General features: G+C 45.6%; 3 protein-coding genes, 2 non-coding genes and 1 pseudogene across 10 annotated transcripts in view; 3 read left to right on the forward strand and 3 right to left on the reverse strand.

Moving 5' to 3' along the window:
* The first annotated feature begins 34,357 nt into the window (after positions 1-34,357).
* On the forward strand, positions 34,358-34,874 carry LOC101018453 (annotated as a pseudogene). The gene has a single exon (XR_641507.2). The product of XR_641507.2 is annotated as a 60S ribosomal protein L23a pseudogene (transcript).
* Positions 34,875-41,538: 6,664 nt separating this feature from the next.
* On the forward strand, positions 41,539-41,621 carry TRNAL-CAG. Its single transcript has one exon. It is a non-coding gene; the product is annotated as a tRNA-Leu (tRNA).
* A 354-nt stretch (positions 41,622-41,975) lies between these two features.
* TRNAL-CAG lies at positions 41,976-42,058 on the reverse strand. The gene has a single exon. It is a non-coding gene; the product is annotated as a tRNA-Leu (tRNA).
* A 15,270-nt stretch (positions 42,059-57,328) lies between these two features.
* On the forward strand, positions 57,329-84,946 carry PLLP (plasmolipin). The gene is made up of 4 exons (XM_003916930.3): positions 57,329-57,911; positions 78,400-78,573; positions 82,454-82,576; positions 83,999-84,946. Exons 1-4 carry the CDS (start codon positions 57,777-57,779, stop codon positions 84,113-84,115), a joined length of 549 nt encoding a protein of 182 aa, XP_003916979.1. The 5' UTR covers positions 57,329-57,776; the 3' UTR covers positions 84,116-84,946.
* Positions 84,947-88,020: 3,074 nt separating this feature from the next.
* On the reverse strand, positions 88,021-97,419 carry ARL2BP (ADP ribosylation factor like GTPase 2 binding protein). Of its 2 annotated transcripts, none has more exons than XM_003916931.2 (6): positions 97,141-97,419; positions 96,402-96,463; positions 93,608-93,714; positions 91,790-91,875; positions 91,144-91,240; positions 88,021-89,473 (listed from the first exon to the last, which is right to left on the reverse strand). In XM_003916931.2, the coding sequence occupies exons 1-6, from the start codon at positions 97,176-97,178 to the stop codon at positions 89,372-89,374; spliced, it is 492 nt and encodes a 163-aa protein (XP_003916980.1). In that variant the 5' UTR covers positions 97,179-97,419; the 3' UTR covers positions 88,021-89,371. The 2 variants fall into 2 exon arrangements, with proteins under 2 accessions (XP_003916980.1, XP_009194773.1); XM_009196509.4 differs by lacking the exon at positions 97,141-97,419 and adding an exon at positions 96,734-96,877.
* A 4,880-nt stretch (positions 97,420-102,299) lies between these two features.
* The window catches only part of RSPRY1 (ring finger and SPRY domain containing 1), a 49,476-nt gene continuing 8,660 nt past the window's right edge, over positions 102,300-143,115 (reverse strand). For all 4 annotated transcript variants that reach the window (XM_021932003.2, XM_021932002.2, XM_021932000.2 and 1 more), the window contains exons 2-15: positions 136,010-136,514; positions 132,920-132,972; positions 131,808-131,920; positions 127,622-127,748; positions 126,780-126,838; positions 124,535-124,601; positions 123,675-123,806; positions 120,173-120,288; positions 119,607-119,750; positions 113,592-113,703; positions 110,259-110,361; positions 109,754-109,906; positions 105,408-105,512; positions 102,300-103,600 (exon numbers count right to left, since the gene is read on the reverse strand). In XM_021932003.2, the coding sequence (XP_021787695.1) occupies positions 103,504-103,600; positions 105,408-105,512; positions 109,754-109,906; positions 110,259-110,361; positions 113,592-113,703; positions 119,607-119,750; positions 120,173-120,288; positions 123,675-123,806; positions 124,535-124,601; positions 126,780-126,838; positions 127,622-127,748; positions 131,808-131,920; positions 132,920-132,972; positions 136,010-136,359 (1,731 nt within the window). In that variant the 5' untranslated portion in view covers positions 136,360-136,514 and the 3' untranslated portion in view covers positions 102,300-103,503. The remainder of the gene's footprint in view (positions 103,601-105,407; positions 105,513-109,753; positions 109,907-110,258; positions 110,362-113,591; positions 113,704-119,606; positions 119,751-120,172; positions 120,289-123,674; positions 123,807-124,534; positions 124,602-126,779; positions 126,839-127,621; positions 127,749-131,807; positions 131,921-132,919; positions 132,973-136,009; positions 136,515-143,115) is intronic.

Here is a 143,115-nt window from a genome sequence, read left to right on the forward strand (position 1 = left end):
GGCTTTTGATTGATAGGTGTGTTGCTCAGTTATTTGGGGCCCTTGTGTACTTCTGTGTCTCCTCTCTCCCATAATTTTTTTTTTTTTTTTTTTTTTTGAGACGGAGTCTTGCTCTGTCGCCCAGGCTGGAGTGCAGTGGCCGGATCTCAGCTCACTGCAAGCTCCGCCTCCCGTTTTTACGCCATTCTCCTGCCTCAGCCTCTCGAGTAGCTGGCACTACAGGCGCCCGCCACCTCTCCCAGCTAGTTTTTTGTATTTTTTAGTAGAGACAGGGTTTCACCGTGTTAGCCAGGATGGTCTTGATCTCCTGACCTCATGATCCGCCCGTCTCGGCCTCCCAAAGTGCTGGGATTACAGGCCTGAGCCACCGCGCCCGGCCTATCCCATAATTTTAAGTACGTGCATGATATACAGCCCATATGCATGATCCTTAAGTAGCTGATAATCATGCAGGATTATGTGAAAGATACTTTTTCTCTAATGTGTATGCCCATCTCTGAAGCGCTTCCCCTTACTGGTTTGGTCTGGATCTTGCCTGCCATGGGGTCCTCGCTCACTCTTTTTTTTTTTTTTTTTTTTGGTGGGCGGTGGGGGGCGAGTCTCCTTCTGTTGCCCAGGCTGGAGTGCAGTGGCGCAATCTCGGCTCACTGCAACCTCGCCTCCTAGATTCAAGTCATTCTCCTGCCTCAGCTTCCCGAGTAGCTGGGATCATAGGTGGGCACCACCACGCCTGGCTAATTTTTTTGTATCTTTAGGAGAGACAGGGTTTCACCATGTTGGCCAGCCTGGTCTCAAACTCCTGGCCTCAAGCGATCCACCCGCCTCAGCCTCCCAAAATGCTGGAATTACAGGTGTGAGCCACCATGCCCTGCCTCCTTGCTCACTGTTTCATCTCGCTTTTGTTTTGGCTGCTGAACCTCTGCTTTTCGTCTCATTTCTTGTTCACCCACCCCTTCACCTTGTTTCTGTTCTCTGCTTTTACTTATTCTGTCCTTTATCCAACTTTCAATTCCCTTTGCTATTCTCCTGCCTCATTTTCCCTATTCTCCTGCCTCATTTTCAAGGAGGCTCTACCATTTTACATGAGTGTTCTCTCCATTTCCCCACCAACCTTTGCTATAGCCTGTCCTTTTGATTACAGCTATCCGAGTGGGGGTGACATGCTATTCTTTGGCTTTGATTAGCATTTCCCTAATGACTAATGATGCTGAATATGTTATCATGTGTGTATTGGACATTCGTCATTTCCTTTGGAAGAATGTCTATTAAAGTCTTTTGCCCATTTTCCATTTTTTAGTTGTGTTGTTTGTCTTTTTTGTTGTTGACTTGTAACGGTTCTTCATGTATTTTGATACTAGATCTCTATCAGATATGATTTACACATAATTTATTCTTTGGGTTGACTTTTCACTTTATTGATAACGCCTTTGGAGCACAAAACCTTTTCACTTTGATAATATCCAATTATCTATTGTTTCTTTGGTTACTTATGCTTTAGACATTATATCTAAGAAACAGTGCCTAACCCATGGCCATGAAGATTTGCTCCTATGTTTTCTTCTAAGAGTTTTATATTTTGATTCATTTTGAGTTACATTTGGTAAATGATGTGAGTTAGGGATCCAACTTTAGTCTTTTGCATGTGGATATCCAGTTGTGTCAGGTTATTCATTGAAAAGACTATACTCTTTCCCCCACTGAATTATCTTGGCACTCTTATCAAAAATCAACTGCCCATAAATGTATTCATTTATTTCTAGACTCTACACAATCTTTTTTTTTTTTTTTTTTTTTTTTTTTTAAGAGACAAGGAGCTTGCTCTGTTGCCCAGGCTTGCAGTGGTGCAATCAGAGCCTCAAACTTCTGGGCTCAAGTTATCCTCCCTTCTCAGCCTCCTTAGTAGCTGAAACTATAGACAAGCAGCATTGTACCAGATTAATTTTGTTGTTTGTGTGTTTGTTTTTGGAGAGACGGGGGGGGTCCCTTTGTTGCCCAGGCTGGTCTCAAACTCCTGGACTCGAGCGATCCTCCCACCTCAGTCTCCCAAAGTGTTGGGATTACAGGTATGAGCCACCACATCCAGTCCACAATCTTGATTACAGTGCTTCATAGTAATTCCCTCCTCCTAGATCTTCTTATTTTTTTTAATTTTCAGACAAAATCTTTCAAATATGCAGAAAAGTAAAACAAACCTTGGGATCCACAACCTAGATTTAACAGCAGTTAACATTTTACTGTCTTTTGGTTCACTAAGAAATAAAATATTTTAGATAGAGCCAGGCATGGTAGCTCGTGCCTGTAATCCCAGCACTTTGAGACGCCAAGCGGGGCAGATCGCTTCACCTCAGGAATTCAAGACCAGCTTGGGCAACATAGCGAGACCTCGTCTCTACAAAAAAAAAAAAAAAAAAAAAGAAGAAGAAGAAGAAGAAGAAATAAAGTATTTTAGATACAACCAAAGCTATCTACCCTACCCCTACCCCCACCCATTTCCCCTCCCTCTCTCTTTCTGGGTAACCACAAAACCACCTAGGAAGTTACAGGGTCCTTCCCAAGGATGTCATTGTACTTTTATAGCCTTATAAATAAGATACAGCATTGTTCTGTGGGCCTTAGTATTTTACGTAAGTAGCATCATACAGGATGTAACCTTTTACAACCTGCTTGTTTTGTTCACGTTTATCTTCGTAAGCTTTTTCTCCATGTTGATCCACATGGACCTAGTCCATTCATTTTTGCTTTGCAGCAAGTTCTATTTTGGTTTCATCCATTGTTTATTCCTGGATTCCCCTGGCAGTGAATATTTGGTTGTTTCCAGATTTTCACTATTACTGGTAGTTCTGTAATGAATGGACATTCCAATGTGTACCTTTTTGTTCCCTTCATCTTTTTGTTTATTTTTTGGCTCTAAACTTGGTTCTCCACTGAGGGATTGCTTCCTCTGCAGGTTTCTAAGAGGTGGCTATTATCTCCTCAATAGCCATTCTACTGTGGGGCTGGGGATAGGGGAGGCATTGCCCCTTGCTCTTTATAGCTACTTCCAAACTACACATTTTTCCTCCCTAAAATCCCCAGCTTCTTTCCTTAGTTCAATTTTTTTAAAACATAGAGACAGGGTCTCACTATCTTTCTCAGGCTGGTCTTGAACTCCTGGTCTCAAGTGATCCTCCTGCCTCAGCCTCCCAAAGTGCTGGGATTACAGGTGTGAGTCACCTCACCCAGCCCCACAGCTCATTGCTCCCTCCGGTTGGTTGCAACCACCTACACACCCCGTCACTCCCCCTCTCTCCATGTCTGTTACAGCTTCCAGCGTATAGTCATTCTGTCTAACATGATTCTGACACAATCATGATTTCCTTTTGGGGATGTGTGTGAAAATGTTTTAATTGCAGGATTCTTAGATATAGTGGTTAATCTATTGCTCACAATTCCTTACTAAATAAGAGTGTTTCATGCTGGAAACACAGCCCTCCCCTTACATTAAACTCAGATGATCACATCTCTTTAACACAGAGTTGTGTTAAAAGGTTCTCATCTTTGTTAAGCCAAGGACTGTGGTGCAAAAGGAATATTTCATTAACTGAAGTCACTACTATTTGCTAGAAACATCCATTACTTTAGAATACTTCAACTATAAAATATATTGAATTTTCATATGTCTTAACCATATACATGTGTAACTAACACTAAATGCAGTTCAGTCATTAAAAAGTAAGATTCTGGGTTGGGTGCACTGGCTCACGCCTGTAATCCCAGCGCTTTGAAAGGCCGAAGCAGGAGGATCGCTTTAGGCCAGGAGTTTGAGACCTTAGCCTGGGCAATATAACGAGATGCTATCTCTACAAAAGACTTTAAAAATTAGCTAGGCGGCCGGGCGCGGTGGCTCAAGCCTGTAATCCCAGCACTTTGGGAGGCCGAGACGGGCGGATCACGAGGTCAGGAGATCGAGACCATCCTGGCTAACACGGTGAAACCCCGTCTCTATTAAGAAATACAAAAAACTAGCCGGGCGAGGTGGCGGGCGCCTGTAGTCCCAGCTACTCGGGAGGCTGAGGCAGGAGAATGGTGTGAACCTGGGAGGCGGAGCTTGCAGTGAGCTGAGATCCGGCCACTGCACTCCAGCCTGGGCGACAGAGCGAGACTCCGTCTCAAAAAAAAAAAAAAAAAAAAAAATTAGCTAGGCATGGTGGTACATGCCTGTAGTCCCAGCTATTTGGGAGGCTGAGGTGGGAGGATTGCTTGAGCCCAGGAGGTCAAGGCTGCAGTGAGCTGTGATCGCATCGCTGCACTTCAGCCCAGGCAACAGAGCAAAACCCTGTCTCAAAAAAGAAAAAGAAAAAGAAAAAAGACATTCTGGGAGCAGACTACAAATATACAACCTGGCTAAATTCCCCAGGTAAGGCCCTCCGCGTTACAAATAAATTGCTAATACCAAACTGAGAGCTTGGTGACCCACACAGTGTACAGCTAGGAAAGCAAACAAGGCACTCACATCTCGGAGCCACATGGTTGATTTCAGTAACCAGCTTTTCTGTGCTACAGTCTCCTTTCCTCCAGTGAGCTTGTCCTCCACCTGCCTCAGCCCCTCACTCCCAAGGTCATATCCTGGACCGTGTCATTACCAGTAACTGCGCTTGTATAATCTCAACATAAAACACCCCACTCTCCAACCACCACCGTCTGTCTGTCCAGCTCATTGCCTTGAGCATCCAACTCCAATAGTCCTTTAGACTCACCCAGGCTGATCCTGCCCTTTTCTCTTGCCTCTCTTTCACGTCCTTAATTTTCACCTTACTCAGCTCCCAACTTCCATGGTCTTTCATTACAGGCATCATTTACCTGCACCCTTGACTCCCTTCTCAAATAACTTCAACTCTCATTCCTGCTAACTCCTGGTAAAACCAGAACCCGGAAAACCCAACTCTCCACCAACTCTGCACCTGCCCAGTGCAGCTGACATGGCTGGAGAAAGCCACTCAGTCACGCTAACAGTAAATCCAAGATCACTCACCTCAGTGCCACCCAAAAGTCCCACTGCATTTCCCTGACTCATTTGCTCTCCCACTCTCTTTGACTATTTCATATTTTCCTCTCTCCACTCAAACCTTCAAACTCCTCTTCACTTATCCGCACTTGAAACCTATGACCCTGAGTTCCATGTCCCCAAGAAAGGAGAAGTTACCAGAAGACCACGCCCACCTGCAACCGTCACATCTGCCCACTGCATTTTCCTTGTTCCTCACTTAAGGATAAGCTTGTCCAACCCAGGGCCTGTGGGTCGCATGAGGCCCAGGACAGCTTTGAATGCGGCCCAACACAAATGCGTAAACTTTCTTAAAACATTAGGAGACTTTTGGGGCGATTTTTTTTTTTTAGCTCATCAGCTATCGTTAGTGTTAGTGTATTTTATGTGTGGCCCAAGATAATGCTTCCTCTTGCAATGTGGCCCAGGGAAGCCAAAAGTTTGAACACCCTTGAAGGACATCACTCCTCTATTCTCCTGTTTCTTTCCTGCATCATCAATTTCCTCCTTTCTACTGTATCATTCTCTCTCTCTCTCTCTCTTTTTCTTTGAGACAGAGTCTCACTCTGTTGCCCAGGCTGGAATGCACTGGTGCAATCTCATCTTACTGCAACCTCTGCCTCCCGGGATCAAGCGATTCTCCTGCCTCAGCCTCCCGAGTAGTTGGGATTACAGGTGCACACCCACCACTTCTGGCTAATTTTTGTACTTTTTTTTTTAGAGACGGATTTCACCTTGTTAACCAGGCTGGCCTTGAGCTCCTGACCTCAAGCAATCCATCTGCCTCGGTGTCCCAAAGTGCTGGAATTACAGGTGTGAGCCACCGCCCCCAGTCCTATTATATCATTCTCATTGGCATGGAACAAACCAGTAATTCTCCCATCTTAAGAAAATAGTGCGTTAGGAAAACAGATCCCACATCCCCTTCCAGGTGCTGGATCTTTACAGCAAAACTCAAAAGAACAGTTAATACTTGCTATCATCAATTCTCCTTTTCCTTGTCTCTTCATTCCAATTCTGTTTGCAAATATTTCTTAGGAATTCCTTGGGATGGCAGAGTCACAAGAAGAAGATCCACTTCAGAGAGGGGAGAGATGAAACTGGAGCACACTTTATTCCTAAGGTTCTAATAGGGGATTAAGAAAATACTTATGGTTTATGTGGGATGGAGAAATTGTTGAACACGTGAAGGATATAAATGTCTTCCATAGTTAAAAAAGGAACCATTGGAATCAGGTAAACCAGCATGTATTAGATAATGTAACGTCAGATGTCATAACAAACAAACCTCAAATTGTATAATGGCTCAGACACAGTAAGTTTATGTCTCACCACATAAAGTCCAAAACAGACGTTCCTGATTAATGGGCAGCTCTTCTCCAAGTGGCGGTTCAGGCACCCGGACTCCTCCCATTTGTGGTTCTGCTGTTGTTAACAGATCACTGTGTTCATCTGCATCAAGTTAAAGGGAAAATAGAAGCAGGCCTGGAGCATGGGAAACTTTTGGTCCAAGTCTGGAAGTTGGGTGCATCAGCTCTGATCACATTCTATTGGCCAGAATTCAGACACCTGGCCTCACCTCTTTGCAAGGAAGGCTGGGAAACAGAAGAGCTGAGTGCCCAAGAAGAGGAAATAGGTTTGGCAAAGAGTCAACCAGGCTCTGCAAATAATGGACGTTCTCCAAGGAGCAATGATTGGGCAAAGAGAAGATGATTTACCCTCCAGAACTTTGTTCTGAACAAGCAGCTTGTCCTGGCCTGTGTTTCCAGAGCAAGTCCCATCGTAAAATCACAATTGCTCTTTCTTCAAGAAGAAAACCCTTAGAAAAGCAAACAATTCTACACACTCCATCTACCTTTTCTGCCATTTGATATGTTTTGTGGGCTTCCAATTGGCTTTTTGGTATTCTATAAAAATGAGAGTCATCTTGTAGCCTGTCTAAGAGGCTTGTAGCCTAAGTCTCAGAGATACGAGCTCTGTCACCAACTGGCAGTGAAGCTTGACTACCAGGCCCCATGCCCTTGGGACTCAGGCTGTGACTCTGTGAAAAGGGAGTGGTCATGCCTGCCACTGCCAGGCTATTTGAGGACCAAGAACTTGCCCATTTGCTCCAAATGATCTTTACAACAGTCTTTGGTGGTTGGAAGCGTATAAATGTCCCTTGCATATTTCACAGATGGAACACCTGAGTTGGAAGGTGACATGCTTGACCCAGGGAAACTCCAACTCCCAGTCCCCAGACAAGAGGTAGTGGCTGAAACTGAGAGGAGGTGACATCTTATAGGGAAGGAAGCAGAAAGGGGAAGCAGAAAAGCATGAGGAATGGTGTGAGGGGAAGAAAGAAGAAAATGTATGGACATTTATCCCAGAGCCCAGGGTTCTTTCCATAGTGCCCCCGCCAACCCTCAGTTCCCTGCTATTTACTCACCCTGAAACCTGGTAATCTAGACGCAGATGGAGAATTACAGAGAAGGAAAGAGGGGAACCAAGAGCATTTGGAATCTCAGGAGCCTTCAAACTGGACAATGAACAGTGTCATCTCTCTCTGTGGTCAGTGGCCACCTACCTAAGGAGTGGGTCCCCCAGAACCAACCATGTGGCACAAGGCCCCTCCTCTTGCCCTTCTTCTAGTGTGGGATCCTGGAAGTCACTGTCACAGGAATGCTGTATCTGCATGGGCTTGGACTCCTCGTATGCAAAGAATTATTATTTTTTAAGTGGTAAAATGTTAACAGTTGGTGGATCAGGGTGATGGAAATACAGGATTTCTTTATTCTATTTTTGCAAATTTGCTGTAAGTTTGAAATTGCTTGAAAATAAAAAGTTTAAAAAAAAAAGAAGAAGAAGAAGAAGTGCTGGGCATGGTGGCTCACACCTGTAATCCCAACACTTTGGGAGGCCAAGGCAGGCAGATCACAAAGGCAGGAGTTTGACACCAGCCTGGCCAATATGGTGAAACCCCATCTCTGCTAAAAATACAAAAATTAGCCGGACGTGGTGGCAGGCGCTTGCAGTCCCAGCTACTCAGGAGGCTGAAGCAGGAGAATTGCTTGAATTCGGGAGGTGGAGGCTGCAGTGAGCCGAGATCGCACAACTGCACTCCAGCCTGGACAACAGAGCGAGACTCTGTCTCAAAAAAAAAAAAAAAAAGAAGAAGAAGAAGAACCCAGAAATCCCCTCATGACCTCTTCCATCACAATGTCTCCTAATACTTAGACTAGTTATTTCTATTTGAATCATAGAAAAAGTGACTGCATGCACTGGGTGCTCCTGCCTCTAATCCCAGCACTTTGGGAAGCTGAGGTAGGAGGATTACCCGAGCCCAAGAGTTCGAGAACAGCCTAGGCAATGTAGTGAGGCCCCATCTCTACAAAAAAACAAAAAAACAAAACAAAAAAAAAAAAACAAAAATTAGCCAGGCATGGTGGTACAAGCCTGTGACCCTAGCTATTAGAGAGGCTGAGGTGTGAGGATCACTTGAGCCTGGGAGGCCAAGGCTGCAGTGAGCCAGAGGGTGACAGAGTGAAATGCTGTCTCAAAAAAAAGAAAAAAAAAAAGAAAAAAACTGAATCATACAGAAAGCATTCCTTTATGCCTGACTTCTTTTCTTTTTTTGAGACAGTGTCTCGCTCTGTCGCCCAGACTGGAGTGCAGTGGCATGATCACGGCTCACTCCAGCCTCAACCTCAGCTATCCTCCCACCTCAGCTCCCCTAGCAGCTAGGACTACAGGCATGAGCCACTGCATCTGGCCTGTGCTTGACTGCTTTCATTCAACATTATGTTTAGGAGATTCAGCCATGTCTTTGCTTGTCCTTTTACTTCATCCTCATTCCTCCACAGTATTCCATTGTAAGAATGTATCATATATGGGTGGGACTTCCAGAATGACTGAGTGGGGAAGCTCTGAAATACCCACCCACACACACAAGGCCCTCATTCTTTTCTCATTAAGGTTCAAGACTTTTCAAAGTAAACACTTCTCAATTTCTTACATACTGTGTTAGTTTTTTCTTTTTTCTTTTTTTGAGACAGAATCTCGCTCTGTCACCCATTATTCTACCTACTACTTATAATTTTGATCAATCTCCAGTTTTCAAATGGTTATTTTTCCTCACAGTTTTGTTATAAGTTTTGTATTTTGTTGTAAATTTTGATAAGTTTTGTATTTTTAGTAGAAATGGGGTTTTGCCATGTTGGCCAGGCTGGTCTCGAACACCTGACCTCAGGTAATCCACCTGCCTCAGCCTCCCACAGTGCTGGGATTAGAGAGGCATGAGCCACCGTGCCCTGCCAAGAGAAATTATTTTTAAGAGAACCAATAGAAATTCTGGATTTGAAAAGTATAGTAACTAAAATGAAAATTTCCCTGGAGGGACTTAAAAGCAAATTCGAGCTGACAAACTAAAGAATCGGCGATCTTGAGGATAGATCAGCAGAGGTTATACAAGCTGAATAATGGAGAGAAAAAAGACTGAAGAAAATGAACAGAGACTCAGAAGCCTGTGGCCCATCATCAAATGCACCAACATCCTGGTAACAGGACTCTGAGAAAGAGGGAAAAAATAGAGAGATTGGCAGAAAAAAATATTCAGAGAAAAAAATGGCTGAAAAATTCCAAAATTTGATGAAAACATTAATCTACACATCCTAGAATCTGAATGAGCCAGAAGTAGGATAGACTCAAAGAGATCCACACATGAGCACATTATAATTAAACTGTTGAAAGGAAAAAAATAAAAATTTGAAAGCAGAAAAGAAAATCCATCATATAGATAGAAATGACAATAAGATTAAGACATGACTTTTGTCAAAAACAATGGAAGAATACACAACAAACTAGGAATAGAAGGAAACTACCTGAACATAGTTATGTACAGATTTTTAAAAACCTGACAGTGAAAGACTGAAAGCTTGTTCTCTAAGACTAGGAACAAGTAAGGATGCCTGCTTTCACCACTTCTAATAACATAGTACTGGAATCCTAGCCAGAGCATTTAGGCAAGAAAGAGAAATAAAAGGCATCCATACTGACAATGAAGAAGTACAATTATCTCTATTTGCAGATGACATGATCCTATATGTAGCAAACCCTAAAAATTACATCCCTTAAAAAACTATTAGAACTAACAAACCATTCAGTAAAGTTGCAGGACACAAAATGCACACATAAAAGTCAATTGCAGCTGGGCACGGTGGCTTGCGCCTGTAATCCCAGCGCTTCGGGAGTCCAAGGCAGATGTGTCGCTTGAGCTCACAAGTTCAAGACCAGCCTGGGCAATATGGCAAAACCCTGTCCCTACAAAAAATACAAAAATTCACTGAGTGTGGTGGTGCACACTTGTGGTCCTAGCTACTTGGGATGGTGAGGCAGGAGGATGGTTTGAGCCTGGGAGGCAGAGGTTGCAGGGAGCTGAGATGACACCACTGTGCTCCAGCCTGGGTGACAGAGCCAGATCTTGTCAAAAAAAAAAAAAAAAAAAAAAAAAACAAATCAATTGCATCTCCACACACTAACAATTAACAATCTGAAAATAAAATTAAGAAAATAATTCCATTTACAATAGCATCAAAAAGAATAAAATATGTAGGAATAAACCTAACCTAACCAACAAGATAAAAGGCTTATATGTTGAAAACTACAAATGTTTCTGAAAGAAATAAAGACACAAATAAACGGAAAGACATCCTATGTTCATGGATCAAAAGACTTAATATTGTTAAGATGTCAATAGTAACCAAAGCAATCTACAAATTTAAACCAATCCCTATCAAAATCCCAACATCATTTTTTTTAAAATTCTAAAATTTATATGGAAACTCAAGAGAACCCAAATTGCCAAAATAATATTGAAAGAGAAAAACACAGTTGGAAACCTCACACTTTCTGACTTAAAAACATACTACAGGCTAGGTAGGGTGTCTCATGTTTATAACCCCAGCACTTTGAGAGGTCAAAGTAGGAGAAATGCTTGAGGCCAGGAATTTGAGGCCAGCCTGGGCAACAAAGTGAGACATCATCTCTACAAATAATAATAATAATAATAAAATAAAAATAAATAATAAAAAACATACTGCAAAGCAACAGTAATCAAAGCAGTGTGGTACCAGTATAAAGACAGACATATAAATGACTGGAACAAAATACAGAGCCCAGAAATAAACTCTTGTTCATATGGTCAAATGAGCTTTGACAGGAGTACGAAGACTACACAATGAAGAAAGGACAGTCTCTTCAACAAATGGTATGGGAGAACTGAATATCCACATACAGAAGAATAAAGTTAGATCCTTACTTTATACACCATATACAAAAATTAACTCAAAATGGATCCAAAAGCCTAAATGTAAAAAATAAACTATAAAACTTTTAGGAGAAAACATAGAAGAAAGTTTCATGACATCAGACTTGGCAAGGATTTTCTGGATATCATACCAAAAGCACAGATAACAAAAGTAAAAATGGATAAATTAAACTACATCAAAATCTAAAACTTCTGTGCATCAAATGGCACAGTCAACAGAGTGAAAAGACAACCTACAGAATGAGAGACTATACTTGCAATTACATATCCAGGGTTAATATCCAAAATATATGAGGAACTTGGCCCGGTGCAGTGACTCACGCCTGTAATCCCAGCACTTTGGGAAGCCAAGGCAGGTGGTTCACTTGAAATCAGGAGTTCGAGACCAGCCTAACCAGCATGGTGAAACCCCATCTCTACTAAAAATACAAAAAATTAGCCAGGTGTGGTTGTGTGCACTGTAATACCAGCTACTTGGTAGGCTGAGGCAGGAGAATCGCTTAAATCCAGGAGGCAGAGGCAGCAGTGAGCTGAGATCACACCACTGCACTCCAGCCTGGGTGACAAAGTGAGACTCTGTCTCAAAATAAATAAATAAATAAATAAATCTCATATATATATATATATATATATATGGAATTCCTGCAACAAAATAAGAAAAAGACACCCAATTTTTAAATGAGCAAAGGACTTGAATAGGTATTTCTCCTAAAAAGATATACAAATGGCCAAGATGAAAAAAAGTTTAACATCATTAATCATTAGGAAACTGCAAATCAAGACTAATATCAACCCATACCCATTAGGATGACTGAAAAAAAAAAAAAAGACAGAAAATAACAAGTGATGGCAAGGATGTGGAGGAATTGGAACTCTTGTTCACTGTTGGTGGGAATATAAAATGGTATAGCCACTATGGAAAACAGTATGGTGGTTCCTGAAAAAATTAAAAGTAGAATTACTGGCCGGGTGCAGTGGCTCATGTCTGTAATCCCAGCACTTTGGGAAGCCGAGGCGGGTGGATCACAAGGTCAGGAGATCGAGACCATCCTGGCTAACACGGTGAAACCCTGTCTCTACTAAAAATACAAAAAACTAGCCGGGCGTGGTGGCGGGCGCCTGTAGTCCCAGCTACTGGGGAGGCTGAGGCAGGAGAATGGCGTGAACCCAGTGGGCGGAGCTTGCAGTGAGCCGAGATTGCGCCACTATACTCCAACCTGGGAGATAGCGAGACTCTATCTCAAAAAAAAAAAAAAAAAAAGTAGAATTACTATGTGATCCAGACGTTCCTTTTTTGGGTGTGTATCTAAAAGAACTGAAAGCAGGATCGTGAACAGATATCTGCACATTCATGTTCACTGTGGCATTTTTCATAACAGTCAAGAGGTGTAAGCAGCCCAAGTGTCCATCAAGAGATGAAAGCACAAACCAGATGTGGCATATACACAAATTGAATATTATTCATTAAAAAGGAAGGAAATTCTGACACATACTACAACATGGATGACTTTGAGAACATTATGCCAAGTAAAATAAGCCAGTCTCAAAAGGCAAATACTGCGTAATTTCCCTCATGTGAGATAACTAGAGTAGTCAAATTCACAGAGACGGAAAGTACAATGGTGGTTGCCAAAGGCTGTGGGGGATGAGGGAATGGGGAGCTGTTTAATGGGCATAGAGCTCCATTTTGCAAAATGAAGATGTTCTAGATACTGCTCACACATCAATGCAAGTGTAGCTAACACTAAGAGATCGAGCTGACTGGTATCTCTTCCGATGAAGATACTAATCCTATCAGATCAAGGCCCCATCCTTAAGACTTATTTAACCTTAAATACAGCCATACTGGGGCTTCAACATATGGATTTTTGGAGACACAAACATTCAGTTTTTAACAAGCATCTGGGAAGGTGGCATGTGATTGCCAGAGTTTCCATGTTACATCATTTTATTTTTTTCTTTTATTTCCGTGGGACCCTGCTTGATAACATGTTATATCATTTTAAATTCCCAGTTTTTAATTTAAAAATTTTGGAGACATGTCAAAAAATGGGAAAGTATGACCCATACATTAGGTGAGGGACAGTAGTCAATAGAAGCTGTCTCCTGAGGAAGCCCAAACATTGAACTGTGAGATAACAACTTTAAGTCAACTGTTATAAATATGTTCAATGAACAAAAATAAACCATGTTTAAAGAATTAAAGTAAACAAACAGTGTCTCACCCATAGAGAATACCAATAAAGAGATAGAAATTGTAAAATAAGGAACAAACAGAAATTCTGGAGTTGAAAAATATAATAACTGAAATGAAAAAATTCACTGGAAGGGCTCCAAAGCAGCTTTGAGCTGGCAGAAGGAATAATTTGTGAACTTGAAGATAGGTTAATTAAGATTATCCAGTCTTGGCCAGGCGCAGTGGCTCACGCCTATAATCCTAGCACTTTGGGAGGCTGAGGTGGGCAGATCACCTGAGGTCAGGAGTTCGAGACCAGTCTGGCCAACGTGGTGAAACCCTGTTTCTACTAAAAACACACAAAAAAGCCGGGCGTGTGGTGGTGTATGCCTGTAATCCCAGCTACTCGGAGGCTGAAGTGGGAGAATCACTTGAACACCAGAGGCAGAAGTTGCAGTGAGCCGAGATTGTGACACAGCCTTCCAGGCTGGGCAACACAGTGAGAGTCCGTCAAAAAAGAAAGAAAAGAAAGCAAGCAAGCAAGAGAGAGAGAGAGAGAGGAAGGAAGGAAGGAAGAAAGGAAGGAAGGAAGGAACGAACGAACGAAAGAGAAAGAGAGAAAGATAAAGAGAGAAAGAAAGATTATCCAGTCTATAAAATGGTTGAGGGCAGGGAATGAAAAACGTGAACAGAGCCTCAGAGACCTGTGTTATGCTATCAAACACACCAATATATGTGTAGTGAGAGTCCCAGAAGGAGAAAAGAGAAAACAGTAAAAAAAAATTTGAAAAAACAATGGCTGAAAGCTTTCCTAACTTAATGAGCAACATTAATCCTCACTTTTAAGAATCTATCAGTGTGGGCCGGGCGCGGTGGCTCAAGCCTGTAATCCCAGCACTTTGGGAGGCCGAGACGGGCGGATCATGAGGTCAGGAGATCGAGACCATCCTGGCTAACCCGGTGAAACTCCGTCTCTACTAAAAAAAATACAAAAAACTAGCCGGGCGAGGTGGCCAGCATCTGTAGTCCCAGTTACTCGGGAGGCTGAGGCAGGAGAATGGCGTGAACCCGGGAGGCGGAGCTTGCAGTGAGCTGAGATCCGGCCACTGCACTCCAGCCTGGGCGACAGAGTGAGACTCCGTCTCAAAAAAAAAAAAAAAAAAAAAGAATCTATCAGTGTGAAGTTGGGTTAGGGAAAAAAAAGAATCTCAATGAACTTAAAGTAAGATAAACTCAAAGAGATCATCACCTAGACACATTATTGTAAAACATTAGAAAGACAGCTAAAGAGAGAATCTTGAGAGCAGCAAGAGAAAACCCATTCATCACAGACAAAGGATCCTCAATAAGATTAATAGCTGTTGGCTGGGCATGGTGGCTCACACTTACAATCTCAGCACTTTGGGAGGCCAAGGCAGGCAGATCACCTTAAGTCAGGAGCTCTGGACCAACCTGGCAACATGGCGAAGTCTCATTTCTACTACAAATACAAAAATTAGCTGGATGTGGTGGTGCACGTCTGTACTCCCAGCTACTCAGGAGGCTGAGGGGGGGGAATTGCTTGAACCCTAGAGATGGAGGTTGTAGAGAGCCAAGATCGTGCCACTGCACTCCAGCCTGGGCAACAGAGCTAGACTTCATCTCAAAAATAAAAGATTAACAGGCGTTTTCGGCTGGGCGCGGTGGCTCAAGCCTGTAATCCCAGCACTTTGGGAGGCCGAGGCGGGTGGATCACGAGGTTAGGAGATCGAGACCATCCTGGCTAACATGGTGAAACCCCGTCTCTACTAAAAATACAAAAAACTAGCCGGGCGTGGTGGCGGGTGCCTGTAGTCCCAGCTACTCGGAGGCTGAGGCGGGAGAATGGCGTGAACCCGGGAGGTGGAGCTTGCAGTGAGCCGAGATCGCGCCACTGCACTCCAGCCTGGGCGACAGAGCGAGACTCCGTCTCAAAAAAAAAAAAAAAAAAAAAAAAAAACAGGCGTTTTCTCACCAGAAATTATGGATTCCAGAAGGTAGTAGAATTGCCTATTCAAAGTGCTGAGAAAAAAAAAAAAAAGACTATCAACCAAGAATTTAATATTCAGCAAAATTGTCCTTCAAAAGCAAATTAGAAATAAAATATATCCTATATAAACACAAACAGCAAAATTGTCACTGGTAGACCTGTGTCTAAAAGAAATACTAAAGAGAATTCTTCAAACTAAAATGAAAGGACATTAGACAGTAAGTCAAATTCACACAAAGAAATAAAGAGCATTAACAAAGGTAACTATATAGGTAAATATAAATGATAGTATAAATTACTTTTGTTTGTAAATCTTTTCTTCTATCTGATTTAAAAAATAGCTGCATGAAGCAATCATTAAAACTATGTTGATATGTTTAAAATGTACAAAGATGTAAGTTATATGAAAATAGTAACACAAGGAGAAGAAAGGCATTGGAGTTACATTGGGGCAAAGGTTTTTTATACTGTTGAAATTAAGTTGGCATTAATCCTAATTTGATTCTTTTAAATTAAGTTCTTAATTGTACTCCCCAGGGGAAATGCTAAGAAGATAACTAAAAATATGGTTTAAAACTATTTTTAAAACCATACACACACAGAGGAAATAAAATACTATATTCAACATAAAAGAAGGTAATAATGGAGGCATAGAGGAACAAAAAAAGACTCAGAAGAAAAAGATTACACATGAATGTACTCAAAAGAAAAAAAGACTATAAATATAATATATACATATAAAACAAATAGAAAAATGGCAGACGTAAGTATTATCTTTTCAGTAATTACATTGAATATAAATGTATTAAATTCCCCAATTAAAAACAGAGTTTGGTAGGATGGATTTCTTAAGAAACATGATTCAACTATATTCTGTCTACATGAGACACACTTTCTTGTCAAAAACACATATAGATTGAAAGTTACATGATAAAAAAGAGCTTCTTCTCCAAGAAAAGATCAAATACCAGGTGACTCCGGCACAGTGGAAGGACCCGGAGGCTTCCACAGTGGCATCCAGGGCTGCTACACTTCAGCCAGAGGCTGCACTGTCACCCTAGGCAACTTTGCCAAGCCCACATTTGATGCCAAGACCTATAGCTATCTGACCCTCAACATCTGGAAAGAGATAGTATCACCAACTCTTCCTATTAGGAATTCACTGACCATCTTGTCAAGACTCAAACCAGAGTCTCTGTATAGAGGACCCAGGCTCCAACTGTGGCTACAATATAAGGTTTTTAAACAAACAAACAAAAATAAAATGAATTAAGCCTGGTTTAAAAAAAAGAAAAAGAAAAAGATATGCCATGAAAATATATCAACAGAGAGCTAGAGTACCTATACTAATATCAGACAAAATAGATTTTAAGGCAAAATCGTTTACTTGAGTTAAAAGAAGATGTAACAATTATAAACATATATGCATCTAGCAGGAGTACCCCCAAAATATATGAATCAGAAATTGACAGCATTGAATGGACAAATAGAAATGAAACAATAGGCCCGGCACGGTGGCTCATGCCTGTAATCCCAGCACTTTGGGACGCTGAGGCAGGTGGGTCACCTGAGGTCAGGGTTTGAGACCAGCCTAGCTAACACGGGTGCCTATAATTCCATCTAGTCAAGAGGCTGAGGCAGGAGAATTGCTTGAACCTGGGAGGCAGATGTTACAGTGAACCGAGATCATGCCACTGCACTCCAGCCTGGGTGACAGAGCAAGAATTCATCTCAAAAAAAAAAAAAGAAACAATAATTGTTGGAGAACTCAATACCCAATAATGAACAGAACTAGCTAGAAGATTAATAGTAGAAGATTTGAACAATGTTAACAACTAGATCTGCTGGGCTCAGTGGTTCACACCTATAAGCCCAATACTTTGGGAGGTCAAGGCCAGAGGATCGCTTGAGCCCAGGAGTTTGAGACCAACCTGGACAATACAGTGAGACCCTATCTCTGCAAAAAGTTTAAAAATTAGCCAGACGTGGTGGTGTGTGCCTCTAGTCACAGCTACTCAGGGTGCTGAGGTGGGAGGATTGCTTGAGCCCAAGAGGTTGAAGCTGCAGTGAGCTATGATCTCGCCACTGCACTCCACACTCGAGCCTGGGCAACAGAGCAAGATCCTATCTCCAAAAAAATGTATATCTTACAGACATCTATAAAACACTCCACCCAACAATAAGCAGAATCCACATTCTACTGAAAGGTGCATGAAAAATTATTTAGGATATACCATATGTTAAACCATAAAACAAGCCTCAGTAAATCTTAAAGGATTGAAATCATCCAAAGCATGTTTTCCAACCACAGTTGAAAAACATAACAGAAGGAAATTTCAGAAATCCAGAAATATGTGAAAAATAAACTATAACATCCTAAATAGCCAGTGGGTAAAAAGAAATCATAAGGAAAATTAGAGACTTGAGACAAATGAAACAAAACACAACACACCACAACTTATAGGATACAGCTACAGCTTCCTCATAAATGTCTATATTAAGAGAAAGACTTCAAATCAGTAACCCAACATTCTACCTTAAGAAATTAATTTTTTAAAAGAGCAAAATAAACCTAAAGCAAGCTGAAGGAATGAAATCATTTAGATTAAAATCGAAATAAATGAAATAGAGAGTGGAAAAACAATAGGGAAAATTGATGAAACCAAATGTTGGTTCTCTGAAAATATCAACAAAACTGACACCCTTTAGCTAGACTTACTACAAATAAAAGAGAGAAGACACAAATTAACAAAATCAGGGCCAGGTGTGGTGGCTCACACCTGTAATCCCAGCACTTTGGGAGGCCGAGGCGGGTGGATCACATGAGGTCGGACGTTCAAGACCAGCCTGACCAACATGGAGAAACGCTGTCTCTACTAAAAATACAAAATTAACTGGGCGTGGTGGCGCATGCCTGTAATCCCAGCTACTCGGGAGGCTGAGGCAGGAGAATCGCTTGAACCCGGGAGGTGGAGGTTGTGGTGAGCCGAGATCCCGCCATTGCACTACAGCCTGGGCAACAAGAGTGAAACTTCGTCTCAAAAAAAAAAAAAAAAAAAATCAGGAATGAGAGAGGAGGCATTAATACCCACATTACAGAAAGAAAAAAAGACTATAATGGAATACTATGAACAATTCTATGACAACAAATTAGATAATGCAGATAAAATGTATACACTCACAGAAAGACACAAACTCACTAAAGAAGACTTAGAAAATCTGAATAGATCTATTTACAAGTAAAGAGATTGGATTAATAATCAAAAAGTTTCCAGCCAGATGTGGTGGCTCATGCCTGTAATCCCAGCACTTTGGGGAGCTGAGGCAAGTGGATCTCTTGAGCCCAGGGTTTCAAGACCAGCCTGGGCAACATGGCAAAAGTTCATCTCTACAAATAATATGAAAATTAGCCTGACGTGGTGGCATGTGCCTGCAGTCCTAGCTACTAGGGAGGCTTAGGCGGGTGATCACCTGAGCCCAGGAGGTCAAGGCTATGGTGAGCCATGACCACACCACTGCACAGACAGAGTGAGACCCTGTCTCAAACAAAGCAAAACAGAACAAAAAGTTTCCCACAAAGAGGAGCCCAGGCCCTGATTTAACACCAGTCTTTCTCAAAACCTTCCAAAAATAGAAGAGGAAGGAATACTTCCTAACTCATTCTGTGAGGTCAATGTTACGCTGATACCAAAACTAGAAAAAGACATCACACATACACACAAAAAGAAACCTAAAACCAGTGTCTCTTATAAATGCAAAATTTCTCCAAAAACAAATATCCTCCAAGACCAAGTGGAATTTGTCTCAAGAATATACAGTTGGTTTAACATACAAAAATCAATCAATGCAATACACCATATCTGTAAAATAAAGGACAAAAACGACATGATCCTCAATAAACACAGAAAAAAAATTGACAGGTTGGGTATGGTGGTTCATGCCTGTAATCCCAGCACTTTGGGAGGCCGAGTTGGGTGGGGATCGCTTGAGGTCAGCAGTTCAAGACCAGTCTGGCCAACATGGAGAAACCCCATCTGCATTAAAACTACAAAAATTAGCCGGGCATGGTGGCATGCACCTGTAGTCCCAGCTACTCGGGAGGCTGAGGCAGGAGAATCACTTGAACCTGGGAGGCAGAAGTTTCAGTGAGCCAAGATCGTACCACTGCACTCCAGCCTGAGAGACAGAGCAAGATTCTGTCTCAAAAAGAAAAAAAAAAAAAAAAAGAGGAAAATTAAAAAGAAAAAAAAAATGACAAAGTCCAACACCTTTCATGATTAAAAAAAAACAAACTCAAAAACTAGGAATAGAAGGGATCTCAAGCTGATAAAAGGCATCTGTGAAAAACTACTAACATCAGTCTTAATGGTAAAAGACTGAGTGATTTCCCCCTAAGATCAGGAGTAAAACAAGAATGTCTGCTTTGGCCATTTCTATTCAACATGTTATTGGAGGTTCTAACCAGGCAATTAGGCAACAAAAAAGGCATGCAGGTCAGAAAGGAAGAGCTATTCCCATTTACAGATGATATCATCTTATACAAAGAAAATCCTAAAAGAACTACAATCAAAGCCTACTAAACAATGAAGGCAGGCCAGGCGCGGTGGCTCATGCCTGTAATCCCAGCACGTTGGGAGGCCAAGGCAGGCAAATCACTTGAGGTCAGGAGTTCGAGACCAGCCCAGCCAACATGGTGAAGCCCCGTCTCTACTAAAAATACAAAAATTAACCGGGCATGGTGACGGCACCTGTAATCCCAGTTACTCGGGAGGCTGAGGAAAGAGAATCACTTTAACTAACCCCAGAGGCAGAGGTTGCAGTGAGCCGAGATTGCGCCACTGCACTCCAGCCTGGGTGACAAGGGTCTCAAAAAAAAAAAAGAAAAAAGGAAACAAACAAAAAAACAACGAAGGCGTAGAACAAGGTTGCAGGATAGAACAACAATATTAAAAGATCAATGCGGCTGGGCGCGGTGGCTCACGCCTGTAATCCCAGCACTTTGGGAGGCTGAGGTCGGTGGATCACAAGGTCAGGAGTTCAAGAGCATCCTGGCCAATATGGTGAAACCTCATCTCTACTAAAAATACAAAAATTAGCCAGGCATGGTGGTGGGCGCCTGTAATCCCAGCTACTTGGGAGGCTGAGGCAGGAGAATTACTTGAACTCAAGAGGTAGAGTTTTCAGTGAGCTGAGATTGTGCCATCACACTCCAGCCTGGGCGACAGAGCAAGACTCTGTCTCAAAAAAAAAAAAAATCAATTGTATTTATATATACTACTCATGAACAATCAAAAATACAATTAGGAAAATAATTCTATTCACAATAATATCGATAAGTATAAAATACTTTGGGGCCGGGGGCAGTGGCTCATGGCGGCAATCCCAGCACTTTGGGAGGCCAAGGCAGGAGGATCACCTGAGGTCAGGAGTTCAAGACCAGCCTGGCCAACATGGTGAAACCCCACCTCTACTAAAAATACAAAAATTATCCACATGTGGTGGCACGTACCTGTAATCCCAGCTACTCAGGAGACAGAGGTATAAGCATTGCTTGAACCCATGAGGCAGAGGTTGAAGTGAGCTGAGATCGTGCCATTGCACTCCAGCCTGGGTGACAGAGCAAGACTCTGTCTCAAAAAAAAAACTTCGGAATAAATTTAACAGACATGCAATATTATTACACTGAAAATTACAAATCTTTGCTGGGAGAAATTAAAGAAGGTCTAAATAAATAGACATTCTCTGTCTATGAATCAGAATACTCATTATTACATTATTAATAAGGAATTTCTCCTCAATTTCATCTATAGATCCAATTCAATTCTTCTCAAAATCCAAGCAGGCTTTTTTTTTTTTTTTTTCAAAAAATGACTAGCTATTTCTAAAATTTATTTTAAAAGGCAAAGAGCCTAGAATAGCAAAAACAATTTTGAAAAAGAGTAACAAAGCTAGAAGATAAAATTTCCCAATTTCAATACTTACTATAAATCTACAGTAGTCAAGAGAGTGTGGCAATGAATAATGGAATACTATTCAGCCATTAAAAAGAATGAAGGGCTGGTACATGCTAAAACATGGATGAACATCAAAAACACTATACTTAGTGAAAGTAGCCACACATAAAAGGCCACATATTGGATAATTCAATTTATTTGAAATGTCCAGAAAAGGCAAATCTACAGAGATAGCAATTAGATTAACAACAGTTGACTGGGGCTGGTTAGAAAAGGGAGTGACTGTTAATAGTTATGAGGGATCTTTCTTGAGTAATGAAACGTTTTAAAATTGAATTACGGTGATGATTGCACAACTCTGTAAATTTACTAAAAATCATTGAATTGTACACTTGAAAATAAATGAAATAAAATAAAAAGACCTGACTAAAACAAAAATAGTTTAAAAAGATAAACTGGTTGGGCACGGTGGCTTACACCTGTAATCCCAACACTTTGGGAGGCTGAGGTGGGCGGATCACAAGGTCAGGAGATTGAGACCATCCTGACCTCAAACATGGTGAAACCCCATCTCTACTAAAAATACAAAAACTTAGCCGGGCGTAGTGGCACGCACCTGTAGTCCCAGCTACTCGGGAGGCAGAGGCAGGAGAATGGCTTGAACCCTGGGGAGGCGGAGGTTACAGTGAGCTGAGATCGTGCCACTGCACTCCAGCCAGGGCAACAAAGTGAGACTCCATCTCCAAAAACAAAAACAAAAACAAAACAAAACCATAAACCACAAATATGTAAATAAACCAGTTTGTTTATTCATTCTACTGTTGATAGATATTTGAGTAGTTTCCATTGTGGAACTATTATAAATACTGTTACTGTGGACATTCTTGTTTATGTCATGCAGTAAACATCTGTAAACTTTTCCATTGTCTTTTAGAGATGGGGTCTTGCTCTCTCACCCAGGCTGGAATGCAGTGGTGCAATCATAGCTCATTGTAATTACAAAGTCCTGAGTTGCCAGGACTACAGGCACATGCCACCAGGCTAACTTAAAAAAAAAAAAAAAAATTTTGCAGAGATGAGGTCTTGCTGTGTTGCCCAAGCTGATCTCTAACTCCTAGCTTCAAAGGATGCTTTCGCCTCAGCCTCCCAAAGCGGTGAGATTACAGGCATGAGCCACCATGCCTAGCCCATATGAACACATTTATGTTGAGTGTATATCTAGGAGTAGAACATCTGAGTCATGAGTATGCATATATTCTGCTTTAGCAGATACTGCCAAAGACTTTTCCAGGTTCGCTACCAATTTACATGTCCTTTGGCAGTATATGAAATTTCTACTTATTTATGCTATGGTTTGAATGTGTCCCCCAAAGTTCATGTCTTGGAAAATTAATCCCCAAAGCAACAGTGTTGAGAGGTGGGTCATTTAAGAGGTGATTAGAGATCATGAGGGCTCTGTCTTCATGAATAGATTAATGTCATTATGGTAGGAGTGATTTAGTTATCACTGGAGCTGGCTCATGATAAAAGGGTGCGTTCTGCCTGCTTCCCCTTTCTCTCACATGAGCACTCTTGCCCTTTCGCTTTCCGCCATGGGATGATGCAGCAAGAAGGCCCTGGTCAGATGCAATTTCCTTGACCTTGGACTTCCCTGTCTCCAGAACTGTGTGAAATAAATCTCTGATCTTTGTAAATTGCCAAGTCTTGGGTATTTTGTTATGGCAGCATGAAATGGACTAAGGTACTCTACTTCCTTGCTGACATTTGGCAACTGTTCGGCCATTCTGCTGTGTGTGTAGTGGTTCCTTATTATGGTTGTGAAAGTAAACACTATTTTAAGTTTTTCTCTTTTGGTTTTTGGCTGTTTGGGAATCCTCTTTGTGAAATGCTGATTCAAGTATTTTTGCCCTTTTTTCCCTTTAAGTAGTCTGTTGTTTTCTTATTGATTTTTGTAGAATTTTTTTTTTCTGGATAAGAAATTATTTTTTCCAAGCCAGTCACAGTGGCTCGTGCCTGTAATCCCTTTGGGAGGCCGAGGTGAAAGAATCGTGTGAGGCCAGGAGTTCAAGACCACCCTGAGCAACATAGCAAGACCCTGTCTACAAAAAAAGAAAATGAAATGAAATGATTTTTTCCACTCTTTGGTTTGACTTTTCCCTTTTCTTTCTTTTTTTTTTTTTTTTTTTTTGAGATGGAGTCTTCAACACTGGGTGAGGTTATGAGAAGGGTTTCTTGGAGCCCCAAAATAGCAAGATGGAACTGAGCACAGAGGTAAGGGCACGGAAGGAGAATCCAGATCTAGTTCCAGACCACGCGGAACTCGAATACAGTGTTCGAAATAGCAAGTAATAACTATGTGCCTATCTCTTTTTAGACCTTTTATGTGGATTAATTTATTTATCACAAAAATCTTTTGAGGTAGGTACTAGTTTTCTCTCCATTTTACAGAGAAGGAAACTGAGGCTGGGTGCAGTGACTCATGCCTGTAATCCCAGCACTTTGGGAGACCAAGGCTGGTGGATTGCTTGAGGTCAGGAGTTCGAGACCAGCCTGGTCAATATGGTGAAACCCTGTCTCTACAAAACATACAAAAAATTTAACAGGGCATGGTGGTGCATGCCTGTAGCCTCAGCTACTCGAGAGGCTGAGGCACGAGAATTGCTTGAGCCTGGGAGGTGGAGCTTGTAGTGAGCCAAGACTGCGCCACTGCACTCCAACCTGGGTGACTGAGTGAGACTCCATCTGAAAAACAAACAAAAGCAGGGAAGGAAACTGAGGCACCAAGAGGTTAGAATGCTTACCAAGGTGCACAGGTGTAGGTGATGGAACCAGGATTCAAACTTAAGTAGTGTGATTCCAACATCCATGTTCTCAACTCATACATTCCACTGCTCCTCACAGTCCCTGAGCAAAGCGCCCACCTCTGCTCATGCTGTTCCCTCCTACAGGAATGCCCTTCCTCCCTTCTCCACCTGGCAAAATGCATTTTTCCAGACCCCAATCTGAGAGCCCTGATACGTCCCCAGCACGTGCACACACACCAGACAGAATTTCATGGTGTCCTCCTCTGGGCCACTGGGCAGCCACTTCCCTCCAGCACAGAGTGGACATGTCATGCAGCCTTTGCCCAGCCAGGGCCTCGCCCCCTGCTGAGCCAGGAGCACTTCCCTGGGCTTGGCCCATCACAGTGTCCTCAGCTTCCAGCACACAGCAGCCTTGGTCAGTGCCGTTCCGCATTCCAGATAGGACTGGCCTCCACCTCTGACTTTCTGTGGGACTTTCGGTAAACCCCTGCCTCTCTGTGGCCTCAGTTTCCCCATATCTAGGGATCCCAGGATTGAGATTTTTAAAAATTTTTTTCTGATTGTTCCTCAGCTGCTGAAAGCGCTATGTCTTCCTGCCAGAGAAATCACCTGGGAACTTTCCTCTCAGACCACGCGGTGGAGAGAAACCAAGGAGCTGCTGGGAGGGCCAGTGGGACTTTCTGGGATCCTAGGCTGGACTTGGACTTTCCTAAAGGAACATCTGAGTCACCTTCCTGTCTGAGGAAGGAGTTTGCCTGCTCTGTTTCGAATGATGAAAGGCCAGGAAAGGGCCTCTGTCCAAACATCTACTCTTCCCACCCAGACCTGAAGATGACCCTCCAGTGCCAATACCCCATTGATCATAATAATCGGAAGTATTATTTAAACACTACCTTCCCCCATACTCATTCACAGTGCCCTTCAGTTCTCAAGCCAAGGAGATAGAGCTGTGGGATAGCTAGGACTAGGCTGGGCCAGACCAGAGCTCTGGTGCCAGGGCTGCTGCTTCTTCGCCTCTCCACGCGTCGGTTTCCTCATCTGTAAAATGGGACAAGGGCACCTGTTTTCTTAGGTCGCTATGAAGAATACACGTGCAAACTGCATAGTGCCTGGTGCCTAGCTGTTGCTCAACACTCTGGAGGGACCAGTGGTCTAAGCCAGGTAGGTACTGGCCAACACCTGACTCCGACCATTGTACAGATGAGAAGATCCCCTGAGCAACTTGGGAGCAAACAGAAGGTGTTCTATTCATCTCCATGTCACCAGCATCCAGCACATGATAAATATCCAAAAAGCCTAAGAAATGTTCCACTTCCCACTCAGCCCCAGTAGCTGTGTGTCTTTGGGCAATCTGCCTTCCTTCTCTGGGCCCAGCCTTTTGGGGATGCCTAAGCTCACACTCTAATATCTAGGTGCAAGGGAGCAATGGGTTACATTAGGAACTCTGCAGTTGGCAGAGCTGGCCTGGTATGATTTCTGCCTTCAACACTAACTGTGTGGTATAAGGGAAGAAGGGAAGCTCTTTTACCTCTTTAAGCCTCAGGATTTTGTGTGTGTGTGTGTGTGGTTTTTTTGTTTTGTTTTGTTTTGTTTTGTTTTGTTTTGTTTTTAGAGACAAGATCTCACCATGTTGCCCAGGCCGGTCTCAAATTCTTGACTTCAAGTGATCTGTCCACCTCAGCCTCCCAAAGTGCTGGAATTACAGGCATGAGCCAGCCTCAGTTTCCTTATTCATTTAAAAAAAAAAAAAAAAAATTCCCCCTACCTCTCAGTATTGTTTTGAGACTTCAACACATGAAAAGTGCTGGACACAGCCCCGGAACATCATAAATGCTCAGTTAAGTAAAGATAATTTAAGGATGAGAAGAGGAAGCTGGGGAGTCGGTAGAAATGGTTATAAATCATGTTGTGGGAACCCAGAAGAGAGAGCAACAAATTCCAGCTGGGGAGATATAGAGAGGGGAGGTAACCCACCCGAGGCCACACAGTTATTGTGGCAGAGCTGGAGGGAGCTCCACAGACCAGACCCCTGTTTGGGCTGGAAGGCAGCCATCTCTGAGGGAGCTGGTTTCCTGTCTTCCTTCTGAGAATCCAAGGCACCTAAGACAAACAAACAAATCTTGGCCTGAGTTCCATTTCACTCAATGAAGGAGCCTTGTAAAACAATGTGTCTGAGCAGGAAAAGTTTATCCCTACCGATTTCACCTTCGACTTGAAGAAGGAGCCCTGAATCGTGATTCAAGACTGGGTTCTAGACCTCTCTGGGCCTCAGTTTCCCCTTCTGTAAAATGACAGATTTTATGGGCATTCCTGTGCTCTTGCAAACAGCCATCAAGATACACTGTTAAGTGGAGGAGGAAAAAGAACAAGGCCAGTATGCACAGAAGATGATAGTTTAAGGAGAAGGGTGTGGGGAGGTGGGAATGCCTGTATACATCAGCTTGTATATGCAGAAAATTTCCTGGAGGGCTACATGAGGAACCAGCACCACAGGGCTTGCCTCTGGGGAAGGAAGCAGGAGTCAGGGGTGGAAGGAAAGTTTTTATCTGTTTATTCTTACTTTGCACCTTTTGAAAGTCAAATTATGCAAATGTAATCCCTGTGGGGGGGATATATATACACACACATATATACATATATATTTATATATACATGGACTGTAAAAAATAGAAAAGTATTGAAATCCAGCACTTTGGTATTTTTAAAAAATTATATAACATTGACTGCAGTTTTGGTTTCCTTTTAATACACTGAGATTCCAAGAAGAAAACCCCCAAAAGGCAGGATCTCTGGTCGGAGACCTAATGCCTGCAGGAGGAGGAAGTGGGGGCAGAAACAGGGAAAAGAGATACACAAGGTTGGAAAATTCAAACCTTATTAAGAAAGGTACAAAAAAGGAAAGTGAAAGCCTTTGCCTCCCTCCTGGGAGGCAAGGTAATCAGAGGAAATCTCTGATGCCAGCGTTTTGTGATTCATCGGGGACATGGGAGAATTAAAAGTCAATAAATAAAAAGAAAAAGAAACTGACATTGCCAGGTTTCCATTGGATTGAATCTCATGTCTGGTAGGAGCTGTTTCTGCAGGTGATTTTGTCCTGTTTGTCCAGGCACTGGGTGGGATTCCATTCTCCTTGGTCAGGTATAGAAGCCGAGAGGCCTCCTGGAAGCAGCATCTCTATCTTCTCAAAGTTAGGCAGTGACATTCAGAGCCTGCTCCTAGGGAGGGGGAGGCCATCCAGAACCTACCTAGCCTCACACCCTATCCCCTGGCAAACAACCTCAAGCCCTGACTGTGGCCCTCTCTCTTCAGAACCACAGGCATCTCCCCAGCTGGGCTGAGAAATGTGTCCAGGGGTTCCGGGACACCGACACCTTTTTCCAGCTTCTTTTTTATTATAAAAATAACATGTGCTCACGGTAAGAAATTCCAAGAGCACGGAAGAGCAGGAGCCCCCTTCTCATTCCCTTTCTCCAGGGTGAACTGAGCTACCAGGGTTTTTGACGTCCCGGTCAGCCCCAGGAGATCGTAAGGGTAATGATGCCCATTTTATAGATGAGGAAACTGAGGCATGGAGAGGGGGAGAAACCATTGAGGCCATGTGCTAAAAAGTGGCAAAGGTGGGATTTGAATATGGCTCTTCTGCCCCCAAGTCTAGAACTTTCCACAAGTCTACCAGGGATACAGCTCTGATCAGCTCAGTCCCAACCACATCAGCTCCTCATCCCGACCACACACACATACATGCATACGCATATACACGCATACGCACACATACACACATACGCACACATACGCACACATACATGCACACACATATACACGCATACACACACGCACGCATACACATATACACGCATACACACACATACACATATGCACACATACACACATGCATATACATGTACATGCAGACACACACATACACATATGCACACATACACGCACACACATGCACACATACACGCACACACATATACATGCCTGCATACACACATATACACGCACATACACAGACATACAACATACACACATATATACACACATACACACATTACACACACACATATACATATATACATACATATATACCCATATGCACCCACATACACACACACATACACACAAAACCCCAGTGACTAACCCAGCTGCATGAAAATACCCACACACACATACACACACCCAGCCCAGTGCCCTCATCCCCATAGATAATTTCTGAACCAAAATATACATTTGCACACACTTAATTTTACACATGTGCAATGTACAAAAACACACTTCAGACACTCACACGTGTTCTCACTTTCAGAGACACAAACACACACTTCTACACACCCATAGACGCTGGCACACACCCATCCCCACCAGCCTCCCCTCATACCCTCTGTCAGAGCGCACCCCTCAGAGACCCCACATCCATCTCATGGCCAAGCCATCACCGCCAAAGTCCTGTCCTCTTCTACCCAATCAAGCCCTAGTTGTGGTCTCCTAGGCACACTATTGTGCCAACCAGATGCCACCTGTCCACCAGCCAAAGCTGGGCCCCTCTCTCAATGCCCTTGCCCTTTTGCCCAAGATTCCAAGGCAGCAGAATTTTTTATTTTATGTATTTATTTTTGAGAAAGAGTTTTACTCTGTCGCCCAGGCTGGAGTGCAGCGGCATGATTTCGGCTCACTGCAACCTCCACCTCCAGGGCTCAAGCGATCCTCCTGCTTCAGCCTCCCGAGTAACTGGGACTACAGACATGTGCCACCATGCCCAGCTAATCTTTGTATTTTTTCATGGAGACGAGGTTTCACCATGTTGGCCAAGCTGGTCTTGAACTCCTAACCTCAGGTGATCTGCCTGTAAGCTAGCAGAATTTTTTTTTTTTTTTTTTGAGATGGAGTTTCACTCTTGTTGCCCAGGCTGGAGTGCAATGGCGCGATTTCGGCTCACTGCAACCTCCGCTTCCTGGGTTCAAGCCATTCTCCTGCCTAAGCCTCCTGAGTAGGTGGGATTACAGGTGCGTGCCACCATGCCCAGCTAATTTTTTGTATCTTTGGTAGAGACAGGGTTTCCCCATGTTGGTTAAGCTAATCTTGAACTCCTGACCTCGGCTGATCTGCCCGCCTTGGCCTCCCAAAGTGCTGGGATTACAGGCAGGAGCCACCACGCCCAGCCAAGCTAGCAGAATTCCAGGGCTTCCTGTCCTCGCCTCTCCCACCCACATGGCACCAGTGCCTTGAAGAGATCTGATGAAGAACCTCAGAGTTCACCACTCCTGCCTCCTGAGGTGTGCACACATAGCTTGAAAGGGACCATCTGTTCCTGAGAATCTGCACTCACCCTCGCTCCAGACCCTCTTCATTTTCTCTGAACGTTTCCAAATCCCTTACCTCAGTTTTCTCCCAACAGTTCTCAGAGGATGCGGACCTTAACATTCAGTCGTGGCTCCATTTGTCTCACCTGTAAATGTGGTTCCTGAACACTCCAGAGACAACTAGGAACTTCATGAAAACACACAGTCCTGCCCCCAGACCCACGTGGGGTCTCTGGGGCTGGCACAGGGTGGCCACTCAATCTGATGGCCAAGAGGTCAATTGAAGAGCTGGGTAGGTGGAGAGAGGAACACCTTTCTCTTCCATAGTCAGACATTAACCAGGAGAGAACTGGATCCCCAAAAGGTAATCTTGAGGACTTGAGCACAAGTACTGAGGGCCTTAGTTGGGGTGCTATGAATATATGGGGGAAATATCCTGAATTGGGGATTTATTGGGATATTTATTCAATTATTCTTTCAATTAATAAATACTTCCTACAAGGAGGCTGGCCTCAGTGACTGTAATCCCAGCAGTTTTGGAGGCCAAGGCAGGAGGATCACTTGAGCCCAGAAATTCGAGACCAGCCTGGGCAACATAGTGAGACTCTGTCTCTACAAAAAATACAAAAGTTATCCAGGCGTGGTGGTGTATGCCTGAAGTCCCAGCTACTCGGGAGGCTGAGGTGGGAGGATCATTTGAGCCTAGAAGGTCGAGGCTGCATTGAGCCATTATACAGCCACTGCACTCCAGCCTGGGTGACAGAGCAAGACCCTGTCTCAAAAACAAAAAAAGCTCCTACAAGGTAGCAGGCACTGAAATCTGTGGAGATTGAAGAGTCCCAGCCCACACGAGTGTGGGTTCTGGTGGGGACACATATAGCCTAAGACTCTCCTCTCTCTCTCTCTCTCTCTCTCTCTCTGTTTGTCTCTCTTTCGCTCACACACACACACACACACACCATGCCGAGGGTTCTGGTGCAGACAGGGGAGCTGACCCAGGCTGGAGGTCAGGAAAGGCTCCCCGGGGAAGGGACCAGAGGAGAGCCCAGGGCAGGTGAAGGCGCTGGGCTCCTTCAGCAACTCAGAACCTTTTTCAGACCACCTGACCTAGAAAAATATTGCATCAGACTTCGTCATTTTTATGAGGAACTTGTTAAACGAAGAAACTTGCTCTATATATCTGCTGAAACCTTTGGAGAACAAAGGAGACATCAGTAATGTTCTTTTTTTAGAATGAAAAGTAATTTTCATGGCTCTTTTTCCTTTCACATTGCAAAAGCAGTGCATTTTGGGGAACATGACTCCCCCAGCTCCCCCACCCAACACACAACGTGTCTCTGGCTGGGGAACAGGGCACCTGACTTGTACCACCCTGTGATGACCTCCTGGGACTCTGAGAGTCCACCTGTTGCCTGTCCAGGCACCTCCCCTGGGCAGACCCACCTGTGCCCCTGCTGGCACACCCTCTGTTAAGGTCCCCAGGACAAAGGACATAGGTTAGTCTTCTAGGATCTGAGTCCCAGCAACCATAGAGAAAGACTGCAACAAGCAGTCCTAGAGAAAACAGCGTTAGGCATATCAAAATCCAGAGGGAAACGGGGAGCTCTTTGAAGATAAAAGAATTTCCAGAGGAAATGTCGAAACTCTGAGTGGCTCCACACAGGTGGAAAAGGGCTGCAGCTACCGGTTCCTGCCCCTCCCCAGGGTTGTGGTTCCCATTTCCCTCCTTGGAAGCCCCACTTGGATGGGTTTGCGTCCTGGATATGGCCTGCAACACTGGGTCCAAGCAGTTTAGGGGCTGGCTCTGACTCTGGAAGGCTGGAGACATGACTGTACCGGCTCTGGGCTCTCACAATGCACACAGGGCCAGGAGCAGTGGCTCATGCTTGTAATCTCAACACTTTGGGAAGCCAAGGCAGGAGCATTGCTTGAGGCCAGGAGTTTAAGACCAGCCTGGGCAACGTAGACCTTGTCTCTACAAGAAAAAAAAAAAAAGTTGTTGATGTTGTTGTTTTAATTAGCGGGACATGGTGGCCAAACACCTGTAGCCCCAGCTACTCACGAAGGTGAGGCAGCAGAATCTCTTGAGCCCAGGAGTTTGAGGCTGCAGCGAGCCAAGATTGCACCACTGCAATCTTGATCTTGTGGTATGACCTTGGCTCGCTGCAGTCTCCACCTCCCGGGTTCAAGAGATTCTCCTGTCTCTGCTTCCCGAGTAGCTGGGATTACAAGCGCGCACTACCACGCTCGGCTAATTTTTTTGTATTTTTGGTAGAGATGGGGTTTCACCGTGTTGGCCAGGCTGGTCTTGAACTCCTGACCTCAAGTGATCCACCTGCGTCAGCCTCCCAGAGTGCTAGGGTTACAGGCATGAGCCACCACATCCGGCCAGAAATTAAATTTTTCTAGTAGCAGCGTTGAAAAAGTAAATAGAAACAGTGAGGCCGGGCGCGGTGGCTCAAGCCTGTAATCCCAGCACTTTGGGAGGCCGAGACGGGCGGATCACGAGGTCAGGAGATCGAGACCATCCTGGCTAACACGGTGAAACTCCGTCTCTACTAAAAAATACAAAAAACTAGCCGGGCGAGGTGGCGGGCGCCTGTAGTCCCAGCTACTCGGGAGGCTGAGGCAGGAGAATGGCGGGAACCCGGGAGGCGGAGCTTGCAGTGAGCTGAGATCCGGCCACAGCACTCCAGCCTGGGCGACAGAGTGAGACTCAGTCTCAAAAAAAAAAAAAAAAAAAAAAAAAAAGAAACAGTGGACATTAATTTTAATAATATATTTTTATTCAACCCAACATGGCCAAAGTATAATCACGTTGAAAATTAATAATAAAATAGCTTACATTTTTGTTTTCATACTGTCTTTGAAGTCTACTTTGTGTTTTACACTTATGATCCCTCTCAATTCAGACTGGCCACATTTCTTTTTTTATTTTATTTTATTTTATTTTATTTACTTTTTTTTGAGACAGAGTCTTGCTGTATCGCCCAGGCTGGAGTCCAGGGGTGTGATCTAAGCTCACTGCAAACTCTTCCTTCCGGGTTCAAGCGATTCTCCTGCCTCACCCTCCTGAGTAGCTGGGATTACAGGTGCACACCACCGTGCCCAGCTGATTTTTGTATTTTTAGTGGAGATGGGGTTTTGTCATGTTGGCCAAGCTGGTCTCGAACTCCTGACCTCAAGTGATCTGCCTGCCTTGGCCTCCCAAAGTGGTAGGATTACAGGTGTGAGCCACTACACCTGGTCTGGACTGGCCACATTTCAAAAGCTCAAGAGCCAGTGAGTGACTACTGTGTGGGCGGGTGCAGGTCCAGGCTGTATTTGTCTTTGGGTTACATGTGACAGAGGTTCACATTAAACTGGCATAAGTGAAAAAGGGCAGTGACTCATGAAACTGACAAGACCAAAAGAGATAAATTGAGGGATAGCTAGACGCAGGTGTTCCAATGATGTCAATGTCATCAGAGAGCTCACATTGTATATTTTCCAGCTTTCCTTCTCAAGTAGGTTCTGGATGGCATAGCAAAGACAGCCACCACCAGCTCAGCCACCTGACCCCGCATCCAGCTTCTCTATTACAAGCGTTCCCCCAAGCCGGACTCCCACTGGACCAACTGGAATTCTGCACTCATTTCTGAACCAATCAGCGTTGTGGCAAGATGGGCGGAATGGCTGACTAGTCAGACGTGAGTCGTCTGACCGTTCCCAGCATGACAGGAGAGGAGAGTCAGCCTCACCTTACCTGCTGGGACGAGAGTGGCCATGGAGGGGTTTCCCAAAGGAGAATCAGGAGGCTTGGCACCCGAAGACTAAGGGGGCCACACAGGGTGGGGAGGGAGAGGGATGTGAGGTGCATTCAGAATGCGGGTTGGATTGAATAAAAAGAGGCTCCCAAGAGGACTGGAGTATGAGATTGAACAGGAAAGACATGATCTTAGTCTGGCAGAAATGTTCAAAAGATGGCTGGCGGAAGTGTTCAAAAGATGGTTGGTAGGGCACATGCCAATGAGAGTAGATAATACCCTTAGTGCTGGGTGCCCAGGAGTTTTTGGGGTTGTGGGGAATCCCGGAGAGGGGACGGGCCGGGATGGTCATGGGGACTATGGGAGGCTCATTGCAGCCCCGCTTACCAAGGAGAACAGCAGCATTTCCACCTGTCGCCACTGATATGGCCATAGGAAGCACATCAGGAGACCATCAAGAGGCCTCGACCTCAGACACTGCATCCCACACCCCACACTGAGGATGCAGCCCACCCTGAGAAAGCTCTGCTCTGGTGCAGCTCTAAGGAAAACACAGAAACCTTTTAGCCTCAAAAGACAGAGCAGACGGACCTTCCAGAGGGTCTAGAGGTCCCCGAGCCCAGGCAGGCAAAAGGGCTGTTATCCCAATGGGGAGGGCTGGGCACAGGACTCAGAGATGAAGACTCCTGGGGAAGGCAAGGGTCATGAATGGCCTTCCCAGCGGGGGGAGCCCCAGGCTTCTTAAGCTCCACCTGGAGAGGCACAAAAAGTTGACTTGAAGAGCCCAGAGAATTGTCTCAGTCGTCTGTCCGTTCGTCCGTCCGTCCATCCATCCATCCATCCATCCATCCATCCATCCATCCATCCATCCATGCATTCCTTTGTCCGTTCACCCACTCATGTACTATTTATTTACCAAGCTCCTATTATGTGACAGGAATGCCCTACCTGCCAGGAATACCCTGGTGAACTAGATGGCCAAGGTCCCTGCCTTCGCAGAGCCCAGAGCCTAGTCAGGGAGAAACAGGATCAACAGATAAGTCAGGCTTTTCACAAGATGGCGCCGAAAGCGAAGAAGGAAGCTCCTGCCTCTCCTAAAGCCGAAGCCAAAGCAAAGGCTTTAAAGGCCAAGAAGGCAGTGTTGAAAGGTGTCCACAGCCACAAAAAAAAGAAGATCCGCACGTCACCCACCTTCCGGCGGCCCAAGACACTGCGACTCCGGAGGCAGCCCAAATATCCTCGGAAGAGCGCCCCCAGGAGAAACAAGCTTGACCACTATGCTATCATCAAGTTTCCGCTGACCACTGAGTCTGCCATGAAGAAGATAGAAGACAACAACACACTTGTGTTCATTGTGGATGTTAAAGCCAACAAGCACCAGATTAAACAGGCTGTGAAGAAGCTCTGTGACATTGATGTGGCCAAGGTCAACACCCTGATTCAGAGAGAAAAAGGCGTATGTTCGACTGGCTCCTGATTACGACGCTTTGGTTGTTGCCAACAAAATTGGGATCATCTAAACTAAGTCCAGCTGCCTAATTCTAAATATATATATATATATATATATATCTTTTCAACATTAAAAAAAAAAAAAAAACAAACAGATAAGCCAGCCAATGAGCACAGTGACTTTGGATCTCATATAGGGGGCCAGATAGCAAGTGAGCGGGAGGAGAGGTGGGGGCTGCTTTAGTCATGTGCTGAGGAAGAGTCATTTGAAAAAGATGGCTCTAGACAGAGGAAACGGCCAGTGCAAAGGCCCTGCGGAGGGAGTACGTTTTGTATGGGAAAACCAGAAAAAATGGAGGTGGGAGATGAAGGTGGGGGAAGAGATTGGAGAGCTGGTCACGGCTGACTCAGGTGAGGCAGTCAGGCTGCACTGTGGTTGTGGAGAGGGCAGGCTAGAGATTCTCTCCACAAAGTCAGATTGGCAGGTGAAACTGGCCCCATAGTATTCACCAGGCACAAGAACTATCTCACTGGGCTGGGCTCAGTGGCTCATGTCTATAATCCCAGCACTTTGGGAGGCTGAGGTGGGAGGTATGCTTAAGAACAGGAGTTCAAGTCCAGCCTAGGCAATATATTGAGACCCCATCTCTACAGAAATTTTTTTTTTTTGCAAAAATTAGCTAGGAGTGGTGGCATGTGGCTGTAGTGCTACCTACTTGTTAGGCTGAGGTGGAAGGATCATTTGAGCCCAGGAAGTCGAGGCTGGAGTTAGTTGTATTTGCACCACTGCACTCCAGCCTGGGTGACAGAGTAAGAGCTTGTCTCAAAAAAAAAAAAAAAAAAGTCACTTTTTTTTTTTTTAATTTTGTGGCACTAACACATAAAGCTTTTACTCTGTTCCAGGCATTCTAAGTGCTCAGCGTGTATTAACTTATTTGATCTTCTCAACAATCCTCTAAGATAGATACCAGTACTAAGCCCATTTTACAGACGGGGGAACTGGGGAACTGAGAGGCTAAGTAACTACCCTGAGGTCACAGAGCTAGCAAATGGCAGAAGCAGGATTTGAACTCAGGTGGTCCCAGAGTCCACACACTCGGCCATGAGGGCTCAAATTAAAATTGGCCGATGGAGCGTGGTGGCTCACACCTGTAAACCCAGCATTTTGGGAGGCTGAGGCAGGTGGATCGCCTGAGGTCAGGAGTTCAAGACCAGCCTGGCCAACATGGTGAAACCCTGTCTCTACTAAAAATACCAAAAAAACACAAAAATTATCTGGGCGTAGTGGTGGGCACCTGTAATCCCAGCTACTCGGGAGGCTGAGGCAGGATAATCACCTGAACCTGGAAGGTGGAGGTTGCAGTGAGCCAAGATCATACCGTTGCACTGCAGCCTGGGCAACAAGAGTGAAACTCCATCTCAAAAATTTTTTTTTTAAAAATAGCCCTTTACTCCCTGCCTATCAGGGTGGTAAGCTGTCGTCTCATCCATTCCTGGGGTTCTCCTTCTAGGATGGCCAAAGACCTAGGGGGCATGGGGAGAAGCAGTCCAGAGAACTTGGAAGTGAGCTCCTGGCCCTTGGTCTATTCTGATTGTCACTGAAATGCTCACTGTCCACGTGATCTACTCATAACCAAGAAATTGAGCCATCTGTCTCTCTCCATGCCAAGGGTGGACCTTGGGGTCTCTGGCTCCGGCTCCCGAGGGACCAAACTTTCCCCACCCCATCCTGTTACCTGCCTGATCCACTTCACCTTCAGATTCCCCCATTTTCCTGGGGCTGGCCTGGCTTTTCCCCTCACTGGTCAAGATATCCAAACCAGGACCTTGACAGGCATTCGCTCCTGGCATCCAGTGGCTTCTGCCCTCCACCCTCAGCCAAGGAAACCAGAGCCTGAACAACAAAAGCTTGGCCATGCTACTTGGACTGCCTTAGTGGGAAAATCCTACCCTTTCTTTTAAATCTCCTCGATAATGAAAACAGGACTAAAAACAGCATCTCAAAGTCCATCCTGCCATGGGAATTGGCAAGCTCTCGTGGCTTTTCTTTCTTTTTTTTTTCTTTTTTTTTTTTTGAGATGAAGTCTCGCTCTGTCAAGCCCAGGCTGCAGTGCAGTGGCACAATCTCAGCTCACTGCAACCTCTGCCTCCTGGGTTCAAGCAATTTTCCTGCCTCAGCCTTCTGAGTAGCCGGGATTACAGGCATCTGCCACCATGCCCAGCTAATTTTTTGTATTTTTAGTAGAGACAGGGGTTTCACCATGTTGGTCAGGTTGGTCTCGAACTCCTGACCTCAGGTGATCCGCCCACCTAGGCCTCCCAAAGTCACACCTGGGATTACAGGTGTGAGCCATTGTGCCTGGCCCTCATGGCCTTTTTTTTTTTTTTAAGGAGACAATGTAGAGAAAGTGCTCGGCACAATGCTAGGCACACAGTTTTCAAGAAGGGGTTTTGTTTTGTTTTGTTTTGTTTCGTTTTGTTTTTGAGACAGCATCTCACTCTGTTGCCCAGGCTGGAGTGAGGTGGCATGATCACAGCTCACTGCAGCCTCGACCTCCTGGGCTCAAACGATCCTCCCACCCCAGCCTCCCAAAGTGTTAGGATTACAGGTGTCAGCCACCATACCTGGCCTCAAGGAGTTTTGAGCCAGACAAATCAAGTTCCATTTATCAGCTGTGTGACTCTGGGCAATTCATGTGGTCTCTCTGAGTCTCACTTTCCTGTAAAATGGGGGTAATGAAATGATGACCTGTGTTTGTGGTGCTGTGATGAACATTAAGTGAGATAATGGATGGAAAGGAAATATTCTCTAATACTCAGCTTCCTGCCACACGTGTCCCTGGCAGGGCTGGTGATGTGTGCCGAAGTCCCAGGAATGCTAGGAATTACCCCTTTCAGGCACCTTGGGTGGACAAACACTAGGTTCTCATTTGGCCATCTGACTTCATCTGTGCAAAATAGGGCAAAGCACAGGAAGAGCCACTTCGGGGCTTCCCCAGCTGCTTGTGGGCTTTTCAGGCTCCACTCAGGGGACTTTTTTCTCCCAAGCTGGACAAATGCCCAGAGCAGGGAATGGGTGAGGCCTGTCCCACAGGGCTCTTCTTTGGTGTCTGGGCTGCTGATAAGGTGGAAACGACGTAAACAGAAATAGTGGCCTCCCTTCCCAATTTTGGTCTCAGGGACCTAGGGGTGCAAGGCTTCCTCCAGGCCAGGAGGCTGTCACATGAAAGGTGTCAAGGGAGGACCACTGATCATCCACGCAAACCCAGGAGACAGGGCTATGTAGTACCTGGTGCTGAGCCCCATCAAGGGAGCACTTTCTCCCAGGCAGGCCAGGAGGGCAGCAGGCAGGGCGGGGCTGGTGTGGGCTCCAGCTCTGGCCTTACCTCTGTTTCCTCCTCTCTAAAATGATGTGCACTCAGAGAGGTTGGTGATGGAAGAAATGATGCGAGGGTTCCAGTGGTGGAGAGTGCAGGACTTCTGCCCCAAAGAGGACCTTGGGCAAGTCACTCAGCCCACCTGAGCCTTACCTCCCTGGTCTGCAAAATGCGGTGCAAGTGGGAAGCTAGCAGCCCCTACTTCAAAGCCCTTGCCTCCAAGGGAAACCAAGCATCTAGTAACCTGGCTCCTCTATGGCCTTGGTGACCTCCTGTTGCATCCCTGCATCCTCTCTCTCCACCCTGACACCCCACACACCCACTAGCCAGCTAGCAGGGCTCGTCTGTTTTACCCTGAAACACATCCTGAATCTTGAATTCTACCACCTTTTGCAATCTCCACTTCCCTGGTCCAGCCACCATCATCTCTTACCCTCCCTGCCCTGGCCTTCTCCCTGGACTTCCAATTCTTCCCTTGGCCTCCCGTCCATCCTCCACACAGCAGCCAAAGCGATAGTCTTTGAAGGGCCCTCAAGACCATGCCACTCCCCTGTTTAAAACACTCCAGGCAGGGCACAGTGGCTCACACCTATAATCTCAGCATTTTGGGAGGCCAAGGCTGAAGGATCTCTTGAGCTCGAGAGCTCGAGACCAGCCTGGGCAACATGTCAAGATCCTGTCTCTACAGAAAGTACAAAAATTAGCCAAGTGTGGTGGTGCATACCTGTAGTCCCAGCTACTTGGGAGGTTGAGGCAGGGATTGCTTGAGCCCAGGAGGTTAAGGCTGCAGTAAGCCAAGATTGTGCCACTGGACTCCAACCTGGGTGACAGGGCTGGACCCTGTCTCCAAACAACAACAACAACAACAACAACAACAAACAAAAACACACCAGTTACTCCATCACAGAAGAAAATCCAAACTCCTTTCCCTGGCACTCCAGCCCTGTGTGATATGGTCTGAACCTTCCCATAACCTTACCCCTGCCACACTGGCCTTGCTGTCCCTGCAACAGACTATATTCCTCTCTGCCTCAGAGCCTTTGCACCGGTTATGTCTTTCATCTGCAATGCTGCCACCTGCAGCTTTGATAGTGCTTGTCTTTCTCCTTTTGAACTCAGTGTCAGCTCCTCACAGAGGCCCTCCCTAACCACCCTGCCTAGGAGAGCCCCAATCACTCTTGATCACTGTTAAAAGGGTTTTTTTTTTTTTTTTTTTTTGAGACGGAGTCTCACTCTGTTACCCAGGCTGGAGTGCAATGGTGTAATCTCAGCTCACTGCAACCTCCGCCTATTGGGTTCAAGCAATTCTCCTCCCTCAGTCTCCTGAGTAGCTGGGATTACAGGCACGTGCCACGACGTCTGGCTAATTTTTGTATTTTTAGTAGAGACGGGGTTTCACCATGTTGGCCAGGCTGGTCTTGAACTTCTGACCTCGTGATCTGCCCACCTCAGCCTCCCAACATGCTGGGATTACAGGCATGAGCCACCTCGCCTGGCCAAAAGGATAATTTTTAACATAAAATCATAATTCTGATATAAATATAAAATGAACATGTCAAAGATTTTATTTTAGTCATTAATTAATGGGAGGACCTGTTCAATGTTACAGCCAATTCAAAAGAGAATTCAAAGACACACATATATTGGCAATCAGGAATGCTGAAATGAATTTATAAGTAGATTGCAAAATTGGTCAATATCCACAGGACAATGATCAATTGCATTTTACCCTAACAAAATCCACCTGCATTTCTGTGAACAAGAATTATTTGGACATAAAAGTAATGAAAGGTGCAAGCCCTTATGGAATCAGACAGCTTGATGGGTGCTCCAGACAGAACATCCAGCTCTCTTTTTTGCCTGTTTTAAAGTCTCTCATGAGTTTCTTGATGCATCCTCTACCCAGCATTTAACAACACCTGGACGTAACTGTTCGCCTGTTTCTTATCCTTCTCCTTTCGCTCCATGCCTGAATGTATCTTGAGAGTGGAAATTCTGTTTCGTTCACAGCATCTAGAAGAGTGGCACATAGCACGTGCTTAATAAATGTTTGTTGACTTTCTTTCCAGTTTCCAGGGCAATTTGTATTTTAGAAGAGGACACAAAAGAGGTTAGTGCTAAACCTAAAGGAAAGAATTCTGGCAGTCAATGAGGGGAGGACATTTGGGAGGGGGAAAGAGGAGGGTTTCATCGTCTTTCAAATAACCAGGACCTCTGCTCACCCCCAAGGGGCTGCATCCCAAGCTCCAAGGATCTAAAGGGAATCTGATCCAAGGGTGGTAAGGGCTGCTGTTCTCTGGCTGAGGCCGCTCTGTGATACCATCTCAGACAAGTCCGAGGGCACTAAGAGGTTAATGTGACCCCACAGCTCACACCGTCTGGGCCTGACCCCTGGGGACTCCAGAGTCGGCTCACAGATGTCCGAGGGTCTCGGACCCTCTCTGTTAGTGCCTGTGTACAGAGAGGGGCAGCAGCTGCCATTGTAGGAAAATGAGTCATTAATGAGGGAATTCATTAATTAATGTGTAATTGTTACACACCAGGTCAGCGACCCAGCACCCTGAAATCCTAGAAATCTCGTGGTGAAGGGCACCCTCTCGATACGGAGATCTTCTGGCCCCTGGAAACAGCCTGTGCGCGGCGTGCGTAAGCCTAGAGTGGGCGGAAGGGAAGAGAGGAAGATGCTGCAAGGGCCAGGAAAAGAGATGAGTCACGAAATGAGGGGATGCAAGAAAGAGGAAGTGAGGGAAGAATGAATCCACGGGATCTTCCCTGCGTACATACTGTGTGCCGGGCACGGTTCGGGCACTGTGGACATAGGAATAGGGCGGGTCTGGCTGTACCGCTGCAGGCCTCGTTCTACTCCGGAGCCTGAGTAAATGAGTTAAACACATACAAATGTGAAGCTGCAGCTGGGGCGAGTATTCGGAAGGAGAGCGCGGTAAGAGTGCCAGGCGGCCTTGCAATAACCAGGCTTTACCTAGATTGGGCGCCAGCCCACGGAAATGTCTACAAATCAGTGCAGATATACGGACTTGATTGCATTATGCACAAGGGAAATGCAAGGTTGCTTGCAGATTTCAGGAATCAAAGCTGACATGAATAGTACATGTATGCATGCAGAATGAATACATTCTGGAGGCACGAATGCATGTGTATTAAAGTAATAGTCTTCGGTCTCGGCCTTCTCTAGTAGACCTTGCGCACCCTCTGGCGTTGCCTAGGTGCATCGCGCTGACCCTCCTCGTCCCATCTCTCCACGCCCCTTGGAGCAAGTGAGTGTATCTCGCTCTACCCAACGCCGGGCGGAGAACGAGGCCTGGGTCTTTGCTGTCCGCTACGCATGCGCACATTGCAGCGCTTGTGAAGAAGCTTGTTGCAAAACATATAACAAGCAGTCAGGATGGCCGAGCGGTCTAAGGCGCTGCGTTCAGGTCGCAGTCTCCCCTGGAGGCGTGGGTTCGAATCCCACTTCTGACAGAGCTTTATTACTTTTCACACCAAGACCGCAGATTAATGAGGTTATGATGGCTTGCGTGTATCTTCTCATAATCTTTTTATTCTTTCACAAAACGAGTTTTTTCTTATTAACGAGCATTTTCTTTTTTAAAAAAGAATCACGCTCTGTCGCCCAGGCTGGAGTGCAGTGGCGAGATCCTCCCGCCTCAACCTCTTCAGAAGTAGGGACCTCAGAATCGCACCACCACGTCCTGTCGGACTTTTTCTTCCTGACAGACTTTCATTTGACTTTGGATTGTAAAACGTACGTCCCCTGTTGGAGTTGGGGGGGGGTCGTCTAAGAGTTCTCTTTTAAAATACCGGGAAAATAACACTTGTCAGAAGTGGGATTCGAACCCACGCCTCCAGGGGAGACTGCGACCTGAACGCAGCGCCTTAGACCGCTCGGCCATCCTGACTTCCCGGAAGAAGAGGACTCTTTGGGATCTGATGTAGTTCCTCTCATGCTTCAACGACGCTCGGGACCCAGAACCCAGAAGCGGCGTCCGGGGCAGTTCTGAGTCCGGCCTACAGCTTAGGTTATCCACAACCAAACCCACCCGGTGCAGCCGAGACTCACTGCTGCTCTCAAACTGGCGCTTTCTACTGAATACACAGATAATTTAAATGGAAAATCAGTTTCCCTTACCTTCAACAGAATTAAACACAATGAAAACGAAAAAACGTTGCTAAATTCTAGCCGCCTGGCCAGGCTCTGAGCCTCAAGTGGTGGTATTATTATGAACTATTACCAACACCTGTCGGATGTTTCGGGTTGTGAATGGGGCACTGGAGGAGTAGGGGGCGGGGTTTGGAGAATTACTGTTGGAAAGAGGATACTCTGTAAGGTTTTTGTCATCCGCTCCTCAGGACGGGAGGCCTTGGGTTGGGAGATCCCACTCTGCAAATGATTACCTAGGGCCTCATCCAGAAACAGTTGGCTTTTAGACCTTTATAACAAGCTGATCAAGGGAAACAGTTGGAGATTGTTAAGCTTGGGGAAGAGAATTATTATCTGTCTACAAAAGCCTGATACACAAGGGGTTGGGATTGTGTCCGCCTGTCCTTTTTGCTCCAAGAACTGGGGCCTGAGGTAGGCGTGCAGTGGGTGGACAGTTACAGAGGATGGGTTTGGGAGAAGAAAGAGTTTGCTGGAAAGGAAACAGGGTGACTGTATTGGTAGTGATATCCCCGTCGCTGGAGGCATTCAAGACGAGAATGGATGGTAACTTGGTGGAAATGCTGCCAAGGAGATTCAAGAATTTCTATTGCTGCCGTAACACGTAACTACAAATTTGGTAGCTTAAAACCATCTCATTTATTTATCTTACAGTTCTGGAGGTCAGAAGTCTAAAATGGACCACAGGGTTACATTCCTTCTGGAGGCCAGAAGGGAGAATCCATTTCCTTTCCTCTTCCAGCTGCTGGAAACCACCCACATTCTTTGGCTCCTCAGTCCACACCACTCCAACCTTTGCTGTGTCTTCACATCACCTTCTCTGACTCTGACTTTCCTGCCTAACCTCTTACAACAACCCTTGTGATTACACTGGGCCCGTCTGATAAACCAGGGTCATCATCCCATCTCCAAGCCCATTATTATTATCGTTGTTGTTATTTTGAGACGTAGTCTCACTCTGTCGCCCAGGATGGAGTGTAGTGGCACGAACTCGGCTCACTGCAACCTCCGACTCCTTGGGTTCAAGCAATTCTCCTGCCTCAGCCTCAGTCTCCCAAGTAGCTGGGACTATAGGCACACACCACCACGCCCGGCTAATTTTTGTATTTTTAGTAGAGACAGGGTTTCGCCATGTTGACCAGACTGGTTTTGAACTCGTGACCTCAAGTGATCTACCCGCTTCCCAAAGTGCTGGGATTACAGGCGTGAGCCATTACGCCCAGCCCAAATCCTTAATTTAACCACAGCTGCAAACTCTCTTTTAAGCATTTAAAGTAACAGAGCCACAGGTTCCAGGGATTAGGATATGGTGAAGAGACTCATTATTCTAACAGTGCCCTAAAGCACAATTCGATTTGGAAGATTCCATCCAGGGGTAATTTTCTGTAATATCTTTGGTCTGAGACCAACTTTCCCTACCACTTCGCTGTTCAGTCTCCCAAAAACTGCTCTGAGTTCACCTCTCCCTCCATCACAAACCTGGCTGGTGGATCCCAGAGGCCCCTGCTAAACCTTGAACAGGTTGAGAAGTACTGCGTTTGAATTCCTGCCGTGTGACCTTGGGTAGATCACTTCACCTCTCTGAGCCATATAGGAAGAAGGGAGGAGTAGAGGCAGGAGTCCCTAACCCCTATACTGGTCCGTGACCTGTTAGGAACCAGTGGCATAGCAGGAGGTGAGCCACAGGCAAGCTAAGGAAGCTGCATCTGTATTTACAGCCACTCCCCATCGCTTGCATTATTGCCTGAGGTCTGCCTCCTGTCAGATCAGGGGCAGCATTAGATTCTCATAGCAGCGTGAACCCTATTGTGAACTCTGCATGCAAGGGATTAGGTTGTGCACTCTTTATGAGAATCTAACGTCTGATGATCTCCCATCACCTCCAGAAAGGACCACTGAGTTGCAGGAAAACAAACTCAGGCCTTCCACTGATTCTACAATATGGTGAGTTCTATAATTATTTCATTATATTTTATAATGTTATAATAATAGAAATAAAGTGCATTATGAACGTAATGTGCTTGAATCATCCCAAAACTACCCTCCTAACCCACCCCTACCTCCCCGGGAAAAACAGTCTTCCACAGAACCAGTGCCAGTTCCTGGCACCAAAAATGCTGGGGACCGCTGAGTTAGGGGGACTGTAACACCATTCATCGATTTCTTTGGGTGTAAAAGACAGAAACCCAGCTTGCCCTCATTTTGGCAAAAAAGGGAGATTTGTTGGCTCATGAGACAGAAGGTGGGGTAGGCAGGCAGGCTGCTGGATCTCAGGGGCCCCAAGAAGTGAGGGACTAGAACTTCTCCCACCTGTGCCCCTCTCTGCTTCTCTGGAGGCAGCTCTGGCCAGGGCCTTGTCTCTCTGTTCAACACCAAGAGGGCCACCCTCACACTCCAGATCTTTCTGGAAACCTTCCCTGCTCACTCCCATAAATCGAGTTGTCTGGCACAGTGTCCCCCAGCTGCCTGGGTCTCCATCCAGGCACATTATCTGGGTAATCCTTTGTTTAATGGCTCTCCCTAACACCCCCCAAAACCAAACTCTGGTCACTCTGTGGCTTGGTGATTAGCCGGAGCCCTGGGGCTAGGGCCTGGCACATAATAGGGCTTGGTCCATATTTGCTGTGTAATGAAAGAAATAAATAACACAATCCTAATTTACCAAAAAAAAAGAAAGAAAGAAAAAAAAAAAACGGGTTCATACCATGGAGAAATCTCAAGACAAAGAGTTAAGCGAAAAAAGCTAAGTAGAAACCAGAAATGGGCTGGGCACGGTGGCTCACAACTGTAATCCTAGCACTTTGGGAGGCTGAGGCGGGTGGATCACTTGAGGTCGGGAGTTTGAGACCAGTCTGGCTAACATGGTGAAATCCCCTCTCAACTAAAAATACAAAAATTAGCCAGGCATGGTGGCGCATGCCTGTAATCCCAGCTACTCAGGAGGCTGAGGCAGGAGAATCGCTTGAACCCAGAAGGCAGAGGTTGCAGTGAACAAAGATTGTGCCACTGAACTCCAGCCCGGGCAACAGAGTGAGACTCCATCTCAAAAAGTAAAAAATAAATACATAAATACAATCTTACCAGGTGATCAAGGTCAACATCAACAGTGATAGGTTCCATTGATAGTAGGTATCCTTGAGTGGCACTTTACCTCTGTAGCCTTCCTTCCAAAAATGCATTACTCTAAGTCTAATCATGAGAAAATAATATCAGACAAATCTCAATTGAGGAACATCCTACAAAACCCCTGACCAGGACTGCATACAGTAGCTCACATTTGTAATCCCAGCACTTTGGGAGGCTGAGGCGGGTGGATCACGAGGTCAGGAGTTTGAGACCAGCCTGACCAACATGGTGAAACCCTGTCTCTACTAAAAATACAAAAATTAGCTGGGCATGGTGGCGCGTGCCTGTAATCCCAGCTACTAGGGAGGCTGAGGCAGAAGAATGACTTGAACCCGAGAGGCGGAGGTTGCAGTGAGCTGAGATCATGCACTCCAGCCTGGGTGACAGAGTGAGACTCTGTCTCAAAACAAACAAATTAAAAAAAAAAAAACCCTGACCAGTACTCCTCAAAATGATCAAGGTCATCCACAACAAGGAAAGTCTGAGAAACTGCCACAGCCAAGCAGAGTCTACAGGCACAAGCAGAGTCTACAGGCACTAAATGTACTGTGGTAACCCAGTTGGGATCCTGGAAACAGAAAAAGCACACTAGGGGAAAACTGAAGAACTCTGAATAAGTATTTAATAACAATGTAGCAATATTGGCTCATTAGTTGTGACACAAATGTAGCCTGGGCAACATAGTGACACCCGACTCTAAAAAAAAAAAAAAAAAATAGCCAGGCAAGGTGGCTCACACCTGGGGTCTCAGTTACTTGGGAAGCTGAGGTCATTTGAGCCCAGAAGTTTGAGGTTGCGGTGAGTTATGGTCATGCCACTGGACTCCAGCCTGGGTGACAGAAGGAAGCCCTATCTTTAAAATAAAAAAAAAAAAAGAATAACAATTTTGCTCTTCAAAATTAGCGTGGCTTTGTCACCCAGGTTGGAGTGCAGTGGCGCGATCTCGGCTCACTGCAACCTCCACCTCATGGGCTCAAGTGATCCTCCCACTTCGGCCTCCCAAGTAGCTAGGATTACAGGCACGCCACCATGACTGGCTAATTTTTGTATTTTTTTGGTAGAGACAGGGTTTCACCATGTTGGCCACACTGATCTCAGACTCCTGGGCTCAAGCAATCAGCCCACCTGGGCCTCCCAAAGTGCTGGGATTATAGGTGTGAGCCACCACCCAGTCAAAAGCACTGTTAAAAAATAAAAGACAAGCCACAGACTGGGAGAAAATATTTGCAAGTTTTTTAAAAATCAGATATATCTGATAAAGCACTTGCATCCAGTTATATCTCAATTATAAGGAGACAACCCAATATTAAAATGGGCAAAAACTTTAAACAGACACTTCAGCAAAGAAGATATATGAATGGCTAACAACCACATGAAAAGATGCCCAACATTGTTAGTTATTATGGAAATAAACAGTAAAGCCACAATGAGACACTACTGCACACCTATTAGAATGGCTTTTTTAAAAAACTGGCAATACTAAGTATTAGCAAGGATGAGAGGCTACTGCTAGAAGTCTCTCATATATTGCCAATGGGAATGTAAAATGGTGAGGCCACTTTGGAAAATGGTTTTTTTTTTTTGTTTTTTTTTTTTGAGACAGGGTCTCCTTCTGTTGCCCAGGCTGGAGTGCAGTGGTGCAATCCCGCCTCAGTGTACCCTCCGCCTCCCAGGTTCAAGTGACCCTCCTGCCTCAGCCTCCTGAGTAGCTGAGATTACAGGCACCCACTACCATGCCCAGCGAATTTTTGTATTTTTAGTAGAAACGGGGTTTTGCCATGTTGGCCAGGCTGGTCTCAAACTTCTGACCTCAAGTGATCCACCTACCTTGGCCTACCAAAGTGCAAGTATTATAGGTGTGAGCCACCACGCCTGGCCAAACATTGATTCTTTTTCTTTTTCTTTTTTTGAGACAGAGTCTTGCTCTGTTACCCAGGTTGGAGTGCAGTGGCACGATCTTGGCTCATTGCAAGCTCCGCCTCCTGGGTTCATGCCATTTTCCTGCCTCAGCCTCTCAAGTAGCTGGGACTACAGGTGCCCGCCACCACACCCGGCTGATTTTTGTATTTTTAGTAGAGACGTGGTTTCACTGTGTTAGCCAGGATGGTCTCGATCTCGTGGCCTCGTGATCCGCCTGCCTCAGCCTCCTAAAGTGCTGGATTACAGGCGTGAGCCACTGCGCCTGGCCACTGGAAAATGCAATATCTTTTTAAAAATATTATTTGGCTGGGCAAGGTGGCTCATGCCTGTAATCCCAGCACTTTGGGAGGTCAAGGTGGGTGGATCACCTGAGGTCAGGAGTTCGAGACCAGCCTGGCCAACACGGTGAAACCCTGTCTTTCCTAAAAATACAAAAATTAGCCAGGCGTGGTGGCACACACCTGTAGTCCCAGCTACTTGGGAAGCTGAGGCGGGAGAATCCCTTGAATCCAGGAGGCAGAGGATGCAGTGAGCTGGGACCGCGCCACTACACTCCAGCCTGGGCGATAGAGACTCCATCTCAAATATATATATATATATTTGAGAAATTATATATATATATTTGAGAAATTATATATATATATATATATAATTATTTTATTTTGCCTTTTAAAAAATAGAGACAGGGTCTCACTCTGTTGCCCAGGCTGTGTCGAACTTCTAGCCTGAAATGATGCCCTCACCATCACTGGCCTCCGCCTCCCAGAGTGTTGGGATTGGGATTATAGGCACAAACCATCACACCCAGCCTGTTTCAAGTAAAACAAGTTGACCGGGCTAAGCTCGATGGATCACACCTATAATCCCAGCACTTTAGGAGGCCGAGGCGAGCAAATCACTGAGCCCTGGAGTTCAAGACCAATCTGGGCAACATAGGGAGACCCTGTCTCTACTAAAAATACAAAAATTAGCTGGGTGTGGTGGTGCAGCCCTGTAGTCCCAACTACTCAGGAAACCAAGGCAGGAGAAACGCTTGAACCCCAGAGGGGGCGAATGTTGCAGTGAGCTGAGATCGCACCACTGCACTCCAGCCTAGGGGACAGTCTCCATCTCAGAAAAAAAAAAAAAGAAAGAAAAGAAAGAAAAGCATAAACAAGGTGGCTGAGTGACACTGCTCACACAACGACAGAGTTCAGGGGTTTCCCCAAACCATCCTTAGGTTCCATAATCAGCCAGGACTCACAGAACTCACTGAAAGCTGTATAACCACAGCTGCAGTTTATGACAGATGAAGGATACGAATTAAAACCAGCCAAGGGAAATGGTGTATAGGGAGGGGCCAGGAAAGTTCCAAACCTGGAACCTCCATTATCCTCTCCCTGTGGAATCAGGGACAGCGTTACTTTTCCAGCATCAATGTGTGACAATACGCACAGACTATTGCCACCCTAGTAAACTCACTGTCTTGGTTTCTAGAGTCTTCACTGAGGTCCCATCATGCAGGCAGGGTTGACTGCCCGGGCAGCAAATCTCAGACTCCAGCTTCTCCTAACGTCCAGCTATGTGGGTCCATATCTTGTATCCCAAAGCCTCCACCCTAAGTCACACTGTTTGGTGACCTGCTGCAGCCAGACCCCATGCTAAACCACATTGTTAGACTATCGGGTGTGGCCAGCTCCACCCTAAACAATGGCTATCAGATATGACATTCCAAGGGTTTAGAGGTCAACACCCAGATGCTGAGCACAAAAGCTAGATCTTGCTGGGTGGGTGGTTCACGCCTGTAATCCCAGCGCTTTGGAAAGCCACGGCAGGCAGATCACGAGGTCAGGAGATTGAGATGATCCTGGCTAACATGGTGAAAACCCGTCTCTATTAAAAATACAAAAAATTAGCCAGGCGTGGTGACAGGTGCCTATAGTCCCAGGCAGGAGAAAGGCTTGAACCCGGGAGGCGGAGCTTGCAGTGAGCCAAGATCGCACCACTGCACTCGAGCCTCGAGCCTCGAGCCTGGGCGACTCCGTCTCAGGAAAAAAAAAAAAAAAAAAAAAAAGCCCTCAAAACTAACTAGGAAATGGGGAGATGTAGGTCAAAGGGTACAGAGTGGCAAACATGTAGGATGAAGAAGTGGAAAGATCTAATGCACAGTATGAGGCTTATAGTTTTTTTGTTTGTTTTTTTTTTTTTCTGTTTTGAGACAGAGTCTCGCTGTGTCGCCCAGGCTGGAGTACAGTGGCGCGATCTCGGCTCACTGCAACCTCCACCTCCCAGGTTCACGCCATTCTCTTGCCTCAGCCTCCCGAGTAGCTGGGACTACAGGTGCCCGCCACCACACCCGGCTAATTTTTTGTATTTTTAGTAGAGACGGGGTTTCACCGTATTAGCCAGGATGGTCTCGATCCCCTGACCTCATGATCCGCCCACCTTGGCCTCCTAAAGTGCTGGGATTACAGGCGTGAGCCATCGCGCCCGGCTGAGGGTTATAGTTAATAACATTGTGTTGTATTCAGGATCTTTGCTAAATGAGTAGATTATAGCTGCTCTTGCCACAGGGAGGAAAATGGGTACCCATATGAGATGATGGATATGTTAGTTTGTTTCACTACAGTAACCATTTTACTGTATATGTATCGTATAACATATTGTATCTCTTATATATACACAATAAAATGCATTAAAAAAAAAAAAAGGAGCCACTCCCACAGCACCAAGCATAGGGCCAGTTGGAAAAGCACTCAATCAATATTCGTTGACTGCAGTCAGCAACTGGTTGAAGTTGGCTTCTGGAAGCTGTTAGATGAACCCTCATGGGAACCTTTCTGTGAATTTCTTAAAATTGTAAATCAGGCACGGCGTGATGGCTCATGCCTGTGCTCTCAGCTCTTTGGGAGGCCAAGGCAGGATGATTCCCTGATGCCAGGAGTTCGAGACCATCCTGGGCAATACAGCGAGACCCCGTCTCTACAAAAAATAAAAAAATTAGGGCACCAAGGCGGGCGGATCTCGAGGTCAGGAGATCAAGACCATCCTGGCTAACACGGTGAAACCCTGTGTCTACTGAAAATACAAAAAATTAGCCAGGCATGGTGGTGGGCGCCTATAGTCCCAACTACTCCAGAGGCTGAGGCAGGAGAATCGCTTGAACCTGGGAGGCGGAGGTTGTAGTGAGCTGAGATCACGCCATTGCACTCCAGCCTGGGCGACAGAGCAAGACTCCCTCTCAAAAACAAATAGTAAAAATAAATTAAAAATAAAAATAAAATAAAATAATTAACTGGGTGTGGTGGTGCATGCCTATAGTCCTAGCTACTGGGGAAGTTAAACTGGGAGGATCGCTTGAGCCCAGGAGGTCAAGACTGCAGTGAGACATGATCACACGATTGCACTCCAGCCTAGGCATCAGAGTGAGACCCTGTCTCAACAACAATTGTATTTTTTTTGTTTTTGGTTTTTGTGAGACGGAGTTTCGTTCTTGTTGCCCAGGCTGGCGTGCAATGGTACAGTCTCAGCTCACTGCAACCTCCCCCTCCCGGGTTCAAGTGATTCTCCTGCCTCAGCCTCGAAAGTAGCTGGGATTACAGGTGTGCACCACAACACCCGGCTAATTTTTTTGTATTAGTAGAGACAGGGTTTCACCATGTTGGCCAGGCTGGTCTCCAACTCCTGAGCTCAAAGCAATTCCCCACCGCCTCAGCCTCCCAAAGTGCTGGGATTACAGGTGTGAGTCACCACACCCGGCTACAATAACAACTGTAAATCTAATAGTGTAAATCCTTCAGTGGTTTAAGACCCAGGTGATCTGACCCTTGGCTGCCTCTTGAACCTCATCTCTCCCTGTCTTCCCAACTCTTAGTCTTCTGTCCTTCCTCAAAGATCTCAAAGTCTTCCCTGACTCAGGGCCTTTGCACAGAAGGTAGTTTTCCCTGCCTGCAGTGTTCTTCTCCTGTCTGATTCTTGTTCATCCTCCATGTCTCTGCTAAAATGTTTAGACCTTCCTTGTCCCAGTTATCTAAATGACAACCCCCAATCAGAATTACTCTCTCCCCTGGCATCCTGCTCTTTTTCTGTGGTGGCATCATCACTATTGGTGAGTTGCTATTTCTTGGTGGGTTTGTACATCTAGACTATCTCCCCCACTAGACTCCTTGAAGGTGGGGGCCCTCATCACAGCTCACAGCTCTGTACCCAGGGCCTGGCACTCCCAAGGCACACACTAAACATCTGCTTCGTGCCTGAACCCCTACTGCTGAGTAGCTGAGTAGCTGGGATCACAGCTAGGCAGGCCCAGTACGCAGTGGGGATTTGGTCAGAATAGGGAACTTTTGTAGAACTGAAGAAAACTGAGGCAAGACATGTACTGCAGGTATCCCGTGTGGAGATGGCTACTCAGAGCCCGGGAAGGGGAGGCCAGTCCTGGCCGTAGACAGGCTGTCTGTCCCCCAACCCCATCCTAAGAATCCAGGACCCCATGGCGCCAGCGGAGACTGTGGGTGGGCAGCTGGTTCCAGTCTGGGGACAGGTTCCTTCCCACTATTTCTAACGTGGGGTCGAGTGAAGTTTGTTTGGAAGAAAATGTCAAAGTGAAAAACAGTGGAGTGATTCAGTCTTGCTTGCTGCCATTTGAAAGGAATGAAAGTGGGATTAACAACAAAAAGAAAAACCACACACACACACACACACACAAAAAATCCAAACCAAAACCAAAACAAAAACACCCTACTGTTTTAGAATCTGCCTCAGAAACAATAATCTTTTTGTTTTCTGTGTCATAATAAAATTAAGGGCTCACCCGAGCTTTGTTCTGCACTTGGACTGGTCTGCAGAGAGGCTGGTCTCTGAGTAACAATTTTGCAGCTACCAAGAAGCACTTCTCATTTCCAGAGTACCTACTGCAAGTAGGGTGCTGGGACAGAGGCAGGGTCTCAGGTGCATTGAGGGGAGGGGGTTGAACATCCTGTTGAGTGAGTAAAGGGTTAAGTCAGCATCAACCAGTGATATTTTTAAAGTGTTCATCAGAGCTTGTCTCTCACCTGATTAAAACACTCCAGGCCTTGGCCGGGCGCGGTGGCTCACACCTGTAATCCCAGCACTTTGGGAGCCCAAAGCAGGCAGATCACGAGGTCAGGAGATCAAGACCATCCTGGCTAACATGGAAACCCCATCTCTACTAAAAATACAAAAAAATTAGCCAGGCGTGGTGGCGGGCGCCTGTGGTCCCAGCTACTCTGGAGGCTGAGGCTGAGGCTGAGGCAGGAGAATGGCGTGAACTCAGAAGGAGGAGCTTGCAGTGAGCCAAGATCGCGCCACTGCACTCCAGCAAGGGCGACAGAGCGAGACTCCATCTAAAAAAAAAAACCAAGAACAAAACACTCCAGGCCTTAAAATAAAATGTTAGCCCTTCTCCATCATTGTGGTAGGCTGTATAATGGCCACTAAAAGATATAAGTGGCTCATGCACTTTGGGAGGTCAAGGCAGGAGGATTGCCTGAGCTCAAGTTCGAGACCAGCTGGGCATCATGGTGAAACCCAGTCTTTACAAAAAATACAAAAAATAGCCAGTCATGGTGGCTCAAGAACCTGTGGTCCCAGCTACTCAGGAGGCTGAGGCAGGAGGATTGCTTGAACCCTGGAGGCAGAAGTTGTAGTGAGCCGAGATGGCACCATTATTGCACTCCAGCCTGGGCAACAGAGTGAGACCCTGTCTCGAACAAACAAATGAACAAAACAGATCCTAATTCTTGGAACCAGTCCATCTTACCTTATAAAGTAATAAGGTCTTTACATATTAAGTGACTAAATTAAGATTCCTTTTCTTTTTTTTTTTCCTTTTGAAACAGGGTCTTGCTCTGTCACCTTGCAGAGCGCAAAAACATGCAGAGGCAAAAACATGACTCACTGTAGCCTCAATCTCCTGGGGCTTAAGCAATCCTCCTACCTCAGCCTCCTGAGTAGCTGGGACCACAGGTGTGCACCACCACACCCTGTCAATTTTTTTTTTTTTTTTTAGAGACAGGGGTCTTTGCTATGTTGCCCAGGCTGGTCTCGAACTCCTGAGCCAAACCCATCCTCCTGCCTTGGCTTCCCAAAGTGCTAGGTTTACAGGCATGAGCCACCACGCCCAGTCTCAAATTAAGATTCTGTATTTGGGGAAGACTATCCTGGAGTATCTGGGTGGCCCTAACCCAATCATAAGTGTCCTTATAAGAGAGGCAGACAAAGATGTTTACATACAGAAGAGGAGGAGGCCATGTGAAGTAGGAGGCAGAGACAGGGTCGATGCAGTCATAGGTTGAGGAGTGCCAGCAGCCCCCACCAGGGTTGGAAGAACAAGGATGGGATTCTCCTCTAGACCCTGCAAAGGGAGCATGACCCTTGGGACACTTGATTTTGGCTCTTCCCAAGTTTTGGAAGATTTTGGCTCAGTGAAACTGATTTCAGACTTCTGGCCTCCAGAACTATGGGAGAGTAAATTTCTGGTCTTTCTTTCTTTCTTTCTTTCTTTCTTTCTTTCTCTCTTTCTCTCTTTCTCTCTTTCTCTTTCTCTCTTTCTCTCTTTCTCTCTTTCTCTCTTTCTCCCTTCCTTCCTTCCTTCCTTCCTTCCTTCCTTCCTTCCTTCCTTCCTTCCTTCCTTCTTTCTTTCTTCTTTTTTTTTTTTTTTTTTTTTTTTTTTTTGAACAGTTTCACTCTTGTTGCCCAATGCATTTTAATGCGCTCGATCTCGACTCACACAACCTCTGCCTCCCAGGTTCAAGTGATTCTCCTGCCTCAGCCTCCCCCCGAGTAGCTGGGATTACAGGCGTGCACCACCATGTCCCGTAGTGCCCATTTTAGTAGAAACAGGGTTTCGCCATGTTGGCCAGGCTGGTCTCTAACTCCTGACCTCAGGTGATCCGCCTGCCTCAGCCTCCCAAAGTGCTGGGATTACAGGCGTGAGCCACCATGCCTGGCCACATTTCTGTTGTTTTAAGTCACCAAGTTCATGGCAACTTATAGCAGCCACAGGGCACTAATACAACCCTCTAAATAGCCCTGTGTGATCTGGCCCTGGCCCATGTTGCCGATCTCACCCTTACTCACTTGGCTGTAGCCCCACCAAGGACCTTTTTCTGTTCTCAAAACTGGTCCAGCCTCAGGGCTCCTGCACTTATTAAATTCTTCCCCCAGATTTCCCAAGGCTAGCCCCTACTCATGATTTGGGTCTCTGCATAAATGTCACCTCTTCCCACAGGTCTTTCTTGACCACCTTAACCCAGAAATCACCTGTGGGTGACTCTGTGTCACATTCCCCCATTTTACTTTAGTCACAGCATTTGTCACTATCTGGAAGTATTATTCCTCCCTGGTTTATTACTTCTCATCCCCATCAGACAGTGGGATCCAACGACTGAAATCCTGTCATTTGTGGCAACACAGATGAACCTGGAGGACATCATGAGAGTAAAATAAGCCATGCATAGAAAGACAAACACCACATAGTCTCTCATATATGTGGAATGAAATAAAGAAGTTGATCTCGGCCAGGTGCAGTGGCTCACGCCTATAATCAATCCCAGCACTTTGGGAGGCCGAGGCGGGCGGATCACCTGATTTCAGGAGTTTGAGACCAGTCTGGTGAACATGGTGAAACCCCGTCTCTACTAAAATTACAAAAAAATTAACTGGGTGTGCTGGCGGGCGCCTGTTATCCCAGCTACTCAGAAGGCTGAGGCAAGAGAATCGCTTGAACCTGGGAGGCAGAGGTTGCAGTGAGCCGAGGTCACGCCACTGCACTCGAGCCTGGGCAACAAGAGCAAAACGCCATCTCAAATAAATAAATAAATAAATAAATAAATAAATAAATAGATCTCATAGTAGAGTAGAATAGTGGTTATAGGAGGCTGGGGTGTAGTGGAAGGATAGAGACAGATTGGTTAACAGGTACAAAATTACAGTTAGGGCTGGGCATGGTGGCTCACACCTGTAATTCCAGCACTTTGGAAGGTCAAGGCGGGTGGATCACTTGAGGCCAGGAGTGTGAAACCAGTCTGGGCAACATAGTGAGACCCCATCTCTACAAAAAATTTTTAAAAACTTAGTTGGGACTGGGCTCGGTGGCTTATGCCTGTAATCCCACCACTTTGGGAGGCCAAGATGGGCAGATCACCAGGTCAGGAGTTCAAGACCAGCCTTGCCAACATGTTGAAACCCAGTCTCTACTACAGATACAAAAAGTTAGCCGGGCGTGGTGGCTCAAGCCTGTAATTCCAGCAAGACTCCATCTCAAAAAAAAAAAAAAATTAGCTGGGCTTGGTGGCATGCACCAGTAGTCTTAGCTACTAGGGAGGCTGAGGTGAGAAGATCGCTTGAGCCTGGGGGTTGGAGGCTGCAGTAAGCTATGATCATGCCACTGCCCTCCAGCCTGGGTGACAGAGTGAGACCTCACCTCAAAATAAATAAAAGGAAAAAGTAAAAACTACCAATATTGCACATTTTTTTTTTTTTTTTTTACATGGAGTCCTGCTCTGTCACCCAGGCTCTGGAGTGCAGTGGCACGATCTCGGCTCACTGCAACCTCCCTGGGTTCAAGTGATTATCCTGCCTCAGCCTCCCGAGTAGCTGGGACTACAGGCACTCGCCATCATGCCTGGCTAAATTTTTAATATTTTTGTAGACGCAGGGTTTCACCATGTTGACCAGGATGGTCTCGAATTCATGACCTTTGGTGATCTGCCTGCTTTGGCTTCCCAAAGTGATGGGATTATAGGCGTGAGCCACCGCACCTGGCCCTAGTATTGTATATTTCAAAATACAGTAGCTAGAAGTGGGAATTTTGAATGTTCTCACCCCAAAGAAGCCATAAATGTATGAGGTGATGGATATGCTAAGTACCTTGATTTGATTTTTTACACAATGTACACAGGTACCAAAACATCACATGGTACTCCACATCTAGGTACAATAATAGGTTGCTGCAAAAGTAATTGTGGTTTTTGCTATTACTTTTAAATGCAAAAAACCAAAATAACTTTTCCACCAACCTAATATTACATGTCAATTAAAAACAATTTTTTAAGTGGCTCTCCTTGAAGTGTAGGTATTTGGGGAAAAAAAATGTGGGAGCCAAGAAGGTCTTGTCTAGTTCGTTTCCACAGGGCCTGGCATGTAGTAGGTGTTCAGCAAACATTGGTTGATGAATGCATGAATGACCTATCTGTGCAAACCTGTAGGCTCAAGGGGTGTGTGTGTGTGTGTGTGTGTGTATGTCTAAGGATTTTAGGGTGCATGTGTGGCAATGGAACTGTAACCTTGATATGACCTCCCACCTTCTGAGTGACCCCTCCTCCCTCATGCTGTCAGGAACTTTCTACGGAATATTTCATTTACTCTCTACAACGCTCTGTGAGGTTAAGTTTCCTTCAAATCTATATTACAGACGAGGAAACTGAGGCTCCGCGATCATCTAAGTTATATAAAATATGTTCAGAAGTGAAAACTGCATTAATAGGCAGAAAAGGACCTCCCCCTTCTCCTGCGCACCCACCCCTGGGAGCGGGGTCTCCTGGGACACTTTTCTATAAAATACAGAAAGGGGGCCGGGCGCGGTGGCTCACGCCTGTAATCACTAAAAATACAAAAAAAAAAAAAAATTAGCCAAGCGTGGTGGCGCGTGCCTGTAGTCCCAGCTACTCGGGAGGCTAAGGCAGGAGAATCACTTGAACCTGGGAAGTGGAGGTTGCAGTAAGCCGTGATTGCGCCACTGCACTCTAGCCTGTGCGACAGAGTGAGGCTCTGTCTCAAAAGAAAAAAAAAAAATACAGACAGGGTCTCACTGTGTTACCCAGGCTGGTCTCGAACTCTTGGCCTGAAGTTATCCTTTCACCTTAGCCTCCCAAAGTGCTCGGATCAGAGGCAGGAGGCACTGCATCCGGCCCCCCCGGGACTCTCCAAGAGTCGCTGCGCAGGGCCTAGGCCGAGGGTGCACAGCGCGCAGGAAGCGCCTGGGAGAGCGGTGCCCCCCGCGAGCCATCACCAGTTTATCCCTAGGCGCCGAAGCCACCACGGCTTGGGCGAGTGCCGGGAAATTCCCAGCAGGCGGTTTGCTCCGGGCGAGGCCGGCGAAGCGGTCTGGGTTGGTGCTGGCGGAGCAGATTCACGGACCCGGGGTTGTTTACTGGTCCCGGGAGTGGACGCGGCTGCCCACGAACCTGTCCCGCGGCGAGCAAAGGGTTAAGGGGGCGGCCCTGGTGGCGGGGGCGGGGCTGGGATCTCGGCTGCACCTGGCGCCCCAGGCTCCCAGCCCCGACGCCTCCTGCAGCTCCGGGAGCAGCACCGGGATCGGGAGCTTTGGGGAAGAGCGGCGCGGGAGCCGGCACCCACCGCTGGAGGGGCGGCGACGGCGGCCGGAGCGACCTCGGGAGGCAAGCGGAGCCGCCATGGCCGAGTTCCCGTCGAAAGTGAGCACGCGGACCAGCAGTCCTGCGCAGGGCGCCGGCGCTTCGGTGTCGGCGCTGCGCCCGGACCTGGGCTTCGTGCGCTCCAGCCTCGGGGCGCTCATGCTGCTGCAGCTGGTGAGAGCGCGCGCGGGCCCACGGGGCTGGCCGGGGGCTCCTGGCCCGGCCGGAATGGGTGAGGGACTCCGGCGCTGCGTTCATTCTTCGCGAACCTTGAGCTCCCCACCCGGGCTCACAAGCTCACCGAAGCGCTGCGCGTACCCCTAGGACGCTTCCAGCACGGACGCCCGCAAGATGGCCCTGCAACCCTCTCACCACGAGACTCCCCCGTGGCCGTCCCTGCGAGTGACACTACAGAGTAGGGCCGTCCCTACTCTGTGCACCGTGTACAGAGTGCCCACTGCCCGTGCCCCTTCGTGCCCCCTCCAAGGGGCCACAGAGAAGCCCCCACTGGAGCCACAGTCACTGCGCACAATCCCCCAACCCTTCCCACCCCTCCCTTCCCTCCTTTCTCTTTTTCACCCCTCTTTCTGCCCGGACAGTGCCCCCAGCCCTCCAGGGAACCCAGTCTGAGGCAAAGTCCACTCTCTAACCACCTTCTGCTCCCAGCGGCTCCGCGTGGCCGCACCCCAGAACATTCCTCATCTAATCTAGAGGGCACATCCGGCCCCCCAACACGCACACTCAGGCACTAAACTGTGGGCGCCCGCGCGGGAGCCGGGCTCTTCTAGCTTTCTCTGGGTGACCCGCCAGGTTTCAGCCGGTTTGGCCAGCCCCACGGGGCCTAGATATCGCACCCTGCGCCGGAGGGAGGGGTTTGTGGGTAGCCAGGGGCAAGACTCCTACTCTCTCCCAGAGCCCTGTACAGACCCCAACTGAGGCGGACCCATGGGAACATCCTCCACTCCCAGCCACAGGCCCGGATGTTAGCTGCTGCTTCTGCCACCCTTTCGTGAGGGTCTGGAAGCTGGGTGGGTACCCTCGGTGGGTGAGGGCCTGATACATTTTCAGAGGACTCGGGTGGATTTGGAGTTGGGCCGGGACCTATTTTCCTTTGCAATCCAGCGAGTGGACATTTCCCACTGTCTCCTGCTGCTGGGTGCTAGCAGGGCTGCCAGGCCCGAGCTGGAGGGCAGGGTGGTCGCTTTGGTGCCAGACCCTGGGCTGAGGTCCAGTCTCCCTCCGCTGACCTCTCCAGGTGCGGGCCCACGTCCACCTGGGTCAGTGCTATCTCATTTCAGGATTTCTCCGGTCTCTGTGGGCCCCCTCCGCAGCCTCTTAATCATCCTGGCGGGTTTGTTTAAAATTTAGATTATTGGACTCCACCCCCGGAAAAAATGTGTAATTGGAATTTGAACCTCAGGAAGTATAGCCAGAAATCTACATTTTTAACACTTCTCCCAGAGTTTTTTGTTTGTTTCTCTTTTGTTGGGTGGGGGAGAAGATTCTATCTTCTGAGGGAAGAGGTCTAGTTCCTGGAATGATTTAATTCTGCAGATGGGGAGAGCCACTGACCCCGCCACTGCTGGAGTGCTGGGCTCTGAGATGGTGGTGAGGGGCACAGCCATGAGCAGCTGCCAGGCTGCCCAGGGAAGAGCCAGGTGGGTGTGAGAAGTGGTGCAAAAGGGCAGAGGAGGAGGAGAGCAGTTCCACGACCAGGAAGGCTTCTTGGAGGAGGTGGTTTTTGAGCAGAGACTTCACTGAAATCTGAGGCAGAGGCAGGGAAAGGGTGTTCCAAGGGCAGGGAACAGTGTGAGCCAAGATGTAGTGATGAGAAAGTTGAATTAATTTGCAGGGAGTAGCCAACAGGTTGGTGGTGCAGGAGTTGAAGCACTTGTTTCTGATCTGGACAGAAGCCAAGGGCCTTGTGTAATCTCTGCAAGCCACAGGGTCTAGGGTCTGTTGGTGACCTTAAGAGGTTTTGAAACAGAAGAGGGATCTTGCTAGGTGGAGGATGATGACCAGCAAGATCCCTGTGAGGGATCCCTCAGCATGCCTGGTGAGGGGGATCCTGAGGCTGGCCCCTGACGGACAGGAGGATTGCTTGTGGCCAGAAGTTCAAGACCAGCCTGGGCAACATATTGAGACCCTGTCTTTACAAAAAAAAGGAAAAAAAAAAAAAAAAAAAGCCAGGCATGGTGGCATGTACCTGTGGTCTCAGCTACTTGGGAGGCTTGTGCCTGGGAGTTCGAGGCTACCATGACTTTGATTGCACCACTGCACTCCAGCCTAGGTGGATGAGACTTTGTCTCAAAAAAAAAGAAAAGAAAGAAAGAGACTAACAATAGGGGGAATGGAAGACATTGGAGTAAGAGGAGGATGTTGCTGTGGGCTGCAAGGGTCTTGGTAGCTTCTTCTAGAGAAGGCTTGTGTTCCTGATTGGGGGTGGGGGCGCATCCCTTGTGGGCTCAGCAATCCAGCCCTGAGCATCTGGGTCCCATTACATAAATGTAGACATTGAGGTCTAGGTAGAAGGACTCACCAGGAGTCCTGTAATAGAGCTTGGCACTTGGGTTTCTTGACTCTGAGGGACTGGGTGTGAGGGAAGTGGACTCCTTTTGCCCCCTACCTGCAGTGCCTTTGGGAGGATGAGGGTCTCCCATTAGAGTTCTGAAAATGACCTGCACATTTTAGTGCCTTAGAAATCTGCTTGTTGGGGCCAGGTGTGGTGGCTCACGCCTGTAATCCCAGCACTTTGGGAGGCCGAGGCGGGCGGATCACAATGCAGGAGATCGAAACCATCCTGGCTAACACGGTGAAACCCCATCTCTACTAAAAATACAAAAAATTAGCCAGGCGTGGTGGCGGGCACCTGTAGTCCCAGCTACTGGGGAGGCTGAGGAGAATGGCGTGAACCTGGGAGGCGGAGCTTGCAGTGAGCTGACATCACGCCACTGCACTCCAGCCTGGGCGACAGAGTGAGACTCCGTCTCAAAAAAAAAAAAAAAAAAAAAAGAGAAATCTGCTTGTTGGAGACGCTGCATCCTGAGCTGTTTCTCTGGCAACAGATAGTTCTCCTGGGTCTGAAATGGGGTATGTGGGCGTTCATCCAACAGGCACCGCCATCTGCTGGGAAGCCATCGTAGCTCCCATCTATCAGGCCAGCACTAGGCTCAGGCCGTTTGCCGAGGGCTTTAGATCCTCTTAGTCGGCCCCATTTTACAGGTGAGGAAACTGAGGCTCAGAGGGCAGTTCTTTGCCCAAGATCTCACAGCCCTCCTCACAGGAGTGATTTTTCTGACTTTTCTGGCCCATGGTCTTAATGACCACATGTGGCTTTGCTGCTACCTTCCCAGGGTTTGTCATGGAGGGAGTGGTGGGGACCCCGGGCCCAGTGCCCGCTTTCCAGGAGCTCTTGGTCAGTGAGAGAGGTGCCCAGAGGATGTGCTTCTCCCAGAGGGATCGGAGAAGGCTGCATGGAGCAGGAAATACATGAGAAGATGGAAGCTAATTCCCCATCAGACCCCTCTGTTTCCCAGGATTTGATGAATGTTCCTGGTGTGCTGGGAGGAAGGGGAGGTGGGTAGAAAAGCCTCCAGCTCCTGGAGAAGGAGATACACTTTTCATTCAGCATCAGAATGTGTCCTGAAGAACCAGCCTCAGTATTCTTCACAGATGTCTGGTGGTGGTCATTGATTTATCACTATCCTTATTCCTTGTAGATTCAGAAAGAATACCAAATGGAATATGATATTAAATCACATAAGACAGAAGAGTTAAAGCAATGTGTCTTTAAAAGCTGGTAGTGTGGAGGGGAGAATTGACTTGCAGCAAGTTTGAGGCTGTTGATTCTTTGTTGAACTTCCTAGCAGCCTAGGCAAAAAGGGAAACGAAGAATCTATGCAGATAGCCTCTAAAAAAGGAGGCAGGTCTTTGTTTTTTTTATTTTATTTTTTCTGACCAGTGGATTCATGTCACAAGGCATGCAAGTTTGATTTACAGACAACTCTTTTGGTTAAAAAAAAAAAAAAGGCCTCAGTGCTATACATTTTTGTGTGACTCAGGTTACACAATGCAGAAGGCGTGGTTATTTGCTTACGGGGAGCTCCCAAAGCCTTTTTACAATAAGTATACAGTAGTGCTATTAGGTGCCCATCTCTTATTTTTTCAAGCCTCCCCAAGCTGTGGGGAGAAGGATGATCTTATCTGGATTTATTAATAAGTAAATAGGCTCAGAGAGGGTGAGGAACTTGTCCAAGGTCACACAGGATAGAGTGACAGCTTGGCTTTGCACTTTGATCTGGAAATCCAAAACCTGACTCTAGCTATGCTTCCTCATCTTGTTTATTTTGGGGGTGTGAAGTTCTAGAGTGCTTTGGAGGGGTAAAAGGGGGACTTCAGGAAGGGAGACTCATCAGGGGCCAAGGCCATCAGAGATGGCTTCCTGCCATAGGAAGGGAGAATGAGGATCAGGACAGACCAGAGCTTGTACAGAGACCTGTCAGTCAGTAGGCGCCCTTGAGGCCTAGGACCTGGAAGCTGTTGAATGCCCTATGGCAGTAAGGCCATTTGGTTTGGTACCTTCTGTCCTTCCATTTTGCCCCACCTCCTGGGATTGGGGGTGGCCACACAATTCCCACTTAGGTGAATAACAGATCAAAACCTCACCTAGCTGGGCAGGTGGCAGGGTGGCACATGCCTGTAGTTCCAGTTACTTGGGAGGCTGAGGCAGGAAGATTGCTTGAGCCTCGGAGTTTGAGGCTGCAGTAAGACTTGATCACGTCACTGCACTCTAGCCTGGGTGACAGAGTAAGACCCCTACTTTTTTTTTTTTTCCTCAAGACAAGGTCTTGCTCTGTCACCCAGGCTGCAGTGTAGTAGTGTGATCACAGCTCACTGCAACCTCAACCTCTCAGGCTCAGGCGATCCTCCCACCTCAGGCCTCCTAAGTATCTGGGACTACAGGTACATGCCACAATGCCTGGCTAAGTTTTTATATTTTTTGTAAAGATGGGATTTCATCATGGTGCCCAGGCTGGTCTCTAACTCCTGGGCTCCAGCAGTCCATCTGCCTTGGCCTCCCAAAGTGCTCACAGGTGTGAGCCACTGCACCCAGCCCTCTACTCTTAACAACAACAACAACAAAAAAAAAACAGAAGAGAAGGCTGAGGCAGGAGAATCGCTTGAACCCGGGAGGCAGAGCCCTTGCAGTGAGCCGAGATCACATCACTGCATTCCAGGCTGGGTGACAGAGCAAGACCTTGTCTCAAACAAAAAAAATGAAGAAAAAGAAAAAGAAAATTAGGTAAATAAAGGTATGAAAAAAATGGGCACAGCTTGCTGTGCGCTCATACAGAATATCCCTAGGTGTATTGCCGTGGGGGAAAACCATGGCTTGGGCTTGAGCGCGAAACCCATCTGTGGTTAAGTGAGGATATGGGTTTTATGTAGAAATATGCATCCACTCACCCTGGAATGAGACACACGGCATGTGGTTGCCTGGGGTGAGGGCAGCTGTGGGGCGTGGTCAGTCAGGGATGAGAGAGATTGCATTTTCATGGGCCCTTTCTACCATTGGAGTGCTTTGTATTATGTCTCTGTAATTTTTTTCAAAGAGTAAAACAATTCCATCTCCCTAGGTCTCCCTGATCTTCCATCTTCCTAGATCTCCCTAGATCTCCATGATCTATGGGGTGGCATGGAGAGTGTTGATGGGAACACAGGCCTGGATGCTGAGAGCCTTGGGTTCAACGCCCGGACTCCATTCCTTTCTGGCTGCATGATCGTGGGGGAATTCCCGAATTTCCCTGAGCCTCACTTCCTTGTCTGTCAGATGGTGGTGGCAGGATCTAGATCATGCCTGCGAAGAGCTAGCCTAGCACTGTATGTGGGAATGAAGGACAGTTTGGATTCACAGGGTTATAGGATCCGCGGGTTCTTATGCAAGCATAAGAGGGCCCTTTGCTGCTGTGGCAAGGCAGAGAGCTCAGTTGTTCTTAAGGCTCCCTGCTCCATGCCGGGCACTTGGGTGAAGTTCTTCCCTTATCCAGTGCAGCTCTGTCTCCAGCCCCAGGAGGCAGACCAGCTCCCTCTCTGCACAGATGGAGGCAGGCAGGAGGACTGAAAGTCAGCAGTCTCCAGGAAGGAACTTTGCCTAAGATGAATTGTTGGAGTCCGAGAGAGGTGTGAGCAGGGCTTGGTCACACTGGGATTGCAATGTCGGAGACTCGCGGGGCCTCCCTTAGCACTGAGATTTGTGGGTGGTTCAGTCTTTTTAGTACAGCATTCCAGGCTCCGCATGCCCAGTATCTTCATCCAACCCAGCTCCGCTGCACAGAGCAATAAATGCCTTGTTATTGTTAATTCCCCCGACACTCCCCACTTATGCCACGGGGGAAGTATTGAGTGTTTGGGAATTAATTTGTAATTACATTTTGAATATATGAATACATTCTCCTCACAAAATAAAAACCTGTACAGATTACGCTAAACCTGTAGTTGGAGTTACCCACCTCTGTCCCTAAGGGGACAACTATTTGGGGTGTTTCTAGTCTTTTTTCCTGTGCATTTTTGAAAACATTGATGGTTTTATTCTGTATCCTTTGTTCAGCAAGTTGCTTTTCTCATACTCAGTGCATCTGAGAGCTCTTCATGCACTCTGTCATCCAGGCTGGAGTGCAGTGTAAATCTCCGGCTCGCAGCCTCTGCCTCCCGGGTTCAAGAGATTCTCCTGCCTCAGCCTCCCGGTAGCTGGGACTGGGTCCCTGCCACCACACCCAACTAATTTACGTATTTTTAGTAGAGGCAGAGGGTTTCATCATGTTGGCCAGGCTGGTCTTGACTCCTGACCTCAGGTGATCGCTGTCTCAGCCTCATCAAGTGCTGGGATTGCAGTGAGCCTCGCCCGCCACTCTTCGTGTTCTGAGACTTGTCTTCCTTCCTTGTAAACTGTTGTGGAGTAACCCATAGTGTCCCGGTAGCCTCTGCTCATTTAGCTGTTTCTCTACTGATGGAATTGTTTTATTCTTTGAAAAAAATTACAGAGACATAATACAAAGCACTCCAATGGTAGAAAGGGTAATCATGAAAATGCAGTCTCTCTCATCCCTGACTGACCACGCCCCACAGCTGCCCTCACCCCAGGCAACCACATGCCGTGTGTCTCATTCCAGGGTGAGTGGATGCATATTTCTACATAAAACCCATATCCTCACTTAACCACAGATGGGTGCTCTCTGTGCCTGCGCCAAGCCATGGTTTTCCCCCACGGCAATACACCTAGGGATATTCTGTATGAGCGTACGGCAAGCCGTGTCCATTTTTTTCATACCTTTATTTACCTAATTTTATTTTTCTTTTTTTTTATTTTTTTTGTTTGAGACAAGGTCTTGCTCTGCCACCCAGCCTGGAGTGCAGTGATGTGATCTCGGCTCACTGCAAGGGCTCTGCCTCCTGGGTTCAAGCGATTCTCCTGTCTCAGCCTCTTAAGGAGCTGGGATTACACATGCCACCATGGCCTGGCTAATTTTTGTATCTTTAGTGGAGATGGGGTTTCACCATGTTGGCCAGGCTGGTCTCAAACTCCTGACCTCATGTGATCCGCCCGCCTCGGCCTCCCAAAGTACTGGGATTATAGGCGTGAGCCACCACACCCAGCCCCTAATTTTTTTTAATAGGTAATGTATTTACAATGCCCAAGAATCAAATAAAGTGGGAAAGAGTACAGTGAAAAATCTCTGTTCCTTTTTGGTTAAAGTTGACTCCTTCATGCCCACTCTCAGTTTCCTATATCCCATTTTAAGACTTTCTTTAAGGAGATCTATGCAAATGTGGCTCTAGATTCCTGTCTCTCCTCAGTTTATATACTCTCCCCAAGATACATAGTCTAGCCACATCCTTCTGCACTTTTTCTTTTACACTTAAAAAATGAATCTTGGGGGTCCTTTTGTCTCAGTGTGTGGAGTGCAATTGCTTCTTCCTTTATGGCTTCTGTAGTGTTCCATCATGCAGCTGTGGTGTGACTGGGTGGTCAGTCCCTTTGTTGACCGACACTTGGGGTTTTCCATTCCTTTGCTGTTGCGCACCCTGCTGCAAGAAATGCCACCAAGTGCATCTGTATGATACGTTTCCAGAAGTGGGACTACTGGGTGGGAGGGTATGTGCATTTGGGATTGTGATGTAGATTGCCAAATGCCTTCCGGAGAGGTCACACCCTTCCTGCCTGCAATAGCCTGCCTCCTGGAAGGTTCCTGTTCCCACAGCCTCCCAACATGGTGATTTAACACACTTCTGGATGTGCCCCAATCTAATAGACCAAAATGATAGGTCAATGTAGTATCATTTTCATTTCTCTTTCTTTTTTTTTTTTTTTTTTTTTTGAGACAGAGTCTCACTCTGTCACCCAGCCTGGAGTGTAGTGGCATGATCTTGACTCACCAGAACCTCTGCCTCCTGGGTTCAAGCAATTCTCTGGCCTCAGGCTCCCGAGTAGCTGGATTACAGGTGCCCACCACCAAGCCCGGCTAATTTTTGTAATTTTAGTAGAGACGGGGTTTTGCCATGTTGGCCAAGCTGGTCTTGAACTCCTGACCTCAGGTGATCTGCTGCCTCAGCCTTCCAAAGTGCTGGGATTACAGGCATGAGCCACGATGCCCAGCTAATTTTCATATTTTTAGTAGAGACAGGGTTTCGCCATGTTGGCCAGACTGGCCTCAAACTCCTGACCTCAGGTGATCTGCCTGCCTCAGCCTTCCAAAGTGCTGGGTTGGTCCCTCCTGTTTGTCCAATGGGGAGAGGCCAGGGTGGTACCCCAGGGTCTCACAGGGAGTTGTGGGCAGGGAGACAGGTCAAAGGTGAGGCAGGGCCCAAAGCCTGAGCTGCTAGGGAACAGACCCAGGCCTGTTCTGGGATGTTCCAGCTTTTATTTGGGGCTGGGGTCAGATACCAGATGAGCTTTTTCACATCTGCCACTCTGTGTGAGGGTGGCAGGATGGGAGCACTGTACCCCTAACTTTTTTTTTTTTCTTTTTTTTTTTGAGACGGAGTCTCGCTCTGTCCCCCAGGCTGGAGTGCAGTGGTGCGATCTCAGCTCACTGCAAGCTCCGCCTCCTGAGTTCATGCCATTCTCAGCTTCCTGAGTAGCTGGGACTACAGGTGCCTGCCACCACGCCCTGCTAATTTTTTGTATTTTTTAGTAGAGATGGAGTTTCACCATGTTAGCCAGGATGGTCTCGATCTCATGATCCACCCGCCTCAGCCTCCCAAAGTGCTGGGATTATAGGCGTGAGCCACCGTGTCCAGCGCCCACCCCCCAACTTTTTTTTGAGACAGGGTCTCACTTTGTCACCCAGGCTGGAGTGCAGTAGTGTGATCATGGCTCACTGCAGCCTCGACCTCCTGGGCTCACATGATCCTCCTGCCTCAGCCTTCCAAGTAGCTGGGACCACAGGCATGCGCCACAATGCCTGGCTAATTGGCTAATTTTTGTTTTGTTTTGTTTTGTTTTGTTTTAGAGATGGGGATCTTGCTTATGTTGCTCAGGCTGGTCTCAAATTCCTGGGCTCAAGCGTTCCTCCTACCTCAGCCTCCTAAAGTGCTGGGTTTGCAGGTATGAGCTCCCCTTCTCCTGTCACCCAGGATGTGGGGACACTCCCCTGGAGACTACTTTATTTGAAGAGAGCATTACTGCTCTTGAGGCCAGAGCTGAGAGGGGGCAGTGGCAGAACTCGAACCCAGGGCAACTGGGATAACAAGAAGTTTATAGTCTCAGCACCCCAAGGCCACCTCATCCTTCCATCGGCCCCTCCAGAGAAAGAACCAGCTGCTGTTGGGAGCATATAGAGCTTCACCAGCCCCGTGTACCCTGGTCTTGGCCTGCTGGAGGAATGGGGGGTGCTAAAGTGAGGGTCTTCCTCTCTCCCTGGACTTCCTGTGACACTGGTTCTACACCCAATGCTGGCACTGATGTTCTGGGTGACATGAACATCAGGGGCCTGGCAAGGTAGTTGCGGGGGCAGGGATTGGAGGGAATGAATGCAGGGCTCCACCTGGGACTTTACAAGGAAGGTAAGGCCTTCCTGGGAACACTCTGTGTGGCTGGAGGGGCCTGGGTGCTGGGGAGGCTCGGGTAGGCTTTGTGGGGTAGGCCTAGGGGACCCTGGGAAGGAGGGAGGAAACAGAGAAGGGGACCGGCAGGCAGGGAGCTCTGAGTTTCTGAGATCCCACCTGCGAGTGCTGCCACCTGCTCTGGGAGCCAGAGAGGGCCTTGGAGTGTCACTCAAGAGGCCCCCACCTGCCTTCACACACCTGGGGGCTGCCTGTGGAGGGAGGACCTGCTTGGTCTGACCAGAGGGCAGAATGGGAATGGGGTAGGATTAAGTAGGGGCAGTTTGAGTTCAAGTTGGGAAGACTTTCTTTCTTTTCTTTCTTTCTTTCTTTTTTTTTTTTTTTTGAGACGGAGTTTTGTTCTTGTTGCCCAGGCTAGAGTGCAATGGCGCGATCTTGGCTCACTGCAACCTCTGCCTTCCAGGTTCAAGCAATTCTCCTGCCTCAGCCTCCCAAGTAGCTGGGATTACAGGTGCCCGCCACCATGCCCATCTAATTTTTTTGTATTTTTAGTAGAGATGGGGTTTCACCATGTTGGCCAGGCTGGTCTGGAACTCCTGACCTCAGGTGATCCACCTGCCTCGACCTCCCAAAGTGCTGGAATTACAGGTGTGAGCCACCATGCCCGGCTGGGAAGACTTTTCTAAAGCCCTAAGGGGAGACCTCACAGCAAGGATGCAGTGGTAGTGGCTCCTTGGCTGCAAGTACACGTGGGGGCTGCAGGACCTTGCTGGGGTTCTAGGGGTGGCTCAGCCACTGGGGTAGGTGTGCTGCAACCTCTTCTGCCTTTGGCATTGAAACGCTCTCTGCTCTGAGACCCAGGACTCAGAAGTAACAGATGATATGATGAATGCCTTGGAGGAGGACCAGGTCTGAGCCCCCACCTCCAGCATCGTCCTGCTGCCATAGCCCCAGGAAGCAGGGCCCCTGCGGGAGGTGGGGGTGGGGTGGTTGTGGCCTGGGGTGGGGACCCTGGCTGCCAGGCTCCCCACTGTGTTCCCAGGGCCTAGAACAGCGCCTGGCACAGTTTGTTTAATGACTGAATGACTCTGTTTGGTGACTTACATGCCCATTTTTCCTATGACAAAAGAGAGCTTAGGGCTGTTCGGTACTGCCCAGGTCTAGTGGATCTGGGGCTGGGTTCCGAGTCTGCTGTCGCCTTCCTGGAGAGCAGGGATGACTCCAGGATCCTCGAATGCTGGAGTGCATGGCACGGGAATTCCAAGGTGCCCTCCCTTTCGCACAGGCAGGGGGTGGTGTGTGGCTGTGTTGTGGCCAGCTCAGGCGCCCGGAGCCTCTGTCCCCTGCCCCTTTGTCTCGTGTGATACAATGGGTGGCTTTTTGTCCCCATAAAGTCCCTTTCACTGTAGAGAGAAGGGCCAGAGCGGGGGCGGGGGCCGAGCCTGGCCAGGCTGAGTTCTGAGTGTTCTTGGCTTGCCCAGATGTGTCCCCAGTGAGGGGGACCCCAGAAAGGGTTTACTTTGCCACCCTGGGTGTGCGTTTCCTGGATGGAGCAGTGGGGAGAGAGAGGCTGGAGCTGGAGAAGGACTCGGGGGTCTGGAAAGCACTCGGGGTCCATAGATGGACTTGGGGGCGGGGGAAGGACTCGGGGACTGTGGAAGGACTTGGGGGCTGTGGAAGGACTTGGGCTGGGGATGAACTCGGGGGTTGGAGATGGACTCAGGGGCTGGGGATGGACTCGGGGGCTGGGGATGGACTCCGGGGCCGGGGAAGGACTCAGGGGCCAGGCAAGGACTCAGGGGCCAGTAAAGGACTCGGGGGCTAGAAAAGGGGGTTGTGGATAGACTTAGGGACTGTGGATGGACTTGGGGGCCATGGAAGGATTCGCTGCCTTGGCCCCTTTGGCCATCACATTGTTTCTAAAACCTTTGGTTCAGTCACCCATGTTTAAAAAGCTGACTTTTGCCAGGTGCAGTGGCTCACGCCTGTAATCCCAACACTTTGGGAGGCCAAGGCAGGTGGATCACCTGAGGTCAGGAGTTTGAGACCAGCCTGGCCAATATGGTGAAACCCTGTCTCTACCAAAAATACAAAAATTAACTGGGCATGGTGGTGGCACGCACCTGTAGTCCCCGCTACTTAGGAGGTTGAGGCAGGAGAATGACTTGAACCCAGGAGGCAGAGGTTCCAGTGAGCCAAGATTGCGTCACTGCACTCCAGGCTGGGCAACAAAGTGAGACTCCATCAAATAAATAAATAAATAAATAAATAAATAAATAAATAAATAGCTGATTGGCACATAAAATCCAGACTTCTAGTGTCTCTTGAAAAATTAGAAACTTTGGTCACCCCAGGCCTGCATTCCCAGCAGCCACTCCAGGGACTCCCCAGCCCACTGTAGTCATTCCTGTGACCTGCCAGCCCTGGCAGCTGCTGAGCTTAAGCCCTGGTGTCCTCCAGGCCCTGGCTGCCTTCCTGCCTCATGGCTGCCCTCTCTGGGATGTCCCTCCCCCAGCCCCGGACTGTCTCACAGCCTTCACTACTGCTCATGACTGCTATGGCTTTTAACGTTTTCTTTCACCTAGTTTCATATGTATGACACACCTGTGAGGTGACCAGGTGTCCCCCTAGGGCCCCCATACCCTAATTCCCTTACTTGTCAGATGAGGAAACAGACCAGAAAGGTTAGGTGACTCCCCCAAGGCCACACAGTGAGCCCACAAAGGTCTGACGCTACCCCGGAAGTGAAGAGAGTGAAAAGAGTTGGGGTGACTGTCTTTGCATGACAGTTAGCTCAGTGCCCATAGGGTTGGTCGAACCCCTCCCTTTGGGGCCCCTGGAGGAGGCCCATGTTCAGGAGTGTTAACCTCAGGCCGTGGGGAATCTCAGAGATCAGTGAGCCAAACCTCCCTGCTTCCACTGTGCCAAGGGGTGAAGGCGTCTGCCCAAGGCCCCTCAGCCTCTGAGGAGCGGAGAGAGTGCAGCTCCAAGGGAGATCTGAGGGTGGGCTGGATTTCTGAGGCCTCCTGTGGGAGCACCACTGCCTTATCTGTCAGGTGGGTGGGGCTGGCACGGGCGTGGGTCCTTATCTGTGCCCGGACTGTGCCTGGTACTTGAATGTGGATACCGTCATTCTCTCAGTGAGGCCTCACACTCCTTAGGAGCCGCACACACCATGGCGAATGCAGGAAAGTAGGCCCAGGGTGCTGACTTGAAAAGCCATGTTCTTAACCCCTCAGGGTGATCATGACACCTGGCCATGTTGAATATTAAGCCTATGCTGGTTGCCGGTCTAAGTACCTTGCTCAAAACTACCCTAGGGCCCAGGCAGGAGGATTGGTTAAGCCTAGGAGTTCTAGGCTAGCCTGGGCAACACAGGGAGATCCCACCTCTACAAAAATTAAAAATAGCTAGGTGTGGTGATGCATGTCTGTAGTCCCAGCTACTCGGGAGGATGAGGTGGGAGGATCGCTTGAGCCCAGGAGGTCGAGGCTGCAGTGAGCTGCAGTAGTGCCATTGCACTCCAGCCTGGGTGACGAAGTGAGACCCTGTCTCAAAAACCAAACCAAACCAAACCACCCTAGGCGCTAGACACATTTTGAAGATGAAGGAAGATGAAGACTAAGGCACAGAGAGGCTAAGCCACTTGCCTGAGGTCACACAGCTAGTAAAGTTGGCAGGGTCAGAGTGTGAACTCAAGGAGTCGATACACCACCCCTCCCACAGAACCGATGTCAGTGTCACTCAGGTGAACAAGGTTATGACACCCATCCACAGATTCAGAGAGCAGCTGAGAAAAACCTATTCATTTTCTGGGGCTGCCATAACAAAGTTCCACAAACAGGGAGGCAGAAATGTATTGTCTCAGTTACTGAAATCAAAGTGTCGGCAGGGTTGCTTTCTTCTGGGGCTCTGAGGGAGAGTCTGTCCCATGTCCCCCTCCTGGCTTCTGGTGGTGACCGGCAAGCCTTGGTGTGCCTTGGCTTACAAATGCATCATTCTCATCTCTGCCTCTGTCTTCACATGGCGGTCTACCCCTGTGGCCTCTGTGTCCACATTTCTCTTATAAGGACACTGGTCATTGGATTAGAGATGCCCCCAATCCAGTATAACCCCCCCTAATTTGAGCACGTCTGCAAACACTGTTTTCTTTCTTTCTTTCTTTCTTTCTTTCTTTCTTTCTTTCTTTCTTTCTTTCTTTCTTTCTTTCTTTCTTTCTTTCTTTTTTTTTTGAGACGGAGTTTCGCTCTTGTCGCTTAGGCTGGAGTGCAGTGGCACGATCTCGGCTCACTGCAACCTCTGTCTCCTGGGTTCAAGCAATTCTTCTGCCTCAGCCTCTCAAGTAGCTGGGATTACAGGTGCTTGCCACCATGCCTGGCTAATTTTTTGTATTTTTGGTAGAGACGGGATTTCACCATGTTGGCCAGGCTGGTCTTGAACTCCTGACCTCAGGTGATCCGCCTGCGTCAGCCTCCCAAAGTGCTGAGACTACAGGCGTGAGCCATTGTGCCAGGCCTTGTTTTGTTTTATTTTGTTTTTGAGACAGAGTCCCTCTCCGTCCCCCAGGCTGGAGTGCAGTGGTGTGATCTCAGTTCACTGCAACCTCCGCCTCCTGGGTTCAAGTGATTCTCCTGCCTCAGCCTCCTGAGTAGCTGGGACTACAGATACCCGCCACCATGCCCAGCTAATTTTTTTTTTTTTTTTTTGAGACGGAGTCTCGCTCTGTCACCCAGGCTGGAGTGCAGTGGCCGGATCTCAGCTCACTGCAAGCTCCGCCTCCCGGGTTTACACCATTCTCCTGCCTCAGCCTCCCGAGTAGCTGGGACTGCAGGCGCCCGCCACCTCACCCGGCTAGTTTTTTGTATTTTTTAGTAGAGACGGGGTTTCACGGGGTTAGCCAGGATGGTCTCGATCTCCTGACCTCGTGATCCGCCCGTCTCGGCCTCCCAAAGTGCTGGGATTACAGGCTTGAGCCACCGCGCCCGGCCCAGCTAATTTTTGTATTTTTACTAGAGATGGCCAAGCTGGTCTCGAACTCCTGTCCTTAACTGATCCACGTGCCTCGGGCTCCCAAAGTGCAGGGATTACAGGTTTGAGCCACCGCGCCTGGCCAGACCCTGTTTTCAAATAAGGCCACATTCCCAGGTACTAGGGGTTAGAACTTGAACATATTTTGGGGAACACATTGCAAACCACAACAAGAGATGAGGAAAAACTTCCCTCAGAGTCATTGAAGGGCACACGCCCTGCAGGAACCTGGCCTGTCTGGCTGTCAGTGTTGGCAGCTTCTGGGGACGCTGTAATAACAGGGTTTCGCTGGAGCGAGGAGTGCCTCTTGGTCGGGCATTTGTGATGAATCTTCTCTCTGATCCTGCAGGTGGTTTTAACAAAAACATCTCTTCGTTACCCAGTTGTTTGGAAATTCTTTGAAGATGCAAAGGTCCTTTTTGACACTGTAGTCTTCTTATATAAAAAAAAGTTCCTAATCCAAATTCTTCAGGTTTTCAGAAAAGCAAAAAAAAAGGCCCAGTGCCCTTGAGATTTCCAGACAGTTCCCTTTGTTTATCTGCAGGACCCTGTCTGGGGAGGCATGGCAGGGACCTCAGAGAGCTAGGAAGGAGGGGAGGATGTGGTTTGCCTGTGTGTGTAGGAGAGAGACACTTAGATGTTGGTGTGGACACCTCTGGAGAAACTCAGGGACAGACGAACACGTAAGCAAGAGAGACCTACAGGGCCCAGGGGTGAAGGCATAGAGTTCTGTTCCCAGATACTCACATGGCACCCTCCCTGCCCCTCCGTCACCTCCCTGGGTTTTTGCCTATCATCACCTTGCCAGTGAGATCTTTCTTGGCCCCTTATCCAGAATTGCAACCGTGACCCCGTTGCTACCCCCATTCCCCTTCTCCATAGACATTGGTTAAATGTATGAACCCAGAGAGATGCCCACAGTGAGGCCTGTGTTGGGTGCCCTGTCCTGAGCAGGGTCTCTCTGGGGGGACTGGGCTGGGGGCTCAGGGACCAGGAGAAACCAGTCTGTCTGGTTCAAATACAGGAACGAACCTTCCTTGTTCTAGGGCAGAAACCGAGGCGGCTCCCCAGGCACAGAGCCAGGCAGCACAGCCAGAAGAACGCCAGCAATTCCCTCTGCTTATCCTCCAGCTTCATCTGGACGCTGCGTTCGCTGATCTGGAAACCAGGGGTGGGGCTGGAGCACAGGGCAGGGCAGGGCAGGGCAGGGACGGGGGGAGCCTGGGTGCCCAGCCTAGCCTGGCTCTTGGAGCCAGCTAAGTGTCCTCATTTTTTACACTTCACTAAATAACTCATAGTAGCGCAGGTTCCAAGGAAGCACAGATCTGGGTTCCCGCCCTTCCCTATCCTTTAAAAGTTTTTATTTATTTTTTGAGATAGGGTCTCTGTCACCCAGGCTGGAGTGCAGTGGTGCGATCATGGCTCACTGTAGCCTTGACTTCCTGGGCTCCATTGATCCTCCCACCTTAGCCTCCCAAGTATCTAGGACCACAGGCACATGCCACTATGCCCAGCTAAATGTTGTATTTTTGGTAGATATGGGGTTTTCCCATGTTGCCCAGGCTGGTCTCGAACTCCTGAGCTCAAGTGATCCACCCACCTCAGCCTCCCAAAGTGCTGGGATTCCAGGTGTGAGCCACTGCACCCGGCCTCCTGCCCTGTCCTTTACCCACAGTCGCCACAGGCACATCGCCTCCTGAGATTCCCTTTGGAAGATGGGGATAACAAACAGAACATTTGAGGAGGGTCTGGTGATGGAGGAATCAATGAGACGTGTCTGGCACAGAGTGGGAGGGCAGTGAGGGGCTGTTGTGGTCTAGGCTGTGAGTCATGGGACAGGTGATTGATAGGCGTATGATAGTGGAAACCCGAATTGGTCTTTTCTTGATTTTTGGTCCATTGTATTTTCTGACTTTCCTTTAGTTAGTTGGAGGCAGGCAACACAGTGGCAGCAGAGGCCCATAAAGAATTGGCTTTCGATGAAAAAATAATTGTTTATCCAGGACACGCCCAGTTCTCACCTGGAGAAGGGACAGAGGCGTGCTGCCTGAAGTGTTTGTTCTCCTTCAGAACACTGGCCTCCTCCCCAGCTCTGGGGGTTCGTGGCCTCTCCAGGTGTGGCTTTTGTGAGACATCTTGCCCTGGGTCCACACTCGTAAGGGCTCTGCCCCCAGCTTGGTGTGTGACAGCGGTGTGTGGCTCCGCCCTGGCTTCCTCACCTGCCTACCCTTACCTGGCCTGCTTGTGGCGGTGAAAGGAGGGTGCTGACGGGCAACAGAGGCTGGCAGGGTGCTGTGTGTCGGGGGGATGGGTCCCTGGAGCTTCACCCCAGGGTGGGGAGGAGCAGTTGCTGAGCCCTGGAGAGAGGGACACTTTCCCTGGGCCCCTTTGGGCTGAGCCCCTTACTTGGGTTGGAGGGCGGGGCAAGGCCGGGGCAATTCACAGATGGACACCTGCTTCTTATTATTTTGTTATTTTAATTTTAATTTTACTTAATTTTAATTTTATTTTAGTTTATTTTGAGGGTCTTGCTGTCGCTGTTGCTCAGGCTGGAGTACAGTGGCACAGTCATGGCTCACTGTAGCGTCAACCTCCCAGGTTCAAGCAGTCCTCCCCCCTCAGCCTCCCGAGTAGCCGAGACCACAGGCACACCACCACCACACCCGGCTAATTTTTAAATTATTTGGTAGAGATGGGCTCCCTGTATATTGCCCAGGATGGGGTCTTGAACACCTGGGCTCAAGCAGTCCTCCCACCTTGGCCTCCCCAAATGCTGGGATTGCAGGCATGAGCCACCACACCCAGCCCCCGCTTCCTCTTTTTTTTTTTTTTTTTTTTTTTGAGATGGAGTCTCGCTTGACGCCCAGGCTGGAGTGCTGGAGTGCAGTGGTGCGATCTCGGCTCACTGCAAGCTCCGCTTCCCAGGTTCACGCCATTCTCCTGGTTCAGCCTCCTGAGTAGCTGGGACTACAGGCGCCCACCACCACGCCCGGCTAATTTTTTGTATTTTTAGTAGAGATGGGGTTTCACTGTGTTAGCCAGGGTGGTCTCGATCTCCTGATGTCGTGATCCGCCTGTCTCGGCCTCCCAAAGTGCTGGGATTACAGGTGTGAGCCACCGCGCCCGGCCATCCTGCTTCCTCTTTTAATACACAGCACATGTGCAGGGCAGGGTTCTGATCTCTGTCACGGATGAAGAAATAGGATTGTTAGCTCCTAAGCATGCTGTGTTTTTAGCGTATATTATGTGTCGGGCACTGTTGGGCACTGAAGATATAGCAATGAACAAAACCCAGAGTCTTCCTCGGAGAGCAGGGAAGGTGCTTGGTCAGCGTCACACAGCCACACAGCTTTTGACTTCCAAGCTCCAGACCCCACCTGCCACTTGCCCAGTGGGCCACACCCTTCCCGAGCCAGACCCTTGGGGGATGGGGAGGAGGTGGAGGAAGGAGGGTTGTGAGGGCTGAGGGCTCCCTGGGCCAGCTCAGCTACAGGCCCCCCAGTCTTGTCCCTGGCTTCTGTAGGGATCCACGCAGGAGCTTCCCTTCTAGTCCTCGGCGAGGGTGCTTTTGGGTGGGGTGCCTGGCAGGCACCCCAGCTCTGGCTGTGCTCTGGGCCTGGGGCCCTCAGGTGCTCTAGGGGCTGGCGGCAGCCCCTCAGCTGCTGGAAGCAGCCAGGACTTTCTGTCTCCAAAGCCTAGCAGCCAGAGGAGGGACCTGCTCTGGAACCGCTTCTCTGATCCCACTGACTTGTCCTTGGGCTGGTGGCAAGGTCACTACGCAGCCTTGGTGCCATGTACCTGGGTGCTGACTAGGGGAAAAAGAGGACGCTTCTGTGTGTCTTGATTGGCAATGGAACCTTTCTCCAAAGCTAGACCCTTGTGTCCTCTCTGTGGCCAGGGATTCCAGAGAGTGCCCTCATGGAGAAGTGGGGGTGGGTAGGAGGGACTGGGGAGGCCCAGGATGGCCACATCCGAGGTCCCTCTGGGGGGCCTCCAGGAGCTCCCTGGGCCCTGCCTCTGCAAGCCCTTTGCTGGCCCACACCCGAGACAGTCTGCATGGTGAGTCGACAAACCTGCCTACAGAGAATTCTCTGTGGCTGTCAGGACTGGGGCCTGTGCAGTCTACCTTGGACTTGTGGAATAATAATTAAAAAAACACTTCTGTTGCAGTCATTTATGTGCATGAACTTGTGGGTCCTCATAGTAGCTCTACAAGGTAGGAATGATCATTATACTCATTTGATAAGCAAGGGTGATTATACACTTGCCCAAGGCCACACAACTGGTAAGGAGAGCCGGGATCGAAGCCAGGCAGCTGGGCTCCAGAGTCCATGCTGTTAGCCACTACCCATGCTCTGCTGGGATGGTCGGGCCCATCCTGCCACTTGGGAACGGCATGACAGGTAGGCCCCTTGGCTTCCTGGAGGCCCAGTTTCACCTGTGAGATGGCAACACCAGTATAGAAGGGCATCTGGGAGAGCCAGAGACGTGGGGTGTCAGGCAGAGGCCCTGGTGATGTTCTCTGCTGGGCCCAGCTGGGAGGGAAGACACAGGGCTGTTGGCTTCCCGCCTCTGGGACTGCGGTGACTTGAACTTTCTTTCAGCAGCTTTTACTGAGCCCCTGGCAGGGCCTAGGTCCTGTGCTGGGTGTGGGGACGCAGCTGTGAGACAGCCACGGCCGTGCCCTCGTGGAGCTCGCAGTCTGGGGCAGGGAACGATTATGACCCTGGATGGCGGGTGCCTGGGGGGCCCTGTGAGTGCTGACGAGGGCTCTGGGATGCAGTCTGGAGGTGTGGGGGTGTCCTGGAGCACCTGACATCTCAGCTGAGACCTGGAAGAGGAGTGTGAGTACAGGTCAGGGCCCCAGTACAGTGGTGTACCGCATGAGCCAAATCAGCATTCCTTTTTTAAATTTTTTCTGTTTTTTGAGATAATTTCACTCTGTCTCTGAGGTTGGCTTGTGGTGGCATGATCATGGCTCACTGCAGCTTCTAACTCCTGGGTCCATGTGATCCTCTGCTTCAGCCTCCTGAGTAGTTGGGAGCACAGGTACACACCACCATACCTGGCTAACTATTATTTATTTATTTGAGATGGATTTTCACTTTTGTCACCCAGGCTGGAGTGCAGTGGCGTGATCTCAGCTCACTGCAACCTCTGCCTCCCAGGTTCAAGCAATTCTCCTGTCTCAGCCTCCCAAGTAGCTGGGATAACAGGCACGCGCCACCACGCCCGGCTAATTTTTGTATTTTTAGTAGAGACAGGCTTTCACCATGTTGGCCAGGCTGGTCTCAAACTCCTGACCTCAGGTGATCCGCCCACCTCAGCCTCCCAAAATGCTGGGATTACAGGTATGAGCCACTGCACTTGGCCTTAATTTTTCTGTAGAGATGGGGACTTGTTCTGTTGCCCAGGCTGGTCTTGAACTCCTGGCCTCCAGCGATTATCACACCTTGGGCTCCCAAAGTGCTGACATTACAGGCATGAGCCACTGTGCCTGGCCAATATTTCTTAGCTAGATGAGAAATGAAACCGCATCTCTGGCCGACCCTGCCCTGTCTGACCCTCCTAGGTGCTGGGGCTGCTGGTGTGGGCGCTGATTGCAGACACCCCGTACCACCTGTACCCGGCCTATGGCTGGGTGATGTTCGTCGCTGTCTTCCTCTGGCTGGTGACAATCATCCTCTTCATTCTCTACCTGTTTCAGCTGCACATGAAGTTGTACATGGTGCCCTGGCCACTGGTGGTGAGTCTGGGTGGGGGTACTGGAAGTGGCTATGACAGGACCACTGTGACTTTCCCTAAAAGAAGTGGCAGGGTATGGGGGGTCTCCTGACATCCTCACTGACCTAAGCTGGTCTGCAGAGCCAGGGGTGGAGGTAAGGACTGATGGTTCAGGGGTCCAGTTGTTCTATTTTTCCTTTAAAACAGTGTCTCACTATGTACAGACTGGAGTGCAGTGGCTCGATAATGACTCACTGCAGTCTTGAAGCCCTGAGCTCAGGTGATCCGCCCATCTCAACCTCCCCAGTAGCTAGGACTACAGGCATGTGCCACCATGCCCTGCTAATTTTTTTTTTTTTTTTTGTAGAGGAGGCGGTCTCACTATATTGCCCAGACTGGTCTTGAACTCCTGGGCTCAAGCAGGTCTCTCACTTTGGCCTCCCAAAGTTCTGGGAGTACAGGAGTGAGCCACCACGCCCAGCTTAGATGTACGGTTTTTTGGGGAACTATGAGCCAGGAAGGACACAGGCTTGACTTTGTCCCAGGAGGAGAGTAGAAGTGAGGGGCTGTTGAGTGGATTTACAAGAGGCCATTTGGAATCTTAAAAATATTTTTCCCGGCTGGGTGTGGTGGCTCACACCTGTAATCCTAGTACTTTAGGAGGCTGAGGCGGGTGGATCACCTGAGGTCAGGAGTTTAAGACCAGCCTGACCAATATGGTGAAACCCCATCTCTACAAAAAATACAAAAATTAGCCAGCTGTGGTGGTGCACACCTCTAGTCCCAGCTACTCGGGAGGCTGAGACAGGAGAATTGCTTGAACCTGGGAGGCAGAGGTTGCAGTGAGCTGAGATCGTGCCTGGGTGACAGAGCAAGACTCCACCTCCAAAAAAAAAAAAAAATTTTTTTTCCTTCTCTGGGTGGTCAGAATTTGTGCCTGTGTTGTGTGGGTTTGTGAGATTCTAGCGGGCCCAGGCAGGCAGCCCTGTGGCTGGAGGCTGGTGGCAAGCTGTCAGATGTTGCCTAGGCCAGGGCCTCACGTGTGCAGGACAAGCTCGGGAGGCTCTGAGGCCTGGGAGAGGCTGGTCTCCCCAGGTTTGCCCCAGGACAGTCTTCCCAGGACACAGGGCTGAGAGCGGACATGGGAAGTACCCTGGCCAGACACACAGAAAGCTGCTGGTTTTTTTTTTTTTCCTCTGACCCGGAAAACCCCTGCAGCTGGGGTCTGAGGCTTTCAGTGAGAAGAGAGGCGAGAAAGGCACATGATTGTAAGACAAGCAAGGCTGGGACTAGGCAGCATTGTTTGGAATTCAATGACTTTTTAAACCGAGGAAACGTGAGTCATCCTCAAGACAGAATGGGTTTGTTAGATCTTGACATCCCTGGCAGAAACAGGCAGCGTTTGCAGGGGTCGCTGGGCTTGCAGGGAAGATTTTGGGGCAAGGAGGCGGCACCCTGATTTCCGGGCTCAGGGTCCACCCCTCCCTCATGTCCCAGGAGCCTCTAACAGAGAAATCTCTGGAGATAAAAGCCTGTGTGTCTCTTAGGTGCAGATCTGGGGCTCCAGCCGTGGCTGTTAATGGAAGGAGGCTCCCTTCTGCCATGATGGCAGGGCATTGCTTCTTATGCTTCTGGACCCTCAACGAATGGGGCAGAGAGGGCTTAACTGCATCTAGAGAAGGCTGGATTAGCATGGCCAATTTGCGATTTTCTGGCATGGGGGCTACAGACCCCTACAGGATCCAGGCAAGATGTGTGAGTGAATTGGGTCAGGAGGGACCCTGGAGAAGCCAGCATCCATCTGCCCATTGTAAGCTGCCTATACTCACTTCATCTGTTGCTAGTGGGAGTGCAAACCCCTTGGCGCAGAATCTTTTGATATCTTAAGATTTCTTTTTTTTTTTTAGACAGAGTCTCCCTCACTCTGTCGCTCAGGCTGGAGTACAGTGGCGTAATCTTAGCTCACTGCAACCGCTGCCTCCTGGGTTCAAGTGATTCTCCCGCCTCAGCCTCCTGTGTTGCTGGGATTACAGGCGTTCACCACCACTCTTGGCTAATTTTTGTGTTTTTATTGGAGACGAGGTTTCACCATGTTGGCCAGGCTGGTCTCTAACTCCTGACCTCAAGTGATCTGCCTGCCTTCGGCCTCCCAAAGTGCTGGGATTACGGGCATGAGGCACTGCACCTGGCCAAGATTTATTTATTTATTTATTTATTTATTTATTTATTTATTTATTTTTTATTTTTTTGAGACGGAATCTCGCTCTGTTGCCCAGGCTGGAGTGCAGTGGCCGGATCTCGGCTCACTGCAAGCTCTGCCTCCCGGGTTACGCCATTCTCCTGCCTCAGCCTCCCGAGTAGCTGGGACTACAGGAGCCCGCCATCTCGCCCGGCTAGTTTTTGTATTTTTAATAGTAGAGCCGGAGTTTCACTGTGTTAGCCAGGATGGTCTCGATCTCCTGACCTTGTGATCCGCCAGTCTCGGCCTCCCAAGTGCTGGGATTACAGGCTTGGTAAAGTTTTTTTTTTTTTTTTTCTGAGGCAGGTCTGCATCTGTCACCAGGCTGGAGTGCGGTGGCCGGATCTCAGCTCACTGCAAGCTCCGGCCTCCGGGTTCAGCCATTCTCCTGCCTCCAGCCTCGAGGTAGCTGGGACTACGGAGGCACCTGCCACCTAAGCCCGGCCTAAGTTTTTTGTATTTTTAGTAGAGGCAGGACACTGTGTTAGCCAGGATGAGTGCAGTCTCTGACCTCATGATCCGCCCGTCGGCCTCTAAAGAATGCTGGGATTACAGGCTTGAGCCACCGTGCCCGGCCCAAAGATTTTTTTTAATACGAAATTTTTACATGAAGTTTTCAGGTTTTCATGAAATCTAATTTTATAATGTTGGTAATTTTTAAAAGATATATTGGACAAACCCTGAATGAATGTTTGAGGGCCATGCATTTGAAGACTGTAAATGGGCTCCTGGGGCCAAGCGTTTGAGATGAGGCATTGGGGCCTGGTTGTCAGCAGAGGGCCCCTTCCTGCCAGTCTGGTTCTGTATCCAGCTGGGAATATCTGGTCCTCCTGGTCCTGACCCTGGCATTTGCTTAGAGCCTTGAGCTTAGGATGTGGCCAAAAGGGAGACAAAGATTCTTCCCCCCTGGAGGCAGAGAGGGATGTGAGGCCCAGCCCCAGGACTGGCCACAGAGCCAAACCTTGCAGTGGTACCAGGGATCGCCTGGGCTTGGCCCTGGGCCATACTTGGAGGAGTGGCCTGTGTTTCTTTAGCTGGTACAAAGAGATGGGTCATGGACTGGCCTCTTTCTGTGAGGAATGGGTTTGGCACTGCCCCTACCCCATCACTGAGGCCTTCCTGTCATTCCCCTTCCCCAGCCTCAGGTGTGTTCATGCTCCCTGCTCAGCAGGCCTCCTGGGGACCAGGGCTTGATAGGCTGACCCCTGAAAACCACGGCCTCTTGAGGCCCTGTTAGTGGGAAAAACCCAGGTGTTTGCATCCCCTTCCAGTGGCTACTCAAGGGGTGTGCCAGTGGGAACAAAGATGCCCCAACTGTTGGTCTCCTTGTGTGTCTTTTTTTTCAGACAGGATCTCACTCTGTCGCTCAGGCTGGAGCGCAGTGGTATGATCATGGCTCACTGCAGCCTCCAAATCCTGGCACCAGGTGACCCTCCCATCTCAGCCTTCCAAGTAGCTGAGATCACACGCATGCGCCACCATGCCTGGCTAACTTTTTAATTTTTTGTAGAGACGGGGCCTACCTATGTTCCCCAGGCTGGTCTCTAACTCCTGGGCTCAGCCCCCCAAAGTGCTGGAATGACAGGTATGATTCCACCATGCCCAGCCTCTCTTTGTGTCTTAAGCCTTTTCTCTCCCCACTCCCTACCCCCATGTCCTGCAGTTAATGATCTTTAACATCAGCGCCACCGTTCTCTACATCACTGCCTTCATCGCCTGCTCTGCAGCAGTTGACCTGACATCCCTGAGGGGCACCCGGCCGTATAACCAGCGTGCGGCTGCCTCGGTGAGTCTGCTTCCCAGGCTCCCTCGGTGGTCTGCAGGGTCTCGGCCCCAGGACTCACGCTGCTTGCTTGGTCTGAGGCCAGGCACCTGCCACCTCCTGAGGAGTTGTCACCTGAATGCTCAGTGGGTCTCAGAGGGGAGCCGGGCTGCCTCCAGGCTTCCATAATTAACAGTGGGGAGTGGTGTGTGGTGGGCAATGGAAGTTTTGGGTTAACTATTTTTTTTTTTTTTGAGATGGAGTCTCGCTCTGTTGCCCAGGCTGGAATGCAGTGACGCAATCTTGGCTCATTGCAACCTCTGCCTCTTGGGTTTAAGTGATTCTCCTGACTCAGCCTCCCAAGTAGCTGGGACTACAGGTGTGTGCTGCCACACCAGCTATTTTTTTTTTTTTTTGAGATGGAGTCTCACACCCGGCTTATTTTTGTATTTGTAGTAGAGATGGGGTTTCACCATGTTGGCCAGGCTGGTCTTTCGAACTCCTGCCCTCAAGTGATCCACTCGCCTCGGCCTCTTAAAGTGCTGGGATTACAGGTGTGAGCTACCACACCCCGCCTGGGTTAACTATGGAACCTTGTTGTAAATCAACTGTGCCACACTGACTTAGGGTCATGTGCCCCCTTGGAGAATGTGAAAAACTGGATGCTCTCCCACTGACAAGTGCACGTGCAAAAACCTTTTGGTTTAAACTATTCTGGGAGATTCATAGGCTCTCCCGTGAAACCAGACTCCAGGCCCACGTCAGGTGGCCAGTGAAGTGGCTGCAGTCCCCTCCACGCCTGTCACCCTTCACGCCACCAGGCCCTGCACACCATCTCCTCCCAGGATCCTGCGACACCCACAGTGAGGGAGAGGAAGGGACTACCAGTCCTTTTTGACAGACAGGAGGCTCCCGCTCAGAGAGGTTGGACTCCAGGCCTGGAGCCACGGCCAAGCCCAGGGGAGGGCAGGGCCTCGATGGGCACTCATTTGGTTCCTTACTCTTCCTGATGAGGGCAGTTTTGAAATCAGCAAATTCAGTGATGGGGACAGAGACGGGGAGCTTCTGAATGTGGCTGCAGGTGTCAGTATAGAGGCGTGAACTGGTTCTAGAAAAATTCCTAGGCTGGCCTTTGAATGTTGTCTTTTTAGAACTAAATCCTTGCTAGATGTCCCCTCTGTCACTCTTATCTTGTCCTTCATTGTCCTTATCACAATCTGATAGGCCCCGCCTGTGGTTCTTAGCTGTTTCCCGTGCTTAGAAGGTAATGTTGGCATCCCAGGACCCTGGTGCTCATCAGCTCCATGATAAACAGCTGTGAAATACATCTGGCTGAGTGTGAGATGGTGCAGCTGCCCAAACCCCTCCTGCCTGGCCTGAGATCTGGTTGGAGCTTGTGTCACTGTTACCCTCTTGGTCCTTACACCTTTCTCGCCTCTCTTTCAGTTCTTTGCATGTTTGGTGATGATCGCCTATGGAGTGAGTGCCTTCTTCAGCTACCAGGCCTGGCGAGGAGTAGGCAGCAATGCAGCCACCAGTCAAATGGCTGGCGGCTATGCCTAAACCACCTGTGCCACGGCCCTCTCTGCGGCTGAAGCCGCCGCTGGGTCACAGAGCAGGGTCACCCTGCAAGCCCGAAGCTAGGGAGCCCTGCGCAGAGTCAACCTGACAGCGACTGCACTTGCTCCTCTCTGCCCATCAGACACAAGCTCTCACAGCGCTAAGGAAGCAGGCCCAGGCTGGCAGGCATCTGGGCTTGCAGGAGGCCAACCGCTGAGACCTCCTCTCCATCCCCCTTATTCAGTGGAAGGTGACGGGGGATCTGAGGCTGTGTCTCTGCCTTGTCTTTAGAGGACTTCAGCGTCCAAGACTGGGGCCTACCCTTCTCACCAGCACTAAATGCACTAACAAGGACTCCTGACCTGCAGCCCCAGACTCGCCGTAGTATAAGCCTAACAAGCAACATGTAGCACCTTAGTCTTCGTTCCAGGAGAGCTGAGCAAGCTCGTGAAACCATTCTCCTTCCTTTAAACACCGTTCCAACCGACCTCTCCCTGGAGCCAACCTGTAAAAAGTGGGTTATGATTGTTGACAGCATGGTCTTCCCTCCCTGCATTTTAGACATACCAGTTACTGAAAACAAATCAGTTTTAAGTGACTTCTCAATGCTGAAAAGCCTGTCCAGGTTTCCTTCACTTTCCCAAGCCTCTCTCTGTAATACTCCCTTTGGGCGAAGCTAACCTCAGTGCTGACTGCCTCCCTGACCCTGCTGACTAGGCACATGGGACACGAAGGAGGGAGGGAAGTGAGGCCTTGCCTGGCAAGTTGTCATGTGGTTGGTGGTGACTGTTTTATTTTTTTTTAATAAAAAGATAAGAGAAGTTATTTGGACAAGATGTTGGGGAATCACTTTTGCAGGTGCTTGTAACCTCCAGGAGACCTCAGCTTGACTGTAGAAGATGCCTGCTGTAGGGCAGTTCACGTTCCGGAGTCGTTCAGCACCACCTGCCAACTCTTTGACCAGAGGAAAGCTGCTTATACTTCCTGCTTGCTGGGTCTAGAACAGTCCTGGTTTATGCTGTTTGTGCTGGCATAAGTAGAATAGCACGGCCTTTTATTCTCACAAGTGATTCAATTTGACAATAACTTAGTCACCCTTGCTTTGAGCAGGTTAGGTGAGCTTACTAAATGAAAGATTTCAATAATATCACCTACCTTGAAGGTCTGTGAAGCTTGGAGGTCATATAATCAAGGTGGCTGGCCATGCTGCCTGCTCAGAGCTGGTAGAGACAGCAGAGGAAAGCAGCCGAGTACTCCTGAGCTTATTTTTCTAAGACCACAGAGCAACGTTCTCTGAACAATAAGGTAAAAGCATTTCTAGGCACCCTCTGTACCCTTTTTATTTGTTATTTTTATTTTTATTTTTTGGAGATGGAGTCTCACTCTAGCACCCAGGCTGGAGTGCAATGGCACAGTCTTGGCTCACTGCAACCTCCCCCTCCCGGGTTCAAGAGATTCTCCCACCTCAGCCTCCCAAGTAGCTGCAATTACAGGTGTGCACCACCACGGCTGGCTAATTTTTGTATTTTTAGTAGAGACAGGGTTTCACCATGTTGGCCAGGCTGGTCTCTAACTCCTGACCTCAGGTGATCTCCCCGCCTCGGCTTGTCAAAGTGCTGGGATTACAGGCATGAGCCATGGCCCCCAGCCTCTGGTCCCTTTTTAAAAGTTGAGAATTAAAATGTAACTAAGTTCAAACAGTTGCAGATGAGCTACTCTGTTACTCAGGGATGGGGGATTAAATCCAGTACCTATGTCCCAGTCCACCTGGGACAAGCCCAGTTTGTGCTGTTGTTGTCCTGGTATAATTTTTTTGTTTTTGGAGATGGAGTCTCGCTCTGTCACCCAGACTGGAGTGCAGTGGCATGATCTCAGCTCAATGCAACCTCTACTTCCTGGGTTCAAGCGATTCTTCTGCCTCAGCATCCCGAGTAGCTGAGACTACAGGTGAGCGCCACCACACCCAGCTGATTTTTTGCATTTTTAGTAGAGATGGGGTTTCACCATGTTAGCCAGGATGGTCTCAATCTCCTGACCTCATGATCCACCCGCCTCAGCCTACCAAAGTGCTGGAATTAAAGACATGAGCCACCGCGCCCGGCCATTTTTTTTTTAAGAGACAGGGTCTTGCTCTGTTGCCCAGGTTGGAGTACAGTGCCACAACCACAGCTCACTGCCGCCTTGACTGCCCAGGCTTAAGCAATCCTCCCACCTCAGCCTCCTCAGTAGCTTGGACTACAGGTGCATGCCACCATGCCCAGCTAATTTTTTTTTTTTTTTTTTTGAGACGGAGTCTCGCTTTGACACCCAGGCTGGAGGGCAGTGGTGTGATCTTGGCTCACTGCAAGCTCTGCCTCCCGGGTTCAAGCGATTCTCCTGCCTCAGCCTCCCAAATAGCTGGGACTACAGGCGCGTGCCACCACACTTGGCTAACTTTTTGTGTTTTTAGTAGAGATGGGGTTTCACCGTGTTAGCCAGGATGGTCTCAATCTCCTGACCTCGTGATCCGCCTGCCTCGGCCTCCCGAAGTGCTGGGATTACAGGCGTGAGCCACCGCACCTGGCTGATTTTTTTTTGGTAGACACTGGGTCTCGCTATTATTGCTCAGGCTTGTCACAAAACTCCCAGCTTCAAGTGATCCTCCTGCCTCAGCCTCCCAAAGTGCTGAGATTATAGGTGTGAGCCACCACACCTGGCCCTGGTATAAATATTAATAGCATCACTTTTTACTCTCAAGTCTCTCCGAGTTTGAATAATAAATTAGTCCTTCCAGGAGTAAGTTATAAGAGTTTGGTTTTAAGGAAGGACAATGCACTTAAATGCAAAACAACATCGCAGGCAAGTTGGAGAGCTCACCCCTCTTATGTTTCCGACACGAATCAAAAAGCCTGTTTCGGGGGAACATTAAAGGCGCTCAGTCAATGCTAAGGCTCAGCAGTTCACGTGACTATTGCTCCTCATTGGGGAGGAGTCCTAAGCAAGAGGACTGGGGCTTCCTCACCCCAGGCCAGGTGGGAGCCCCATCAAAGGTGGCACCTGACATCACAGTCTAAGTGTCTGTGGATGGAGAGACAGGCTGCTAGTTTATTTTAAAATAAATCAGAATGTCTACTTATAATATTAAGTGACAACAGACTTGCCTCCTTTTTACTGAGCAGAAAGGGTGAAAAACGAGCCAGGCATGTTGGCTCACACCTGTGATCCCAGCACTTCGGGAGGCGGGTGGATTACCTGAGGTCAGGAGTTCAAGACCAGCCTGACCAACATGGTGAAACCCTGTCTCTACTAAAAATACAAAAATTAGCTGGACATGGTGGTGGACACCTATAATCCTGGCTGCTTGGGAGGCTGAGGCAGCAGAATCACTGGAACTCAGGAGGCGAGGGTTGCAGTGAGCAGAGATTGCACCATTGCACTCCAGCCTGGGCAACAAAAACAAAACTCCACCCCCCTCCCCCAAAAAAGACAAAAAAAAAAAAGACAGGGTGAAAAACCAATTTGCCTTTATTGTCGTTTTTTCATCATTTAATCTCTGGACTTGTCCACTGGCTTTTTCTCAAGCAGGCAGGCTGGTCCACAGGTCTTAGCAAGTGCCCCCAACATGCCTGGGCTGAGGTGGACAGTCCCATTTATAGACAAAGCAAGGGAAAAAGCAAGCCCAGGAGAGGTGGTATTTTGAAAAGCTGGCTCTGAGAGTGATTTTAAGGGGCCAAAGCGGGCTGGTGCGAGTGCAGTGGTGTTTATAACTAATAGATCACAACCAGTGGCAGGCAGATTTCTTTGTTCCTTCTCTACTCCCACTGCTTCACTTGACTAGCCGCCCCCCCTCCCCCTGCCAAAAAAAAAGACCAAAGCAATAATAACCTGATGGCAGTAGCTACGTTAAAGAAAAAGTATGACTCATTGAGAATGGTGGTTCTTGCAAAACACCTCAAATTTTACTCATGGTACAAAAGTATTTAATAAGTGACACATCAGTACAGAAAAACAGAGCTTATGTAAAGCTTATACTTGTCCTTTAAAACCAGAATGGCCAAGTGAAAAGTCAGTACAGATTCTTTTTACTATTAAAAAAATCAAAGGGACACACTGGGAATTGAACTACTATGCTTTTTGTTCATTCTAGAGATGACATATATGTTTTCTGGTAAGTAATCTACCACACATTGCACTAAACCAAAGCATACAAACAGCCAGTAAAGCTGTGCCCTACCTGCTACTCATGCTGGGCTGGACAGTGGAACATCATCTTAGTAAGAGAGATTTTGACAGGAAGAAACTGCAGAGTCCCTACCTAACCCAGAGAACCTTACAAACTGGTTTACACAGAAAGGATTTTCAGCAAACATGCAAACATACTAACATGCTATAAGAATGTTTTAGCCTATTTCTAGCACACAGCATACATTCATAGGTGCCCAGTAAAATAGGAACGAATGCCAATGTAGAAAGCGTTTTTGCTTTCACAGTACTAACACCTAAAAAGCACACAGCATATAATACTTTGATCTTTAAGTGGATAATCATGGAAGTTCCAAGATCACATCCACTAGGTTAGCCTGAGTATTCATCTATAAAAATATTTTTTTTTTCCAAAAATAATGCTAAAAAGAGACATCTAGAAACAGTGGGACTACATCAGGACCAGAAGACAGTGACACAAGGACTGCAAACGTTAAGACTAGGAGTAGCTTTTCACATGGAGCTTTTATGTAGAGGATATCTCTTTCTGTTGATTCCTATACCCAAGACAAGATGTGATCACAGGAGATTCCGAAATCTCAAGCTGGGCTTGAGTAACACCCTAAACATCAGGAACCCCACTGCGGCTGAAGTACTGAAACTGTGGCCCATGTGAAAAAGAGGTGCGAGTGCACAAAGATTCATGCAGAGGCTGCTGGTACAGAGGGTGGTGGCGGTGGGTGAGTCCACACTTACACACCAGCAGGTATGCTGGGGAAGGACCCCCCAGGGGGAGTGCTTGACGTGGGCTCGCTCCAGAGGCGTCTGACCCAGAAGCTCCTGAGAGAGGTGTCTACTTGAGGAGGGAGGAGTACTATGGTTAATGAATACAAGAAGGTGTTTCAGGAGCAATAGGTCCAGGAGGGTTAGGTCTTTTTGGTTTTGACCTATCAATATTTAACATAAATGAGTTACATAACAGAGTCAGTCTTTCCAAGATGTGTTCTGCCATCATGAGCTGGGCCTATGGGGCTGGTGACATCCAGAATGATCCCATTCATTGGCTGGAGGTAGGACCTAGTGCCGCAGATTGTTCTGGGAAGCTGACACAGAAGATGATTTGCACAACGAAGTCACCACTAAGCCACTGCTTAAGTCCAGTCCTCGGCCTTCTTTTTCCTATATGAGAAAACAACCAAAAGGAAGGGCCAGAAAGAGCCCTGGCTTGGAATCTTGCCTCTGACATGGCGAAGGCAGAGCTGAAGGTGGGAACATGGACCTCCAGAGTACATAGGAAGGGAACACAGGTTATTGGTTATTCTGCATTTCTGCTCAATACTGGCCTGCCCTAGTCTTAATTTTTTATTATTATTATTTTTAAAGAGGTAGGGTCTTGCTCTGTCACCCAGGCTGGAGTATAGTGGCTTGATCATAGCTAACTGCTGCCTGGAATTCCTGGGCTCAAATGGTCCTCCTGCCTCAGCCTCCTGAGTAGCTAGGACTACAGGTGTGCACCACTACAGCTGGCTAACTTTTTTATTTTTATTTTTGTAGAGATAGGGTCTTGGTATGTCACTTAGGCTGGTCTTGAAGTCCTGGGCTTGAGTGATTCTCCTGCCTTGGCCTCCCAAAGTGCTGGAACTATAAGTATGAGCCACTGTGTCCAGCCTGGCCCTGGTCATTCTTAAAGTGCACTCTTAAAATGTACCTCCCTTCACTGGAAAACATTTTTCTTTCTTTCTCTTTTTTTTTTTTTTTTAGATGGGGGTCTTGCTATGTTGCCCAGGCTGAAGTGCAGCGGCTATTCACAGGCATCACTGCTGTGCAACACAGCCCCAAACTCCTAGGCTCAAGTGATTCTCCTGCCTCAGCCTTCCAAGTAGCTGGGACTACAGGCATGCACCACCATACCCAACACCATTTCTTTTTCTTTTCTTTTTTTTTGACACAGGGTCCGACTCTGTCACCCAGGCTGGACTGCAGTGGGGCAATCACAGCTCACGGCAGTCTCAACCTTCTGGGCTCAAGCGGTCCTCCCACCCAGCCCCCCAGGTAGCTGACTGAGACTACAGGTGCACACCAGCACACCAAGCTAATTTTTGTATTTTTCATAGAGATAGGGTTTTGCCATATTGCCTTGGCTGGTCTCAAACTCCTGAGCTCAAGCCATCTGCCTGCCTCGGCTTCCCAAAGTGCTGGGATTATAGGTGTGAGTTACCATACCCAGTCTCCTATTTTTCTTATAAAGAGCTTCCATTGTAAGAAAAGCAAGGCAGGGCCAGGTGCAGTGGCTCACACCTGTAATCCCAACACTTTGGGAGGCCGAGGTGGACCATGCTTCAGGAGTTTGAGACCAGCCTGGCCAACCTGGTGAAACCCTATCTCTACTAAAAATACAAAAATTAGCTGGGCATGGTGGCAGGTGCCTGTAGTACCAGCTACTCGGGAGGCTGAGGCAGGAGAATCGCTTGAACCTGGAAGGCAGAAGTTCCAGTGAGCCAAGATCGTGCCACTGCACTCCAGCCTGGGTGACAAGAGCAAAACTCTGTCTCAAAGAAAAAAAAGAAAGGCAAGGCAGAATGAGACCTGAGACCTGCTTTTTGGGTTTTGTCCTTCTGATTAGGAACTCTAAGATGGTACCTGGGGCTTCTTTCATGAAAACATGAGAAGGTCCCAGCCACAGTAGAATAGCAGCTCACTCTTCTGATGCCTCATCAGCTGCTGGACTGATACTGGCCAGTTTGAAGGGAGAATGATGGGGGAAGCGTGCAAGGTTTGTGTTCGGTATTTCTACCTGGAACTTTCTAAGTGGCTCAAAGTGGCTAAATAAATAGGCAGTAGTAACTTACTGCTCTGTAGTCCAAAAACATTTCTTTAAAAGCCAGAAAATCTGTGAAAGTGAGCAGCATGTCGAATATGTCACCAGCCACTTCATCCTTATGGTGCCTGCAGATGGAACAGACGGCTGTTTCGTGAATGAATGATGAGACAGTCCTCAAGATTGCTTTTGTTTTTCTTTCCCTCACCCCAGCCCCACCCCCTGCATTGTTTTTTTTTTTAGAGACTGGGTCTTGCTCTGTCACCCAAGCAGGAGTACAGGGGTGCAATTATAGCTCACTGTAGCCTTGAACTCCTGGGCTCAAGGGATCCTCCAGTCTCAGCCTCCTGAGTAGCTAGGCTGACAGGTATGCAACACCACACTAACTAATTTATTTTTTGTAGAGTTGGGGCCTCACTATGTTGCCCAGGCTGGTCTTGAACTCCTGGGCTCAAGTGATCCTCCTCCCTTGGCCTCCCAAAGCACTGAGAATACAAGTGTGAGCCACTGCCTGGTCTTTTCAAGATTTCATTAAAAGGTTTGAGGGCTTCCTACACAGGACCTAATCACCAAGGGCATGCACAGGAAAACAAACAAAACAAGAGGGTCTTTTGGTCAGCCTAGGGAAGGAAGAAAGTGAGAAAACAAAACACAAAAATCAGTCAAGCTCAACTCACTGTAATGTTGTGGTGAAAGCTGCCATGTTGAACCCAGGAATCCGCTGCAGCAGCTGTTCTTCAATGTATTTTTCTACCAAAGAAATCTGCAACAGTGGAGAGGATTTTGGTGAGACCACATTTTGGGAAAACAAGACTTCTTTTCAGAAAGCCTGCCCTCCAGCCCTTCCTAAACATTTCCTGAGGTCTGTGTGCCACAATCTACACTGAGTGCCAAGGATACCAAAGAAGACCAAAACACAGCCCCTGTCCTGGAGAAGAACTCAGCCTGGTGTGGAAGAGAAGCATTACCTGATAATGATGCTGTAGCAGGGTGAATGCTCTGACACAGGTGGAGACAGTGAGTAGCACAGTGCCCACACCCACAACCCAGTGCAGGATGCAATAAATGGAGGCTTTGCCTCCTGGGTAGAGGGCATCTGTGTAAACAGAACATATGGACATGGAGGCAGTCACAGGTTCCTTCTGGGCAGGTTTGTTTATGTCATGCTTCTGTGTTAAGAAAATAAAGTCGGGCGGGCGCGGTGGCTCACGCCTGTAATCCCAGCACTTTGGGAGGCCGAGATGGGCGGATCACGAGGTCAGGAGATTGAGACCATCCTGGCTAACACAGTGAAACCCCGTCTCTACTAAAAATACAAAACTTAGCCGGGCGTGGTGGCGGGCGCCTGTAGTCCCAGCTACACGGGAGGCTGAGGCAGGAGAACGGCGTGAACCCGGGAGGCGGAGCTTGCAGTGAGCTGAGATCCGGCCACTGCACCTCAGCCTGGGCGACTAAGCGAGACTCCGTCTCAAAAAAAAAAAAAAAAAAAAAGAAAAGAAAGTCTTGGAGGCTGAAATGGATTCTTAGATGACAGAATCCCAGAGGGCTGCAAGAAGCCTCAGGGTAAAGTGTAGAGACCCAAGGGTGACGAGCTGAGGTTCCTGGGTTCCAGTCTTGGTTTTTCCACCAAATAGTTAGTGATCTTGGTCTCAGTTTTCACTTTTATTTAATAGTCTTGCATATATGACTGGATTATATAGAAGAAAGAAAGAGTATGTGAAAGCAGAAAGGTTTGTCAAAAGCATGCAAATGCAAGGTATGAAAAACTCATGTACTGTGATTGAAAGCAGGACTATGATAAGCCAAACTTCATTTATTATATTTATTATATTATTTTTTTAGATAAAGAGGTCTTACTTTGTTGCCCAGGCTGGTCTCAAACTCCTGAGCGCAAGTGATTCTTCCACCTCAGCCTCCCAAATAGCTGGCACTACAGGTGTGCTACCAAGCCCAGGTCAAACTTTTTTTTTTTTTTGAGACGGAGTGTCGCTGTGCTGCCCAGGCTGGAGTGCAATGGCCGGATCTCAGCTCACTGCAAGCTCTGCCTCCTGGGTTTACGCCATTCTCCTGCCTCAGCCTCCCGAGTAGCCGGGACTACAGGCACCTGCCACCTCGCCCGGCTAGTTTTTTGTATTTTTTAGTAGAGACGGGGTTTCACCGTGTTAGCCAGGATGGTCTCGATCTCCTGACCTCGTGATCTGCCCGTCTCGGCCTCCCAAAGTGCTGGGATTACAGGCTTGAGCCACCACGCCCGGCCTCAAACTTCTTTTAAATATGAAGCTGATGAGCTAATCAAATATTTGCCTGAAAGCCTTTTGGAAAATAGCCCCAAAGGCTGTGCAGAGGAAAATGAACTTAAACCAGATTCTAATGAGGATTCCTGGCAGTGTACTGGTGGCATATTTTAAAAAGCAGCAAATTTCAATGTCTTTTGATTCTAAATTTAAATTTTTAAAACTCTGACCTCCTGGTAGGAGACATAAAAATCTACTTACGTATTCATTAAAAATAGGTGTGTAGGTGAGTTTATTCTCTTCTGTGTCTTCAAACTCCAGGTAGTACTTGTCCATGAAATTTCTCTGTAATAACTGGAACTCGTCATCTGAACCACAATGGGGAAAATTTATTCTTTTTAATGGAGATTACCAACCATTATGATTTATAAGTAGGCAGGATCTATGTCAGCAGTACTACTTTCTCAATGGTCAGTCTCTGGAAGGAAAGCTGATGTTTTAAGAGGGTATTAAATGGGACCCTGATGTTGAAATAGACCAATCCTGTTTTCTTTTTCTTTCTTTTTTTTTCTTTGAGCTGGAGTTTCACTCTTGTTGCCCAGGCTGGAGTGCAATTGTGCAATCTTGGTTCGCTGCAACCTCTACCTCCAGGGGTCAAGAGATTCTATTGCCTTAGCCTCCTGAGTAGCTGGGATTACAGGCGTGTGCCACCTCGCTGGGCTAATTTTGTATTTTTAGTAGACACAGGGTTTCATCATGTTGGCCAGGCTGGTCTCGAACTCCTGACCTCAGGTGAGCTGCCTGCCTTGGCCTCCCAAAGTGCTGGGATTACAGGTGTGAGCCACCGCGCCCAGCCCTGTTTTCTTTTTAAATTGTTTTTTTTAAATCATTTTTTTAAAAATCATTTTAATGTTGAAGCACACAGCTCAGTGGCTTTAAGTATGTTCACATTGTTGTGCAGTGATCATCACCATCCTTCAGTCCATTTTAACCACATCCACACGGGGTGGCTTGGGAACTCCCTCACATTACTTTTCTGAAAGGGAATGGATTGGTTCTCTCTTATTTTGATATAACTTTAGGAGCAATTGTGGAAACATTGTAGTGATTAGAAGTATGGAGTCTGAAAGAGGCTAGCCTGTCTGGGTTCGAATCGCATCTCAGCTACTTACTAATTGTGTGACCTTGGGTAAGTTACTTAATTTCTCTAAACCCCATATAAACTTCTCATTTATCTGGAAAATAAGAATGGTTTATAGTAGTTATCATATAGGATTGGAAGTGGAATTTAGATGAGAATTCATATAAATAGATTAGTTCATAGTGAACACTTAATAAATGATAGGGAAGAGGGAATCTTTTTTTTTTTTTTTTTTAAATTGAGACAGGGTCTCCCTATGGTGCCTAGGCTGGTCTCGAACTCCTAGACTCAAGCAATCCACCTGCTTTGGCCTCCCAAAGTGTTGGGATTACAGGTGTGTGCCACTGTACCCAGCCCGGAATAAGGAATCTTAACAACTGAATAGATTATTTCTAAAAATAAAAGGAAAGTTTCAGAAAGGACCTAGACCTTGGGATAAATACTGTAGGCTCACAGAAGGCTCATTTTCCCATAGCATATAGGGTATAATAGGCAAGATAACTGAATGGATTCTTCAGTATTCCCCAGAAATCCCCAAATCCACATGGGAAATGAACTTAATGATGAAACATCTATATTCAGGAGTTAAGGGCATGAACCTTTATACCTGAAGGTATAAAACATTGGTCAGTAATTTTCTTTCTTTTTTTTTTTTTTTTGAGACGGAGTCTCGCTCTGTCGCCCAGGCTGGAGTGCAGTGGTGCAATCTCTGCTCACTGCAAGCTCCACCGCCCGCGTTCACGCCATTCTCCTGCCTCAGCCTCCCCAGCAGCTGGGACTACAGGCACCCGCCACCGGGCCCGGCTAATTTTTGCTATTTTTAGTAGAGACGGGGTTTCACCGTGGTCTCCATCTCCTGACCTTGTGATCCACCTGCCTTGACCTCCCCAAGTGCTGGGATTACAGGCATGAGCCACCATGCCCGGCCTGGTCAGTAATTTTCATACTAAATGGATTAAGCCATACAGTCAACACCACCAAATAACAGTGTTCTTTTCCTAATTCTCATAAAACTTAAAAGTCAACAGAATTTCTCAAATGTAAGTTTTCCCCTCCTACATACTTGTCTTAAACCTCTGGGGACTGTTACTGCTTGTCTGTTACTTAGCAGGTTTCATGGATGCCCAAATACATCCACAAGTAGGAACTCAAAACCTAGGAAAATATAGAACCAGCTGAAGCTTAACACTTTGTTTTCTTTATGGCCATGTGTGCTTGTGGTTATGGTTTTATGTATCTTTTTTTCTTTTTTTGAGACGGAGTCTCGCTCTGTCGCCCATGCTGGAATGCAGTGGCGCGATCTCGGCTTACTGCAAGCTCCACCTCCCAGGTTCACGTTCTCCTGCCTCAGCCTCCTGAGCAGCTGGGACTACAGGCGCCCGCCACCACGCCTGGCTAATTTTTTTGTATTTTTAGTAGAGACGGGGTTTCACCGTGTTAGCCAGAATGGTCTTGATCTCCTGACCTCGTGATCCGTCTGCCTCGGCCTCCCAAAGTCCTGGGATTACAGGCGTGAGCCACCACACCTGGCCTGGTTTTACGTGTTTTGTGGCATGAAAATGTTAAAACTCAAAACTATCTAAAAATGAAATTGCTCTTACCCTACATAAGAAATAGAGTAGATCATTATTTCCTATAGTTTTGTGAAGAACTCCACACTCCTGGGGCCCCATTACCTGAGTCAGTCCCTTCCAGGCCTCTGAATCTATGCTTATTAGATGTTTTCAGGAGTACTGGGCCGTTTGTTTCTAAGACAAACTGCAGTAAGCCTTTACTTAAGTATTACATTGTGCTACATTAAAAATTGCAGGCAGCTTGATGTTTTCTCTTTTTAAAATTAACTCTCCAAATTGATTTCAATGTCCTTAAAGAAGAAGCAAGCAAGTCCTTAAAAACAGTATCTTAAAAGCTTACCCATGATAATGTCCTCTAAATATCCAACCACAGCATCAAATTCTGCATCAGAGGCGGAGGAGCTGAAAAACATGCCTGGATTAGGTGCTATTTCAAATAATGCATTAAAAAAATGTTTTTAGTATGGACGTTTTCAAACATGCACAAGAGAAAAAAAGAGTAGCAAAACGAACTTCCCATCACCCATCTTCAACAATGTAAGAATGACTGTCTAATCTAGTAAGTCCAAACAGAAGAAAACACACTCGGCACGTTTGTGACATGAACGTTCAATGTCATGACTCCACTTTAATAAAAACTGGTTCTCCAGGCTTTTCGCTATCACCCCATACCTGTCTGCTTGTGAGCATGAACCCGGCACGGGTGAAACACCTGCCAGAGGGGTCATTTGGTCAGGAGTCCGGGAGGCGGGGGCCAGGGAGGCGTGGAGGGGCCTCGGGCGCGGGGCAGGGCCTCCGCAGCTCAACCCCGCCAGGCTTTGCTGACAGCTGAGGGTTGGCGGCTGGGGATTGTGATGGAGGTGCTGATCAACGGTGACACCCGCCTCGCACTCCTGTCCTCCGGGGCCTGAAACCTGCGGCCTTAGTACTCTACAAAACGAAGGCCTGGGGCTGGGACGGCGCCTTGGCGGCCCCCACCCTGCCCCGCCCCTAAGGACACCTGTTTTATAGGGTCAGGTCCGGACAAACGCCCGCTGTCCCCGTCCCCAAGTCACCTGCCCCCTGGCGGAGCTACTCACAAAGACAGCGCAAAGCTCTCTTCTTCTAAGGCGTCCATCGCCGCCGCCCCGAGTAGGCTCCTGCCGCGCCCGCGGCCCAACTCGCATGCAGGGCGCGGCGGCCAGCGAGGTTAACGCCTCTCAGCCAAGGCCGCGGCCACCTCACTGCCAGGTTGGGTCAGCGCCTGCGCGCCAGGCCCCGCCTTGGATACCCGCAGCGTCCACTCGTCCGCCCGGCCTTTACGCCCCCCGGGCCCTCTGCGCGCGCAGCCGACGCCGCAGGTCCAGGCCTAGGTGACTGCCGCCCCACCTCCTGTTACCATGGCCACTGCAACCCCTTCCGCTGCCTCACGGCGGGCCGGCAGCCAATCACAGGCGCGCGTCACCGATGCCGGGGCGGGGCAAGACAGGGAGAGGAAGTCCCGGAAAGGAATGCGGAGGGATGCTAGGCCTCGCCTAGGCCGCGTTGCTTGGCGACTCAGTCTTAAGTCGCCCCCATTTTACGGATAAAGGAAACGAAGCCACGAGCCTGAATTTCCTCGCTCGCAACTCGAGAATAAATCGCCCCTCCCAGAGTGTGGAAAATTAAGTAGTTTAAGGCGCTTTTGAAGAGCGCTAGTAAGTTGCCAAGTCGCTGGAGAGCCCGTCCTTTATCCCTGAACCAGGTGATGCTGACGTCTGATTTCAAGACAATTCCTACCCCTCGTGGAAGGAAAGCGCCATCGCAAGAAGTAGATGCCTTGTAATTTGCATTATAATCTTCGCATTATAAAGCTTACTCGGCAGTAACTGGTTTCTTGACTAATTATACAAGATGAGAGTCGAAGAACTGTTTTGAGCCACGCAATCAGGAATCATATACTTTTCAGGAAAAGGCCTCTGCAAAACTGCCAAACTTTGAAACAAAGGATTCGTTTGAGCTGATTTATCTTGATTGGACAGCTAAGCATTGTGTCTCTTTAATTGCATAATACCTTTTGGCCAAAGTGCAGTATATGACTAGAGGAACTAGAGGGATTTAAGGTATGAACTGAGGGTCAGGTGGCCAGTCAGAATGGGTTAGCAGACATTTTTTATTTTTATTTTTTTGAGACGGAGTCTTGTTCTGTCGCCCAGGGTGGAGTGCAGTGGCATGATCTCGGCTGGCTACAACCTCCGCCTCTCAGGTTCAAGCGATTCTCGTGCCTCAGCCTAAGTACCTGGGATTACAAGTATCCGCCACCGCGCCCGGCTATTTTTGTATTTTTAGCAGAGACAGGGTTTCACCATGTTGGCCAGGCTGGTCTCGAACTCCTGACCTCAGGTGATGCACCCACCTTGTCCTCCCAAAGGGCTAGGATTACAGGTGTGAGCCACCAGGCTTGGCCTAGCAGGCATCTTTGAATGGACGTAAAATAGATATCCGTGGGATCTGTAACAAAGATGGTTACAAAGACACAATTGGGTGTGACAGCTGTGACCAAGGTGACATCAATTATTACTAATTTATTTTTTGAGACGGAGTTTCACTCTTGTTGCCCAGGCTGGAGTGCAATGGCGCAATCTCGGCTCAACACAACCTCTGCCTCCCGGGTTCAAGGGATTATCCTGCCTCAGCCTCCGGTGTAACTGGGATTACAGGCATGCGCCACCATGCCAGTCTAATTTTTTTTTGTATTTTTAGTAGAGACGGGGTTTCTCCATGTTGGTCAGGCTGGTCTTGAACTCCTGACCTCAGGTCATCCGCCCGCCTCGGCCTCCCAAAGTCCTGAGATTACAGGCGTGAGCCACTGTGCTCGGCCTATTTATTTCATTTTCTGAGACGGAGTCTTGCTGTGTCGCCCAGGCTGGAATGCAGTGGCGCAGACTTGGCTCACTGCAACCTCTGCCTCAGCCTCCCGAGTAGCTGGACTTACAGGCGTGCACCACCACGCCCGGCTAATTTTTGTATTTTTAGTAGAGACGGGGCTTCACCATGTTGGCCAGTGTGGACTTGAACTCCTGACCTCAGGTGGTCTGCCCACCTCGGCCTCCCAAAGTGTTGGGATTATAGGCGTCAGCCACCACACCCGGTCAGGTGACATCAATTATGAGTTACTCTGTTTAGCACCAAGTGGAAGATAGGCATTTTAAAAGGTTTGCTGAATTACTGGACTGAGTTTAGTCAAGCCCTGGTCACACAGCTCACAGCAAACTCAGATAATTTCTTTATGACCTTTATATACCACACATTTCTGGACAAAATGAATTTGCCTACCCTTCCTAAGTCATTGATGGAGTGGAGGAGGAACACACCTTGATTTAATCTGTTCTGGTTATCTATTGCTGTTACAAACCAACCTGAAAATTTAGTGGCTTAAAATAACCATTTTGCTCACTAATCTGTAATTTGGGCAGGGCTTGGCAGGGCCACTAGTCTCTATTCCAGTTGGTGTCGGCTGGGGCAGCTGGAATGGACTAGAGGAGCTCCCTCCAAGGAGTTTACTCATGTGGCTGGCAAATTAGTGTTGGCTCTTGGCTCTCAGTTGTGGACATTGGCCAGAGAACTGGGGCCAGGGGCTGGGGGTCCAAGTTCCTCCCCATGTATAGGATTCAGGGGATTCTTGGGTTTTCTCACACCATGGTGCTGGGTCTAAGAGCAAGTGTTTCAAGAGACACAGAAATGGAAGCTGGCAGTCACTTAAAGGCCTGGTACTGGAAACTGGCACAGTATCCCTTCCACTGTGTTCCACTGATAAAGCAGACACAGAGCCACCCAAATTTAAGGACAGCGGACATAAACCTCATTTCTTGACGGGAGGGATGTCAAATAATTTGTGGCCATCTTTTAATCCATTTCACCACCCTTATTGACTCTAGGAACAAATGGGGATAAAGATAAAATGTACCCACTCAGGGATGTATCAGATAGTGTGCTAAACATTTATAAATACATTGTCTCCTTTTGAAATATCTGAAACCCCGTAAAAACAAAAAACTGGTATGAGTATCTCCATTTTACAGTCTGGGAAACCAAGCATTAGTGGGACCTGGGTCCAGTCCCACCCAAAAGGCCTATTTCAACCATCGTGCTGTATAGCCCCTAATCCCTGGGTTGTTAAACCATATTCTTGGAAATCAGAACATGTTTTCTCCTGAATACAGAATGGTCTTTTTCCACTTGTAGCAAAATTAAAAGTTGACTTGAATATACTAAATGTTTTTCCATTAATACTCATTTTTTAAATCCTTTGATTGGGGGTTGGCACTAGGAATTCTTCTGAGTGAATAGCAAAAGGTAAATGATGGGCAATCTTGGAAAGACCTGATCTTAGTTGGTTTTTCGTGGATACACATTCAAGATGGTTGAAACTTGTGTGAAAGTCATTTTCTGCTAGTGAAATTGTGTCAGTTTTGTGAATCATTGTTTCCTGGCACTCTGCAAATGGCACCATGACTTCTGCTCTATGTCATTTTTAAAAGGGGCTAATTCATTACAATTTTTTTTGGCTGAAATGCTGGATTTCCCCAATGAATCACCTGACAAAATACCATAATTTTTTTTCTCCCTGGTAACCATTTATCAGTAGTAAAAGTCTAGCTTTTCTCTTAAATGCTTACATTCAGTTCAGAATATGGATGTACGATTTTACTCTTCCACATAGCTTGCTAACCCCTAGTTTTTTCTTTGATATGGAATTCCTGTCTTTCCCTTGGAGGTGGCTCCAAGTTTACAACTTAGCTTCCATCCTGGATGATTTGATCGATTTCATATTGAAGCCCTTTTATGATCTAGAAGTTAAGAATAGGAAAAGTAAACCACCTTAGGAACAAAGTTCAAGGGTAGATTTTTAGAAAGCTGTTAGACCCCTTCATTCCTTTGCCTGGCAAATTATCTATTTATTCCATCTATTTTTCCCTCTCTCCACTAAATGTACAGACTACCTTTAGTTTCAGCTGGACCACACGTTTCTTTACTGGTCTATTTACATTTTTTGCTTATCCTTTACCCCCAGCTCACCCCACTCCTCCATTTCATTCTCCAAATAGAAGCCAGAGCCATCTGTTAGAATTATCAAGGCACTTCCATGCTTAAACACCTTTGCTTTCTACTGCACTTAGTATAAAACAGAAAACCCTTCACATAGCCTTCATGAGCAGTTCCCTGGCCTGTAGCATTACCTACTCAACACTGTAGCATCAGCTACTCTATCTACTTGCTTCCTATTTTTCTAGTCACAGGGGCCTTCCATCTGATCCCCAAACCCACTGAGACCCGTTCTTCCTCAGTTAGTGCCTTTGCCTGTAATGTTGTGTTCGCCTAGCTACCCAGTCCTAGAAGCTAGTCCTCAGTTTCTGCCAGGCTATGTCCTACTTCCTCCTTTAAGTTTCACTAATGTTACTTCCTCAGTGAGGTTTCTTCTGACACTCCCACCACCATCTAAATTAGTTCCCCCTCATTCTCTCTAGGACCCTATTCTTTTCCACTAAAAATTTGTTACAATAAACACAAATACATTGTCTTCTCCCCACCTTAGGAACAAACTTCAAGGGTAGATTTTTAGAAAGCTGTTAGGCTCCTGCTTTCCTTTGCCTGGCAAATTATCTATTAATTCCATCTATTTTTCCCTCTCTCCACTAAATGTACAGACTACCTTTAGTCTCAGCTGGACCACTTCCAAGTTATTATTAGACATAATAATAGACAATAATTAGACAAGCTTATTAGACATAAGCTCTACAAACAGGTATTTTGTATGCCACATAGGCACAGTGCCCAGCACATATTAGGTGCTCAATAACAATCTGCTGGATAAGTAAGTGATTAGCCTTATTCTTAATTCTAATACTTGATTCTCTCCTACTCCCAAAAGTAGCCCTTAAAGTCTGAGAGTATAATGTCTTGGAACCTTAGCAGTATATACCAATGAAAGTTGTGAAATCTTAGTCAAAAAAGGCAACAGATGTTTTATTCTTCAATGCAAATTACTGTATTCACCACAAGCTAAAGAAGAGAACATGTATCTACATATATATTTATATATATATATATATTTGTTTGGATTTATGGAAGACTAAAGACATGGGAAAAAATCCAGCACCCCAACATGTACAGCCAGGAAGGAAATCAGCTCTGTAATAGGACAGGTATAATGAACTATAAACAAGAAGGGGTGGAAAAAGAAGAAAAAAAAAATGTGCATTGAGTTTAAGACACTGTAAAACTCAGAAGACATATTTACTATTCAAGTATAAACTCTGTAAGGACTTGGCATAAATTGAAAGGCAGCTGCAGAGGTACACCATTATAAAAGAAGTTCTATGAATTTACAATTCTACCTTCCAATTTCCTGGGAGAAAAAACCAAACTCTTGAAGGTCTTCACCAGAGACCCTGAGAGGGATTAACACTTTTGAGAAGACATAGTCAATAATTCATGATTGAACTTACTATTCAAAAACATGTATTTATTTAGAACAATAGAAATACGTGTTCTCAGACTGTCCTCTAGAGTTTGTGAGACTATTAGTTCAAGAGTTTCAAAGTATATTACTTGTAAAAACAATACTGATTAAAAAAAATTTTTTAACAAAAAAACAGAAATCTGATTTGATGGTACCTCAAAAATACCCTAAATACCAAATTTTCTCCAACCTAACATTACAGCTAATTTAAGAATTCCTCCTGCATTGGTAAAACATTTTTTCCTCATAAAATGTGGGTACTGAAATTGGATAGGAACACTATGAATATGAAAATACCACCAATTTTCTGCAGTAAAAAAAAAAACCCAAAAAACAAAAAAACAACAAAAAACCTAGAATGTTCTTTGGAATCACTGAAATATCACAAACTTGGGTTTTTTCTTACAGTCTGTGCACCTTCTTTCAGGTTCTCTGTTTTGCTTGTAGTACTGACTGTGTGATTCTAATGTTTATAGATTCAAGTCTTGCAATGCAATATCCATGCTTAACGCACCGGTGTCTCTCCAACCAGTGAGAAGTTATGCGTAACCCAGAAATGCTGTCATTTACATCTCCATAAAGACTTCTGCCCCAAATAAAAACTTCAGAATGACACAACACGTCCTGTGTTAAACAATCAAATGAACCCAACATGGAGGATTCCAGTGTGATTTCAGTACTTGGGAGGGCACTGTCTCCTATAGTTTTTCATGGAAGTACCACAGGCCTGGCTGCTAGCATTCAGCTTTCCGTGGCCTTAAAGGGATTTTTTCAGGGCTGGCAAGTTGGATTAGATTCTAAGAGAATTTTGTCTTTGACAAACTACCATTTTTAGCATAAAATCTGGCCATGGCTATAAGTTTCAGTATGTGTACAACTGATTAGAGAGTTTTTTTTCTTTTTCTTTTCAACATTGGCTGGAATTGAGTAGAAAAAAGTCCACGATGCCTCTTCACATGTGTCATGAAATATGAGAAATCTGTCTGATTCTAGATACTATTTCTTTACGACACAATGGGCAGGTCTCCAGCTGCAAGGCACAATCCATGCACAGGTCACTGGGGAGAAACACAGAAAAGCCAGTCAATTTAATGCTTCAAAAGGTCAAACTCCAGCTGCCTGCCAACTAAATCTAAAATGTTAACAAGTTTGTTCATTGAAAGGGTTAATAATTATATATGGTTTAAAAAAATGAATATGTAAATAAAAAGTAAATTTTACATTTCTGATCCTCAATTGTCTTAGTCTGAGGAACAAGTAAAAAGTTCATATGCATTCTTTCAGACACTCTATACGTGCACAGCATATATATACAGATGTGTACATATAGGTAGGGATATAATATTTCTCCCCAGAAAGCCATTTATCCCAGAATCATTTACCAAACAGTCCATCTTTTACCACAGTTTTGACACAATGCCTTTGTCATATGGTAAATTTTCATTTTTAGTTCTATTTCTGGGCTTTTATTATATTCCATTATTCTGCCATTCCTGTCATAATAGTAATGGGACCAAACTACTAACATTTATTTTAATGTATTTTAAGATGTGGTATGGCTGTCATCTCCGTAACTTTCAGAATTTTCTTGCTTTACACTTTCAAATCAGCATGTCAAGTTCCAGAAAAAAATCATGTTGCTCTTTTTACGTTGACCAAATTAAACTTAGAGTTTAGAGAAAACTGTCACCATTACAATACTGAGAGGTCCTCCTATCCAAGAAAGGACTCATTTATTTAAGTCTTCTATTATACTCTTTGGTAATTTAAAAGTTTTCTTCATATACGCTCTACATATTTCTTGCTATATATTCTTAGCCTTTTTTTTTTAACCATTGTAAAAGGGATCTCCAATTATATGTTCTAATTGGCTGCTATTTATACATATAGCTAGAAAAACGACTGAATTTTGTGTATTTTGTAAGTCATAGTGGTGACAGTAGGCATCCTTATCTTGTTCCCAACATCTCTTGAAATGCTTCCCACGTGTCACCATTAAAAAGATGCTAGCTGGTGAAACCCCGTCTCTACTGAACACACAAACATTAGCTGGGTGTGGTGGTGGGCGCCTGTAATCCCAGCTACTTGGGAGGCTGAGGCAGGAGAAATCGCTTGAGCCTGGGAGGTGAAGGTTGCAGTGAGCAGAGACTGCGCCACTGCACTCAAGCCTGGGCGACAGAGCAAGACTCCATTTCAAAAAATAAAAATAAAAATAAATAAAAAATAAAAATAAAAAAATAAAAAGATGCTAGCATTTGGCTGAAATAGATGTGTTTTTTATATTGTTACGGAAGTATCCATCCACTCCTCTTTTATATTGTTTTCGTCCCTCCATTCATTTCTGTTTTGTAATATTTCATCCATTAGGAATGGATATCGAATTTTAACAAATGCTTTCTCAGCATTCTTGAAGAAAGTGACAACTGCCCCTCCTGCCTCTGGCCTATTTGAGTAATTATATTAAATATTTCTATATTGTAGGCCGGGTGTGGTGACTCATGCCTGTAATCCCAGCACTTTTGGGAGGCCGAGGCAGGTGGATCACTTTAGGTCAGGAGTTCGAGACCAGCCTGGCCAACATGGTGAAACCCCGGCTCTACTAAAAATACAAAAATTAACTGGGCCTGGTGGCATGCGCCTGTAATCCAAGCTACTTGGGAGGCTGAGGCAGAAGAATTGCATGAGCCCGGGAGGCAGAGGTTGCAGTGAGCTGAGATCGTGCCACTGTACTCCAGCATGGACGACAGAGCGAGACTCCATCTCAAAAAAACCTGCCCTCGCCCAGCTATGGAACTAGCAATTCAAGAACAGCATGAAACTTTGCCTAATGTACAAAAGAGGAAACAACCAAACAAATCCTCTTACCTGTGTCCACATGGCTTCAATTGTGTATCTGCTACCTCATCACAACAAAGGGAACAGCAGTTTTCTCGGATACTGACTTGCTTCAACAGAGCAAGACGTCTGTGCCTGAGTAGAAAAAGCAATTTGAAATGCATTTTGTCAACAGGGGGCCTATTAGCAGTGATGCATATGAAATGCTTTGAAAATGCTCTGCACCTGTGAGATGTATTCCTTAAACTTTGTTCAGTAACGTTTTCATACATGCTATCTCCTTTCAATCCTATAATCATTTTCTAAAGTAGGGAATGAAGGAGGTATAACCATTTCCATTTTATAGACAAAGTTCAAGGAAATGACTTATATAAAGTATGTAGTCGGGAATCAAATTCAAATTCTTTAGTTCTAAGTCCAGTGCTCTTTTTATGTTACCAGCAAATTTCAACCTTTTAAGTCACATATGTGAGAGTCAGCTGACAAGCATAGAGCCTTTCTCAAGAAAAACACACATATACAAGTTTTTATACAATTTCAAGGGGTTTATAACAGTCCATTTTAGACTCCCTGCAAGTCCAAACACCTCAAGTTAGAACCCTTCCATTATACTTTCACTCAGCGTGGAATGGAAGCAGACAGGCAAAACTGTTCTGCTAAAGGTACAGCCCTAATAGATAGGCAACAGAAGTATGAAGCATTTATTCAGTTCACTTATGGGCTTACTGTGTGCCAGGCACGGTTCCAAACCCTAGAGATTCAGCAGTGAACAGAGGACTAAAAAAGTATCCCTGCCTTTGGAGAGCTTATGCTCCAGTGGGGGAAGACAGAAATAAACAAGATAAGTAAAATACAGTGCTAAATGTTGATAAATACTATGAAGAAAGAGAAAATGGGAAGGACAAGGAGTGTACACATCAGAGGTGGGGAGTTATTAAAACAATTTTAAATACGGCAGCCAGGAAAGGTCTCACTAAGGTAATATTTAAGTGAAGAGGTAAAGAGAGTCAGGAAGTGAGTTCTGTGGTTGTTTTGAGAAACCATTTTGGGTAGCAGGTACAGCAAGTGCCCTAAAGCTATCATAGGCCTGGTGTGTTTCAGGAGCAGCAAGGAGGCCAGGGTGACTGAAGGAGCATGAGAAAATGGGAGAGGGTAGGAAAGAGGTCAGAAAAGTAACATGGGGAAGGGAGAGGACAAATTGTACAGGGCCTGGGAGGTCACCGGAAAGGTTCTGGCTCTTCCCTTCAGTGAATAGGAAGCCACCCACTGATGTCTTTTGAGCAGAGAAGTGTGCGATCTGACTTACGCTGTAACAAATCATTCTGGAGGCTGTGTTGGATAGACTGAAGGGGTTCTGGGGAGGAACAAGGTCGAAGGCAAGACAAAAATAATACAGGTAGGAAATGGTGGAGGCTTGGACCATGATAGCAGCAGTGAGGGTGATGAGTAGTTGGATTTGGGATATATTCTGAAGGCACAGCCTTCCGGATTTGCTGAGGGATTGAATGTGGGTATAGCAGAAAGTAAGGTCTTCTACAGTCTTCTCTCATCTGTTTTTTTATTTTTATTTTTGTTTTTTTTTTGAGACAGAGTCTCACTCTGTTGCCCAGGAGTGTGGTGGCACAATCTCAGGTCACTGCAACCTCCATCTCCCAGGCTACGGTTATGGCCAGGGAAACAGGGATGATAAAGTAGTTATTAACAGATGAGGGGCCGGGCACAGTGGCTCACGCCTGTAATCCCAGCACTTTAGGAGGCCGAGGCAGGCAGATGGCTTGAACCCAAGAGTTCGAGACCAGCCTGGGCAACATGGCAAAACCCAGTCTCTACAAATAATACAAAAATTAGCCAGGTGCGTTGGCATGCCTGTAGTCCCAGCTACTCAGGAGGCTGAGGTGGGAGGATCGCTTAAGCCTGGGAGATGGAGGTTGCAATGACCTGAGATCGTGCCACCACACTCCTGGGCAACAGAATGAGACCGTGTCTCAAAAAAATAAAAATAAAAATAAAAAAACAGAGATGAGAGAAGACTGTAGGAGAAGCAGCGGCTGTGAGTGGGTGACTTGTAGCTGAGAGTGGGTATGTGGTGCTTCACCGTACTATTATTTTTTTCTTACGTATTTGAAATTTTCCATAATAAAAAGGTTAAAGAAAAAAAGAATGAATGGAAGAACAATTAGAGACAGAGAGTATATACAACATAGAACAATTTATAAAATCCCAGTTGGTAGTAATAGGGCCATGATCTCCTACCCTGATGCCAGAAAGGAGTAATATTCCAATGAATATAAAGTATCACTGAATATACATTTTTGGAACACAGGATGAAAATATTAATGGTATAGAAAATGGTCTTAAGTAAGTTCATATTTAATGCCACAATTTATAAGTAAGCACAACTGGAATGTTAAGGGCAGCAAGGTGCAAGAAGGAGGTTGGCACTAAGGTGGCCACTCAATTAGGCTCTTGACAACTCTATCTTCTTGTTACTATCAGAGAAAACAGTCTAAAGACAGCACAGGATGGACCTAGCTTGAAATTCAGCTGTTCTTATTCAAGATGAACTTTGAGTACCAAATTTATATACATGGTTACCAAGAGAGTGTGTATAAGCTGTCCATAAAATGAGACTTTCTGACAGTTGATGCCCATTGCCATCTGAGTTTTGGAAGGTTTGATTCTGCAGGAGCAGTTAACTAAATGCTGAAGCATTTTAACTATGGCCAGTCCCCAGGGGAACTTAGATGGATCAACTGTCCCTTTCAGGGTATATGTGAGAAGACTTATTTGTGGGCCTCATCCAAGGAAAAGGCAGGCTAGATGAAAAAGAATGGGGTATGATAGATTAGGGAGAGATGTCCCCTCAGACTTTGGCCAATAGGAATTTAAAGTTCAGAATCTCTGTCAGGCACCAAGGATGAGGCTGAATGAAAAGTTTTAGGGCCGGGCGCGGTGGCTCAAGCCTGTAATCCCAGCACTTTGGGAGGCTGAGACGGGCGGATCACGAGGTCAGGAGATCGAGACCATCCTGGCTGACACGGTGAAACCCTGTCTCTACTTTAAAAATACAAAAAACTAGCCGGGCGAGGTGGCGGGCGCCTGTAGTCCCAGCTACTCGGGAGGCTGAGGCAGGAGAATGGCGTGAACCCGGGAGGCGGAGCTTGCAGCGAGCTGAGATCCGGCCACTGCACTCCAGCCTGGGCGGCAGAGCGAGACTCCGTCTCAAAAAAAAAAAAAAAAAAAAAGAAAAGAAAAGTTTTAGGAATTAACCTCAGAATCCTGAGCAGGAACATACACAACCCTTACGTTCTTGGGCTATTACCGAGGCTCTGCTGCTGCAGACAATGCTACCATCATCATGCCATTTTCTATTTCATCTGGAAACTATTGAAACACTGAGACAGTGAGTCCAAGGTGAAGCACAGCCCAGAGCACTGCTTGCAGATCTGCTTTTTGAGCCAAAACAAGAGCTAGGATTATGCTACAGATACCTTCGGGGCATAACAGTCCAACATTAGCTATGTCATGGCCAGTATGCTGGCCTTGCCTGTTGAGAGAGACTCTCTTACTGATATAAGACATGTGGTATTAGTAACAGGAATACCCTTTAAACAGGCAGCTGCTCTGTTTAAAATGATAAACTTTAGCTCACATTGTGAAACAAGTTTCAACTTGAAGTAATTACCAGGAAGCAGCTGGAGTCTTTCCCCAGCCTAAGGAATAGACTACATTCATCTCACAAGGAAGCAAAGCAGGCATTCATCTGATAAATTAATGCCAAACACAGTTTTTGTCAAATAAGGGTTGTGAAATTTTATGCAAGATGGTATTCACTGATGGTTGTGGAACAGTGTTGTCATCTTTGCCACACAGCTAAAACCATATAAAAAGTCTGTTTCAATAAAGCCGAGTCTGTTAAAAAGGTGCACCAGATTTCCTAATATTTAGGACTTTGACACTGACATTCAAGTGAAGTTAGTTTGCAGCTTCTTTGTGTGTGTCATATTTTTCTGATTTTTATACCAATCTTATTTATCTTACAAAAAAAATTTGAAAGTGTTCCTTCTTTCTGGGTTTGGTAACATTTTAAATAACAATAAGGTTATCTGTTACCTAAAGATTTGGTAGAGATCCCCTGTGAAATCACCTGGGTCTAGTGCTTTCTAGGGACAGATATACACAATAATTGGTTTGTGTATATCTCTTCTGGGATCTATCTTAGTAATTTATATTTCCTGAAAAGTCATCCTTTTACTTAGGTATTGTAATTTAATTCAAAATGTATTGGTTATGTTCTTTTAAACTTGATTATTAATTGTTTAATTTCTCCTAAGATTCATGTGAAAGTCTGGAGATAGCCTGGGCAGATCCCTTACCTTGGCAAAATGATTTTTTCTTCAGCTGTTAGGAAGGCGTAGTCATTAAAAGTGCTAAATTTCATAGATGGTGGGTATTTGAATGGTTTTGCTCCAAAATTGAACTCACATTGTTGATATGACATGAAACTAGCTGCAGCAAAAAATCCAGATCTACAAATAAAACGAGTACAGAGGCCAACAGAATTAATAACAATCAAAATAGAGTTAATAGACAGAACAGTTTTCAGAAAGGCAGGGTGAGTCAGTCCTACCCTGGCAGAAAGGAAGAGTGACAGATTGTGTTTATAACCCACACAGGTCTGTGACCAGAGAATATTGTGCCTTATCTTCCTGTATCAAACCTCGGGATAGTTTTAGGTCTGATCAAATGGGTTCCCAATCACTTGAAATTAATCAATTTCTCATCACAATTACGTACATAAATGGACAAAGACTTTTTTTTCCTAGAGAAAAGGGCATTCCATGCATCTACTCAAATTTTTGACTGAGAAGAGCTACTTACACAGTAGATGAAAAGACTTGCTTTTCAGGAGGCAGCTGGTTGCCATTTAAAAAGAAGATCATTTGCTTTTCATTCAAGTCTAACAGAAATCCTACTGTATCTCCTAGAGGATAAAGTGAAACACTGTTAGGATAATGATGTGTACTACCAGGATTCTCTGATAAGCATCTCAAGTGTTTCAGTGGCACTGTATTAAGTCTGCATCTTTAGCTATGCATTCAACATGGTCATTTTTGTTTCTTCTGATCTGACCCCACCCACCAATATTTTAATGTAACAATAAGAAAAAAATAGTGCCAATTAAATTATGACAAGCCAATCTTAAAATGCATCCCAATTTCAAAGATGTTAAAATGTGGGGAAAAATATGCATTTTGGGCTCAATGCAATATGGTAAGATCAAAATCATGTGCTTACTTGCCTTTCTGGTGAGATTTATAACTCCCTAGATAACTACCCCCAAAATATGCCTTTCTTTTAAAAAAAGGCAAGGCAGGCCGGGTGAGGTGGCTCCCACCTGTAATCCCAGCACTTTGGGAGGCCGAGGTGGGCAGATCACTTGAGGTCAGGAGTTTGAAGACCAGCCTGGCCAACATGGTGAAACCCTGTCTCCACTAAAAATACAAACATTAGCTGGGTGTGGTGGTGGGCACTTGTAATCCCAGCTAGTCGGGAGGCTGAAGCAGGAGAATTGCTTGAATTCGGGAGGTGGAGGTCGCAGTGAGCTGACATCATGCCATAGCACTCCAGCCTGGGCAACAGGGCAAGACTGTCTCAAAAAAAAAAAAAAAAGACAGGGCGTGGTGGTTCATGCCTGTAATCCCAGCACTTTGGGAGGCCAAGGCGGGCAGATCATCTGAGGTCAGTTTGAGACCAGCCCAGCCAACATAGTGAAACCCCATCTCTACTAAAAAAACAAAAACCCGGGTGTTATGGTGGGTGCCTGTAATACTTGGAAGGCTGAGGTAGGAAAATCGCTTGAACCCTGTACGTGGAGGTTGCAGTGAGCTGAGATTGCACCAATGCACTCCAGCCTGGGTGACACAGTGAGACTCTGTCTCAAAAAAAAGAAGAAAAAAAAAAAAGCATTTATCTTCACTTATCAAATAAAGTAAAACTCTTAAGGTTTCAGTTTTTGGTTTTGTTGTTTTTGTTGTTAAGACAGGGTCTTGCTCCATTACCCAGGCTGGAGTGCAGTGGTACAATCCTAGCTCGCTCACTGCAGCCTCAAACTCCCGGGCTCAAGTGATCCTCCTGCTTCAGCCTCCTGAGTAACTATGACTACAGGCACGTGCCACCACACCTGGCAAATTTCTAAAAATTTTTTATAGACGGAGGGTCTCATTATGTTGCCCAGGCTAATCTCAAACTCCTGGCCCCAAGTGATCCTCTCAAAGGATCCTCACACTTCGACCTCCAAAACTGCTGGGATTAAAGGTATGAGTCACCACATCTGGCCCAATTTTGGTTTTGAAAGATGAGATAAACAAATTTGTTTGTCAAAGATAAATGAAATTACACAGCAATGACAAGAAAAATGGACACTCAATGCTGGTGGAGGAAAATCGGGCAATATACAGCAAAAGTTTTGAAATTCTATATCCCCCTTGCCAGAGAAGTTTCACTTCTAAGGGTTTTGTCTTGAGAATATCCAGAATGGTCTATAATGATAATTTCAAAAGGCAAAAATGTCAATGTCCAACAATGAGGCATTAATTAGTATATCACAGTACAACTATATAATGGAATATTGAGAAGCCATTAAAAGTAATGTTATTGTCTGGGCCATGGTGGCTCAGGCCTGTAATCCCGACACTTTGGGAGGCCAGAGTTGGGTGGATCACTTGAGCCCAGAAGTTTGAGGCTAGCCTGGGCAACATGGCAAAACCCTATCTCTACCAAAAAAATACAAAAATTAGCCAGGCGTGGTGGTGTGTCCCTGTAGTCCCAGCTACTGGACAGGCTGAGGTGGGAGGATGGATTGTGCCTGGGAGGTCAAGGCTGTATGAGCTGTGATCACACCACTGCACTCAAGCCTGGGCTATCGATAGGTGAGACCCTGTCCCAAAAACAACAACAATAAAAAGTAATGTTATTTAATAACCTGGAAAGCTGTTCAAGGTATTAAGCATAACAACAACACAAATATATATACATATATATATATAAAGTTTAAGCATTTTTAAAAAACTCTGGAGAAATTACAGGGGATTTTTAGTTTATTCATTTTGTTCTTTTTCTATTTTTCACATTTTTATAATAAACATATTACTCGAATAATCCTTTAAAAATTCTTATTAAAAAACAAGCTAGTTTTTGAAAACAGTGCCTTTATCATACGCTTAATTAAATGAAGAAGTTTTACGTTCCTTCAAGAACCTGCAAGTCATTAAAATGAGTGTTCCTGTTGGCTTTTCTGACTTTTTTTCCCACATATCAATTTAATCAAGTGGAGCTGTTTCCACATGGGGGTGGGCAAATTCCTGCTTTCTTTCCCCATTTTTTTTTTTTTTTTTGAGATAGAGTCTCACTCTGTTGACCAGGCTGGAGTGCAGTAGCGCAATCTTGGCTCATTGCAACCTCTGCCTCCTGGGTTCAAGTGATTCTCCTGCCTCAGCCTCCCAAGTAACTGGGACCACAGGTAGGTGCCACTACACCTGGCTAATTTTTGTATTTTAGTAGAGATGAGGTTTCACCATGTTGGCCAGGCTGGTCTTGAACTCCTGACTTCAAGCAATCCACCTGCCTCAGCCTAAATTTCTGCTTTATTAGCATGCCTAAAAATTCAGTTTATATTCATAATGCTGACTGGGGTAGCAAAATGAGAGAGGGATGCTTGGAGAAATAGCTGGGTTATATCCTCTATCTCTGATGCTAGGACTCCAATCCTTCCAGAGGTTATATCTTTTACCATATGACCCTACTTCCTTAGAGCGTGGTCACTGGATAGGACCTGTTCCATAGCCATCTTGTCCCTGAAAAATCCTCATTTTAGTGGCATTACAATTCCAGTGTCCCTGATATTGGCATGGCTGTTTTAATTCAAAATAGATCCAAAGAGGAAGATAGAATTTATACTAATCTTAACAGTATCATTTTCTGACGAATGTAAAAAATTTATTTTCTGAAACGTTTTTGCTACAGGAAGGACTCCACCAGAGGTAAATTTATCGGACGAGTACCATTTATATCTTTGGCAGTGACACAAAAGTTAATATCCCTTTTCACATTTGATCTTCTTCTAAGACATTTTAAGGCTTAATGTAATAAATGCCTCATAATAACCATATGTCTTAACCCACTTGATAAATTTATAATGGAGGGAATGAATACCTTCTTTCCAGCATGGGTGTATGTGAGGCTTACTTCTGGCATTGTACCAAATCAGCTGCCGGCAGCCATCATACGCACAAGAGTATTCATCATCCCCAATGCCATAGCCTTCCTGGAGGGAGACAAGGCCCAGAAGATTAGTAAGTCTGCCTGCTCTGACCTGGGAAGAGAGAGTGTGTTTTTTACAACCACTGACCTAGTGGCTGGGATTCTAAGCTTTCTGGATGAAGAGAGCTCATGGTTTTTGGAAAATACTAAAATTATGACTTAGAGGGCTGGTCCCAAGTGAACAGATAATGACTTCACCAACAAATATTTGCCCAGTACCTCCTTTGTTCAGGCACTTTCACATTTGTTAGTTCATTTAATTCTCACTACCATGAGGCTGGTGGCATCAGACTCCATTATAAGAGGAAACAAACGCTCAGAGAGGTCAACCAGCTTGCCCAAGCATGTATTACTTGGCCAAGAAAGAGAGCCAGGTTTGAACCTAAATTCTTCTGATTCCAAGATCAGTACACTTGTATATCAGTACCAGATTGTCAGAGGAAATTCAAACCAGTGAGACTCCATCTTGAATAGGGGCAGGGTAAAATGAGGCTTAGACTTGCTGGGCTGCTGGGCTGCATTCCCAAGAGGTCAGGCATTCTTAGTCACAGGATGAGACAGGAGGTCAGAACAAGATACAGGTCACAAAGACCCTGCTGATAAAACAGGATGCGACAAGCCAGCCAGAAGCTGGCCAAAACCCACCAAAACCAAGATGGCAACAAAAGTGACCTCTGGTCATCCTCACTGTTCATGATATGCTAATTATAATGTATTAGCATGCTAAAAGACACTCTAACAGGTGCCATGACAGTTTACAAATGTCATGGCAGTTTGGAAGTTACTCTATATGGTCTAAAAAGGAACCCTTGGTTCTGGGAATTGCCTGCTCCTTTCCCAGAAAACTCATGAATAATCTACCCCTTTTTAGCATATAATCGAGAAATAACCTAAGTTCACTCAGTTGAGCAGCCCGTGCCGCTGCTCTGCCTATAGAGTAAGTAGCCATTCTTCTGTTTCTTTAATAAACTTTTCACTTTATTCTATAGTCTCGCCCCAAATTCTTTCTTGTGCAAGGTCCAAAAACCCTCTCTTGGGATCTGGATCCAGACCCTTTCCAGTAACAAGATCAGATCAGGCAAATGCCTTTCTTGCATGTAGCAGACTTCAAAATACCCAAATATTCAGAGATTTCAAAACTGGAGACAAGAAAGGTTATAGTGGACACTCAGATAAAAGCTATTCTGAGATCAGCTTGATTTGAGGATTGTACAGGTCCTTGGCAGTTTCTTTTTTTTCCTTTGAGATGGAGTTTCACTCGTTGCCCAGGCTGGAGTATAATGGGGTGATCTTGGCTCACCGCAACCTCTGACTCCCGGGTTCAAGCGATTCTCCTGCCTCAGCCTCCTGAGTAGCTGGGATTACAGGCATGAGCCACCATGCCCAGCTACTTTTGTATTTTTAGTAGAGATGGGGTTTCTCCATGTTGGTCAGGCTGGTCTCGAACTCCAGACCTCAGGTGATCTGCCCGCCTTGGCCTCCCAAAGTGCTGGGATTACAGGCGTGAGCCACCGTACCTGGCAGTTTCTTCTTTTTCTTACTTACTGCCTTTCAATTATTTCACAGAACTGTTAAAATAAAAGGGTGGCTGAGATCTTAAGAAATTATTTTGAGTGCTTATAAAAAATAGAAGCAGCAAGCAAATCAGACAACTGCTATCTTTAAGGAACAATGGTGAAAAGTTTTACTAGAGAAAGAAATTGAAAATGGCCAAATCCAGGTAAGATCAGGTCCTGATGGCCTGTTTCTTCTATGGGGCAAACAATACAGTGAGGAGATAGATTGGAAAAAAAGTTCGAACGCAATGATTTTGTACTAAATTTTTGGATTACAACATACATACTGAATTTAGATGAATGCTCTCCAAAGGGACTCTCCTGAAATAGCTACTGATATTCACTATTCAGACTATTCAAGAGTTAAATGAGCTTGCATCTAATTGCCTTAGAAATTCACCACCCGAGGCTGCCAGAAGCGCTGGCTCATGCCTGTAATCTCAGCACTTTGGGAGGCGGATCACTTGAGGCCAGGCGTTTGAGACCAGCCTGGCCAACATGGCAAAACCCTGTCTCTACTAAAAATACAAAAATCATCCGTGTGGTGGTGCACATCTATAATCCCCGTTACTCTGATGGCTGAGGCACAAGAATTGCCTGGACCTGGGAGGCGGAGGTTGCAGTGAGCAGAGACCACGTGCCACCACACCCTGGCCTGGGTGACAGAGTCAGACTCTGTCTCAAAACAAAAGAAAACAAATTCACCACTTGCTAGAAAGAATGTCTTGCCATCCCTTTCAAAGGCTGAACGAGTCAGTAAGTAAAAAACTTAAAAACCACTAAAGTGTAGGCATTGGGGCATAGGTAAAAGGCAAGCAATTCTTTTCTATCTTCACCTTTTAATGTCCTGATAAATCCTTGACAGAACACTTGAAAGAAATTCCTAGAAACTAGCCACGATGAGTTGGTAAAGAACAGACTCATTACACATCCTTTACTATGCAGTGTCTTTGATGACTGGATAAGTTCCACAACAGAGTGGCACTGTAGCACAAAGAAGGAACTCTAATAACTTTAACTACAGAGCAGTATCTACAGATTTAAGGAGAAGATGCCTCTGCCTAGCTGAGATGCACTTTAAAAATCTCTTGAGCTTACATCTCAGAGAATAATCTAGATGTTCTACACCTTCTCTCAGCTCAAAATGTTCCCAGTAGGATTAATTTTGGTTTCCATTGGCTAGGACAGATAAATGAGAGAATAGAGTGGCTAGCTTGGTATTTATTTTGAACTGTTTTTTGGTCATGCATATTTTAGCAATGGAAACATTACCAAATACAAACAAAAGAAAGTTTATCCACAGCTTGTCATTCAGGGAATAGTCCCATGTGGTGGACACTGTCTTTTTCCTGCTGTAGAGCATCCCAACTGCTTCCTGTTATGGGAAATGTATGAAGACAGTGTTCTGCCGCCTCATTTGGAAGTGGAAAGGTAAAGATATGACCTAGCCTTGGCCAGCTGGACCTTCCCATCAAACACTCAGTATGGTGCAAGTGACCCCACACAGAGGGATAGTTAGGATTGATTTCTAGCAGCAATGGTGGCTACATGCTGGCCAGATCATTCCCCTAAAACACTGGCTGTTGTACTTCCTGTTTCTTGTCCTTGACATTGCCTTGGAGCCTGTCTAGTTCCCAAACTTCTCCATAATCTGGAGGCCCTGGAAAGGCTTCTAAGTCATTCCTTTTCTGTCTGAGATAGCCAGAGTCATTTTCTCCAAGGCAGGATGCTTCAACAGGGGAAGGAGCATGGGCTATCCTGACCAGGGTTTGATATCTCTAGCAGCTAGAGACTAGATGGCTTTGGACAAGTTTCTTAATTTCTCTGAACTTGATTTTCCTCATCTTTAAATGGCAGAATAGTATCTTTCCAAACTCTCAAAAAGATTAAAGATGAATATGTGGAAGATCTATCACATGACAGACGCTCATGAAAAGGCAAAAGTTATTTATTTATTTATTTATTTATTTATTTATTTATTTATGAGACAGAATCTCACTCTATTGCCCAGGCTAGAGTGCAGTGGTGCAATCCGGGCTCACTGCAACTGCCGCTTCCCATCTTCCAGCAATTCTCCTGCCTCAGCCTCTCGAGTAGGTGGGATTACAGGTGCTCACCACCACATTCAGCTAATTTTTGTATTTTCAGTAGAGACGGGGTTTCACCATGTTGACCAAACTCCTGACCTTAAGTGATCCACCCACCTCAGCCTCCCGAAGTGCTGGGATTACAGGTGTGAGCCACCGTGCCCGGCCAAAAGGCAAAAGATATTTTAGATAAATCAGAGTACACCCTTGGAGAGTTGCTCCTCCTAAGCCTCCATAAAAATATACAATACAACAAGAAAAACTGTTCTGTAGATTACCTGAACAGAACTATCCTTAAGCTTATTTTAATGACTTAAAATTGAGCCCAGTGGCCAGCCTTTTAAAATGGAAATCTAAGCAGCAAGAGTTCAAGTAAGAGGCACTATGGAGACACTTGGAATCTTTTGAAACTGGATGTATCCTAGGAATGACTTACTCCATAGAATCACACCCTGTCTGAATAGGCAAAAAGATTAGAATCACCAGAACAATGTACATTTGAAGCAAAGTTTTAAATATGGCAATATCATTAAAATCCTGTATTTGGGAAAAGACATCATATCAGACTTTATCAGTTTCTAATAGGGAATCAACTAATGCTTGGATCAGGGAAGAATGTTTGCTTTTAAAGAAACCAATAGCCTGGTTTCTTGATCCGCGGGATAAAAAAACAGTATTTAAGTCTTTAACTTGAGAAGCCAAAGGTCTGCAACTACATGGCAAAAATTACAGTTTCATCAAGCAAATGAAAAGATCCAGCTTCACTGGTCATTAAAAAAACACATTTGTAACATTCGGTGTCAGATCTAGATCTGTAGTGTGTTTGCTGCCAAATCAGGAGAAACAAATTTTATATTGAAGCTTCCTCTGTGGAAGAATCCCCTGTATCACTTCTAGTTCTAGAACAATTTTTCATTTCCAAATGAGGAAATTGGCTAATTCTCTGAGATTTTCCCCATTTTTGAATACAAAAAAAACAACTGCTGTAGAATAGGAAGGCCACTGAATTCTGGTATGAGTTTCTTCCTACTCTGTCTCAGTTTTCTCATCTGTGAAATGGAAATTCTAACAGTAAAAGCTATTGTGGGAATCAGATGATTGGCAGACTGGGGTCTAGTTCTCCACCCCAGACAAGAGTCCAGACTTGACCTCTCCACTGGCCCTTTTCCTCCAATTTGTCTCTCTCCAGCCTAGGAGTTTTAATAATACACCATCAACAATTCCAGGGTGAAATACAGCCTTGCTGAAATAGGCCTTTAAAAACTATGCTTATAAGTAGCTCACCATGGGATGTTCCTGTAGTCCCAGCTATTCGGGAGGCTGAGGTAAGAGGATGGCTTGAGCCCAGGAGTTCGAGGCCAGCCTAAGCAACACAGTGAGACCTGCCTCTAAAAGCAAAGCAAAAAACCAGAAAACTTCACCATGCTTATGGCCGGCAAGTTTAATTTGATTTTGTTGGATCACTTCTAAAACCCATTCCAGGATCTTACATATTGGATGGGGGACTATTATTTAGATTAACAAAATAATTCAAGGGGCTTCTCCCACCTCAAACGGTAGAAATCATATGAAAACAAAATATTCCTGATCAAAACTGGATTAATTCCAAACAGCTTATAATTTGATCAACAGAAGAAAGCCAATTGGCCTGGGTGTTAGAAGGGTATAAAGTGGCAAGAAATCATACATCTGTAGGAAAGGGAGGAACTCCAACACCTTCAATGCTACTTATGCTAGGATTTAATTTTCCCCTTTATATTACAGCTTTCTATAACAAAAGATAAATAACTAAATATTGAGAAAAATGCGCCAACTAATTACTAGGTAAAAGTCAAGTGAAAGAAGTCAAGCCAACACTCTATTTCTTGAAAGTAAGAGAATCCCTACAAAGCTCTTAGAGCTTAAACTCATGGTAATAATCAGCACTACTTCCTGTATAAGAAATGAGCCAAATATGTGGCTGGGGAAGAAGCAGAGCCTACAAAGACAAAGGACATATCCAGCCTCTAGGTGAAAAATTAGCGTGAACTTAAGATTCAAGAAAAAGAAAAGGCTGAGGGGCAATTTCACTTGTGTTTTCCTATTTTTCTATCAGTTTAGTAGATCATTGTTAGGGATCTGGTACCGTGTGGCTCAGCCCAAGAAAAGATTATTGAGCAAATCTATTTGAAAAATAAGTATGTCTAAGTATTTTCCACCCACCAACTAGGGGGAAAAAGCAAACTGCCACTGCCCCCATTTTCACAGTTCTCTAGGGTACTTACATGATTGAGGAATTTGCTGTCTCGAGTGGCCCAGCCAATTTGCATGACACCAGAAGTGACCACTGTTACTTCATAGTACCATACCCCAGCATCCACACAAAAGGTGCAACGCACACTTTCAAAAGAGGAGGCATCACAGCGAGCCTGGCAAAACCAAAAAATGTGACAATCAACCATGAGGGCCTGAAGACCACCAAAGATAACTGACTACTGGGAAGGCTGAGTGTATTTTTCCTTATTAAAGCTTCTGGTGGACTGTTTCCTCCATCCATCCTCAGTGACAAAAAGTATAAAATCAAACTATATAAGGCATTTGGCAACATACAGAATCAAAGAATTGTTTGCAGCCATTCTTCAAACAGTTCTTTAATCCTGACACATTTAGTGCCTTATGGTACCTTCTGTTCATAAGCAGATCTTTCATCAAGACTTCCCCACGAAGTCAGCAACATTTCCAAAATACAGGGAGAGAGGGAAGCACCAGCCCTAAGACAACTGGCTATGCAACGATTAAAATAATTACCCTGTCATCCCCTAAAGGGTCTAACTGTAGAAGCGTTACCTACCTCTAAGCCATGAGGTGAGATCTTCAGGTACTCGCTGACATCATTGCTATTCAGCATGGCCCTAATGCTACTCAAGTTCACTTTCTCATAGGTCAGCTGTCTACCTTCTTTTAAAACTGCAAAAGAAAGAGTGTTCATGTTTCTAAGGCAGGTAGCTGTGGGGAAAAGAAGAAGCTAGTGCCAGCTACAGCAATCAGACAAGAGAAAGAAATAAAGGGCATCCAAAATGGAAAGGAAGGAGTCAAATTATCTGTGTTTGTGGATAATATGATCTTATATTTAGGAAAACCTAAAAAAATCTGCCAATAAGCTATTAGAACTAAAAAGCAAATTCAGTAAAGTTGCAGGATATAAAATTAACATACAAAAATCAATAGCATTTCTATATGCCAATAGCAAACAATCTGAAGAAGAAATCAAGAAAGTAATTGTATTTACAAAACCTATAAATAAAATAAGATACCTAGGAATAAACTTAATCAAAGAAGTGAAAGATCTCTACAATGAAAACTATAAAACACTAATGCAAGAAATTGAAGAGGACACAAAGATATACCATGTTCATGGATTGGAAGACTCAATATTGTTAAAATGTCTACACTACTTAAAGCAATCTACAGATTCCATGCAATCCCTATCAAAATACCAATGACATTCTTCACAGAAATAGAAAAAATAATCCTAAAATTTATCCTAACTACAACAGACCCAGAATAGCAAAAAACCTGGCCCTGAGCAAAAAAACAAAACTGGAGGAATCACATTACTTGACTTCAAATTATACTACGGAGTTGCAGGAACCCAAACTGCATGGTACTGGCATAAAAACAGACACATGGACCCATGGAACAGAATAGAGAATCCAGAAATAAATTCATACATCTACAGTGAACTCATTTTCAACAAAGGTGCCAAGAACATACATTGGGGGAAAGGACAGTGTCTTCAATAAATGGTGCTAGAAAAACCACATATCCATAAACAAAAGAATAAAACTAGACCCCTATCTCTCATCGTCTACAAAAATCAAATCAAAATGGATTAAAGACTTAAATCTAAGACCTCAAACTATGAAACTACTAAAACATTGGGGAAACTCTCCAGGACACTGATCTGGGCAAAGATTTCTTGAATACCCCAAAAGCACAGGCACCAAAGCAAAAATGGACAAATGGGATCATATTAAGCTAAAAAGTTTCTTACAGCAAAGGAAATATCAACGAAGTAAAGAGATCCCACAGAATGGGAGAAACTATTTGCAAACTATCCATTTGACAAAGGATTAATAACCACAATATATAAGAAGGTCATACAACTCAACAGGAAAACATCCAATAATCTGATTAAAAGGTGGGCAGAACAACTGAATAGACATTTATCAAAAGAACACATACAAATGGCAAACAGATATATGAAAAGGTACTCAACATTATTGATCATCAGAGAAATCCAAATCAAAACTACAATGAGCTATCATCTCACCCCAGTACAAACAGCATTTATCCAAAAAAACAGGCAACAGTGAATGCTGGTGAGGATGTGGAGAAAAGGTAACCCTTGTACACTGGTGGTAGGAATGCAAATTAGTACGGCCACTATGGAGAACAGTATGGAGGTTCCTCAAAAAACTAAAAACAGAGCTACCATATGATCCAGCAATTCTGCTGCTAGATATATAGCAAAAAGAAAGGAAATGAATATATCAAAGAAATATCTGCAATCTCATGTTTATTGCAGCACTCACAATAGCCAAGATTTGCAATCAACCTAAGTGTCCACAGAGAGACAAATGAATAAAGAAAATGTGGCGCATACACATAATAGTGTACTGTTCAGCCACAAAAACAGAATGAGATCCTGTCATTTACAATAACATGGATGGAACTGTCGGACATGATGTTAAGTGAAATAAGTCAGGCACAAAAAGACAAACTTTGCACGTTCTCACTAATTTTTGTGGGAGCTAAAAATTAAAACAACTGAACTCATGAAAAGAGAAAATAGAAGGATGATTACCAGAGGCTGGGAAAGGTAGTCGGGGTCGGGGAGAAATGGGGTTGGTTAATGGGAATATAGCTAGACAGAATGAAGAACACCTAGTATTTGACAGCATAACAGGGTGACTAAGTCAACAATAATTTATAGTACATTTAAAAATAACTAAAAGAAAATAAAAGTGTAAAACAAAGAAATTTTAAAAAACCAAAAGAGTATAATTGGAATGTTTGTAACACAAATAAATGATAAATGCTTGAGGGGACAGATATCCCATTTACTCTGATGTGGTAATTACTCATTGTATGACTGTATCAAAATATCTCATGTGCTCCAAAAATATGTATTACTATATGTCCATTAAAAATAATCCTCCTGGAAGGTAAAACACACTGATTTTTCATACGTTAAAAATAAACAAACAAATAAATAAGGTAGTGCTATCCTAGTTAAGGAGTAGATGTGCTCGTAAATGGCAGAATAGGTGGGGAGACATAGCCAGAGCTCTGCTGCAGCATTGCCATTTGAAGAGCAATCAAACAAATGCTAGGAAAGGCAGCACTGCTAGATTTATGCTTCCATTCCCTAGAGAATCACTTTGCATGAACAAAATCCAAATTGCACTCTTTCAGAATTATTCTTTAACTAGCACTTCACAGGCTGTGCAGGAAGCTCTTCCCCACAATATTGGGGTAACAGTCGGGGTGGATTTACATGTCAGTTGTGCTTTAGCACAGTACTAACTATGGATGGGGGAGTGAGGGTACAGAAGTATACAGGTTGATCACTCTTAATCTGAAAATCCAAAATGCTCCAAAATCTAGTACTTTTTGAGTGCAGACATGAGGCTCAAAGGAAATGCTCAATGGAGGATTTAAGATTTTTTGATTAGGGATGCTTAACCGGGTATCTGCCAATACTCCAAAATCTGAAAAAATGTGAAATCTGAAATACTTTCAGTCCCAAGCATTTCAGATAAGAGAAATTCAAACTATAAGAGAAACTCAACCTATAATAGTTTTTGTTCCAGCAGCCCTTGGAGGAGGAAAAGAGAAAAATCAGGAACAGTTCTCATGATGTAGGTAAGACATGACTTGGGTTTTGAAGAGCAAAGTTCGGAAAGGGAGAGGAGTAAAGAGGGATTTCCAAGTGAGGGGAATAGGTCCAGAGGTAGGAATCGTCAGGACCTGTTTGTAGGACAGTGAGATGATTTGTGTTGGAAAGAGCTGGTTAGACAGTGCCATATAATTAAGGGCTTTGATGCAGTAGGAAACTGGGTGCCAGTAAAGGTTTTTGAACAAGAAAATGCTGGAATTAGAAGCATACTATACAATTCTTGTCTAAAGGGTCTCTAGGATACTTTTCTGCTAGAATATATCCAACCTGCCAGTAGAGGTCCTTATAAGGATTCATACTTACCACTGCAAAAGGAAGACCAGTGAGCCTATGAAAGAAATGAGCCTGGGAATGGAAACAGACATTTTAATAAAGGACAACTCTCACTTACAGAGATTGTCTAAGCTCCACTGGGCACAGAAACCAACTTGACGTTTCAGATAATCAGGATCATTAGCCCAGGACTCCAATGTGACAAGCCGGTCACTAATACTGGATTCAGAAATAGTCAATTTATTTTCACCTGTTTGGAAAGACATAATCCTTGAATTAACAATGAAAGAGTAGAATGATTTGCTCAGCAAATTAGTATTGCTAAGGGGAAGAGGCAATTAAAGAATTGGAGACTAGATTAGACTTCAATTAAACTTTCTAGGGATAACATAGCCAAAGAGCTTTGACTATTTTCTTTTCCTTTTTTTTTAGTCACAGGGTCTCGTTCTGTTGCCTAGGCTGGAGTACAGTGGCACAACCATGGCTCACTGTAACCTTGAACTACTGGGCTCAAGTGATCCCCCAGCCTCAGCATCCCAAGTAGCTAGGAACATAGGTGCATGCCACCATGCCTGGCTGATTTTTTAAAATTTTTTGTAGAGATTGAGTCTTGCTATGTTGCCCACCCTGGTCTCGAACTCCTGGCCTGAAGCGATCCTCTGGCCCTGGCCTCCCAAAGTGCTGGGATTATGGGCATGAGCCACCACACTTCTTTCTAGAAAGTAGCAATCGCATTACTAAATTTTTGGCTATAAAAAGTGAGTAATCATGGTTACCAAGTTTCGATTCTTAGGTGAGAAAATCCTTGCCTTTGTCCCTGTTATACTTCATTGGCTTTAACGTGTCTATCCAGACGAAAACAGAATGTAATGCCCATCTGATGGGGTTCAAAGTGTAGGCTCATCCAGTAACTAAGAAAAATAAAATTTTTAACAACCAATACAGAAGATCATTAGTGCAAGAAGTCACTATACCTACTTGTCTGTGCAAACTTTTCCAGTGCGATAAGTGCAAAAAGCATGACTGTGGGGTGGGACTGTAACTTCTGAAAAACAACAAAAGATAAAAAAAAAAAAAAAAAAAATCATTCCCCTGCAGAGGTGGCAAGTTATCAGTTTCATTTCCTTGCCCAGTATGTGCTAGATGTTTTTTTGAGTGGTCAGAAAAGTTCCATTCATTCAAGTCCTCAATTATCCGTTTGGCTAATGTTAGTAATGACAGTAACAGTAATGAACCAGACAGGCTCTGTTAATCTTGTAATTTTTTCTTAAAGTCACTAGGTTAATTTATAGATTTGGAAATTTCAAAAGTATCCTGTTAAATACACTATGTTATTTTACTTCGTAAAACTTATATTAGGGCTTTGTTAAATAAAACATTGATTCTCACATTCATTTGTGCAAGCCAAACAGAAACCTTGAATTATAAACTAAAAATGATCTTTTACTTAGAACCCTAAAAAGAACCACTTATCACTACCAAGTTCCAAAATTAGAAATAATTAAATTAACAATTAATGGCTTAGTTTTTAAGCTGTTTCCTGAAAGGAATTCTACAAATGCTGACGGTAGACAGGAGAAAGCAACAAGTGAACTCTCTTAGTTACATTTAAGTTCATGTCACATGAGTTCCCCTTTAAGGAAAGGTCTATCTGTTGAACATGACACCTTCTCATAGCCATGCTTTCCCTACTGCTGCATTGGGAGCCACCAGAGGAGCTCCAGAATATCAGATGATTCCCACTGACTTCCCTGGTACCCACCTAAGTTCTGGAAAGCTCACATAACCACCATCCCTGCTGCTGGAAAGCCTATTCAGCATTCTATTTCTTCTCATATCCATCTAAATCCCTCTGCCTGGCTTTTCAGGCCCTGAACCCTTTCTAGCTGGCTACTCAGTCTGTGTCCTATCTCTGAACACTGTCTTCTCTCATCAGACACTTCTCTGTCTCTGGGCTTCTGCCTGTGATGTTCCCTTAGCTAAGAAGTCCAATTTTTCCTCCTCTGGGCACAATAAAATCCTAATCTTATGGCATGACCCAGCTGAGGGTCCACCTTCATCAGGAAGTCTGACTTTCATGACACCCCAGCTCTCATTACCCATACCACCCACCTCCCTCACCCTCTCATTTAGTCTTTTTTTTGACACGGAGTCTCGCTCTGTCGCCCAGACTGGAGTGCAGTGAGATCCCAGCTAACTGCAATCTCTGCTTTCTAGGTTCAAGTGAATTCCTGCCTCAGCCTCCTGTACCTGGGACTATACGCACATGCCACCGTGCCCGGCTAATTTTTGTATTTTTAGCAGGGACCTGGTTTCACCATGTTGGTCAGGCTGGTCTTGAACTTCTGACCTCAGGCGACCTGCCCACCTCAGTCTCCCAAAATGCTGGGATTATAGGCGTGAGCCACAGTGACCGGCCCTCATTTAGTCTTGACGAAGTACTTTATCCCATGATCACATCCTGTGATAAAATGGAGGCTAATTATCTTGTCTGAGTAGTTTTATTTCCTCAACTAACCAATAAACTTCTTGAAATCAAAGGACTGCCATGCTGTATCCCCAGAGTGCTCATTGAGAGTAAGGCAAGTGTTTTAAGCATGTATCAGTGTGTATTGACAAATAAGGGTTTTCAGACCAGAGTTTTGAAAAAGGCCAATGCTCACTAGGCTTACAAAAATAACTTTTAAAAATATAGACCATTCAAGACCACAGGCCAGAACTAGGAGAGATCTGAGGGCACAGCCTCAGCAAACCACAAGCTTCACATACAATATATTAAATACTCCAGTGACAACAGTTTTAAGAACAGTAGCAGTGAGGGGGAGGGCAGGGAGGAGCAGAGATTTATATACACTGGGAATTTGACTTGATGGCCTCCTGGCTTGAACACCATGTAATTTTGTTTCCACTGTGGAGGTCCCTATTACCATTTGGCAAACTCTAGGAACATGCAAAAGAGCCAATCATAGCAGCTATCTTATGACTAAATTTAAAACCAGACCAACTCAGCTGTTTTTGCTGGTTGGGATAAATTCCAATCCCACTCTCTTTTTTAAACATAGGAGGGAATAAATAAGCATTCGGGAAACACCTGCAAATAAAATTTACAATTGATTCCATTCTCTGTGCCAAAGGCTATGCCAGCAATTTGAGAAAATGCACAGTTCTAGATGATGCTCACTTCTAGATGACTGAGAATAAATAGTTTTGATGTCTCACTTACCAGACACTGTAGCAAATATTCCAGTATTCCTGGGCTCAGTAAACCTATACTTGCAGGACCTAGACAAATACAACAAACACTTGATATAAATTAAAATGCCGTATTATTTTAAATCACTGGTAGCAATCAAATTGGTAGAACTCTTTCACGCATGTTATCTTATTCAAGCATCCTGCTCTGAGGTAGAAAATAGTACCAGCCCCATCTCACAGTTAAGCAAGTGAGCCCACAGAGTGAAGCAACTAACTCCAGGGCACTTGGCGAGCACATGGGAGAGTCCAAACCAGCAGCCACATATTCTGATTTCTAATCCATTGTTTCTTCCACAATATGTGATGTAAGTAGCTGAGCTATGCCCCTATACTTTGCTGTTAACTTTCTTAAAATGGGTAATATTCATAAACAAATTAAATATCTACTTCTCAGGAACTGCTCCAATCAGAAGTTCCTTTTCCTCTCCCTCTACCTTGTATGTCTTCATAATCTAGCTAAACTTTATAAAGTGTGTATATATGCAAATTATATATTATATACATACATGCATATCTTTGTTATGCTGAATTTAGCTTTTTCCCTTTTTTCTTTTCCCTGCTCCTTATTCTTAAAGCAAATAAACACAACTTTTTTCTTTTAAAATTTCCCCTGAAAATCCACAAAGCTAAATTAAATTGCATTCACCTCTGTAGCCTTTCAGTAATTTTCTTCCAGTTAGTCTATGTCTCTCAATATCATTGTTAAGAGATTTATTTGTTATAGCAGGTTTGATCAAAGACCTACAGTACAAATTTCCCTTTAATGTCAAACAACTTAAGATCTTCCACTGTGGAGTGTCCCAAAGTTACCTGCTAGTTTCTCAGCCAAGCAGCCTAGGACTGCAGATGTGTTCCTGTGTTTGGCAGGATGGCCTGAGTCCTGGCAAGCTACTTCTCCATTTAAATTGAGAATTTCAGTCAATTTCTGGAGTGCATCCTAAAACAAAAAAGTACAAGTGGGTTTGACCCATATACTACACAGGTTGTTTTCCCAGGCTCATTTTTTTTTTTGAGACGAAAGCTATAACCAGCACTTTGGGAGGCCGAGGAGGGCGGATCACGAGATCAAGAGTTCGACACCAGCCTGGCCAACATGGTGAAACCCCATCTCTAGTAAGAATACAAAAATTAGCCGGGAGTGGTGGCACGTGCCTGTAATCCCAACTACTCAGGAGGCTGAGGCAGAGCAGGAGAATCACTTGAACCCGGGAGGTGGAGGGTGCAGTGAGCTGAGATCACGCCACTGCACTCCAGCCTGGATGACAGAGTAAGGCTCTGCCTCAGGGGGGTGGGGGGAGCTATAACCAGGTGTTAAATAAACTCAGAAAGACCATATAAAAATTATGCAATGTACCCCAATGATATCATTGATGGGAAATTTCTGATCAACCTGAAAGTCTCCTTTCATGACTTACTAGATTCCATTTCATTCAGAATGCTTAAGTTGTATCAAATATATGCTACATATTCTTGAATCACTAAACAGATTAAACCCACTCAAATGCCATTATGAAAACATTAAAGGCTAGTGATGTTGAAGTAAAAAGTTACTTTAAAAAAAGTTTTACGGCCGGGCACGGTGGCTCACGCCTGTAATCCCAGCACTTTGGGAGGCCAAGGCGGGTAGATCATGAGGTCAGGAGATCGAGACCATCCTGGTTAACACAGTGAAACCCTGGGTCTACTGAAAACTTCAAAAAATTAGCCGGGCGCGGTGGTGGGCGCCTGTAGTCCCAGCTACTCCGGAGGCTGAGGCAGAAGAATGGCGTGAACTCGGGAGGCAGAGCTTGCAGTGAGCTGAGATCCGGCCACTGTACTTCAGCCTGGGAGACAGAGCGAGACTCCGTCTCAAAAAAAAAAAAAAAAAAAAGTTTTACTAAGCAAAAACAAATCCCAACAGTTTTCTTCTTTTTGCTCTCGCTCTGTTGCCCAGGCTGGTGTGCAATGAAGTGATCATGGCTCACTGTAGCCTTTACCTCCTGGGCTCAAGTGATCCTCCTACCTTAGCCTCTCTCGCAGCTGGGGACTACAGGCACATGTCACAATGCCCAGATAATTTTAATTTTCTGTAGAGATGGGGATCTCATTATGTTGCCCAGGCGGGTCTTAAACTCCTGGTCTTAAGTGATCCTCCTGCGTCAGCCCCCAAAAAGTTTGGGATTACAGGCATGAACCACTGCACCCTGACCCAACAGAGTTGAAGGTAAATTGAAACAGGCACCTCTTATGAGCCTAGGCAAAGGTAAATTCATTGGCGAGTACGCTAAAGCCTTTCCCCTTCTGTCCACAATGTTTTTCTGTACTGGGCTTAAACAGATGAATGAAAATGCCAGAATCGAGGCTACGCACAGTGGCTCATGCCTGCAATCCCAGCACTTTGGGAGGCCAAGGTGGGAGGATGCTTGAGCCCAGGAGTTTGAGACCAGCCTGGGCAACATAGCAAGACTCCATCTTAAAAATGAAAGATGCCAGAATCCAATTAAAAAAAAAAAAAAAGACTCTGTAAAACACATGGACTAAGACAACGAAAGTTTGATGCTTTTGTTCTATGTAAGGGATAACCAGGGTTACACTAATCATTAATACATTTGGGTAAGATTCAAAAGTGCTTGCAGTTTTAACTTTTTTTTTTTTGAGACGGAGTCTCACTCTGTCGCCCAGGCTGGAGTGCAGTGGTACAATCTCGGCTCACTGCAACCTCCACCTTCCGAGTTCAAGTGATTCTCCTGCCTCAGCCTCCCAAGTAGCTGGGATTACAGGTGCATGCCATCGTGCTGGCTAATTTTTGTATTTTTAGTAGAGATGAGGTTTCACCATGTTGGCCAGGCTGGTTTCGAACTCCTGACCTCAAGTGATCTGTCTACCTTGGCCTCCCAAAGTGCTGGGATTACAGGCATGAGCCACCGTGCCCGGCTTTTTATTTTTATTTTTTTAAAATAGAGACAAGGTCTCACTATGTTGCTCAGGCTGGCATCAAACTCCTGAGCTTAACTGATCCTCCTGTCTCGGTCTCCCAAAGTGCAGGGATCACAGGCACGAACCACTATATCCAGCCCAGTTTTTCCTCCTAATAAAAAACATTATTAAAACTTTTGAGGAAATCACTTAGAGAAAGATAAGAAAATCAGCTCAGCAACTCAACATTCTCTTCTAGCTTCTGAATAAAGATTGCCACCTCAGATACAAATACTTCTTTTTTTAACCAGGCTAGAGCGCAATGATGTAATCTTGTCTCACTGCAATCTCGACCTCCTGAATGCAAGTGATCCTCCCACCTCAGCCTCCTGAGCAAGCTGGGACTATAGACATGCACCATGACACCCTGTTAACTTGTGGATTTTTTTGTAGAAACAGGGTTTCACCAGGTTGCCAGGCTGGACTTGAACTCCTGGACTCAAACAATCTGCCTGCCTTGGACTCCCAAAGTGCTGAGATTACAAGTGTGAGCCACTGCACCCAACCTAACTGCTGCTGTTTTTTTTTTTTTTTTTTTTTTGAGACAGAGTTTTGCTTTGTCGCCCAGGCTGGAGTGCAGTGGCATGATCTCAGCTCCCTGCAACCCCTGCCTCCTGGGTTCAAACAATTCTCATGTCTCAGCCTCCTGAGTACTGGGATTACAGGTGCCTGCCATCACTCCTGGCTGATTTCTAGTAGAGACAGGGTATTTTAGTAGAGATGGGGCTTCACCATGCTGGCCAGGCTGGACTCAAACTCCTGACCTCAGGTGATCCACCCACCTTAGCCTCCCCAAGTGCTAGGATTACAGGCGTGAGCCACCGCGCCTGGCCTTAAATGCTTCTATTTTTAACATTTAAAAAATTTTAACCTAGGCTGGGCATAGTGGCTTACATGTATAATCCCAACACTTTAAGAAGCCAAGGTGGGAGGATCCGTCGAGCCCAGGAATTCAAAATCAGCCTGGGTAACACAGTGAGACCCTTTCTCTACAAAAATTAAAAAAAATTTAGCCGGGTATGGTGGTGCACGCTTGTAGTCCCAGCAACATGGGAGGCTGAGGCAAGCGGATCACTTGAACCTGAGAGGCTGAGGATACAGTGAGCCATGACTGCACCACTGCACTCCAGCCTAGGTGGGGCCAGGGGAGGAAGGGAGGAAAAGAGGAAAGGGAAGGAAGAGAGGGAGGGAAGGAGGGAGGAAGGGAAAGAAGAAAAAAAAAGAAATTAAATAAAGTCTTGATAGAGAATGTGGCAGGGCACTGTGGCTCACGTCTACAATCCCAGCACTTTGGGAGGCTGAGGTGGGCTGACTGCTTGAGCACAGGAGTTCAAGACCGGCCAGAGCAACATGATGAAACCCCATCTCCACAAAACATACAAAATTAGCCAGACATGGGGTCATGCACCTGTGGTCCCAGCTACATGGGAGGCTGAGGTGGGAGGATCACCTGAGCCCAGGGAGGTTGCAGCTGCAGTAAGCTGTGATCACTCTACTGCACTCCAGCCTGGGTGACAAAGTGAGACCCTGTTTCAAAATAAACAACAAAAAAAAAGACAGAGGGCTGGGCGCAGTGGTTCATGCCTGTAGTCCCAGCACTTTGGGAGGAGGCCGAGGCAGGAAGATCACTTGAGGTCAGGAGTTCAAGACCAGCCTGGCCAACATGGTGAAATCCCGTCTCTACTAAAAATCCAAAAATCAGCCGGGTGTGGTGGTGGGCACCTGTAATCCCAGCTACTTGGGAGGCTGAGGCAGGAGAATCGCTTGGACCCGGGTGGTGGAGGTTGCAGTGAGCCGAGATCACATCACTGTACTCCAGCCTGGGCAACAGAGCGAGACTCTTATCTCAAAGAGAGAGAAAAAAAAAAAGAGGACATAATTCTTCATAATACAAAATAAATTTACATAATAAAATCAATACTGAATAAAACAGACCCCAAATGTATAAAGATGAAACACATTACATCAAATGTTCTTTGTGGTCATTTATCCTGTGCTTAAGCAAAAATGATAGTTTCCTAAAAGATAAGTATTAACTTACTTTAGTGGGCAATGGACATTCATCTAATAACAATGTTATAACAGCTGGTCCCAGTGGATCTTCCAGTGGAATAACTCTAATTAAAGACTGGACAACATCCAACCATCCTTCATCTAAGAGCAAATCAAGAAGATTATATGATGGAGTCACTATTTTTAAAATGTGAAAATATGTCACACAAGATCAATTCACATTAAAAGAAAGACTTTTGGTCAATAGATTTTTAGCAGCTAATACTTGGCATGGACATAATCATCAATTGCTAGTCATCGTGGTGGAGTAAAAACATCTTAAGTTACAGGAGTCTGGTGATTTGTGGGTACCTGTATTTGTAAAAAGGTTAAGCTACGGTCTTGTGTTCTCACATTAAAATAGTTTTAAGCATCTTATTTACTACATAGGAGTTAACTGAGAAAATGAAGTATACTCAGCAGTTGGCTTTGTTTTCAGAATGATACTTAGGAAACTAAGGAAGAAAAAATATCCTTGGCCAGGGGCTGTGGCTCACATGTGTAATCCAGCACTTCGGGAGGCTGAGGCAGAAGGATCCCTTGAGCCCAGGAGTATAAGACCAGCCTGGGCAACATGGTGAAATTCTGTCTCTTCCAAAAAACAGAACAATTGCTGGGTAGTGTGGCATGTGCCTGTGGTGCTAGCTACTTGAGAGGCTGAGGTGGGGTGATCACCTGGGCCAGGGTAGGTTGAGGCTGCAGTTGAGCTGTGATTGTGCCACTGCACTGGGCAACAGAGTAAGACTCTGTCTCAAAAAAAAAAAAAAAAAAAAAAAAAAAAGGTGAGAGCCCAGGAGGCTCTCTGAATTCTTATTTAGATGGAAATGTAAAATTCTAGGGTTTGGTTTTTTTTTTCTTTTTGGCATACTGGAAGATTTTTAAATTTTCTCTTTTAAAAATATAGGCCGGGCAATGCCATTACGCACATTGCCTATTATACCTATTCAGGGAAATTTCCATACAGTAAGAGCTTTTTTCATTGTTATGTATGCTGTCTTTTTGGAGTCTTTTATCTCAAAACAAAACAGAAAACAAAAGGTGGCTACTTTTCTTCATTATTATATATTCATTACAAAGTAATAAAAACAAAACTAAAAATACCTGTTTCTGCCATTTCATGTAATGTTATCATTGAATAGGGAGGTTCCTGATCACTGAAAAAAAAAAAAAAAAATTCAAGGCATTAAACCTGAGGAAATAAATGACAATTCCAAATAAAAATTCAAACTGGAGGTGTGGAGGTAAAAAGGGACAGAAGAAATGAACACAAATGTAAGGAAAGAGATAGAAGAGACAACCTGAGCTATGACCTGTAAGGATGAATGTATACCATATGTGCTAATTTCCAGTCATTGTCCACAATGACCCACAGACAAAATGGGCAGGTGGGTACAGACAAGGACTACTATGTGTCCTGGGGTAAAAGCACAGGACTAAACTGGAGACCACAGCCTACTTTCAGCTTTACACTCAGAGGCCCAGTGCCAACTGAGACAAGCCAGGAAGGTCAACATCATCTTTATACTTACCTCAAAGAAATGCCAGGAAGAGAGATGATAATCCCGGTTGAGGACTTATGGAAGCAAGGGCCTATATACACATCTTCATTTTGAAGTTTCCCTCTGGAAATACTACATGCTTATACTTCATAAAATGGTATTACAAGAAAACAAGACCAAACTTAAGGAGCTATTTAACATTCTAGACATTGACTCAAAGTGGCATTCTACACCTTAATTCAGTGGTGTGATCCCAGAAATCTTTAAAAAGTCCTTCAGGGGAACTTCAATAATGAAATGTTTTCCATTAAACAATTCTAACTGCTTAAGAACTCACCACTTATTTGTTTACATATTGTGGGTCTCTGTTTTACTGTGGGAAAAAAAAAAAAAAGCCTAAAAAACTATCATCTTAAGTCATTTAATCCTGAGAATAACCTCGTGATATGGGAATTAGTATGGTAATTTCAGGTACTCACTAGATGCTGCCTGTTTAAACAATATAATTGACTGATGCAAACATTTCTGGAGAATGATCTGGCAATAATAAAATTAAGTATGCATATATCCAACACTTCTAGATAAATTTTTACACAGGTCCAAAAACGGATGCGTATTTGTGCTGTTCACTCCAGTGCTATTTGTAGGAACAAAAATTTGGCAGTAACCTCAATGACCACCACCAGATGAAAATGTAACAAAATATAATACTTTCAGGCATACAAGGGAATACTCTGTAATAGTCAGAAGCAGTTGTAGATTTATATACAGCAAGATAGATTTCAATGTTGAAAGAAGTTAAAAACAAAGAGGTTTGTATAACTACATTACTGTCTTTTAAAACATTGCAAGGGGCCAAGCGTGGGGGCCCACATCTGCAATCCCAGCACTTTGGGAGGCTGAAGCTGGATGATCGCTTGAGTCCAGGTATCTGAGACCAGCCTGGGCAACATGGCAAGACCTGGCTCTACAAAAACTTTAAAAAAAATTAGCCAGGTGCAGTAGCACATACCTGTAGTCCAAGCTACTTAGGAGGCTGAGGTGGGATGACTGTTTGAGTCTGGGAGGCTGAGGCTGCAGAGAGTCATGATCATGCCACTGTACCCCAGCCTGGGTGACAGAGTAAGACCCTGTCTCTTTAAAAACAAAACAAAACAAAACAAAACAAAAAAACTCACTCTCTCCAAGTTTATTCTGCACCCATTTTTCCAATGAGCTTAAATTAACTTTGCTTGTGGTTTACTTCCTGATTTGGGAAGGAAAACTTTTATTACAATTTGGTAAAAGAGATTTAAAAAAATTTTTTAAATTAATTTTTGAGGCAGGGTCTTGCTCTATTGCCCAGGCTGGAGTGCAGTGGTGTGATCATAGCTCACTGCAGCTGGAAACTCCTGGACACTAGCGGTACTCTGGTCTTAGAGTCCTGAGTAGCTGGGACCACAGGCACGCGCCACTGTACCTGGATAATTTTTAAATGTTTTTGTAGAGATGGGGGTCTCCCTATGTTGCCCAGGCTGGTCTTGAACTCCTGGCCTCCAGCTATCTTTCTACCTCAGCCTCTCAAAGTGTTGGGATTAGAGGTAGGAGGCATTGTGTCTGGCCAAAAAATTACTCTTCTAGAAGACTAACAAATGCTCCAGTATTTTATGGAAAAGTTTAATACAGCTCTAAAAATGCATTTGTATTCACAGATACACTCTGTTTTATGCTTAATTTTTGAGGAACTAAACGAAACTAGGTTTCTATAAACGTGATTATCAAATGTTTATATACTTACATTTACTAGCAGGGCCTGAAGCAAAAAGAACACCTAAGTAACTTTTTAAAAAATACTACCATCTACTGAGCAACTGTTAAGTACAAAGCTCCACACTAAATGCCTTATGTACATTATCTCATGATAATCTTTGTGGGAACAGTATTATGTCCCCATTTACAGATGAGGAATCTGAGGCTTCAAGAAGTAACTTACCCAATGTCATGCAGTTGAGCCAGGCCCATCATGGTTCTAAGCTTTGTGCTCTTAACTACTGAACTATACAACTTTAAGTTAAATGTTTTTTTCCACTTGAATGATGCCCTTTAATTTCACTGTTATTCAATCTGGGATTTTGTATTTAGAGGTAGACAAAGCAGAGGAAAAGACAAAACAGGTACAGGTGTGCCTTGCAAACTGTCAAGCTTCCTAAATGGATTAAAGATAGTCAAATAAGGGATAAATAAAGGATCAAATAAACGATAATGAAAACTCTCCTTGACCTTGGTCCTTATGTTGCCAAGAGAAGTTGCCTGTAGCCATGTTCTCGGTAAAACAGCTTATCTTGAATCTGAGGTCAGTAGAATAGACAGGCATGTACCATTAACAGTGAGCCTACATGAAACCATTTCCTGTTGTAGCTAGCAACATAAACTCACTCCATATTTATTCTATTCTCTAATAAAGATCATAGCTTTAATTAGTGTTTTCTGCTACAGAAACATTTAGACATTTCCAGACAGAGTAGATGACAGCAAGCAAAAACATCAAATCTCATTTACTCTGCCATCAGAGGAGAATTAAAATATTCTCCTTTGCCCTGTGAGCACAAGGCTTGGCGAGTATGTCCTAAAGGAACTGAAGGAGTCCTAAAGTCATGGTTCCTGGCAGAACACTTTTCATTCCACTGGAGGTGACTGTGAGTCAGATACTTACTTATCTACAAGAGTCCGTATTACCGCCAGTGTGTCCAACACTAGCCCATCCACATTTTGTTTCTTTCTCCTTGGCTCATGTGGTCCTCGGCCCCTCCTCGGTGGCCGAACAGGGTCCCGTGGTTGGCTCCTTGTGTCAGCAGTGGGTACTGCACTGTTCTCGGCCTGTTGCTGCTGGGTGTCGACACTGTCATCTGTTCCACTGTCATCTCGGCAGATACAGGAATTACCCATGGTAGCAGTGGCACCTCTAGTTCCTAGGAAGTGGGCTATGTGCTCTTCGAGAGTCAACAGCAGACCCTGGCCAAGGCTTCTGCTCGCTAAGAACACGGCCCAACCAAAGACGATCATTTAGGTAGTTTTCAGTTTTCCAAGTACTGTTTTCATAATCTGGAGTTGAGGAATTTGCATCCTATTTGTTTTTAACAACTGAAGGCCAAAGAAAGTTGCAGAGCTTATTCCCAACATTATCAACTACAGGGAATTCTGGTCATCCAATAGCAGTTCTAAAAGAAAATGAGAAAAAGGAAAATGAATAGAATATTCTTGACCACTTAATTACTCAAACTTTCTTAGTGTGATTTTATAGGTATTAGGAGGATTCTAATGAAGAGTCATCTTTGGTTATTTTTATGGGTTTCCAATACCAAGAGACAGCTTTGGATAACAGAATTAGCAATCAATCAATAATTTCTTTTTATCATTCTATTACAAAGTTGATTGTCAAACCATACTCTTATAGACCAGAGGAGTTATCATTGATTTTTTTAAAACCACATGTATAGTTTTTTCTAGGTATATAGAAATACATTAGAAGGATGTGTGTGTTTTTTTTTCAAGGGCTCGTTTTATCATAAAAAAATCAGTTGTCTTTCTGTGTAAGAGATAGGTGTTAAAAAGAGAAAAATCTTTAAAAAAATGAATTGTCTCCTTGCTTTAAACCCACAGGATAATTTAACAAGTTTTATGATACAAATATGATAGCACCATTTGATATCAAGGAGAATAAAAGGATAGAGTTCCCCATTGGAAGCTCACTCAAGAATTGACGGAATTCATAAAGTTGTTACAAAGTGTTTCTGTTATGTAAGCAAGGCTTTGTTTTGGGAAAGGCAAATTGATATCACAAAAGTTGTATTTTCACAAAGATCAGTTTGTTGCACATGTCCGTTACAAAGTTCAGAATAAGATCCACCAATTTCTTTGCCTGAAAATACTGACTAAGCACCTTGTGCCAGGTACCACGCTGGACTAGGAGAATAAAGATGAATAAGGAATAGTTCCTGCCCTCCAGGAATTCATGGATGGCCATTCTCATCCCATACAGTATGTTTATCATCAAAAAACCTAATGAAAGAACCAGTTCTTCATGAAGCTGATAAAATCTGGTTAGATTCTGGAAGGAAGTAAAGATTTAGAAACAGGAGACTTACATGGGCTGGTAGCAAAAAGTAAAAACAAACAAACAAACAAACAGGCTGACATCTGGAGAACAGGCCACATAAGGAATAGACCATGCTAGTATGTAGTCTCTATACAATATTTGGCTAGTTACAATTAATTCCTCATACCCTAAGCACTGGCCAGGAATAATATAAACAAAATTTATAATTCAGTGGAATTAGGAGAGAAATATTACTTCCATTATTTTATGTATTTACTTACTCATTTTTGAAGGAGTCTCGCTCTATCACCCAGGCTGGAGTGCAGTTGCTTGATCTCAGCTCACTGCAACCTCCACCTCCCGGGTTCAAGCAATTCTCCTACCTCAGCCTCTCGAGTAACTGGGACTACAGGTGCTGCCACCACACCTGGCAAGTTTTTATATTTTTAGTAGAGATGGGGTTTCACCATGTTGGCCACAAACTCCTGACCTCAGGTTATCTGCCCACCTCGACCTCCCAAAGTGCTGGGATTACAGGTGTGAGCCACTGTGCCCAGCCTACTTCCATTATTTTAGACAGATTCATGGCAAATTCTTTTTATTATTTTCCCAGTTTGATTACTGCTACAGGGGAAACATAGAAGAAAAAGAGATAAATGGAGACAGAAAGTCTTCACATATATATGTATATATAATCATATGTAATAAAATATACATAAAGAGGGAGGAGGCAAAGGGAAGGGAGAAAGAAGAATGGAATGGGATGGAACAAGAGAGGAGAAAGAAAAGGGGAGAGAAAAGAAATGAGAGGCAACAGATGTTTTTGCTATTAAGACAGCAATGGCTGGGCCAAGTGATACCACAGATGTTCTTGGTTTCCCCAAACCACTTGGGCTGTCTTCAAAATTTGGAGGTTGTACTGAAAAGGATGTGACTGAAGTATATAGGTAGGAGCATGATGCAAGGACCAGTTGGAAATAACTTTTTAAAAGAACACATTCTAAACCAGCAGAGTCGAAGTAATAACATTGCCATTACTGTGCGGATCAGAGTATGATTCGCTTTAGAGGGTAGATAACTACGAGATTTCAATGCTTAAAAGAATAGAGGAAACAGAAATCAGAAATAGGAATAACTCTTTCAAAGGTCCCTGGAATGAATTTCTGCAGATCTTATAAATTATGCTGGTTTGTGAGAAAGATGAAAAAGCAACATTTAAGAAGCTATGCTCTGGGTCCTCTCACAGAAATTTCACTGATAAGGTGCTGTTAGAATATTTCAGGTGAAAAGAGGTAAACAATGCAAGGTTTTTGGACAGGTGTGGCTTTGGGCAGTAGCTCAGATGATTGTGCCACTACAGTATTTATTTGAAATCATAAAGTATCTTATTTAAAAATATATTTATCTAGAAACTTAAAAATATACACATTCATTTCTAAAACCTAAATGCTACACAGGCCTATGGAATATGAAAGTTCCTCTTCTGCTCTACCTAGCTCATGCCTTTCCCAGAAATAACCTCTTAAAAGCTTCATATGTTTGCTCCCACATCTGTTACTATATACTTATAAACTAGCTTTTTCTTTTCTTTTCTTTTTTCTTTTTTTTTTTTGAGATGGAGTCTCACTCTGTCGCCCAGGCTGGAGTGCAATGGTGTGATCTCGGCTCACTCAACCTCTCCCTCCCAGGTTCAAGTGATTTTCCTGCCTCAGCCTCCTGAGTACATGGGATTACAGGTGCACACCACCATGCCTGACTAATTTTGTATTTAAAGTAGAGACAGGGTTTCACCATGTTGGTCAGGCTAGTCTCAAACTCCTGACCTCGTGATCCGCCCTCCTCAGCCTACCAAAGTGCTGGGATTACAGGCATGAACCACCGCGCCTGGCCGCTTTTTCTTTAAATCTAACTAGAATGAAGCCATAAATACTGTTCTATGATTTGCTCTTTTTAATACCACAATCTTCTATATCAGTATATATATAACTACCTCATGCATTTAAAGGTTGTATAGAAATTCATACTCTGGATTATCATAGTTTCTTGACCACTATGCTATAAAAAACTTGTGGCTAACCCAACTAACATTTTGGGGATGGTAGAAGGGAGTAGTCCAGGATTAGAGACATGGGGCCTCTTCTGCGGAATGCGTCATCCCCTGGGGAAGTGCTAACTCCAAACTCCTTCCTCACAGTGGTAAGGGTCCTAGGACTGTGCTCTGTGGTGTCAACATTGCCACAGCAGAGGGGAACTCCAGTGGCTTCTCAAATATCCCACAGCCTTTCCACACAATCTGTATGAAGGTAGGATGGGAAACAAGATTCAAACAGTAGATTCAATCCAAATTGGGGAAAACATACCTGAGGAAGGGAGGCTAATCACATACTAAAAATAATTGGCAATGATTTGAGAATGTCAAGTTCCAGAAAACAAAGCCCTGAAGGGGAGAGAACAGGGATCTTGCTGAAGCTCAGTAATTTCAAGGGGGGAAAAAAGCAAAAAGAATAGTGGATCCTAAAAAGTTACAACTTAATGCCAACACATAAAGGTATTTAGAATAATTAACAAGAAACCATCTTGGGGGTGCCTGTGAGGAAAGAAGTTAAAAAGAGGTTTGTTGGATCTTAAATTCTTAATTTTATCATTTTTTTCCTAAGGTTTTTATACACTGAATACAGAATAATCTACGCAGATTTCCATTTAGTACAATTTTTTCTTTTTGAGACAGAGTCTCGTTCTGTCGCCCAGGCTGGAGTGCAGTGGGGCGATCTTGGCTCCCGGGTTCATGCCATTCTCCTGCCTCAGCCTCCCGAGTAGCTGGGACTACAGGCACCTGCCACCAGGCCCGGCTAATTTTTTGTATTTTTAGGAGAGACAGGGTTTCACCTTGTTAGCCAGGATGGTCTCCATCTCCTGACCTCATGATCCGCCTGCCTCGGCCTCCCAAAGTGCTGGGATTACAGGCATGAGCCACCGTGCCCAGCCCATTTAGTACAATTTTAAGGTGATTGGAAGATATCCAATACATGCAGATATTTTTAAAAATCTGACTAAATCTGATAGGCTGGGCATGGTGGCTCATGCCTACAATCCCAGCACTTTGGGAGGCTGAGTTGGGAGGGCTGCTTGAGCCCAGGAGATTGAGAGCAGGTTGGGTAATGTAGCAATACCCCATTTCTACAGAAAAAATTAAAAAAATAGCTGGGCGTGGTAGTGCACACCTGTGGTCTCAGATACTCAGGAGGTTGAGGTGGGAAGATCACTTGAGCCTGGGAGGTCGAGGCTGCAGTGAGCCCTGATGGTGTCATTGCATTCCAGCCTATGTGACAGAGCCAGACTCTGTCTTTGAAAAAACAAAAAACAAAAAACAAAAACTGACTAAATATGAAGGTAAGACAAAAATTAAGTTTTTTTTTTCCAAATTGAACTAAAGTGTGTTTTGAGTCAGTTTCTTCCAAAAGAGCAATTTACCTTAAATGACTTAGAAAATGTCAACTATAAAATTTGTCAGAGAAGAAAATGAGGCTTTAAAAAAAACTTTAAATACTTTAAAGCCAAAGACTTTTTTTTTTTGTTAAATAAAAAGGACCAGCTGTGAAAACCAAGTGTAAAGAAGAGGTTAACTAGGTGGATGAAGCTGTAAGGCATTTCATAAAGGCAAGCCTATGAAACATACAAGGACAAAACAAGAGCTACTACCTCTAAATACTTTTTGAGATGACTACACAGAGTACTCTTGAGGGCTACAGCCACAGACAGGGCACATAAATGAACAAGTATATGATCTTTCAGATTTATTTGGCACTAAAAATCTATAGGTTTTCAATTGGAAATGGTTGTCATTCACGGTATTTTTTTTTTTTTTTTTTTTTTTACAGAGAAGTGATGGACTGTAGGCAAAAGACTGGGTGAAAGCTAATCAATTACACTTTAGACAATTTTGTTTTATCCATTCAGAAAAAGCTTTATATGGCCCACTTTCCAAGGACCACTGTTTTAAGACAATAAAACTCAGCTGACAGATTTTACACACAATACGAAAGGCCACCACCATAGCACAGTACACACTCTGTTGTCAGACTAGGTGAAAGTCCCAGCCCTGCAATATTTACTGACGTGCATCCTAATTAACCTCACTCTTGACACATGTTAAAAAACAGAGACAGTAATAGTTCTTATCTCAAAGTACCACTGTGGGGATTAAACAAAATAATGCATGTAATACGCATGGCACAGTGTCTAACACTTAAACTGGATCAAAAAACACAAGATGTTATAAAATGAGCACATATCTAATCAGAAATAACTAAACAACCTGGGGGAGGGGGATTCTGGAGTAAAACTTGAGTTAAAAGCACTAAGAAAACTTTTACAGAACTACCCCATACTGAACTAATTTTTACTTACCTATAACCTATACTTACCTATATTTTTGGACAGAAAATCTTGGGAGGGATTGTAGCTTAATCACCTCATAGGTGGCATTAGAATCACTTAGGGTACTTAATAAAATGCAAATCCCTGGTCCCACTACAAATACCCAGAATCAGAATTTCTAGGATGCCGGCTCAAGCTTGTGTTTTCTTAAAAGCTCCCCAAGTGACTCTGATGGCAGCCACATTTAGAAATCACTGTGTATAGACCCTACCACAGAACCTGGCACAGCAGGAAGGACCCACTGACTGAATTAGGGGGCAACCTGAAATACTAAAGGGCGATTCTTCTCGAGTCAAAAATGTTAATTTCCTTGTCCAGTAAAATGAACTAAGACTATCTTTGAATGCAGTCCTTTGGAGAGGTCAGCCTAAAAAGCCATTAGAAGAGTTATATCCATAAGTGACATGTACAGTACATATTAACACAAAGAAAAAAACAGCTCCATATATTTTCCTATGAAGCATCAAAATGAACCTAAATGATATGCTGCTTAAGGGTAATATCATCCAAGGTTAAGAGACTGAATGGAATAGAAAATGAATAAGATGAGATTATATAAAGACAACACATCTGTAATACATATATATATATATATATATATTTTTTTTTTTTTTTTTGAGATGAAGTCTCATTCTTTCACCAGGATGGAGTCCAGTGGTGTGATCTCGGCTCACTGCAACCTCCATCTCCTGGGTTCAAGCGATTCGCCTGCCTCAGCCTCCTGAGTAGCCGGGACTATAGGCGCGTGCCACCATGCCCAGCTAATTTTTTTGTATTTTTAGTAAAGACGGGGTTTCAATATGTTGGCCAGGCTGGTCTTGAACTCCTGACCTTGTGATTCACCCACCTCAGTCTCCCAAAGTGCTGGGATTACAGGCATGAACCACCGTGCCTGGCCAATACCTATATTCTTTACCTTAACTTCAAAGACAACATTAGCTGGTGAAGTCAACTTTGAGACCAAAAAAAAGCTAGTCACAGAATTTAAATACACATCTGTGGCAATCAACTGATTTAATAATTTTTATCACTGGATGCCAGCGCTTAGTAGAAAGACTCTTCTCACCACCTAAATGGCAATACTTTTAATATCATTATACTCTTTTTTTATTTTTATTTTATTTTTTCAGACGGAGTTCCACTCTCATTGCCCAGACTGGAGTGCAATGGTGTGATCTTGGCTCACTGCAACCTCCATCTCCCCGGTTCAAGCGATTCTCCTGCCTCAGCCACCCAAATAGCTGGGATTACAGGTGCCTGCCACCACGCCCAGCTAATTTTTATGT

This window comes from Papio anubis, chromosome 18 (genome assembly GCF_008728515.1).
Source record: "Papio anubis isolate 15944 chromosome 18, Panubis1.0, whole genome shotgun sequence".
NCBI lineage: Eukaryota > Metazoa > Chordata > Mammalia > Primates > Cercopithecidae > Papio > Papio anubis.

Bases quoted from the DNA above. Each gene is read 5' to 3' on its own strand.
- PLLP (XM_003916930.3), top strand. From the start codon at position 57,777: ATGGCCGAGTTCCCGTCGAAAGTGAGCACGCGGACCAGCAGTCCTGCG. The intron at 57,912-78,399 runs GTGAGAGCGCGC...TGACCCTCCTAG, and splicing joins CGCTCATGCTGCTGCAGCTG to GTGCTGGGGCTGCTGGTGTG. The intron at 78,574-82,453 runs GTGAGTCTGGGT...CATGTCCTGCAG, and splicing joins TGGTGCCCTGGCCACTGGTG to TTAATGATCTTTAACATCAG.
- ARL2BP (XM_009196509.4), bottom strand. From the start codon at position 96,789: ATGACCCCTCTGGCAGGTGTTTCACCCGTGCCGGGTTCATGCTCACAA. The intron at 91,876-93,607 runs GTAAGTAGATTT...CCACTGTTGCAG, and splicing joins CACCTATTTTTAATGAATAC to ATTTCTTTGGTAGAAAAATA. The intron at 89,474-91,143 runs GTAAGTTACTAC...TTTCTCATATAG, and splicing joins TGTTTTTGGACTACAGAGCA to GAAAAAGAAGGCCGAGGACT.